Raw genomic sequence first — 124,281 nt, 5'->3', positions numbered from 1 at the left:
GAGAGAGGAGAGAGAGAGAGAGAAAGAGAGAGGGGGTAAGTGATAGGGAAAAAGGAAAAGGAGAGAGAAAAGAGAAGGGAAGGGAAGAGGGAGACGATAAGAGAAGAAGCAGAGAGCGAGAAGAAGAGCGAGAGTGAGAGGGAGGATTCCCTTGTCAGGATTTTGGAGGTCCGGTTGTAGCACACCCAGGAGGGGACGGAATTTTTACCCGATACCCTTCTAACAGCTGCTCATGGGGCATGCGGTAAGCGGCGTTTGAAAGATCGTCAAAAAGCAAAAATCGTCTTCGGTCATTTTGGAGCAATTCAAAAGTCAGGTCACCTTTTTTATTTTCACCTTCTTGTACGTATTGGCCGACATCTTCAAAAGATATTCACAACAAGTTTTAGGGTAGGTATCATGAAGATGCCTCCAATACCTACACACAGCCTAACTAAGATGGTGATGTTGACTGGAAATCTAGCTAATTTCACCTTACCACTCGAGATTGGGGATCTATTTTTGGAAGCGTTTAGGATAAATATAATCCGTTAGGGGTAAACATCTGGCGCCACGCGAAATATGCTAAGAATGCGTACACGGGCTGATTATTCGTTCGTAAATATTTCTAGAAAGTGAGGAAACCATTGCTATTTTTAGCCAATGGAGATGCTTGGGTAGCAAGTTCCTAGTTCCTACGCCTTACAACATTATCCAAGCGAACATATGAGTAAGATATACGGCTGCCTATTTAGGACTTACGTGCAGACATGTACCTAACGTTATTGGAACGGGAGGTGGGACCATTTCGTAACCATTGCAAGGCATGTTTAGACTACTGAAGACACGCTGTTTACGGTTACTTGGCCGGATGCGATGTCCAAATGTAACACCGCTAAAGCTTAGTCGAATAATATGCCTAAAAATAAAACATAAAAATTGACAACAGGAGGAGGCCAGAGTATCCCGATTCGGAACATCCCAAGGCTGACCTTTATGCGTAATATTTAGACTAAGCGTAGCTGTGACCTCCGGGAAGTTAAACAAGAGAACAAGGTCAATGTGCTAAACCAGGCTGCGGGCGGCAGAGGTCTGTGCCGAGACCGTTTGACAGTGGCCGCCCACGTCGTCTCTGGTGGGAGGGCGCGGTGCTGGCCGCTGCAGGTCATGTCGCTCGTCAAAGCTGGCACAGCCGGCCAGACGATACCTAACCCGCGCACCGACGGGGGGGGGCGGATATCCGCCCCCCCCCTGAGGTTTTTCGCGAATAGCGGGAAAACCGCGGCGCGTAGCGCCGCGAAATTTGGTATGACTATTCCCTTATCAATTTTACACATGGTGTGCAAGTTTGAACTTCCTACCTTTCAAGGTCAGGTCACCAGGTCACTTTGAATGACCCAACCTCAAGTCACTTTTTTGCAACTTTGTCACCGTGCCAGAGCTACAGTAGATGTCGGAGGCCTTTGAAAGTCGCAGGATGTTATTAGGTCATTAGTAGCTACAATTTGTATATCTCGGAATTTTGATATCGGTGACCTAAGGTCAGGTCAATTTCGCGACCTCCCCATTATAAGTCAATGGGGGAAAAATCAACTCCCTGTTTTTACCACTAAAACGGGTCGGAATGGCCCCATATACCATACATGACTTCATATACGATCAACCTTCACTACCTTGAGGTCTGTTTTGCTGTTGGGCAGCTGTGAGGTCATGTGACGTCATCAAAGGTCACCAAAGGTTTTTGGCCAATAACTCCGTACAGGAACAAGATACAGACGCGTGGATGGTCTCATTGTGTTCAGCTCGTCAAGACGCATCGAATGATATACATGATGACCTCGAGGTCACGTGACCTGAGGTCAACCTTTGACCTTGACCTTTCGAGGTCAACATATATATCATTCGATGCGGATTGACGAGAGGATCACGATGATGCCCTTAGTTTGTTCCTACCTTGACTAATTCGAAAGTTATTCGAGAAAAACTCTCTTCATATTTAGCGCCGCCATTTTGACTTTTTCGACCCCTGTGACGTCATCTTTGACCTGACCTGAAAATGACCTGTGTAAAAATTGTAGATCTTGACCGTGCGTATCCGATGCCGTTTACCGCTTGTCGCTATCTTGCTTCGTTCTCGAGATCTCAGGGGGGGGGCGGTCATCCGCCCCCCCCCCCCCCGTCGGTACTAAGTTGGCGCAGACCCCCGTCGGTGCGCGGGCTAATTGACCGACGTCCCAGTGCCAGCTGGCTACTGCAGCCTGGCAGCACCGTTTCATTTCGATAAAGACTGATAAAGTTTGCCAGTTGCCACGGTTTGCTGGCTTTCCTGCCGGGTTGAGAAAGTCTGTACCGACTGACATCAGGTCGGGGTCAAAGAGCTAGTTAATAGAGGTCAAACGAGGTCCATTTAGATGGACCAGTGCCACATTCTCGATCAGGCTCAGTCACTGCCGTTATCGCAGTTTTGCGTTCACAATCGACCCTCAGTTATCCGGCGAATCTGTCCTAAAGGACGCGCGTACGGGTAGCGGTGCCAGGCGGCACGAGACCAGACGCCCTGTCCTGTTGCTAGAACTTTGAGGCTATTGCGTGCATCTTCTGCGCATCAGTGAAATGATCTCAGTTCGAGGTGCTACGCAACAGACACCAGATGGCCCAAGTGTACACATTGAGGCGACATATCTGCTAAATTTACGTCACTGCCAACTGAATTAACGAAGTTTCATACGCCCATGCATATGACATATGCGGATAAGGCGGATTCCAAGCCAATTTGAAAAGAAATAATCGTTACCGTCGCACATCCTACTTAGTGCTTACCTATATACATAAACACGCTTTGACGTTCGTCGTGTCTTTGTGCATAAGGGTAAATTTTAAGCAGTCACAAATTGCTGTACGTACAAACTCACGAAGAAAAATGGTCAAAAGGCTAATTTGTCATAATGACCGATCCAAACAAACAATCTATTCGTGTTGAACTATGTGTTTTAATGTGTTTCGGGGTATTTGCGTTATAAATAAAACAAATACCTATAAAATGGTTACGTCGAGGTTACGTTGGGACTAGGCAGCGATCACCTACTTTTACAATCCTATTCCTGTTTCTCTGTCGCCCACCTGTCATATAATGCACGCCGCCGATCATGATCACGGCGATGCTGGAGGCGTTCTCCCGGATCGTGCGTAGGACATCCTCCATGCGGAAGATGTCCTCACCAGGGCGGCGTTTCAGGAGGAGCACTGAATTATCCGGGTCGTAACCATGACGACGCACCTGTAAACAAACCATCACTGTGTTTTTGCTTCTCTAATCTGACCCATAGACAAGTATATTTAAAAATACGCCGTATTTCTATGACATTGAGAGCTAACAAGACTTGAGTAAACATCCCTTGCAAGTTGCAACTTGCATACCTAAACGAATAAACAACTGTAATGAATGTCGCATCCAACATATGACCCATCCCATGTCTGTCATACCTGCGACCTTACGGCGTACTTGTCGCTGGGAAAAGCCCTGTCCTCGATGAGGATCTTGTGTCGCAGCGGCGTAGGGTGGTAGAAGGCAGTCAGAAGCAGGTGGAGGTTCACCGTAAGGCCGTTCATAACAGCCACCTGCACCGATGGTTTCAGTCAGCACATCAGAGAGAGGGAGAGAGGGAGAGAGAGAGAGAGAGAGAGAGAGAGAGAGAGAGAGAGAGAGAGAGAGAGAGAGAGAGAGAGAGAGAGAGAGAGAGAGAGAGAGAGAGAGAGAGAGAGAGAGAGTGACGCAAAACTTGTGTATCCGGGCGGAAGAGAAAGATATGACACTGCAGGCATATGCCCGAATTGTGGCGACGGTCGGAGCGTATGTCCCAAAAGAGCCCCTTCTTGTTTTCGTTCATATTTCAAAATCCACAGCGTGAAGAGTCGTAATTTTTGTTTTGTTGCAAAAAAGCTGACCTGAAAGTGAAGAGCACATTTGCGCAGTTGCGGTACTGGTGAGTGCCTATAAAAGTACTGACCTCGTCCAGGCAGCCGCCGACCAGCCGCGCGTGCGATTCCGTCACCTCCAGGTCACATTTGGCCGCCGGCAACAGACCTTCAAAGTGAGTCTCGTGGCCCCTGAAATAGACCAGATCTCATAGGAACACTCTGCATTTAACGGTATGTCAAACAGACAATAGCCAGTGCTCACCTCCAAATAATTTGCTTATATTTTTATCTCAAGCTATGCGCAAACAAATGACATCAATCAACGTTTCATGAGCTAGATCAGCAATCATTTCACGTTGCTCTTACATGTCTCCCCACTGCTGTAGAATCTTCTCACAGTACCAGGTGGTCCTCCTGGGCATCAGGCCCAGCGAGTTGCCGTTCATGTAGATCACCTCATCGCTCGGGTCGATCATATTCAGGTCCACTTTGGAAGAGATAATCACAAAACATGAGAACATGTTTGCTGTTAGGCATATAAGCAGATTATCAACGGAGGCGAGGTTTGCGCCGGTAACGGGTAATGCACGAGCATGTAGCGTTGACGAAGTGTTATTCAAACACCACCTATGCATAGTGTGCTACAGCAGCCATCATTTTATCATTACAGAAAAATATTGAATGTCCGACTATATTCGATCGAGATCGAGCGTGGAGCCCCACCTCCAGGCAGAGTGGCCATCTTGGGCAGCTGGAACTGGTTGCGGAAGGAGGCCAGCTTGTCGTGTTGGTCCAGCTGCTGGGCCATCTCGGCCGAGGTGACGTCACAGCCCCACAGCGAGGCCAGACGCTGGAGCGTGCCGGCCGGAGCGACGTCCACACCCATAGCGTCACTCTGCCGGGAGCGTACGGTGGGACGTCACACCCACGTCACATAAATCCCCTTCCTTAACTTATATTTTTTAGAAGTTTAGCTAGACTTTTTGCTTAGGAATGAAATTATAATCAGTTATGGCCTGTGGGGTCCGATTGCGTAAAGCGAAGAAACTAAACGTCAAAGCTAATCGGGTTCATATTGGTGTTTTGCAAGCCGCGAACGTATATGGGGGGGGGGGGGTCCGTTGCCCCCGTCCCTTGCCGTTCGGTCCCTGATCAAGCTAGAGCTTCGGAAAAAACACGAACGTGTTACCCATGACGAGAGGAAGCGCAATGATACCCAATTTTAAGGTCCTAGGCCATTGGTTGACATTCCAGGTCAGGTCAACGACCCAAAAGTCGGGGCATCGGGACCTGTCAAAACTTTGCAAAGTGAGGCTGTTGAGGGTTTTGGGTGTGCTGATCACGAACTCACATGTTAGCTTTGATCAGCAAATGATGTCTTCATGCATTTAGGCCAGGTCGGGTCAGGTTAGGTCAGGTCAACCAGCAGGGGTTCTGCCAGGTATTCATAGTAGGTGTCAACCACCACTGACAACGTAACCTAGGCCACGAAGGCACAAAAAGTACTTCGTAAATGTTCAAATCGTTTCTAAATTATTCGAAATCAGCCAAATAAAACAATAATCTGTAGAACTGGAAAAAAACAAGGTCATCGAAGGTCGATGACCTGACCTGACCTTCGCGTGACCTCGCATGAGACCAACGTCATTTCACATGTTTGAGCGCTTAAAACCACAAAAAGACTGCAGACGCGCGGACAATGTGAGCCGACATACGCCTAGTCGCGATTCCGCCCAAACATGGTCGTCTCTAGAAAAAGGTCACAGGTCAAAGGTTGTCTGGGTAAGGGTTATGAAATTTTCAGAGTATATGTAAAATTGATTAGCCCGAGGGTACTGAAAGTTTTGTCGCGAGCGGCCGCTTTTTACGCGAGTTATACCGCGCCCTGGTGGGAGGGGGCTATTTTTGCCCCCTCCAGACTTGTCGATATATCTCCAAACCCACTGCGCCGATCGTCACCAAACGTTCAGGATTCTCCCGGGCATCAATTTTATACATTGTGAAAAAAAAATTCAAAGGCTGTGATAGGCTGGCCGAAAATGACATCAGAATGACGTCATGTTCTGCCATTTTCGACCCAAAGAAAGGCTTCGCGGGAAGAGCTGTCAGGCCTATACATTTGAAGTTACAGAAAAATGTTTGACCATCACAGGGGGGTTGAGCAGCCCCCACTAGGGTTTTTCATGAATTACTCGTGACAAAAGCGGCCGATCGCAACTAAACTTTCAGTACCCTCGCATTGATCAATTTTACACCTACCCTAAAAATTTTACGACCCTGACCCAAATGACCTTTGACCTGTGACCTACTTTCCGAGACCATGTTTGGCCGGAATCGCGATTCGGCGTATGTCGGCTTTCATTAGCCGCGCGTTTGCAAGCTTTTCGTGGTTTCAAACGTTCAAACATGTGATTTGATGTTGCTACCATGCATTAGGGTGGATGCCAAGGTCACCTGAAGGTCAGGCCAGGTCATTGACCTTTGGTGACCGCGGTTCACTTTTTCGAGTTTTACATGTTCCTTGGCTAGTTTTTGGAGCTGAATTCGAATTTAGCAACCCTTTGAACATTTACAAAGTGGTTTTGGTGCCTTTGTAACATGTTACGAAGCGGTCAGAGGCGGTTGACACGTACTACGAATACCCTACTGGTTGACCTGACCTGACCTGGTCTAAATGCTTAAAGATATCATCTACGATCAAAGCTAACACGTTGTTCGTGATCAGCACCCCGAAAACCCCCATAACAGCCACACTTTACGACTTTCTAACAGGTCCCGATTTTCCCGATTTTTGGTTCATTGACCTGACCTGGAAGGTCAACCGATGACCTAGGACCTTAAATTGGGTATCATCGGATTTCCCTAGTGACGGATAGCACGCTCATTTTTTTCCGTGAAGCTCTAGCTCGATCAGGGGCCAAACGCGAGGGGGGGGGGGGGTCGTACCAACCCCCCTTGTGCCGTCGAAGGACGCAAAATGGTCTGTGCCGGCGAGGATCAACTCTGGATTTTGCGGCTTCTATATTTTTTTTTTAACATTTTGGATAAAAAAACAAGACAGCCATTTGAAGAGAAACTACAAAGTCGTTTTCATGCTACTTGTTTACACCTTCGATCTCTATTCTTAAATACTTAAGTTTTTAGAGGCGATTAAAGTTTTGCAGCTTTTTTTTAAAGTAAAAATGGCGTGACATGACGACACTTAAACTTCATATTCGAAAACTAAAATACAACGGATTTCGTTCAAATTCAGGAAGCACGTAGATTGATGTATAATTAAATTATGTAGGCACTGAAGGTTTGACTTAGCTGGCGCAAAGGGTTCTTTGGAGATCAAACGGTAGGGTGGGACAGTCACTTTTGGTTATCTTAAACCAATTTTGTGTAACCCCAAAAAGTCTTGAAAATATTGCACATTATTGTTTTTGGAATCAAGACGTAATAAAATGGAAGTAAGATACCTACTTTGTTTTGTCAACAATTTTCCCTAAAAAAGCACAGAAACATAAGTTCATCTTTAAAACCCAGGTATACTCAAATATTTCGACAACTTCATCAATTAGACAATATTAGAGCACATGACGTTTTAAACGAAATACGAGTATTTTCTTTTTCACTTTTACTAGCCTTCGAGCGTCACTCACCGTCTGCCGGGAGTCGAGCAAGAGCGGAACGGGAGAATACCAATAGCAAGGGGTGAATACCAATAGGCGGTCCTTCAAAAAGTGTGTCAAGTGTGTCACCATGTAATAGCCGTTTTCACGACGGGCTATCCGGCGAATGCACCTGATTCGACCAAATCTGCACCTAATTTATTTTCCAGCAAATATCTTCATTTTATGAATTTATTTCAGTGTTTTAATCGATGATGCTCTCTGATAATATGACAAAGTAGTTAGCAGGCATATAAGCAATTAGTGCAACCCTAGCTGATAGCTGCTAAGAGACACACTGAACCTGATTTGACCAAATCTGCACCTAATCTGTACCAGATGTGCACCAAATGTGTACCAGATGACCGTCGTGAAAACGGCTAATAGCCATCTACGCGCGCGTCCTCTGTTTACTGCATTTTAATGCCGCTTTTCGCTCTTTTTTATGTTTGCTGCACTTTTGCATTTTAAACACATCGCTGGTTTCCTTCATCATCGTCCATGTCATGTTTTACGCATTAAGATACATCACAGTAGTCTTTGTATGACACTGTGGCCTAACAGCCAATGTTTTATTAGATGCCACAAAGAACCGCAATAAATAAATAAATAAATAAATAAATAAAAAAATATCGACCCCCCCCCCCCCCCCAGATACGGTCAGTCAAGCGCGGCCCTGTGACCCATCGGCGAACGAGAAAACAGCCCTTACGGGGATAAGTAATGTGATGAAGTAATGAATTAAACTCTTGACCTTCTTTATGGACATGCGGATAAACTATGTCAAACGATAAAAGTCGTACGCGATCAACACGTTAAAATGAAGTTATCCCGCACCGTAGACGGTGTAGGTAGAACAAGCTTTTAAACGTCGAGCCGATAGGCGAGACGTTTAAAAGATTTGTTCCACCTACTCGCGGCTTAATACATAATAGCCGTGGAATCGTGATTAATTAATGCTAGCTTATTCAATTATCATAGAACAAAATGGCAATAATTGACGATTCGTAAACTATTAATAAGATTGAAATGCATAGCATAACGAGTGTAATAATCATCCTACTCATACTTTGCAAAACTTCTTCGGTATGGTATGTTTACCATAAAATTTAGATAAGATAATGTCCCACGACCTTAAAGCAGACTCTAGCAAAGTACCTACTCAGTTACATGCTGAAATGCCTATAAGTTTGTGAACACAGGTACCATTAATTTTATTTTAACTTTGCTTACTTATATCCCATTCATAAATAAATATATTTTCCATATAGGGGAGAGCGGGGCCAGTTGAACCACTTTTTATATATTGACATGCACAGCGAGATCTAGTTGTCATATCGAAAAATGCACAATGCCATGAAAAAATATGCTCTTTTGGCTTCATTTTAAGATATGTAAAATTATGTTTCAAACATATTTTGGTGCCAAACGCATGCTTATAAAACAGCTCTACGCCCGTTTCAAATGACCCCGATGCGAGGGTCAATTGAACCAGCCCATGGGGTCAATTGCACCTATCCTTAACAATGGGATGTTTTCCTCTTTAAGGCCACTTTCTTAAGGAGATATTTTGTCCGGTTTACTTTTCCAAATGCTACATTCAATAGGTCGTTGGAAAGCTAAAAGTGCAAAGTTCCTCATAATAGGTGACATAAAGTACATAGACTATGGTAAAATGGGCGGATGAGGATAATGAAAAATATCTCAGGCTATAGCGTGCTTTCAAGCAAAAGGCTGGAGAAAAGAGGTCAAAAAATGAGCTCTATTAATCTACTATTTCAGTTTAAAAGCTCATTTCAAAGGTGGACTATTTCCTTTAATGTTTACAGCCCCTGAACAATAACCATTGCAAAGGTCACCGGGGTCCATTGAAACGGCCTGTGGCCCTGTTTCAACTGACCCTCAGAGAAGCGTTTCAATTGACCCCATCCGCTCCCGCCATCTCGCACGCGCCGTAAAGCACATGTCAAACGAGCTGGAGGGACGACATCATGCTGAATGAAGGGCCAAATAAGGTGTTATTCCGGAGCCAGGAGTTCTTCTTTCAGCAAACAAAGGTATATGAGATATCACAAAATATTCATAAAAACGATTTCTCCCAAACGCCCCTCAAAAACACAAAAACAAGTGTCAAATCAAAATTACCGTCCGTTTGCCGCCCAAACGCCGTTGACAAAGGAAGTGGTCGAGCGCGGATGCGCAGTGGTGTCGGCAACGCCATATGTTGCATACTGTTGAAAATAAAGCCATGTTTCATCTGACCCCGTGTTTCAACTGGCCCCGCTCTCCCCTAGCTATAGGTAGGTATTCAATCGTTCTTGATTAGCAATATTCATTTCTGTAACTTGTGAATACGGTTATCTTGAAGTACGAGTAGAGTGTATTGACATAATTTGTGCCGAATACATACCTATCCTTCGTAATACGTTTTTTGTGGTATCAGCTTTTAATATTGTCGGCAAACAAATTAAATGCTGGGACCCCTCCCTTCCTATCAGAAATAGACACCGCATATTACGTTGTTATTTATTCGTAGTAGGTAAGTCAAGTAACTATCTGAAAAGGTTACAAGTAAAATAAAGTACCTACTGATAGAGTAAGTCTAACAAAACACATACCGACCGGCGGTCGGTATGTGTTTTGTAAAGATTGTTATAAACTCTGTCAATAGAGTTTTCGGTTTCCATCTCCTCTCCCTGTATTAGCCTGTTTCCCTACCTTCTCTGTCAAGTTGTTGTTGATGAAAGTCGTGGAGCCCATTATCAGTTACCCTTAGTGGCTGAAGATGACCATCCGAGGTCAAGACGACCAAACAAAATGAATCTTCTCCACGTCTCAGGTAAGGGTATGGCTCGGAAAACCGTCTGTGAAACTGAAAAAGCTATGACTTCTTCTTTCACAAAGACAGCGCGGTTGATCATCGCGGGCTTAGTGTATGGTAATATAGTCCTTAACGACGACCCTTCGCACCCGTTTCAGCCGTGCTCTTTTCACGCAGCGTCCGTCGGCCAATAGGAGCTCGAGGCGGTCTGATTCAGCGGCCGTGCGCACCAATCAGAGCGAGGCATTTTGTGGGAGTGTGCTGACGTCAGCGGCCGTCATCGTTTGGGGCCCTGACAGGCTGTCACTGGACTGTTGCATAGAGACCACCTTTCATTTACCTCACGTGATACCCCATGGAGCGAATAATTCCCCAGGTGTTAAACGCTTTCAAGATACCAACTCAGTTGATCGATCAACGTTACAGGTATCAGGCAACGCAATGCCTTTCTCGACAAGACTGGTGAGCAAAAAGGCGATGTGAACTTAATAATAAGGAATGGAGACGTTAATAGAAGGTTATTTCTAAGGTGAGTCGATAGTCGCAAATATATTCAACAACTATTCTACGTGACTTCAATGACTCCCCTGCTGCCCGCACCTATTGGTGTTTTCAAATCATGCAGCGACTATCGCGGTGTAGAGAAGGAAGTTGATCGGACCCACAGCCGCCGCACTGTAGGCGTTCGGGCCGGTCTAGCCTCTTACGGAGCAAAAAAAAATATTTTGCTTTTATGAAAATAAAAAGCATACCAATCGACTACAAAATGTCCATACATTATATAAATGACCGTTATCTGGTCATGCAACAACTTTTTTTTTTAAATTTAGTTCGAATGTTTGAATGGACGGATTGACAGAGCCGGAGCCCACGCTAAGCAGAGCTTGTTGCGTAGACCCCGACCCCTACCGTCCGATCGCGCAATTCCGGGTAACGGGAGAATTTGGATGCCAAAGTTTAACGTGCCCTTCAAAGCCGGACACGGCCTGTCCCACTCAACTGACTTCAACAGACTGCGGCTGCTCCCACCAACCGCAGACCATCCCCGTCAGGAGTCTTGGTATAGGGTGAAAGGGGCTTCAAACACAAAGATTTCTTAGGCCGTAGACAGGTCATAGTTTTCGGGTGTTTGAAAAGTCAAAGTAGATGCCATGGGGATCCTATGTACGTGAGTTTTACACGCCAATGTTTTTATGAGTTGTTCTGTGACATCATGGGTGTCGATTTGTATACCTTTGGGGGTGCTGCAGCACCCCCAATGCTCAAATGAGCATCCCCAATGGTTTTCCGGGCACCCCCAATGATTTTGTCCCTCAATAACTCCCACTAACTCTGCTTGAGGAAAATAATTGTTCTGCAGTCTTTCACTAATAAAAATAAAACAATTACGCAATTTACAAGGCATGAAATAAAGATGTAAAGCCAGAAAAGTTAGTTTTAAGAAGAAGAGCGAAAAAAGACGTTAAGTTGTAAAGACACTGGTGTGGGTCCGTCGTACACGGGTGTCGGACCCTTAGAGCTGCTGGCGCGTACCCTTTACAAGCCAGCAGGGGGCTCCAGAGACCGGCGACGGGCCCTCAGAGACCGGCGACGGGCCCTCAGAGGCCGGCTAAGGGCCATCAGAGGCCGGTGGTACCTTCAGAAACCCTGTGGGGTCGTCTTTAGAGACCGGAACGGACTTAGACGCCGATGGAGCCCTCAGTCGCCGGTGTGGGGCCTTCAAATGTCACCGGTGGCAGGGTGGCCGTCACATGCGCACTTGTGGGGCCTTCAGAAGCTACGATGTTGGGCCCTCAGAGCCACCGATATAGGGCCTAAGACGCACTAGTGTGGGACCCTCAGATATGACAATGTGGGGCCCTCGGACTGGAGGCGCCGGTGTGGGGGCTTCACAGTCGCCGGTGACGGCCCTCACAGGCGCCGTTGTGGGGGCTCTCAGAGACACTGGTTTAGGGCCATCACAGGCGCGCGTGGGGCCCTCAGAACTGCTGTTACGGAACGGACCCTTCATAGGCCGACAAGAAGATATCAAGAGGTCACCGGTGCCTTCAGGAGCCTTGTGTGGTTCTCCGAGACTGGCATGGTGCGCTCAGACGCCGCTGGGATCCTCCGAGTCACCTGTGTGGGGCTGTCAGGGTCGCTGGTAACTGACAAGGGCCCTCAGAACCGCCCAATGCCCATGTAGGGTTTTTAAAGGAATTGGTGTAGGGCCTCAGAGTTAGGGGTGTGGGGCCCTCAGAGACGCCGGTGTGGCGCTCAGGGGTGCCGGTGAGGGCCCTCACAGTCGCCATTATAGGGGCCCTCAGAGAAATGGGTGTGGGGCCATTACAGGCGGGTGTGCAGCTCCTAGAGCTGGCCCCCTATAGGCCGGTTAAGACCCCCAGAGGCCGGCAAGTGGCCCTCAGAGGCTGGCTTGGGCCCTTATGAAGATCTTAATGTTGGTACTTGTGGGCCCATGAGGTGTTCTTACGAGCCTTGTGGGGCCCTTCTGAGTCCAAATATAGCCAACCTGGACCCTCAGCGGCCAGTTGGCGCCGCAGTGCCCCTCAGGCCCGAATAACCCGATGGGCCCCTGAACCTAATGGGGGGGGGGGGCATGTGCCTCACGGGCCCACCTGGCTACGCCACTGAGGAAAATCGTAAACCCATAAATATCGAAATGCGATCACCTGTCATTTTTTAAGCGATTATTGTGATCGTCTGATTAACGCCAGAGCCTCGTAGCTATACCGTTGCCTCCCGCGCAATGTCCGCCCCTGTGGACCGCAGGGGCTGCTGCACCGGTGCTAACCGCGGTCATCGGTTTCTGTCACCTTATTACGAAGTGCTGGGGCTGCTGCCGAGCTGCCGGCAAATGTACGACTTTTTCGGAAAGATGTTTATGTAATGAGGTAGCCAAGTACTAGGACGAGCAGAATGATTTTGAAGAACGTTCAACCTTTGGGAAATATTAGTGGAAATCCCGGGATTATCAGTACCTTATGGGGATACCCAACCATGCCTTGTACGGTTGTGCCCATGGCAAAGCTGCAATCTTTCACCCGGTGCAGGGGTTGAGCACCCCCAACCATTTTGAGAAATCGACACCCCTGTGTGACATGTTACGATCAATTCCGCGCAACGAAAAATGAGGTTGCGAAAATCATTTAGCAGCATGAGAGATAAACATATCATCGAGTTATTTGGTATGCTTAAAATTAATATCACTCTCTATGTTAAAGCCGATCTTTTGAGTTCCCCCAGGTCCCGCTCTAAATCGTGTGTCACAATGTGCATTGTGATGTTATTGAACCGGCCAAGCAATAAAAAAGTGCGCAAACTTGCGCCATCTCAGGGGTGGGGAGAATTAGGGGTTTTGGGGGTGCTCGAGCACCCCCTGAAATTCAAAAGTCATCATATAATAGTGCTCCAGGGGTGCTTAAATTACGTCTGCGACACAAATTGTTTTGCGTAAGTCGCGAGGAGAGTGATGCTGCTGAAAAACGAACCAATATGTGCGTTTCTACGCAAGAGTTCGACGATTCTATTCGCCAGGTGCTAGAAAAGCACCCCCTGGGATTATGACAATTCTCCGCCCCTGCGCCATCTGCTGCTATGCAACATTTTGCAATACGCTGTCTAGCCTTTATTAGCTCCATGGTGACGGGAGGGAACAAATCAGCCTGCATTTTAGCTTATATTATTTCAAATGATGACAGTAACACCAGCCAGTGTTATCTCGTGGGTCAGAAGCATTCTAATTGACCGGAGGATGAGCTGTCACGTGACCGGAAAGGCCTCAGGCGATGCACAGTGGGCGATCCGGCCGGTCTGGTCTCGCGAAACCTCAAAGACATTTTGTTTCCTAAAAAAAATGAGAAATATTGCACATGAGTTAATGGGAAATTCTGCATAAGTCGCCCCCCCCCCCGAGGCCGAGGGGGGATGCCGCCCCCTTATCGGTTTTATCGCGATAGCTCACAACACGCCGGAGATAAAGAGCTGAAACTTGGCATACTTGACCTTTGATTCAAGCCAAATCTTGTTAAATCAACCGCATTTTCAGGTCAGGTCAGGTCAGGTCACTGACCTATGACGTAATAAGTGAACCTCTGCACGGTCCTCAGATGTTGCAACGTCGCAACGCCCTCAGTGCCAGAGGGACGTTCACAGGGAGATGAAGCTTACACAACGTAGCATCGTCCAGAGGTCTCACAACTTGTATATCTCAGATTTTTTGCTTAAGTTCATGTGCGGTCAGGTCGGTCACGTGATCTCACCGTTATACGTCAATGAGGGAAATATCGAAACTGTTATTTTAGCGCCAGGAATGATCTAAAACTATCTCAGGCACATGGAATCATGGTTTCATGCGCTCCCTGCAAGGTACGGTGCTACACCTTTGCATTGCTGACCTTGCATGACGTCATTTATGATGTCATTAGGGCCATATTAGTTTTCCGTCAATAACTCCGGAACAAGGTGAATTAGACAGTCGACCTCCTTTGACCAAGTTCGTGACATGACGGACTCTGACCAAACTTTGACTCGAGGTCAACGACTCAAAACCTTAACCCTCGCATTTGTAGGGGGTCGAACGGACCACCCTCGGTTTTTCGCGAATAACTCGCGTAAAAAATGGCCGATCAAGACGAAACTTGCAGTACCCTCGAGTTATTCAACTTTACACCTACTCTAAAAATTTCATGACCCTGATCCAAATGACCTTTGACCTGTGACCTATTTCTCGAGACCATGCTTGGCTGGAATCGCGATTCGGCGTATGTCGGCTCACATTATCCGCGCGTTTGCAGTCTTTTTGTGGCTGCAAACGCTCAACGATGTGAAATGATGTTGGTCCCATGCATTATGCTGGGTGTCAAGGTCACCTGAAGGTCAGGTCAGGTCATTGACCTTTGGTGACCTAAGTTCACTTTTTCGACTTTTACATGTTTCTAGGCCAGTTTTTGGAGCTGATTTCGAATTTAGCAACCATTTGAGCATTTACGAAGTAGTTTTGGTGCCTTCGTATCATGTTACGAGGCTGTCAGTAACGGTTGACACCTACTATGAATACCCGGCAGGACGCATACTGGTTGACCTGACCTGACCTGACCCGACCTGGCATAAATGAATGAAGAAATCATCTGTGATCAAAACTAGCATGAAATTCGTGATCAGCACACCGAAAAGCCCCAAAGCAACCTCACTTTACGATGTTTTAACAGGTTCCGATTTTCACGACTTTTGGGTAATTGACCTGACCTGGAAGGTCAACTAATGACCTAGGACCTTAAAATTTGGTATCATCGGCTTCCTCTCATCACGGGCAGCACGCTCGTTTTTTCCGCGAAGCTCTAGCTCAATCAGGGGCCAAACGGCAAAGGGGAATGGATGTGCTCCGTTTTGCCACGTTTATGCAACATTTCATGCATGCTCCTGCATATTGCGAAAGCTTATAACATGGGAAACGTCATGCATTCACGTTCATAAATGAATTGGCTACAGTTTGGTGTGTAATTCGTAGGCGTAGGTCTCCTTGATCCAAGGCTATAAGGGTTGAAAGGCTGTGAGAGGCTAGAACCCCTGAAACGCCCACTGTGCGGCGGTCGCTGATCAGCGGTCACACCAGAGCTTCGTGGGGAAATTATTTATTGTGGTATTGCGTGTAATAAAAAGAAACTGATGGTGTCCAATTTTATAGTCTCTTCGCCATTCATTACTCTTTAATCAGGTCAATCACTTAACTCAAAAGGAATTCGAGACCGCTGTAACTTGTTGGTTAGTTTTTCCTGAGACATTTTGGGGTCCACTTTGTGAAAAGAGCATGCGTTTTATTCAATAAGTATTTATGGATTTACCCTCGCCCGTATAGGGGGGGGGGGGGGTGACAGTAGCGGCGGAAGACCTTCAATTAAAGGGGGGCGCTGCCGACTTTTAGTCCCATTCTTTCCATGCAACGCCCATAGGGCTAATGTTAAAATGCCCAAATCAAAGGGGGGCACGGTGCCCCGGTGCCCTCCCCGTTCCGCGGCCTATGGGGGGTGAAACGGACCCCCATCGGTTTTCGCGAAAAACTCGCGTAAAAAGCGACCGATCGCGACGAAACTTTCAATACCTTACCTACCCTCGCGTCAGTCAACTTAACACTTACCCTGAAAATTTTATGACCCTGACCCAGATGGTCATTGGTCACCTTTGGTCACCTTTGACCTTTGACCTACTTCTCGAGACATGCTTGGCCGGAATCGCGATTCCGTGTATGTCGGCTAGTATTAACCGCGCGTTTGCAGTCTTTTCGTGGTTTCAAGCACTCAAACATGAGATATGATGCTGGCCCCATGCATTAGGGTGGGTGTCAAGGTCACTTGAATGTCAGGTCAGGTCACTGACCTTTCATGACCTTGGTCCACTTTTTCGAGTTTTACCTGTTTCTAGGCTATTTTTTGGAGCTGAATTCGCACCAATTTAGCAACCATTTGAATGCATCAACGAAGTGGCTTTGGTGCCTTCGTGACATGTTACAAAGCTATCTTAGGCGGTTACCACATTGAATATCCGGCAGGACCCCAACAGGTTGACCTGGCCTGACCTGACCTGGCCTAAATGCATGAAGACATCATCTGCGATCAAAACTAACATGATATTTGTGATCAGCACCCCGAAAAACCGTCGCAGCAACACTTAACGACCTTCAAACAGGTCTCAATTTTCCCAACTTTTGGGTCATTGACCTGACGTGAAGGGTCAACCAATGACCTAGGATCTTAATATTGGGTATCACGGCTTCCTCTCGTCACGGGCAACACGCTCGTTTTTTCCCGCGAAGCTCTAGCTCGATCAGGGGCCAAACGGCAAGTGGGGTCCAACAAATAACCTTAGGTATACGTTTGCGGCTGGCAAAACACCAATACGGGCGAGGGTTAAAGCTCACCGAGTCAGGTCAGGTGAGGTCAACCATCGGAGACGTCCCGCCGGCGATCCATAGTAAATGCTTAGGCTAACGGTCATCGAAAGCTTTGCAATACACGGCGCCTAATTTTAACCATCGCCGGCCGAGGGGGAGTCCCCCAATAGTTTTTTTTTTTCGCGATAGCTCCAAACACGCTGGCGACAGGGAGCTGAAACTTTGCGCATATCTGATCTTTGATTCAAGCCGAATTTTTTTTACACCAACCGCATTTTTAGGTCACGTCAGGTCACTGACCTATGACGTCATAAGTGAACCCCTGCAAGGTCTTCAGATGTCGCAACTTCGCAGCGACCTCACTGCCAGAGGAGCTGTCACAGGGGAATGAAACGTGCAAGATCTAGTATCCATTACGAGTCTCATAACTTGTATATCTCAGATTTTTCCTAAAGGTCATATGAGGTCAGGTCATTTTCGTGACCTCACCAATCACCATTGTACCTGTCAATGGGGAAAAAATGAAAACTGCTATTCTGGCGCCGAGAACGATCTCCAGCTATCTCAAGCACACAGAATCGTGATTTGATGCACTCCTTGTAAGGTTAGATGCATCACTTTTGCAATGTTGACCTTGTGTGACGTCATTTATGACGTCATTAGGGTCATATTAGTTTTTCGTCAATAACTCCCGATCAAATTGAGCTAGCGAGTCGGGAAAGCCACCAATGGACTCAGGGAGACCTGCCGAATCAAATGATATGCAACATGACCTTCTTCGACCAAACTTCGTGACCTGGGGGCGCTGACCTGACCGTGACCTGAGATCAACACCTACAGTTGACCTCATCCAAATAAAAAGTATATCATTCGACGCGCCTGAGCGAGGCGAACATGATGCTGCCAAAATCACGGCTCTGCGGCCGTTTTTTGCGAAGTTATTCGCCAAAAACGGAACCGTACCCTGGGGCACTTGACCTGACCTGAGAGGTTACCGGTTGATCTAGGACCTTAAAATCGTGTATCAATTTCTGCGTCTCGTAACGGCGCACACGCTCGTTTTTCCGCGACGCGCTAGCTCCACCAGGGGCGAAACGGCGAGGGGGTGGACCGTACCCCCCCCCCCCCCTCGGCCGGCGCGTATGTAGAAAACCAATAGGTCCGGCGGGCGGCGAGGGTTAAGGTACGGGGACCCGCAGTTGCTTCTGTACACTAACCCCAACTCTAGCCGTCTGTCCTGTCCAGTAACAACCGATAACATTGATATCGACTGCCGGTCCCCGTACAAGAGCAGCTGAGGTTTTCTGTGCGTGCCCTCTGACAGCTTATCGTTGTTCCCTGTGAGGGTGCTGGGACAATTTACTCAGGGTCGCTGTACAGTAGCAACTGCGGGTCCCCGTACTACATAGGTTATTGGTTAACCTTCTATGTAGTTCAGGCCAATAGCTAATTGTAAGGAAAATCGGAACCTGGTTGATCTTCTTGAAGTCAAATTCTTGTGACTTTCTCAAAGTTCTGATTTGAATGTTGCATTTATTTTTATCAAAGATGATGTGTTCGTGCATGGGTAGTAGGTCGGGACAGGTCAGGTTAGGTCAACCAGCAGGCGTCCCGCCGGCTATCAATGGGTGTGAATAAGCCACACTGACAACTCCGTAGCATATTGCACAGACACCAAAACTAATCTTCAGAGGCAGTTTAACCCGCGCCGTGTTACGTCCCTCCCCCTCCTCCTCAAATTTTCCGCGAATGGCACACCTTATATACATATTTTTTCTGCGGGGGTGGGCCGTACCCCCCTCCCTACGTCCCCCCTCGGCCGGCGCGTATGTAGAAAACCAATAGGTCCGGCGAGGGTTAAAATACATTTTGATAAAGACGTACTGGAGCGATGAAAACACCTTAGTTCAGTTCAGCTAAACGATACGGATCGATTGATAGGTATGCGACATAACCTTTTCAGGTCAGGTCATGACCTTGACATAAAGTCAAATTTTCAAAAAGACCTTTCAAGGTCAAATAATTGTTCATTCGACGCGTCTCGACGACAGGAACATGATGCTGGCAAAATCAATGTCAGGTCTTTCTTGAGTCAAAAGTTATTGCAGAAAAAAAAAACATTTGTTAAAGCGGCCATTTTTATAATTTTTGCCCTTTTCAGGCTAAACCGTTGACCAAAGGTGACTTCTGACGGCTTATTCCAGAAAGAGCGTTGAAAGAGCTGTAGGTAGAATACTACGCTTTGCCGCGACTCTGTACTTAATTGTCTGCCGAGTTCTGCGCATATTTGTTCGAAAAAAAAAAAATCGTTGAAATAGACAAAAGTTGACCTTCGGTAGCCTCTGGTGACCTGACCTTAGCAATGACCGAAGTATTTCCGTCATTATTTTAGACGCTCTTTCGAATGCCGCTTACCGAGTGTCACTATGCGGCCCCAGAGCCGAGTTAGAAGCGGGGGGGGGGGGCGTGAAAACAATCCCCCAGCGCTGCATGAAAAACTCAGACCATCAGCACGGCGCGGGTTAAATGAGTGCTATTATAACTACGACATTCGTTCGCAAACTACTCTAAAAATTCGTAACACTAAAAGTCAACCGAGGTCACCCAAGGTCTTTGACCTTGACCTGTAATTCAGTGATCTTGCCAGTTGACACCCATCCATAATCCATGGTACAAATATTATTACACATGTTGACACGATTCTAGTCACAAAAAGTATAAAATACCCCGGCAATGTGCGATAAATTACGTCAACTCGACAGTACTTGCATATATTCGTCAACCATATTATGGTAAAACATATCCGGTGTCATACAGAAGGTCGAATAGATTTGGATGGTACATGCACTGTCATTTATGCATGTATGTACCTATTTACCGATCGGATTTTGTTCATTATTGAATGCCTGTAAGTATGGAATATACGGGATTACGGGTTTTAGCACCATTTTGCGCATCCCGGAGTTGCAGTAGTGTCTTTTTTTCATGTGTTGCAAACATACCTTCCAGAAACCCATTTCTATCTGAATTCTGACATGATTTTGTGCAAAACTGTGAATAACAAACCACTGAGTCACGACAGATCCGAAAGAAGTCATCCTTACTGGTCCTTACGGAATTATTAAATATATTCATCATATCCGAAGCTATAACCAGTAACAAGGCCCCGAAACAATTACAACAAACGAACAACAAAGTTAATAACACTATGGAGTTCAAAAAGCACCAGCCTCTGAAGACGCTCACACACTGGCGTTTTCTGACACACCAGCCCAAGGTACTGTTTAAGGTCGCAACATCAGACCGTCACTTGGCCTCGAAACCTAGTAATACAGCACACCGGAGCCTCGAGCAGCCTCTCTATAGCAGTGGAGAACGACCTGGATACCATGCCAGACGTGCCCTCGACCAACCAATGAGTGCCGAGAGTTACGCAGAACAGGACGCTGCCACCCCTCACCCAAACACGCACACCCAGAACCCGACAAAACCGGTCAGATGTTTCGCAAGCTGTGTACGCTGCACGCGGCCCAACAACGGTCAGAAGACGCAACTGTCCGGTGTACAATATCCATTTCCAATGACTAATATATGGCTGAAAGAAAGAACGAATGCATGAGAGTACTGGCCAATCATGAGTAACAATGTAGACAAACTATTGAGTAATCGGAGAGAATGAGACAGGAACGGATAGAGGCGAATATCATAACATAAATCAGAAAAATCACCACCGTTGTCAAACCGAGTGACTTCAAACGACTGTGCGAGTTGCTATATAGACAGATAAATACTTAAATAATCAGTCTTTGTTGTTACATAGGACAATTTCACCACTTCATATAAGTTTTTCTGGTGAATATCACAAACAATTCAGCGTGGCACTCTTATCATAAATTTCCACACATAAGAACATCGTGGACCTGGGTCAGCTACCAAGTCACGGTGACCAACAAAAAATTAAGCGCTCAAACTTTCCACACTAACTAATGTGGTTAGCACAACAATTGCTTATGCGATAGGATGACAGATAAGTGCTTAAACGTGTCCAATGTCCATCTCAACGATGCGGATAGACTGCAAAATGACCTGTTCCAGACAGGTCATTTTGGACATTTTGGACAGACAGGACCTGACAAATCGAACCTAATGACACATTATCATCCCTAGGGCACATATGTTTAGGCATCGATTAAAAGCAATGCTGCCGTGCTTCTAACGACAGTGCTGATACATTTCTACCGGAAATAACATTGCTGCTACAGCAATTCTAGGCCACGAGATACACAGTAGCCTTGTCGGTCTCATCTTGTGTAGAAAACCCGGTAGTAGAGCGTCTTAGCACGCCACAGGCTGTACGAGTTGTCGAACTTGAGCAAATACACGCCCTGCAAGAGAAGGACGGCACTCAGTGGCGAAAATGTACCAAAGGATCAGTGACTGCTTACTCAGGTAATATGTGTGTACAGTAGGTCTATTAAAAAAGTCCCCAGCACCAGTGGGCGCTGCCTTCGCTGAGCCGAACCCCCGTCTGCCCGTCCCATATCGCGCCGGGCTCAGGTCAGGTAGGGTCAGCGGGACCGCTCGGTCCGGCCCGCGGGCGGTGGACGGGCGGCCGGTAACGCTTCCGCCAGCCAGCTGTAGAATCCAACAAACGGGACGGCCACCGCTCAGCGCAGCGAAACCGGTGTTAATGAATGGCAGTAGATGTTCATGGCCACAATGATTATGAGATAGTCATTGTTAGCCCGTGCCCCACAGGAATGCTTAGACTCTCAAGCCCTGTTGGAGTGGAAATGGGGATTGAGCATCATTCTTATAACTCAGCTTTGGGCATTTAAGTGGTATTCGAAGTAGCGTCAAAAGTAGCAAAAAGAAGAAAAGATACTTCAGCCAATTTTAGATCGGGTCAGAGCAAAAGATCATGTCACCAGAGGTCATCGATGATAAAATTTTGCTTGGACAGGGTGCGTTGCGCGCACCGGTGCTTTGTTTTGTTGGGTTAGGCCCTTTCGGTCTGACAAGACCATTGCAGAGCCGGAAGGATGATAGGAATTAGGGGGAGACATTGGTCTGGGCAGGCACCCTAGTGAGTCGCCGGGGCTGAGCCCGTCCAGAGGACAGGCCACCCAGCCCCAAGGCACTCACTGCACCCGGCTACGGGGTGCGCTCCCTCAGGAGCAGCGGTGCCGCTTCAAGGGAGCAGCCCGCATGAGATAAAGTTGCCTGTCCAGCCCGGAGGGGGGTTGCGGCGTGGAGGAGAAGGATTTCAGAATCCTGAGGATAGAAGCACGGAACGGTGAACCGGTGCATTGGGTTTCCAATTTCCATGGATGCATCAACAGACTCGGAAGCTCGTAACGCTAGTGTGGAGCCGAATTCATTTCAACCGCCGCAACAATGCATGGCAGCGCAGCGCAGCGTGCTGCAGCGCGGGGCCGTGAAACGCCGCCCACGGCTATCCATGTGTCAGGGCAATCCAACCCACTTGATGGGCTCGGCCCCAGCGGAGCATGAGGCCCAGGACTCCCGCCCAGGCCCCCTGTCTCCCCCTAATTCCTGTCATCCTTACCACTCTGAAATTGACCGAAAGAGCCTAACCTAACACAACAAGCAGCTCGTTTACCGCTATGTCTGAATAATATTGTCAGATTTAATTAAGGTCAACGGCTAAGCACGTAAATAACAGCCACTGCCATCATCGGTATTATGAGAAAACCAATTGCTTTTCCACAAACACTAAAAGTTTTAAGCTAGACTTGCATGAAATTAATTTTACCAGCGTCGTGTTCCTCTTATCAAAACGCTTCGAATGAATCAAAAGTTGATCTTTAACCCGGCCGGGCCCGGGGGGTAATCCCAACCAAAGCAGCCCGGGGGGGGGGGGCGTTTTTCGCCCCCCCCCTATCTAACTCCGTAAATAAGGAAGCTACGGAAACAAAAGCGATACCAAACGAAAGGTCCTTACGAGACGATTCAAATGCACCTAAATTTTTTGACCTTAGGTCAATTTTCAAGGTCAGAGATCAAGGTCAAAGGCCAAAACCGGCACATGTGTAGTGATCTCAAAGTACCTAAGCCTTCTAGAGGACGGCAGGTTGCATCAAACCGGCAACATTGGGTGTCAAACGAAAGAAGAGAATCTGAGGATTCTGAAAATGTGCTCCAAATCAAAGGTCAAGGTCACGCTCAAAATCGACCTCAAACATGGCACTTTTTCGCACATCTTGCGTGCTAACTTCCAAGATGTTTTGAAATGTTTTCAGTCTTATCAGTTCCCTATTTGTGGTTCATCTTACGATACAAGGCTGCTCAAAGGTCAAGGTCACAGAAGAGTATCCCTGCTAGAGGCTATTTCACTGATTCAAGTTAGTAATAATAAATAAGACAATTTTGCCATCCGGAAGCTCTAAATGAAGGCTTAGAGGAAAATAGATGCCAGATTCGTGATCAGCGGGTACAAATCCATCATAAACGACCTTTCATGTGTCAAGGTCAACCAGAGGTCATTCGAGGTCACATGAGGTCAACATGAAACTTGACCTTTTCCGAACAAAATATATATCATTCGACGCGACTTGACAAGGCGAATGCGATGGTACCACTGCCGTAGCTCTAGGACCATTTTTGTCGAAGTTATTTGCGAAAAACTAAAACCACATTTCGGGGTCGTTGACCTGACCTCTGACCTCAGGTCACCAAAGCTATTTTTCTATTTTTCTCTAGGTCAAACGCTACAAAGCCATGCTCGTAATTTGTCTTTATCTCTAAAACTCTATTTTTAGCAGCTATTTGAAGTTTGCGTCTGTGACGCCGAAGTTTGCCATGCAGGGGTCTAGAAAAATGGACCTTGTGACGTCATCAAGGGGGCTAGGTCCAAATTTTTTACTTCAGAAGATGTCAAATTGATGGGAGAAAAGGTACTGAAAGTTTCGCCTTCCTATCCCTAAGCGTTCGGGAGTTATCGCAAATATTCGCCAGGGGGCGAAAAACGCCCCCCCCCCGGGCCCGCGAGGGTTAAAGGCCATTTGAAGAATTTGGCCGATGTTCAAAGACATGACCTGACCAGAAATGGTCATGATGCATAGCAGGATATTAGATCCGTATCGTGCAACTTTACAAACACTTTAGATGATTTCATCACTTAAGCATGTCTATCAAAAATATTTATTACATGGCTCCCGTGTAAGCTGGGTGTGTGATCATGCTTACGAGTATGTTGAACGCAACTGATAATGTTCTGTTGGCCACAATTTCTATATTTAATTTATCCTCCCGGATTTCATATTTTTATTAATAACACCTTGACGATGTCGAGGGAAAAACGCTTAGGAGATTTAACAGCCTGAGATACATTCAGTATAAGGAAGGGTCAAGGGTGCAAGATTCCTTCCGTCCTCGCTATCCTCAGGAAAAACCAATCCGCATCGCCCCTAGTCTTCATGCTTCCCTCTCTGGACTGGAGGTCACCCCACCAGCCAACCTGTAGTTGATGTCGGTTCCATTCCAGGACACATAATCCTCTTCGGGTGACCGTTGGGGAGACGACTGGAACGCCCCGACAGGGCAATCGTCCCACGGGAACAGTCACGCTTCCGCAGATCACTGTCGCTGGCTCGCACAACCAAATTTCTACACCAGAGCATAGTTATGTCATAGCTCTGCAAGGGCCTTCTCAGACCGAAAAAGATGGCTCTCAACAAAACAAACAATTTTCTCATTCAGTATTGTATCTCATCAGGCACCACATGTTTTCAGACTTCAGAGTGTTTATCATGCGTTCCGTCCAAAAAAAAGCGCAGTTCAACTTTCTCCCATTGACTTTAGCGATCTCAAAATTGACTCGACCTTTCTGTCAGCAATGTCAAACTTGCAAAGTAAACGTTTCAAATACATATACTATTGCCCATTGAAATCGCTGAAGGTTCTAAAGCGATCGGTTAGTCGATGCATCTAGATATGATGAGCACGGGAACTTTCCTTGAGGTAAGGTCACTTGACGTGACCTGGTGTTATGAGCTTCAATTGAAAGACTTGGGCGGAAACAAATGGGTCATTTGAAATCTTAAAATGTTAAGATTTTAACAATAATTGCGAACACTATCCCGGCCGAATAGTGAGTGAGAAGGGAGCGATTCCCCAACCCCATGTTTAGCTCCAATAACTAGATGCCGGCAGCGCTCGTGCGTTGCCTTGGGCCAGAATTGGAGGATCCATAGCCCAATGACTTCATTAATAGCGGCTGCGCCATGCCATCTTTCTGTTTCTAATAGCGTGTGTCTAGTTCTATCAGTGTACCGACTTTTGTGTCGCTAGATCGACGTTTCCCGGGATCAGAGGATCCCTCGTCAAAACCGTTATCCGCCCCCCGCACGCGCAGTTTGCACCACTCGGATATTATCTCGCCGGAATGTCGTGATCAAATGTATTCTTCTTATGACCTGCAAGTTTTGAACCAGTTAGAGCTGCCGTTTACCCTGCAGGCGTGGCAACGTACGAAGGGGTGCAATCGGCTTGCACGTGCATAGCTCATGCACCACAGAGTTTAGCTCAACCAAATGTGCATTATTTTGGAGGCCTTGCCTGGGACTACCATTGAACCGATTTTGAGGTTGATAGCTTAAAATTTCTTTGAGCCAAAGGACCTCACGTCAAAACGGTTTTCCGACCCCAGCACGTGCAGCCTGCACCCCTCGCAGACGGTGACCCCCCTGGAAACTGGTTCAAGGTGTTACCGATGTGTCCCGCCAGTGTGGCTTTGCCCGTGACCTCGGGTTGACCTGTAGCCTTGACAAAAAATTTCGTGTCACCGAAACTTTGAAGCGGAATAGCATGTGCCACGAAGCACCGAGCGAACCGAGGCCAGCACCAAAAGTTTACCTCGCCGGAGACGAATCAAACGGTCCCACTTTCGTCCCGATCGGTCCACCCATTTTGACTCCAGGTCCAAAAAAGCTTGGACAAACTCACTCACATACATACTCACTCACTGACAAACAGGTTCAGCCGAACTTTTTTCAGCGACCCACCAATGGGAATTTCCGGATGCAAAAGCATGCTATCGCATGCTTTTGATCCTCCAATTCTGGATTGAGCTAACTGCTAGAGCCTCGCGGAAAAAAACGAGCGTTTGCGTCGTTACGTGACGCAGCGACTGTTACCCCATTTTAAAATATCAGTGACCTCTTAGGGCAGGTCAAGGGCCCCACGGCACTGGATCGGTTTTTGGTGAAAAACTTCGCAAAAAAATGGTCGCATTATCGTCATTTTGATACAATCGTGTTTTCTGTTCTCAGACGCGTCGATTTATATGCTTTTTTGCTTAGGTGAAGCAATTTAGGATGTTTAGGTCAATGTCATGTTAGGGCAACACAGGTCACGAAGCTGTTGAAAGGAGGACATGTTGCATAACATTTGATTCGGCAAGTCTTGCAGAGTCCATTGATGGCTGTCCCGACTGGCTAGCTCATTTTGATCGGGAGTTATTGACGAAGCACTCCTATTGACGAGCACTCCGTCACGCAAGGTGAACAATGCAAAAGTGAAGCAGTAAACCTTGCCAAGAATGTATGAAGTCACGATTTCATGTGCTTGAGGTATAGTTTTAGGTCATTTCCGACGCCAAATTAACAGTTTCCATATTTTCCCATTATGCTTATATGAGACTAAGTGCATTACGGATTTGCATCATTTTATAACCGACAACCGTGCAGTCTGCAGAGGTTTACTTAAGACGTCATAGTTAAGTGACCTGACATGAAAACGTGGTTGATTTCAAATGATCCGGCTTAAATCAAATGTAAGGCATATGAAATGTCAGCCTTCTATCATCAGTGTGCTTTGAGCTACCACAAAAAAATACAAGGTGGCGGCGTCCACCCCTTTTTCTCGGCCGGCGAGGGTTAAACCTCGCTTCGAATTATTGCAGATAATGATGCGACCGAAAACAAAGTATTTATCTGTGTCTAGAACGGCCGCTGACTTGTTGGACAAGATCTCCAATCCTAATTTGCTAGATGGGAATAAAATACTCGGCATATGATACATATATACCCCTCGATTTGCCCTCGCGCTAAGTCAATTCTAATCATCACTGTCGCTTTTTTATCAGAGATGATGTCGCCGCTCAACGGGTTGTTTTGTTTGCTTGCTTGCGTTGAATGGTCATTACGGATTATTGAAGGATTATGATATACATAATAGGAATGGGGCAAGTGAGGATATGCACTGCAGTGCAGGTGTTTAATTTAGATCACAAAGGCATCATTTCCGGCATCGTGCAGTCACTATCTTCCCCTCCTCTGCACTGCGGCATCGCTGCGCCCCACACACGGCGTCCTCACTCCACGGCCGGCCGCCGCCAACTGACCCACTCGCCGGGCGCCGCGACCTGACCCGTGTCACTGCCGCGGCCTGCGCAATAGAGTCGGGGCTGGAATCCGGGGGTTCGGCCGGCCGGCCGCCTCTGGAGCGGGGGACTTTTTTAGTAGACCTACTGTACTGCTGGCAGTGTAGGGTAGGTAAAACATGCAAGCATGACATCAGTTTGGCAGAAGGAGTGCAATCCCACAGTTCCAGGGTGTTTAAATTTGAGTGTAACAGCCAGTGAACTTTCACTTGTTAGATATTCTAATTATAAGCAGAAGGACGGGGAGGGAGGCCATTAACATAAACCATCTGAGGGGCACATCGATGTTGTATTAGCTAAAAAGGTCCAAGGAACAAGGAAATAAACACGAAAGAAAATAAATTGAAATAGGTGATTGTTTGATTTAGCGATTGACTAGATGATTGAGTGATAGAGTGACTGATTAAGTGAATGCGTAAATTACTCAAAGATAGGGGGATAGGAGAAGGCGGCATCTTCCCAATAGGCGTTCGCAATGAATATACGCCAATTACTGGACGACAATTTAGCGACCAGATGCGGCTGAGAGCTGGCCCTATCCGGCTCCCAGTGCTCTCGGTGTGGCGGCGCGCTGGCCGGGCAGTGCGGAGGCCGCGCCCACCGCCGGCCGGCCGCGGTGGTGCGACCCGGGCGGACATATACCAGACGGGAAGCCAAACTGTAAACACAACCACCCCAGAAACTGAACTGTTCCGGGAAATCACCGTGGCGCCACGGGCAACGTCCGCCCGCCCGCCCGCCCGCAGCCGCGGTCCGGCACCACTGTGCCAGGCGGCGGCTCATAGCTGGGCGAGTGCAGAGTTGTAGAGAGTTAACAACATAGCCGGACGAGTGGAGAGTTATAGAGTTAACAACATAGTCGGACGAGTGGAGAGTTATAGAGAATTAACAACAAACCGGACGAGTGGAGAGTTAAAAAGAGTCAACAACATAGCCGGACGAGTGGAGATTTACAGTTCGGGGACGGGCTACAACCGACAACAACGGAATTCTACATGTACGTCGGATTATTTGGATGCATTACCACTCGGGGTCTCGAGTCCGGCCAATGCGCGCACAGGGATCGAATGCCAATGCAAAGCCGGGCTGCTGGACAGAGAAGGGTGGAGTTATTACGTAAGATAGGCCGAGTACGGATCAATTTACCGTCCCAGAGTTGTTTGTTTGTCTGCGTCCTGTGTATCGGAGTTAGAGGTCAACAGCCTCAGCTGAAGGTTAAAGATTCGGTGGGGATTTAGTGCAATAGAGTGACTGATTAAGTGAATGCGTAAATTACTCAAAGATAGGGGGATAGGAGAAGGCGGCATCTTCCCAATAGGCGTTCGCAATGAATATACGCCAATTACTGGACGACAATTTAGCGACCAGATGCGGCTGAGAGCTGGCCCTATCCGGCTCCCAGTGCTCTCGGTGTGGCGGCGCGCTGGCCGGGCAGTGCGGAGGCCGCGCCCACCGCCGGCCGGCCGCGGTGGTGCGACCCGGGCGGACATATACCAGACGGGAAGCCAAACTGTAAACACAACCACCCCAGAAACTGAACTGTTCCGGGAAATCACCGTGGCGCCACGGGCAACGTCCGCCCGCCCGCCCGCCCGCAGCCGCGGTCCGGCACCACTGTGCCAGGCGGCGGCTCATAGCTGGGCGAGTGCAGAGTTGTAGAGAGTTAACAACATAGCCGGACGAGTGGAGAGTTATAGAGTTAACAACATAGTCGGACGAGTGGAGAGTTATAGAGAATTAACAACAAACCGGACGAGTGGAGAGTTAAAAAGAGTCAACAACATAGCCGGACGAGTGGAGATTTACAGTTCGGGGACGGGCTACAACCGACAACAACGGAATTCTACATGTACGTCGGATTATTTGGATGCATTACCACTCGGGGTCTCGAGTCCGGCCAATGCGCGCACAGGGATCGAATGCCAATGCAAAGCCGGGCTGCTGGACAGAGAAGGGTGGAGTTATTACGTAAGATAGGCCGAGTACGGATCAATTTACCGTCCCAGAGTTGTTTGTTTGTCTGCGTCCTGTGTATCGGAGTTAGAGGTCAACAGCCTCAGCTGAAGGTTAAAGATTCGGTGGGGATTTAGTGCATTCAGTGTGCATTGTGCGATCCTGAGAACCGTACCGACATTTATACAAGTGTTTTCTGTCCTGACATAATGTTTATAGCTGTTGGTGACCAGACCCTCAGATACACACGAAGTGTGGGCGTTTAACTCTAGGAAGAAGTACAAGAGTAAAAAACGCTTATATAATGATCGGTGATGTAAACAGATATCAGTGTCACTTATATCGACGGTATAATATCTATAAAATTAAGTTATAAACGTTCAGAACACCTCTAATTACTTGATTTCGCTTCCTGGCCCCTACCACTTCTGGAAACGTCCAAAACAAAAAATGATAGGCTTTCAATTTCATCAGTACTCAGCAGCATTTCTTTAAACGAACCATAACTTTCACTTTAACAATAGCTATAAGAAACACTAAGCAACATGAAAAGCGAAAGTCCGTTCGAATGAGTCGAATGACTTTTGGTACGATTTCAGTTCAGCTCGCATAAAGTAAACGGAAAAACCCACAACAAATGACACATTTAGCCAGAACGTTCAGTCCATTCACCGTAATAAGTTAACCTCAATCTGCATTCATTCCGGAGAATTAGCGCGCGGACCAACTCGCCAAAGACGCCTCAACTCTCCCCCAAGAGGACGTCCCTGTTGACGTGACCACGGTCTACCGAGCTGCGGCGAGACTCGCGCGTGCCCGTACCACCAGCCAGTGGCCTCCTGGCTGGTACCGCACGCTGATGGAGGGGCGTCCCCCGCCGCCGGTTCGTGGATCCAACAGGCTGGACGCGGTGGAGACCCACCAACTACGAGCAGGACACTGGTCCGGGTCAGCCCAGTACCTGCACAGAATCGGGCGGCACCCATCGCCGGAGTGCGCCCAGTGCAGTGATCGGGGATGCCGGGCAGGATGGTGCCGCGCCTGCGGCGAAGAGGCCGACACCCCGGACCATGTCCTTTTGCGGTGCCCGGCGCTGATGAACGCCCGGCTCCGCATCTTCGGCACCATCTTCCCGAGCCTGAGCGACGTGCGACGGGACGACGCGGTGGCGGCCCTGGCGAGGGTCGCCAGGCACCTCAAGAGCCGTTAGGCTACAGCTCGCCAGAGCCTGGAGGGACAACACAACAACAACATCTGCATGTGCATGAATGTTTGAACTAATGACGAGCCTGCAAAACGCAGTTAGAAAGTCCGGGAGCGAGGCAGTGTACAGGGTGTCCCAGAATTACCCGGACATTTATTTTCTGGCTAAAAGTACGATTGCGCTCGATTCTAATGATATACAAGCATCATACTTTTATAAGATATCCCTTAGCTATCGAGCTTGGGGACTGTGTGCTTTTGGTGACCGGTAACGACTCGAGTCAAGTATTATCCAGAGTCAAGTAAGAGTAGTCCTTTTCCGTTTTCAGCTTAACCCGGCAGTTGCTGGGGTATTTCGCCACCCACCGTTTGCTGGGGGGGGGGGGGGGGCGTTAAACGCCCCCAGCCGATAACTCGAGAACCAATAGGCGCAGCGAAACGCACGGGCGGCAAACGAAAGAACGCGACGAGACGCTTCAGATGAGTACTTTAAAGTTGAATTTTGAGGTCACAGGTCAGGTCAAGGTCAGGTCGAACACCTGAAATCGGGCTTTCAGTAGCATGGACTTCAGGACTTCGCAATGGGCGCCTCTCGTCATAAACTCTACCAAAACGGTGCACAATCCATCATATAAGGCCTACAAGAGTGTCAGCTCCATGCAGGGGTCAGTCAAGCATAGGTCAGGGTCAAGGTCAGGTCAACCGGGCAGTCACATATCCCCGAAAATAAAAACTGATATTCGCAGCCTGTGACACATGTTTTATGGGTAATTTGGGGCGTAGAACACGATGGTGACATTCATTTTATCATATGTGTACGTGTTTGGCTAAAAAAAGTTCAATTTAAGAAATTCATGTATCATGGTCGTGAAGTAGTCACGAGAAATTGCCAAGATTCAGTTCAAGATTTTGGAAAATGCGGAACGATAATCAATAATCGAAGATAGCCATTTGATTCTTCATGGTATTGGCAGTCTAATGGCGTTTACGGCATGTCGATATGTCTATTCTGTGATTTTATATGATTTTTTTGAACATATGCCGTTTTTGGTCGAAAACTCAGAAATCATGACGTCACTAAAACCTCGATATCTCAAAAATTTTCCGACCGATTTTTTTGAAACTTTGACACAATAAACTTCAATCAATTCCCTACAGGTACCCAAAATTTGGCGCGCCTGCGGAGCGCCGTTTTTATGCTATGGCCCGGCGAAAAAAGTGGGGGCGTTTAACGCCCCCCCCCCAGCAACTCGCGGGTTAAGCCACTAATAGGCAACCATGGTGAATCAACTCCCGTTTTCAACTTTGTAAACGGACTTTCGGCATGGTTTTTGCTGGAGAGCTTCAGCAGCTCATCTGCAAGCAGTCAGGATTGAGCAAAGCGCAATTGTATCAGCTAACGAAGCCAGAGAGAGCAAGAGATAAACCTGATTGACAAGCTTGGGCTCGGCCAATAAGGGCCATGCACCAGTTGTCAAACGGGTGGTTGCTTGTCATGGACAACAAACGTCACTGATCTAGCTAAAAACTAGCTAAACGATAGATCAGGATTATCTAAAGAACATCAGTCTACTTTCCACCACTATCTTCGCAAAATTTTGGAATTTGAGGTCCCTCGCCTGAAAAATATGCGAAAACTACGGGAAAAGCAGCGAAAATCACTACAATTCATCCCAAAAATATAACATATACAACAAAAAATTATATTGAAGCACACTTTGTGGTCTAACGAAGGTATTCTGTCATTTGAACCGCCCGAAAAAGGCGTGTGTGAACGTCAGATGGCTACAAAGCCACAACAGCAGAGACGGCCAGGCACCCGTCGAAAATCAAATTGTGAGACATTTTGAGCCACCGTGCACTCATTCGGCTTGATATGATGGCCCAACGACAGCCGTTAGCACAGAGTACTACTGCGGTAATATTCTACCAGTAAAAAACTGGATGCCGTAAACCAAATGGCCATGAACGGGTTTGTTTTGGAAACCAAATCTGTTGGAAGCCAAAGGTCCCACCATGTTCAGACATGGAGCTTCTCCACTTCAGATGTAGAAAACGCGGCAAAAGTGGTGTAGGCAGCAATTTTTGTTTTGGGGGGATAATGCCTTATGACCTGGGAACACTTTGATGTTAATTGTTAAGTTTATCTTATATGATCGTATTATCCTCCAGCAACAGATCAAAGAAAACAGGCCTTCACCCGGTTTCGGGAGAGCCGTAAAACAACTGAGACCAGCAATGGCTGGCATTTTCAATCATTATCGGCTGATCTTGTAACAAGCGTATCTATTGCATGTGCTATTTCACAGCCACCCTAGTTGACTATATAGGACGATAAAAAGAAAAAAGCGCAATCATGTTTGCCTTATTTTATACGCTAATTAACAATGTCCGGGTAATTCTGGGACACCCTGTATGTGTGGGCTGGTGAGGATCGTAATTCGAGTGAGTATTGACCACGTTACGTTTCGGGCAGCGGAGATGATCAGCAGCCTTAGAAGGAACTAACAAAAAATATTTTCAACAAATAATTGCACAAGCGTCCAAAGCTTTGGCGATGACATTTGTGCCACAACCCGGTTATTTTTCCGCCTAAATATTACCGTAAGGATCCTGCACCACACACAAATGAAATAACCAACGTAATACACCAGGGAATATCGTCCATTGCACACCGCATAAATACAGAACTCGAGCAGATCCTGATTCTGTAAACACGACGCTCTCTCAGCCGATCTCCGGCTGATGGAGCGAAAATGGGTTCATTTGAACCGATCGGAGCATTGAACTCCATCCGGATGATGGAGCGAAGTTGTCTCAGCCGACCTAGCTCGGTGACCCAGCCGCGCGGACCACCACCCCGCTGTACGCCAATCGGTCCATATGTGCGCACCTCGTGGGCGGGGAACCGGTGTGAGCCGGCGTAGACGTGCAGGTGACAGTCGCGCCGGTACACGGGTACCACGCAGCTGGTCCGGGCGGTGTGGTTCTCCGCTACCTGTCCCGGCGACGACACGGCTGGTGGGGAGATGAGTGTAAGATGTTAGAAGACAGAGAAAGGTAAGCAACATGACTCACTGGGCGTCAGATGGGGGTGCTCACTCATCATTGTAATGGAAGAGATGGGAGCTTACACAATACACACGGCAGTAGAGACGTAGACCAAATCACTTTCAGACGCAAGCGCAAAAATACAAACATAACCTAGAGAACATTGCACCACATAGCAACATGCTTTCACAATATTTAAATTTTCGTGATCTGCAAAAAAGAAGATTTAACCAGACCTCACTCCGAAGAGATTACAACGCAAAAGACCGCAGATGTCCAAAAACCGAAAAGTGACAGGTTGCAGCGATACAGCTAAAGTGCGTCGGACCTATATATAGTAAGTCGGGCCCCAAACAATCCACTTTGTGTCAACATTGCGTAACCCTATCTAAATGCAGCGATCTGTTTTTGATATACCGGTTCCATCCCTTTCCTTCTCTGCATTGTGCAACTATTATTCCGAGAAGCCTCAGCGTGGTTTACAATATATGACCGACGACCTTGCAGGAACAACTCAGCCTTAGCATAACCACCAAACGAGAGACAACATGTTACAAATACGCAACCACGAATGAGAAATGCCATCAATGACCGCAATAATTAATCCATCTCTTATCCATGACTTCAGAACTTCGAAATTATTCGTCAAAATTGCAGTCACGCATGAAGAACAGAAGAAGGTCTCTTGAAACTACACAGCAGCTCATAGATGCAGCTACCTCCAGCCCGCCTTTTCACTCACCTCCCTCTTCCCCCGGCGGTTGTTCTTCGTCAGCTCCTTCGCTGACCTCCACAGTGACCTCGTACTGCGTCGTGGGCCCCCACTCGAACCAGACGCCGAAGCCCAGGTCGAACCCGTCGGTGGCGAACTCCCAGAACAGACAGGTGCCGTCTGCGCGCGCGGGGACTCGTACCTGCGGGCAGGGGGAGGGGAGATTCAACGTTAGCGAGGCAGGAGGCGAGAAGGCACGATGCTGGGGAAACGGCACTCCTGTGCGGAGGGAAGGACACCATAGAGAGCGACAGTTAGACACCAATTACTGAGAGGTTTGACTGAAATTTGTAGAATCGGAATCAAATGCAGCTTTCAGGGTTAAAATGTTGGTACACTGTGCTCGGCAGTTCCATTACGCATCATTCCGAACACCAGGTAAATATTCACTCAGCCAGCAACCACGCATACGCGATACACCAGTAGCTGCGCAGGACAAAACCCCCGCCTGGCGACAAAGTAGCGATCAAAGGGCAGTTGCCACTAGGTCACCGTGTCGCCCTTGACAGCGAGGCAGCCGGCGAGTGATCTGTCCCTGGGACACACCGTAAGCCATGGACGGGGCTTATTGTAATGGATCGTAACGTCGGCAGCCTTGGTGAAGAGCGTGAAAACTCTGAGCGCTGGGAGTATTTGTTTATCTATTAATCCTCCCATAACATAGGTAGGTGCTGAGTAGCGTCATCGATCAAGCTGAAGCATTAGCCTCTCCACTACGCTAATTTGCTTAAATGGTAGAAAACTTTTAAAAAGAGATAAATGCCGCATCTTGACAAAGCGGCGACTTCCTTCAAAACACCAAACTAGACCATACACTGATGAGTCAACAGAAATTCGAGCAAGATTGTTAGAGCATTGTTTCAACTCCCTTAGAACTACCAGTGGCAAATCGTTCGAGCCAACGTGAGCTGTGCAAATGCTTAGCGGCGGATCCCATAGCTGCTGGAAGCAGAACAGTATGAAATGTATATCCCACGTGGCATCCATTCCGCGGCCCCTGTCTTCCAGAGTCACAAAACGTCCGGTTACCAGTGGCAGTTACATAATCCCGATGGCCAGAATACCAAGAATACGGAGACAAACAGGCTGATACGACCTTCACCCAGGCTTTTTCTCGAAACCCCTTCCCGCCAGTGCGTTCTGTGTTTCAGTGACAGAACACCTCGCTTTGCTGTCGAGACGTCCCAGTGGAGTCGCCACAGACACTCCAACGGCCCTCCGACAGGGGCGAGATCGGAGTGTTATACCGACTTCCACCGTTCATCCGAGAGGCTAGGTCGGGGTGTTCTACCGACTTCCACCGTCCCTCCGAGAGGCTAGGTCGGGGCGCTCTTTGTGTCCCCCTCCGGAGCCCTCCGAGCAGAGCATTGAACTCTACCGACCGGTTGACGCATGCTAACATCCACCACATCACGAGACCTGTGCCCGTATTCACGCTACCACGCCACCTACCGTGACCACCTGTCCCTGTCCGACGGTCTGCACCCCTCTGGTCCGTTCCGAGCGTATGGTCGCCTTAAACTGCTCCAGGTCGCCGCGAATCCACATCTTGGCCTCAGCCAGCCGGCGGATGTCATCTGAAGCACAGGGAGGACACCGTCGTCAGCTGTATGTACAATCATAGCCGCTGTGTGCACAGACAGTGTATGATGACCTTCAATCGGTTTCTTTACGCACAGTAAGTACACTTCTTTGTAGCACCATCGCCGTTCTATAAGACACGATGGTGAATGTTGTATATTTGCCGGTGGATGCGTATAACACGTGCCCTCGTTAGATAACGAGGGTATTTAGAGCGCTAGTGTGACACCATTTCGTGATCCACCATGCGGGATTTGCGAAATACCAGCCTGACCATCGATAACGTCGGCGACAATGGGTCACTATAAAACTTGGAAGTTACATTACAAGCATAAATACGAGCTATGAAACTTTTTGAATGATGAAAATCAAATTTGTAGTTTCGAAGATAAAAAGGTCGACAACAAACAGTCCAAAAGTTGCGGCACAAAATTTCCTCAACAGAAAACGGATTGTCATTTACAAAGCGACATTAGCCTGACTCTGATCCGAGTTTAACCTTCTGCTCGACATGTGCGAGTAAGGCAGCCCCAAAAACGGCAAAATCCGTCCTGAGACGGGTGAAAAAAAATGGGTGAAAATAAGGGTGAAACCCGCCCTGAGAGGTGCTCACCGTCTTTCAGTTGACCGCTGTCATCTGAAGCATCTGTTTCCGACGGAGATGTAAGTTGTGGGACATGGGTGGTGCTTTCTGCGTCCAGTCTTCTCTGCCCGTCAGGCGACATACTGTCCCCGTCTGTAATAAAACAATGTCTGTGAACGAGCATAATCACGCATTTTGACACTAGGAACCAGGTCCACATTCGTACACCGTAGACCAGTCTCAAGAGCTCGTCAGAGCCTCAGATGTCAGTAGAGACGAACTTCCACGTGTCCGAGTCTCCTCAGCTCGTATTGCACCCCACCAGGGTCGAAAACAAGGCACTCAGGCTCTAAAAAATGGAACAGCCTATCATATAATCATATACTGATATGATCCATTCGTAACACAAACAATCCCGGGGGTGTCATTCCGATCCGTCATCATTTCTAATGTTCTCTAATTATTGTTAATCATATTTTCTTTCGAAGAGGCAACTGCCATTATCGTACTACTACTATCATTAGCCATCAAAAAGGGCCAACCAGCGCTTCAACATGCTACTGAAAAACTCATGTGAGAGCGCTAGTGAAATTCCTCTGAAAAGACTGAAACACTCCTGATGCTCACAGAATTCTTTCAGTAGTTCAATCGCACCACCCTTACACTCCGCAATATCTCCTACGAATCTGAATTGTGGATGAGGTCGCCAGTGCTCACTAAATATCAGTCAGTGACAATGCTGAACGCCAGGCTCAGGCGCGGACCGTTGCAACGTACCAATATAAATTTTCAAGAACGTCAACGAGATGCGCATCGATACTCAGTGAAAGGAAAACTGAGATTAAGTGAAATGAAATGCAACGCCTCCGGTTACAGAACGGTTGAGCACTAAGGAGCAGCATGCTACTTGGTGAGAAAGATAAACTTTCTGAGTTTTACGAATGAGCGATAGCGTTAGAGATAGACAACCGCCCTTTTTACCCCTCGCCCCGTTGGGGGGGGGACCATTTTGGCCCCCCTGTGGTTTTTCCTGAATAGCAAGAAAACGGCGGCGCGCAGCGCCGCCAAATTTTCAGTACCTTTCCGGGCATCAATTTGACACCTTCACACCAAATTTCAAGTCTTAGGTCACCTTAGGTCAGGAGGTATTGAGGTCAAACTGAGGTCATGTTCGAGCAAAAATGAGCAAAAAACATGCAATCTCGAAACGCTCACCAAATCTACAGTTATTAAGCAATTTCAAAGTTCTTTATATGGTCTAGTAGACAAAAAGCGGCGCTACAAAACTGCTATCTCGGATTTTCAAAATTTTGGGTTTTTGACCCAAAAATTCAAAAAATTGATTTTTTTAGAAAAACTAAAAAAAAATCCAAAATTTTTCCGAATTTCGAAAAAAACGGAATATATGTGATAGTCCCTGCCCTCTTCTATATACATACCAAATTTCAGATCGATATCTCGTTTTTTGGCCAAGTTATGGCGAAAAAACTGTTCAAAAATGATGACGTCAAATTTTTTAACTCAATTTTTAGCGATTCTAGACCACGTACGGCAAAACAAAGACCACCATTGAACTTTCCGTGACGAGCTGCATCGATTCGATACCCATTTTATGCAAAAATATTAACTTTGAAATTTGACCTAATTTGACCTGACCTTGACCTGACCTTGACCAAAACGTGACCTAAGCTGGCCCCAAAGGCTGCCTGACCCACATAATCGCATTTGTCATGTAAAATGGACCATAAAACATGTATCACACGATACATTCATATTGTGACCCCCCAGTGACCTCTGTGACCTGACCTGGTATCAGTGACCTCAAATAGCAAAATATGTGTTTGAAGAGCATTTCCCCATCGATGATTTTCAATGAAATGCATTTTACTCGATTTTACAACGCATTTCTTGAAATGCCTGTAAACGGTGAAAATTGGACCTTTGACCTGACCTGTGACATCATTGGTTTGACCTAGGTCAATAAAATTGGGTCACAAGGTAGTTCCCTGATAGGGCTATCCAACAGCGTTTGCCGCTTGTCGCTAGGTTGCGTGGTTCTCGAGATCTTAGGGGGGGGGGGGCAAAATGCCCCCCCCCCAACGGGGCGCGTTGCTCGGCAGAGCCCAACGGGGCGCGGGTTAAACTCGGCAACGTTATGTCACAGGGATGCGTGCATTTTACTGTGTATAAGCGCGTGTAAAAATAAGAAACACTGACAAAGATGAAATGCGTAGACGCTGTAACGCCTACTGTCATCAACACATGCACAAAAATTTTATTCAAAATTAAACCTAACTTAGAATCCAAGCAATCGCTGTGCCTGTCGCAATGAGGTCGGAGCCATGACTGCTGCGTATTTACGTCTAGCCAAGTACGCCAGCTCTCATAAGCACAACACAATCCGGTCCAAACCAGTACAATTCCAGAGACGCCGACCAATTACTCGAAGCTTGTTTCATTTCCTTAGGTTATATCAGTTTGTAAAGTATCCGTATACAAAATGATCAAACACAGACGAGGCGGTTTCTCGCAATCGCTGGAGAGAAGCCAGATAGGCGGAGAGTATTGTATGTACCTACGGACGGACGGACAGGAGGACACAGGGGTGGGAGGAAACGCTGCTGACGATAACAGCAGTTCCCTGGAAACGTGGCCCGCGCCACCCGCCACTCGTTCCGTTCACAGAAGGAGAGCGGGACGGGGCCGGGCCACACATTCCCGACAGTGACATGTGTGTACCCTGACATGTGTTTTTGTTCCCGAAGTTTATTCGATGGGCGTGTAGTGTGACAATTTATAAACATAATAATTACTTTTTTGGAAAACAGACCAGTTGCACCTGGCCGTACAAAACTTTTTTTGGGGGGATGGGGTAAATATATGCCTATTCAACGTCCCATACACCTGGCAGATAAAACGGATACCGAAAATGGCGCGAGGCCGAAGGCATGGAATGCAACCATTCTGCAGTAGTTGTGCATAAAACCAAGCATGGAAACCCAAAAGTATTTCGCTGTATCACCTGGGACTCGATCGGAGGCTGTCACGGGGTCCGCGGCCTGCTGCTGCTGTTCCTGCTGTTGTTGCTGTTGACGTTCCTGCTGCTGTTGCTGCTGGCGGTGCTGGTGCTGGTACAGCTGCTGCATGTACTGCTGATAGTGCTGCTGCTGCAGCTTCCGTATCAAAACCGCTTGCTGAAATACAACAGATGCATAACTGTCGCAGCACCCTCACAACAAAACGGAAGGACGGAGAGAACGCAACAAAACGGAGAGAAAGTTTTCGTTCCTCATTTATCATTTATTCAGATCCACACAAAAAACGGCTGAGAATGCGTCGATAATTGAACTATAGTAGCAATCAGACTGTGTAAAATGTGATCGGATATAAGTATGTTGTCTTCATAGGCTGGTAGGTAAATATGACTCATCGACCAAATTTGCAGATGTGAGGAAATACATATATGAGCGAACCGTCACAGATCGTTTGAAAGTTACAACATATCAACTGAAAAAGTTAGCTCTTCAAGTGACCACAATCGTGCAGATCTTTCAAGCGTCCCCTTTCAAGTTTCAATCTAATGATCTAGCCAAAACTTCTTAGACATCCTGGCGTCAGTATTGAAGCTAACCCGCGCCCCTTAGGGCTATCGGCGGAACCTACCACCCATAGGAAGGGGGGAGGCGTTTCGGCCCCCCTAAGATCTCGGAAATTTAACGGCCGATTTTCAAAATTCAAACGGTGTTCGATAATCCTACCGGGGAACTACCTTGTGACCGAATTTCATTGGCCTAGGTCAAACCGATGACGTCACAGGTCAGGTCAAAGATCGGATTTTCACCGTTCACAGTCATTTCAAGAAATGTGTTGTGGAGTACATTGGTAAGTTATTGAAAATCATCGATGGTAAATTGCTCGTCAAACACATACTTCACTAGCTGAGGTCACTGATACCAGGTCAGGTCACAGAGGTCAGGTCACTGGGGGTCACAATATGAAAGTGTCGTGTGATACATGTTTTATGGTCCATTTTACATGACAAATGCGATTATGTGGGTCAGGCAGCCTTTAGAGCCAGTTAAGGTTACGTTCTGGTGAAGATCAGGTCAAGGTCAGGTCAAATTGAGTCAAATTTCAAAGTTGTTATTTTTGCATAACATGAGTATTGATTCGATGCAGCTCGTCACGGGGAGTCTAATGGTGATCTTTGTTTTGCCCTACATGGTCTAGAACTGCCAAAATTTGAGTTGGAAAATTTAACGTCATCATTTTTGAAGTTTTTTTTTTCGCTTTAACTTGGCCAAAAAAAGAGATATCGATCTGAAATTTGGTATGTAGCTACTAGCTACAAGACGGTAGGTATTATCATATATACACGTATTCCTGTTTTTTGAAATTCATTAAACTCTTTGGATTTTTGGCTATTATATCCAAAAACAACTTTTTATTTTTTGTGGTCTAAGTTTAAAAAAATCAAAAATCCGACACAGCGGTTTTATAGCCCTGTAAATTCTTTATCTTTTATGTCTTGATCATTTTTCTGTATCTTCAGCTGTAGGCCTGACAGCTCTTCTCGCGAAGCTCTTTTTTCGGTCGAAAATGGCAGAACATAACGTCATTTGTGGCCAACCTATAATAGCCTTTTGATTTTTTTTTGTGTCACAATGTGTAAAATTGATGCCCGGAGGGGTCCGGACAGTTTGGTGGGGATATCTGCAGCCGTTTAGGAGATATCGACGGAAAAGGACAGCCCCCCCCTACGGGGCGCGGGTTAATGAGATAAGATACGAAACAAATGTTTTATGCGGAAAAGACGACCACTGGAAGGGAGGTTCAAACAGTTGACGTGTGACAGGCGCATACCGTAAACACTTGAACACGAACTAACCAGTCCAAGCTCATGCAGAGCTTGGACTTTATATGAACGGCAAACTTTATGCATTTATCCTGGTTTCAACGTGGCTTTGCTTTACGATGGAGCGTGAGACAAATATGCCTACCACAGCTGTTTTACTTTAGCGAGACAAACATGACACTCCACGAAACGCAAGCAAAACACACTCGCAAAAACAGCCACTGTCGCCAAGGCTGGGACCTAAATCGCATTGAGTGGAATGAAAAGGAGCATTCACTATCATTTATCGATAAAAGCTATCAGGCAGCTGAACGACACGAGACTTGAGATGGATACAATCAAAAAACGCTGAACGGGTCAACAGGAAACACTGAACTCTACATACATACATGCTCTTGATCATATTGCCTACGATAAGATAAGATAAGATAAGCGCCAACGATAAGAGCGTCGCTGCGACAGGCCTAGGATACTACTCAAATCGCTTGTCTAAGTCACTCAGACAATAGGAACGTCAAATAGGTAGTGCCAAACACGTGCAGCAAACAAGAGACCCCTTTTACAATCATTGTCACGTTGAATCGAAGGCAAGTCTGTACTGTCACTCAGGAGCAGCATCTCTTAGTGGGCACTGCTGCCGTTTCCCTATTTGGTCAGATTCCTCACCAGGCTCACCACATTTGCCTTGTCCATCGTCAACAACTCACTCCGTACGGATCATCTGCACCAGAATCACAAAGTAGGTGAGCACGAAGCTCATCATCGACAGCATGGTCTCCTTGCGGACGATGAAGAGGCCTCCTCCGTGGAAGCTGGGTGGAAGACGCGTCTGCTCCACCAGCATCTGCAGGGCATGTCTCACCCCAGGCGAGAGACGGTGCGGCCACCGAGCTCCCACTAGAGTCGTGGTGAGTCGCTCCCCGCAGGTCTGCAGCCGACTGCCCGCGCTCGAGACAAACGCCACCCGCAGCGTGTTCAGCGTCAGGAAGATGATCAGACTGATGCGGAGGATCGCGCCCGGCCCGCCGGCGATGAAGAGGTTGATGGTGACATACACTCCGACCAGCAGCACGGCCGTGACGCTCGCGTGTAGTGAGAGAGTCGGCACCGAACAGAACTCGGCCGCCTCCGAGGCCAGGCCGTGAAGGGCGCGGTACGCCTCAGACAGACGCTCCAGGCCCGTCTCCAGGTCACCGGCGGGGTCACGCAACGCGGCAGAGAGCGTGTCACCCACCGCGGCGGAGGTAGGGCCGGCCGAGCCGCGCTCAATGTCAGGAATAGGACAGATCTCAGGGTGGTGCAGCCACAGGCCTTTTCGTGCGTCGCTCGGACGCGGCTTTACAAACATGCTGGCGAAATCAGCGGGGTCTTTCTGCGAGCCGATGTTATCAGCCGCCGACGCAGCAGACAAGTGAACTGGACCCTGATCCAGAGCCTCCACCTCCAGCTTCTCGTCGGGTCCCGAATCGACCAAGTCGTCTGCAGGTCGGACCTTGAGCTCCGACGCGAGCGACGCGCCATCCCTGCCGAGCGTGTCTTCCCTTGTGACGTAGCGTTTCGTGTAGCGGTCCAGCCTCTCCATACCCAGTGCCGCGGAGTCGAGCAGGCCGATCAGCACCGCGTCAAACACGGACTGGTAGGCGAAGGAGGCCACCACGGCCAGCACCTGCAGGCCGACGATGGCATTGAACCAGTCGGGCGTCTGCAGCGCGGCCGGCACCCACATCGGGAACAGGTAGTTGGGGTGCTGCCACGGCTTGGCGCCGCTGAACAGGCTGGCAGACCAAACGCATACGGTGGTCACCGAGAGCACCGCGATGGCCACGGCGCCCCGCTGGAACCGGACAAAGTCGCTCGGGCGGCCGCACAGCGCCGTGGCGGCCTCCAGGGCGGCGGCGCGCCGCAGCAGCGCGTGCAGTCGGCGGCGGCGGCGCAGCAGCAGCAGCAGCAGCAACAGCGCGTGGTAAGCGGCCAGGCCGTAGACGGCTCCGTACAGCAGCTCACCAGCAGAGGGGGCCGTTAGGAGGCTGGCCGTGTTACCGGCCGTGGTGACGATGGTCAGCAGCAGGGGCCAGATGCGGAGCGCGCGCCACAGCGGCGGCGAGTGGCGTCCGTCCACGTGCAGTCCAGACAGGGTGATCAGCGAACAGACAGACAGCACCAGCCGCAGCACTCGACTGTGACACCACATCTGGGCTCGGAGGGGGGCGGCGGTGGGAGGATAGCCGGCACTCAGCGAATCCAATCAGGAACCGGTGAAAGGGCTGGAGCAGGCTGGATGTTTCCTTTCGGCTCACCGTTTTTGTAACTGTCTTTGATTGTTCTTTCGACTTCTAATTTAGGATCTTCGCGCAGAAATGCTGATCAGAAATCGCAACCAAGATCCCGAAGTTCTGTTGTTATAAGTGATATTTCCAAGGCGATCTTCGGACCCGATATCCTCTCGTCACCGACCCTGTTTCGCCTCCTCTTCGCAGCGCAAAAGCAGCGACGTGCCTCCTAGCCCGAGGCAACAGCCTTTGCCGGCGAAGTCCACCGGCACCTGCAGTGCTACCGTGCGTGCGATCACGGCCAAACTCCGTGGTAATGTTTGCCAACCGCACCAAAGAGCATAGCGTCCATGGCTGCGTCAATGGCTGCTCTTTGACGAAGAGTCGTTCCCAGCGATAATGTATTCCATTTCGAGCATGTCGCCGATGATTGTCCAAATATCGGCGAGGTCGCTTGACCTAGACTGAGCCTCATTAATCTCTATTGCAGCCGTCGGTGTGGCGTTTGTTCCGCTCCGCCTATCGAGGCAATTCGCACACACATATCGGCATGGTGGCCATCGGTATCGACTCGATTCACGCGGAACACTGGAATACTGTTGGCCAAACAAAGTTGGTCGTGGAACGAAAGCCACCGCCTCAGCAGGCAACCTCCATCCAGTGAGCGCGCCCGGTTTTATTTGTCATTCTTTTCCACTGAGCGGAATTAATGGCGAATATTGTTGTTGGCATAGGCAAGCTACATCGCATCGTGTGTTTGGAGAACTTTATATAACAGGGCAACGACGACGTAACTGAGTATAAAACACAAATATTGTCGGAAGGGTCACTGGCCGAAGGATATGACATTGCAGTATCAATATCGGATCACGGACTATGTATATGGAGCTCTGTTCTATGAAATATGAGAAACTATGACACGAGTTTTTGATGATATGTACAGTTAGTGTTTATTACTTAGCCTTCAAACATGATCCAATATAGGACCAGGGGCGTCGTTTTGTATAGGCCTGGTAGGGCCCGAGCCCTACCAATGTTTATTTGGGCCCTACCAATGTTCGCTGAGCCCTACCAATCTTTTGTCACTTATCAGTTGGCAAAAAAAAAAATCAAAATAAACAGATAAGCAAATAAACATATTTGTACAGTCGTCACAGATGTGTGTGGCCTGCTGGGCCGTAGGAGCTGCTGTCGCGAACCCTTCGCAAGCCGGCAGGGGGTTCTCAGGGAACGGCAAGGGGTCCTCACTCCTCAGACCGGCAAAGGGTCTTCAGAGGCCGGCAGCACCTTCAGAAGTTCAGTGGGGTCCTTAGAGAACGGCACGGTACTCTCAGACTTTGGTGGGATCCTCAGAATAGCCGGTGTGAGCCACGCAAAAGTCACCGGTGGGTGTCCGTCAGATGCACATGTGTGGGGCTTTCAGAGGCGCCGGTGTGGGACCTGCACAGTCGCCGGTGAGGGCCCTCTTAAGCGCCGTTTCGGGGTCCTCAGATACACTGGTTTATGGCCATCACAGATATGCGTGGGACCGCTTAGAGCTGCTGAGCTCTGACGAGCCCTGTGGGGTCCCTTTGAGACGAAATATGGCCAGCGTGGACCCTCAGCGGCCGATTGGCGCCGCAGGGACCCGAAGGGCCCCCTGGACCCGATGGGAGGGGCACGTGCCCCCTGTGCCCGCCCCCCCTCACTTGGCTACGCCACTGGAATCTATCATGTTATGTTTAAGATCTCTGCAAGATGTATCCCCCGTTTGCGGACTCTGCAGAGAAAAGACAAGCTCGAAAGGAGGCTTAGCGCGGTGTTTTTGGCCCCTTTATCGAATATCTAGAATTAAAGTACTCGGCTTTTCCGGACAGTTTCGTGACTGTATTATTGTCACTTCGTCAGCGGTATACAAGTAATATAAACATTTTCGAATATCTAGAAGATGTCATTGACTTGTCACCGTAAAGGAATTGTGGGTGTCACGTGGGTGTCACTAAGGGACACCGTGCCGAGTTGCGCAAGTGGAAGCACACCGAGTAACGGCTACCAAATGAGTGTTACGAGTTGAAGTTAGTCGGCAAGGTGATAGTGGTTGCATTTTGGAATGCCGACGGGGCTCTGCTTGTCAACTTTCTAAAACAGGGGCGCACAATTGATGATGTGCGTCCATTCGATAGACATCGAGGAGAGGCTATAGGGAAGCTGATTAAGTGTGCACCTGATCCACGTCCACGCACTTGCGTACATGCGCGGGGTGACGATCAGTGAAGCGATGAAATGTGGCTTCGAGTTGTTGTCGCATCCACTTTTTTTCCGAACCCTGCACCCTCTGGTTGCCACCTCTTCCCCAACATAAGGAAATTAGCAGTGGCAACTTCGCTGACTGCAGGGAGACTAAAGCAGCCGTCTTGGACGTGGGATGGGTCCGAAACCCACTTGATTATGGAGACTTTGAGGGCTCTCCCGAAGCGCTACGCGAAATGTGTTTGTCTTAGCTGTGGTTATTTGAATAAATGAACTTTTTGGTCTAATAAGTCGATGATGTATCTCTCTACTTCTTCATGGTCGGGCAGGTAACTTTCTGAATGCCGGCTCGTACTGTCATCCTTTTATTTTGGCAAGCAGGCCTTTCTAACTATCGTGGTGTTTCGAGACCTCGTTAGTTGTCGAACCCTGCAAATTGCAATTGGCGCGGGCCTTCAAAGCCGCTCCTGGCCCCGCAGCAGTCTTTTTCATTCGGCTTGGGCCATCAAAACCGTTCCTGGCCCCTTGCAGCACAGCCGTGCCGTGGGCCTCTTTCAGAATGGCGTGCATTCCTCCGACACTATTATAACTGCCTATTTAACTGCACGTTTTGTGCATGGAGCTCGGTGAGGACCTAGACTTCCAAAATGTTTTTTTTTTTAGATTTTGGTTTGTCTTGTCAATGACCAGGGCGAAAAAATAAGTGGCCGAAATCTGATGAGAAAGGCAGATTTGGGGGTACCCTACCTTTTAAGTCCCGTCACATATGGCCGGCCGCCGCCTTTGGGCCCTACCAATCATTTTCGGAAAACGACACCCCTGTATAGGACCATAGTCTGCGTAGCGATGCCCGCAATAAGAAAGTTCTCAAATAATCGTTTACACTCTAAGCAATGGGTCCCATGAAATTAGAGGATCAGTATACGAGTACATGTAGTGACCCTGAACACTTGTTATAGAAACACACAATGAAATGTGTGCGTTTAGATACGCAGATGACAATTGGTGGACCTTGTTCAATTTCAGGGTACATGTCGGAAATCAAGGTATCAAGCAGCCAAGGTTCGTACAAGCAACATACGAGTACCTATGCATATTTGATTGAGCAGGAGGAGGGCATTTCATGGTGCGTAAAACCCCACCTCATTTCCACGGAACTTGCGTGAATAAATCATTTCATTCAGGCTCTTTGTCATCATTATGTGACTCGTCTTGGATCTACCCCTGATCGCAACCAATGAAGCTCAATTAAACTGCAGCAGGTGCGTTCACTCCAACATGCCCAAAGAAATGAACTTCAATAGCCAAGGACATCCTGATGATTCTCCTAATTTACGTAACCTACCAGAAATTAAGAACGTTAAATAAACTAATTCAATAAATATTCTTAATAAAACGGATTTTTGTTTGGTACTTGGTAGACTATCAACGCGCCTTATGAACCCGAAATGTCTTGTAACTGAGAGCTGTAATATCAGCAAAACACCCCTAAACAAGCGGCTATCATCGTCTGCAAACAGGAAGGGTACGTCCTTACATGTCCGTTACATAACGCCCCTGCCTCTGGCCGCCATCCTCCCGCGGACCTCATCTCCCCGTCGACTTATATCTCCAATTAGCTGAGGCAACCCGCCAATGGTGGGTGCAAGCTTGCAAACTGCAAACGCCGCCCAAACGATACAGCCAGAGTCGGAACGGTTACCATGTGGAGCGGGGTAAAAGCCAAAGTGTAAATAAATAGTGCCTAGCTCTGGACATTTGGTTATGTAAGATGAAATGTAGTCTCCTAGTCCACCAGACGCATAGGTCATGTTCGTGATGAAAGGGCTGCTGGGCGCCGGGCCGCAAGTGCTGAGGAGATTGCACTTTTGAATCTTCAGTAAGAATGGGAATCATGCACACGACAAGGAATTTGGTAAGGATTGGAAACGAGAAGCGATTGCTATGAGAGAACAATACATTCACAAGTCATACAGGAGCCAAAACGGACTAGTTATTTTGCAATAGCATGTCAATCGTGGATAGGCCCGGCTGAAAATCAACCTCCCTTTGTACCGCTACCGTGTGCCCCCCCCCCCCCACATGTTGCGGGGAGCTCCTTTCCCCTAGATACCCCATTACCACTGACCTGTTCGGGGTTTCCCGGGTACTGCTGGGAGGCGTAGACACGGAACTGTCCGTACGTCTGACGGTTGAGACCGTCCTGAATGCGCCTCCTGGAGAACGGACACAAAGTCAGGTCACAGGACGGGGTGGGAGGCGGCCGAAAGTAGTCAATTATGGTCAACTATCAGCTGCGCATGAACGAAATGTCTTAGCATGCTTGCACATATTGCACCAAAAAACATTTTGCGACACACAAAACATTTTAGTTGTGCTGAAACAGTCGCCCTCAATTAAGTTTCATTTGTACGGGCGTTAAGTACATACGCAGTTCACTCCATCACATATCCACACACACCTCCATGAGGTTCCCAACGCTACGATAGTCTCGTTTGGGAGTATGAATCGACCTTAGACTTCGATGTCCCTCATGTCCTCGTTAGCTGTTCATATCTAGCTTAATTACGAAAACATAGCAGTGGTAAACTGGTACTGCGTCCAGTACCATTAGGCATAACTGGACCTGAGCTCTGGATACTTGGTCATGTTACAGGCACTAAGACAGTCATCTTATTCTGACCCACTCTATGTGGGACGGCGTGGAAAAACCTGCTAAAACTATCAGTTAGTGCTAAAGCTTGTGACGAATACACTCAGAAATGCAGTGTCCCATAGTACTGTGCTGGCGGTTAGACTAACATCACTGTCAGTGACCGTCTTTATTTGAGCAATAAAGACTGAGCGTCTGGCTGCGGCAAGTCGAGGGGCGTGTCTGCCCCTCCAGTTCCCTCGTCTGACCCAGGCAAGAGTCGCTAGTCGGTAGTTGGGGAAAAAGATCCGCAATTATGAGTACTGAACAGGCTACTTTGAACGACTTCTTTCAGCGATGAGTACAGAAGAGAATGCAAGCTTCCTTAACCCGTGCCCGGCTGGGGGTCCTGGATTTCCACGCCCTGCTGGGGGGGGGGGGGTGTTTGAACACCCCCCCCCCTTCTAACTCGGCTCCTGGGCCACGTAGCGATACGCGGAAGGCGGCGTTCGAAAGAGCGTCAAAAATAATGACGAAATCACTTCGGTCAATTTTTTGATCAGGTCAAAGGTCAGGTCACCAGAGGTCATTGAAGGCAAAATTTCGCCGATTTCCAGGTCGAATGTCGAAAATTTCCAAGAAGCCAACGCATAACTCGGGAACCAATAGAGCTACAGCGCCGCGGAAAAGCGCATTCGATAGCCCTATTAACGCCCTTTCTGAGTAATTCTCTCAGATTTGACCTAACGTCAACGGTTTTGCCTGCAGGGGGCAAAAACTGCAAAAATAGCCGATTTTTTCGGAAACAGTTTTTCTGCAATAACTTTTGACCCAAGCCTTGTACGAGCTTACTTTTACCGGCATCGTGTTCCTCTCGTCAAGACGCATCGAATGAACTATAACTTGACCTTGAAAGGTCAACTTGAAAATTTGACCTCAGGTCAAGGTCATGACCTGACCGGAAAGGGTCATGTTGCATATCAGTCAATCCGTATCGTCGAGCTGAACACATCTAAGGTGTTTTCATCGCTCTAGCATGCCTCTATCAAAAGTTATTTGCGAAAAACTGTTAGATACCATTCGTGACCTAAGATGACCTCAGGGCATAAACAGGGGTCACGGACACCATTTTCATGTTCAGTGTGTCTAAACCACTTGTAATTCAGTGTTTGGGAGTGTTTATAATGTCTTTCGTCCAAAAGAGACGCATTTCAATTTTCTCCCATTGACTTATAATGGGGAGGTCGCAAAATTGACCTGACCTTAGGTCATCGATATCAAAATTCTGAGATATACATTTTGTACATGCTATTGTTCTTAGCAATCGCTGAAAGTTTCAAAGCGATCGGTCACTCGGTGTAGCTATGACAGACATTGAAACTTTTTATGAGGTGAGGTCACTTGAAGTGACCTGGTGACCTGACCTTGAATGACCTTGGTCTGAAATTTTCACAACATGTGTAGAATTGATGCATGATAAGGTGTACCAAAAACGGCGGCGCTCCGCGCCGCCGTTTTTGAGATATTCGCGAAAAACCACAAGGGGGGTGTTCAAACACCCCCCCAGCAGGGCGCGGGTTAATCCACATGCAATTTACTGTGCTTAGTTACGTTGAACTGTTTAGGAAGACAGGGAATTAGTGTCCGAATGACGACTACAGGTGAGGTCACATCCTTGTCATACAACTCGCGGTTGACCTTTCGAGCCACGCTGGTCGGCGTCTGTGCAGGTGCGTGACCTGACCCGACCTCCCCGAATGGGCTGACGGCCGCACGATAAAAACACGGCCTCACACCAGGCAGCGCGAGCGAGAGGGTCAGGGCGAGTGCGGCCGAGGTGGAAACGCCCCCACACATCTGCAACCCACCCAGTCCAACCATCTCCACCTCCTTGCATCACCCTTTCCAAGTTTTCCTCTTTTTCCTTACACCTTTTCAAACGCTTCCCTCGCTTTGCTCAGTAAAAAAAGAGGAAGGTGGGATTGCAGATTTAAGGAACAAATCGAATGAAAGGAGATTGTCATGAGTGTTACACATTAAAATATGTCGCATACATTTTCTTTTCCGTTTTCTACTCGATATGAAAATATGGATCCATGCTGACACCTTTTCAGGTCGATCTATGCATAACCCCAGCACACCGTACACAGACACAGAGGTCTTTACTGAGGTCTTGCAGAGGTCTATGATCTATGTTTATGGCGCTGCCAAAGCACAGTTACTGCACAGATCCGTTCTCTTTCCAAATCAAGCTACCTGTGAAAGGTTACTCGCGAATCGCGATGCAATACATACTTAAGGCAAAACAATACAATATCTCCAGAATCAAACATGTACTGCGGGCCCCAACTTCACGAGCCCGTCTCTGTTTATAAGGTGTTGAGCAATAGTGTCATGCAGTTCATATAATGGGCATCCGGCGCAGACTCAGCGTATACATGTGATAGTCAGCAGCAGTACCCGCCTCTTCTATAAATTAGTGACGTGGTATCACAAGCCGGTCTTACCCAAGTCATAGTTTCCTAGCTCAGTTTAAGAATTAAAAATTGTTATAGCAGGCCCAAGTCTTGGCAATACAATGAAATCAATGGCTCTCGGTGCCATTTATGATCTTTTCTCCGGTAGGATCAAAAGGCCTGCTAGTTTGCTATGCTACTTATCTGACTAACGAAAGTTGTCAGTCAAAGGTAGGTCCATATAGGACCTCCAAAGATTACTCGCACCCACTTGATTTATTTACAAACGTCGGTCATTCGGAAAACAACACGCCTGATGGTGTTAACGATCCGACAATATTTTCAGAATACAAAAGTCAGAAATCATGTTTGTCAAATGATTGCTTACGATTCAGCTAACTCCTGAACAAAAAAAGTGCAAACCACTACGGCTCGAGCCTCCCCCCCAAAAAAACACACACACACACACACCATTGAAAGCAAACGTTACAGAAAAAGCATACTTAGAAGGAGCAATACTCTCCTAAATTATTAATCATTTTATTAAGCGCAGTGCAGTGCATTAAGTGCATTATTTTCTCAAAGTGCGGTGGACGCGACGCACAATCGTCCGGGCGCCTTGTGGTGGCCTTCTGTGTGCGCTGCGTGTTTACCAAAGGAACGGTCACTGGTGCGGGTGGGCCGGTCCGGCGACAGCTCGTGGACGGTGGTCACGTGGGCTGAGCGCCACTTCAGTTCCACGAAAGGGCACGGCCCACTACGGGGTGGCTGGTCCTGAACTGACCCAGAGCGACCGGGTGCACTCAACGTGTGGATCCAGAACATTCGCGCCACTGTCTAGCTTAGTATTATATGCTAATTGCTATGCTAATGCTATGCTAATTATATGCTAATTAACCCGGCAGGCGGTGGGCCTACCAGCCACCTTCCGCGCGGTGGGGGGGGGGCATTTTTTGCCCCCCCCCCGTATTTCCGAAACTACTGGACGGATCCGGAAAATTCAAACGGCGTTCGATAGCCCTGTCAAATTTGTCGAAGGAAACCAAATTTCATTGACCTCGGGGTCACCGATGACGTCACAGGTCAGGTCAAAGATAAAATGTTTCACCGTTCACGTGGCTTCTAGGGAAAGCGCTATAACACCGAGTAAAACGCATTTTGTCGAAAATCAGCGATAAGGCGTCAGTTGTCTAGTACATATGTTGCTATTAGAGGTCACTGGTCATACCAGGTCAGGTCACAGGTCAGGTCACCAAAGGTCACCAAGGGTCACCACCACATGAGCCCAACTTTACTAAGGTTATGCGATGCATGTTTTATGGCCAGTTTTTCATTTCCAACTCAATGGTGTTGGTAATAAGACCATCAGGTACGGTTTAGGTCACTTTCTGGTGGAGGTCAGGTCAAGGTCAGGTCAAAAAAGGTCAAATTTCAAAGTTGATATTTTTGCATAAAATGGATATCGATTCGATGCAGCTCGTCACGGGGAGTTTAATGGTGGTCATTGTTTTGCGCTACGAGGTCTAGAATTGCTAAAAATTGAGTTTGAAAATTTGACGTCATCAATTTTGAACAGTTTTTTTCGCTATAACTTGGCCAAAAAAGAGGTATCGATCTCAAATTTGGTATGTAGATAGAAGGCGGTAGGGACTATCACATATATTCCGTTTTTTTCGAAAATCAAAAAACTTTTTGGATTTTTTGGCTATTGTGTTCAAAAAAATCTATTTTTTGAATTTTGGGGGTCAATATCAAAAAAAATCGAAAAAACCGAAATAGCAGTTTTGTAGCCCTTTTGATTCCACACCTTTTATGTCTGAAACATTTTTCTGTATCTCTAAAGCTGTAGGCCTGACAGCTCTTCCCGCGAAACCTATTTTTGGGTCGAAAATGGCAAAAATGACGTCACTCTGACGTCATTAGCGGCCAACCAATCATAGCCTTTGGAAATTTTTTGGTCACCATGTGCGCTAGCTGCTCCCGGAAGGGTACTGAAAGTTTGGTGACGATCGGCGCAGCGGTTCTCGAGATATAGGTATTGAAAAAACTAAAGAAGGGAGGGGCAAAAAAATTCCCCCCCCCCCCACCGCCTGGAAGGTTAAGCACGTAACTTTAACTCATCTCAGGCGCCTTCACCGCAAATGAGAAACGCCACGATCGTTTTCAGAGTTTTTGTGCACTATGCTTTTCAATATAATTGTTCCGACCACCAGTAGTCTGGAGGCAGTCTGAATATTCCCAGATGGATTTTTAACCACCGACGGTAGCATTGTCCGGGGCTGAAAGAGAGTGCATGATACGCTCATATGCAGCGTCAGCTGAGCGTAGATTTTACATGCAGAATGACACACGGTCCAGCAGCATGCTTATCCATCTAAACCGGGCCCATCCGCCACGAATTAGAAGTTAGTCGCTTATAGAGCCTGCACATAATTCAATAGTGCGCATGATGTGTGGCTTTTAACCATCTAATCATAAAAGCATTGACGCTGAGCTATCGACATCATTCTCACTCAGTTGAACACGCGTCAAATATGAATTACATCTTATATAAACAACTTATATCCCAGCATTTTCTATTTTAGACGCAAGGGCGTCTTCATAAAAAATGCTTCATTTTTTGAAAATGGCATACTATTACCTTGAAATAATTAAGGACGACTTAATCGCCAAATATGGGCTGGCCAAGCCCCCAAGCTCAGCGTTTTTACCGCACGTAAGAGCTGACATGTATAACGAGACGTCAAAAGGCACTCCGGTCTCGATCCCAGCTACGTCCCAGATTGGCGCCCAAGCCCCAGGCGTGTTTTCAAAACTGGACGCATTAGGGCGATCCCAAGATAGAATGCCCGATCTCTGGTAAGACTCTGCGGTTGACACTGGGCAGGATATTTCCGGCAGTCATTGAACATCTGCAAATCAAGCACGTCTGCGTGCATTGGGTAAACACACCAGAATAGCGCCAGCGATTTTAGCGTGGTGACAAACTTAGGACCGAATGCCGGCTCAAATTCAGGCGCGGTTTGGTTAGAGTGTGACCACTGAGCTCAGTTAAATCGGGTAAATGTGGCCGTGCTAGACATATGAACCACGCCATACCTGCCTATTCACCCTTAAACCTCGCCCGGCGAAGGGGGTTGCGTTGATGCACCCCCCCCCCCCTCAGGTTTTTCGCAAATAACGTAAAAACGGCGGTGCGTAGCGCCGCCAAATTTGACATACCCTCTGAGGCAGCCTGTTCGCACCTGTCCTGAAAATTTCAAGTCCCAGTCTTTTCAGGTCAGGTCACCAAGTCACGAAAACCGGCACAAGGTCAAGAGAAAATTGGACTACATAGTTTAGCGCCAACCGAATGCCAGAGTTATTCGTTGATAGCGTGAGTGCTTTGGCACGAAGCGCTACCAAATATCAGACACAACTTGGGGCATGTATTTGACACATGACCTGAGAGCTTTGGATTCCAGTGAAATGAGGTCAGGTCACAACTCACAAGGTCACAAAAACTGGTACATTGTCAAAATGGGACTAAAAATGCAACGTTTTGTTCATGGAAAATAGAGTTCCTCATCGATTTGATTCAAACTTGCAGGATATGCTCAGGTCACCGAGTGCACTCATATGCAACCCAGTTTTTTCAAATTCAGTTGACCTGAGGTCATCTAAAGATCAGCACAATTTGTAAGGAAATTTGCCCGAATGTGTAAAGATAATAGACTTGTGCTTTATTATAACGTTTTTGTGCTGTACTACCTTGATTTACATCTACTTTGTGTTTTCAAGCAGCAAGAACGCGTCGCTTGGGTCGGGTGAACTGAGGTCAACTAAGGTTAAACTACGTCTTTGCTAATAACTTGGCACACAATGAGGCTAGAGCTTCAAAAATGGCGTCGTTGTGCTCCTTGTGATCAGGCGGTTGGAATGATAGGCGATATGATGCATTTTGATTAAGTTAAACTTAATCAGTTATTTCAAATTCACTTAATTTTTAAGAAAATCTTAAGTTCACTTAAATTGGTAAGTGTATCATTCCATGCGCACGGACGTCCTGAGTTCACTGGTGTTTTTGTTTTTGCTCTATATGTTCTTGGTAAGAGGTTAAAAGCGAAGTTAAAAAACTTTTGACGTTTTAGCGAAATTTTTGCACTTATATGTACACCCCAAAAACCCCCTAAATATTGACTTAGAGTCGCCAAATTTTCACTGAGGCGAGATCTCCTATGGACCCATCTACCGTAAATTTGGCGTTTCTAAGCGCAATAGGAGCCAATCGCCAGCGGGGGGTCGTACCAACCCCCCTCGCCGTCCGTGTTATGGAAAAGGCCCTCGCATGGCGAGGGTTAACCCGGCCGGGCCCGGGGGGTAATCCCAACCACCGCAGTCCGGGGGGGGGGGGCGTTTCCCCCCCGTCTAACTCCGTAAATAAGGGAGCTACGGAAACAAAAGCGATACCAAACGAAAGGTCCTTACGAGACGATTCTTAACCCTATTCCTGGCGGGCTCCGCCGGGACAAGAAACTGGCGGGGGGGGGGCCGATTCGGCCCCCCCCCCCTGAGATCTCGAGAACGAAGCAAGATAGCGACAAGCGGTAAACGGCATCGGATACGCACGGCCAAGATCTACAATTTTTACTAAGGTCATTTTCAGGTCAGGTCAAAGATGACGTCACAGGGGTCGAAAAAGTCAAAATGGCGGCGCTAGATATGGAGAGAGTTTTTCTCGAATAACTTTCGAATTAGTCAAGATAGGAACAAACTAAGGGCATCATCGTGATCCTCTCGTCAATCCGCATCGAATGATATATATGTTGACCTCGAAAGGTCAAGGTCAAAGGTTGACCTCAGGTCACGTGACCTCGAGGTCATCATGTATATCATTCGATGCGTCTTGACGAGCTGAACACAATGAGACCATCCACGCGTCTGTATCTTGTTCCTGTACGGAGTTATTGGCCAAAAACCTTTGGTGACCTTTGATGACGTCACATGACCTCACAGCTGCCCAACAGCAAAACAGACCTCAAGGTAGTGAAGGTTGATCGTATATGAAGTCATGTATGGTATATGGGGCCATTCCGACCCGTTTTAGTGGTAAAAACAGGGAGTTGATTTTTCCCCCATTGACTTATAATGGGGAGGTCGCGAAATTGACCTGACCTTAGGTCACCGATATCAAAATTCCGAGATATACAAATTGCACATACTGGTACCCTAACTAAACCCTGAAGAGAAGAAATTGATCGGTCAAAAACTCTAGCTCTGGCGTGATTGCAAACTTTTCTGAGGTAGGGTCACCAAAACGCCTCTGGTGACCTGACCTGAGGTCAGATCAACTCAAAATTTTCAGACATGTTGCGTAGAAGCCTTTTAGGAAAAGTCAGAAAATTTGAGCTTCCTAGCTCAACGCGTTTGGGAGAAATAACCAAAAAACCTCGGGGGGGGGGGGCTCCTGAGGCCCCCCCCCCGCCAGGAATAGGGTTAAGCAATAAGCACCTAAAACTTTTTACCTCAGGTCAATTTTCAAGGTCAGAGGTCAAGGTCAAAGGCAAAAACCGGCACATGTGTAGTGATCTCAAAGTAAGCCTTCTAGAGGACGGCAAGCGGCATCAAACCGGCAAAATTGGGTGTCAAACGAAAGAAGAGAATCTGAGGATTCCGAAAATGTGCTCAAAATCAAAGGTCAAGGTCAAGGTCATGCTCAAAATTGACCTCAAACTTGGCACTTTTTCGCACATCTTGCGTGCTAACTTTCAAGATGTTTTGAAATGTTTTGAAGCTTATCAGTTCCCTATTTGTGGTTCCTCTTACGATACAAGGCTGCTCAAAGGTCAAGGTCACTGAAGAGTATCCTTGCTAGAGGCTATTTCACTAATTCAAGTTAGTAATAATAAATATTGCCATCAATTTTGCCATCCGGAAGCTCTAAATGAAGGCTTAGAGGAAAATAGATGCCAGATTCGTGATCAGCGGGTACAAATCCATCATAAACGACCTTTCATGTGTCAAGGTCAACCAGAGGTCATTCGAGGTCACATGAGGTCAACATAAAACTTGACCTTTTCCGAACAAAATATATATCATTCGACGCGGCTTGACAAGGCGAATGCGATGGTACCACTTCCGTAGCTCTAGGACCATTTTTGTCGAAGTTATTTGCGAAAAACTAAAACCACATTTCGGGGTCGTTGACCTGACCTCTGACCCCAGGTCACCAAAACTATTTTTCTATTTTTCGCTAGGTCAAACGCTACACAACCGTGCTCGTAATTTGTCTTTATCTCTAAAACTATTTTTAGCAGCTACTTGAAGTTTGCGTCTGTGACGCCGAAGTTTGCCGTGCAGGGGTCTAGAAAAATGGACCTTGTGACGTCATCAAGGGGGCTAGGTCCAAATTTTTTACTTCAGAAGATGTCAAATTGATGGGAGAAAAGGTACTGAAAGTTTCGCTTTCCTATCCCCAAGCGTTCGGGAGCTATCGCAAATATTCGCCAGGGGGGCGAAAAACGCCCCCCCCCCCGGGCCCGCGAGGGTTAATAGGCAGGTATTATGTCTCATCTTACTTGGTCTCTGCCTGTCGACTGAGTTCCAGCTCCCTCTGAAGGCGCTCCCGTTCGTCTGCCTGCCTCCTCTGCTCCTCCGCTGCTCTTTCCTCCTCTCTGGGAATACATCACGGGGTAAATATAACAAATTAAACCACTTCACGACGCTACGGAAACAACAGAACCCCGGCGCCAAAAGCAATTTCAAGGGCGTGGAAACGGAGAGGGAAAACACGGGAATGACACAGCGAGTGGGCACTGAATTACCAATACCCTCGGGCAAAATAAGATTACGGAGCGTTTACGTCCGTCCATCGTCTCCAGCTAAAGGCTCCAGGCCTGCTACCATCATCAGGTGGTCGAGAGCTTAAGAACCCGAAGCCAGTTTCTACTTGCACTCAGGCTTGCACTGTTCAATAAGTTGAAAACTAATACCTTCTGTCTCAACTTCCCGCAAAAATCGTTCCAAATGTGTCATCGAAAACGTGACGTCTATCACATGCTCTATCAATTCCTTTTTAACAGCTTTCACCCCTTTATTACGCCACTGTTCTCATAAACTCCACAATGTAAATGTTATAAAATTCCGCATACGCCCGCTCTGTCACTTTATCCGCACAACTTGCTGCCCCAGAATACCCGGACATTCATTATGGGAAGCGGGGTACGCTGGCGGGGTCACCCACTAATGCGTAACACTCGACAGCCTGCTGGAGGTCATGTCGGCACGATGGGGCGAAGCCTGCGGGCGTGGTGGCTCAACAGCCAATGGCAGCCAGGCGCCCTGCAATAGCCACCGCCAGCCAATGTGTACATATCTTTGTATATGCATAGTGCATAGTTATGGTGGATGTAAACCAGCCATAAACTACAGTAACCTATAATCCACGGTCTCAACACGGTAATCTCGAGTGGCAGACCCATAAACCCGAGTAAACACATCCATGGATCCACATATTTTGGGATCCATGACTGCAGATAAAACTGTAGGAAAACGTGAAGAGTTATTTCCGAGCGAAAAAAGAAATGTTAAAATATTTTGAAACAGACGCGTCGATTTATAATTTCCAAATACCGATCTTTCCGCCTTCGTCTCGCGAAGCTATCCAAGATTGCTTCAGAGCACTGGCAAAACTGCCTCGGATGCAGTTCCAGTTCAGCACTACGGCTATCTACCTACGATAATTTCATAGCAGCTTCGGAACTACACCAGATTATTCCATACCAATACCTAGAACAACTTTCTTTCGAGAAGATAATCTTCCGAACAATTTCAGTGATGTGACCAGTACAATTCATACAAGGCATCGCTTGCTGCGTATGCCCCCCTCCCCCCCCCCCTCCAAGGGGGATGCAACCAGCTATTCGCGATTACCATCGAAATGATACTGGAACCGTCGTGAGCTTTTCAGCACCTTCTACACCATATAATCGTCAACAGGATGACCAATCTTTACTCTTTATTGGTTTACGTTTACTTATCCATTTCCAGATAACTACCTTTTTGCCCAAAATCAGTACGACACAAAGCGAGCCTGTCGTAATCACTCAGGGGCTCTAAGTAATAGCATTCCATTCGTTATGTCATTTGTAGGCTCAGATAACTTTCGTACGGAAAGTTGGAAGACGATCAGAAATGATCCTGCATCTACTAGATGGAGTCGACGAAATAAGTCTAAGTCTAAGTCGTACAATTTTTCCATCTGAGGAAATCAAATAATCTGAGACGTAAAAACATTCGTAAACAGGGCATCGACAAACGCTAACGTCCAAGAAACTGACAAGGCCAAACAACAATAATTACGAGAAGCCAAGCTTGTTATCAGTGACCTAATCACCGTCAGAGGCATCTTCCGCTGGCCCCGAACACAGTCCAGACAGCGGCTGCCAAATGATCGAGAACAGAGCCTTTGAGGTGCTCCATTACGCCCGGAGAGTTCAAAGTAGCCTATGGCAGTGTGGTCGATTGTGTCGATAACCGTGCGAGCCGCTGACAATGGCCACAGCGCGACTTCAACAGAAACCGCAGAAGGGCTCTTGCCATGACTGAAATATGCATGCGTCAAAGGCAGCACAAAATATTTCGAGTAACTATCACAATGCTGATGTACCCGGATACGATAGCGTGTGTAGAGCCGCCAATGTGCCTATAGAGTACGGCCCATTGTTTGAAGCCGAACACAGTCTCAGGAGCAGTTGGGGGGCGGGGGGGGGGGCAGAGGCTGCGGGGTGTGTCATCTTTTTGGCGCATATGCATGTGATGCGTAACATATGAGATGCACGTGTTACGTACTTTGATAGCCCTAACGAGACGGAACGGAACATCATCTTTTATTACATCTTTACCAGGTCTTTTGCATGGGCGGGTTTTTCAACGGTTTAATTACGCGGAGCACGGATTTTTGCGCACGTCCCAGCCTCGCCGTGCCATCGGAAAGTTCCACGGAGTCAGGACGGGAAGCCAGGCGTTTAACATGTCAACATTACCAGACGAGAGCCAGCCTCATCTACAGGCCATGTAAAGGTCAAACTGTTCCCTGCGGCCGTCATTTGCACTGAAATCCGTTCACACGCCGCCCACACAGAAGTCATTATGAGCAGGTAGCTAAAGTCATGAAAATGCCACGGGTCCGAGTTTGCCACTGATGGCTGGCCGGTCGAACGTTTGCCACGTTAAGCTATTTCAAAGTGACGCCATGGTGACCACTGTAATGGCCAAGCCCAGACGACGGTCTACTTAAGCCAGTTATGGACGTGGTGGGTGGCCGAAGCGTCTCAATGGGGGCCTGACGAGCATAGCGGGGTAAAGCTGAATTTCACCCAATATACCCTGAAACCAAATTACCTATACGAGCACAGACAGAGCAAAGAGGGTTTGTTGCCCAAGGCGGGGGTCGCCATTTGGTCATTATCAAACAGCACTGAAGAAATCGTCTCTGTCCTATCCATCTCAACACTTGTGAGCCACGACCCTTACCTTCTGCGCTCCTGAGCCTCCAGGTCCCTTCTGTGAGCCTCGGCGAACGGTCGGAAGATCGGACAGGCGGCGTCCAGCATCTCTATGTAGCGGACCATAGAGTCTGGGCGGCTCATATCACCCAGCCGCTGCCAGGCCTCCCTGATGGACAGAGCGGGAGGGCAGAGCTGGTGAGCAGAAGGCACCAGCTAATGTGAACGTCTCTGTGATGGCTAAAGTACGATCTCTCGTTAAAATAAAACATATCTACCAACCGAGTTACAGGGGCGGATCCAGCCGATCCGTTTGGGGAGGGCAAAAGTTTCCGACCTATCCGACGACCCCTATCCGCCCCCGCACTGGGAGGAATGTAAAATAAATTTTCGATGGGGATGCAAAATTTTCTCAAGGGGCCCCACTGAAGGTTTTGGGCCCCTTTACTTTTTAAGCTGCCGATCATCGATTTATGAAAACCAAAAGTTAAGGAAACAATCCATACAGGAAGTTATCCAAAATGTTTGCATATTTCAGTGAACCTAACAAAATCACAGCATACCTAAATAAGTGAAATGCAACCAGTTTTTTTACTGGGTGATTTTTCTTATGCTAACCACCACCCGCAAGCCTCAAACCACTTTTCTGGATCCGCAGTGGACCTTTGAGAGCCCTACGGGTCCGCTCTTACAAGACCGTTAAAAAACCTCTGGAAACTGAATGACTCAATGGAGGCTCCTCCAGAAGCCTTCACGACTTCTCAGATTGAATGAGTCCCCGACCAGGGTCGGTTCCTCAGAAGGTGCTGAAGGGTTTCAGAAAGCAGCGTAGGCTCGAGAGTCTGGAAAGTTCTCAAAGACCGGCATCGGACCCAAAAAGCCTGTATGGAGGCCCTCAAAAACCGAGATAGAGGCCAAAGGAGCTGATGTTTAGCCTAAAGAACCGGTGTGGAGGAAAGGGTAGGAGTCTGAGTGAGGCCTTCAGGGGCAAGCGTTAGGGCCCCAAAAGTATGTGTGAGGCTCTTGGAGGCAGGTAGGTCCCTGGAGCGTTCATGGGGTCCCAAGAGCTCCCGTGTGAGCCCAAAAATTCGGCTTCATGTCCGTGGAACATGCATGGGGATTCTTAGAAGCCGCTTGGACACATATTTGATGGGTCGTGGGTACCAAGATCGATGTAATGGTCCTAAAAGCCGGTGTAGGGCCAAGAAGTTCCGGTGTTGAGACTCTCAGAGGCCGGCGAAGGGGCACCAGGAGCGGATACAGTGTCTCAACAAGCCTACATGGGACCTGACAATCAGTGTGGAATCCCACGAGCCTGCGTAAGCTCTCAGAGACCTTTGTAAGGCCCTCAAAGGTCGTTGTGAAGGGCCTCTGAATCTGAAATCTTCGCGGGGCCCCGAGGCCAGCGTGTCCCCTGCCTGCGTTAAGGCCCTCCAGAGGCCGTCGTAGGGTTCTTCATAGGCCAGCGTGGGCCCTTGGAGCCTTCGTTACAGGACTCTCAGAGGTCAGCATGACCCCTGCAGTCTGCCTGCGTTGAGGCCAGATCAGAGGCCGTCGTGGGGCCCTCAGACGCCAGCGTGGGCATTTGAAGCTTGCGTTGGGTCCTAGAGATCGTCGTGAGGGCACTCAGTGAACGTCTCGGGTGGAATCACTGTGGAAATCGTTGTGAGGGCCCTTAGAAGCCTTCAAGAGGACCATCAGAGGTCATCATGAAGATCCTTGGCCATCATGACGGTCTTCATAGGCCCTGGGCCCTCAGGTATCTTTGCAAGGCCCTCAGAGGCTGTGGTAAGGACATCAGAGTCCATCGTTAGGGGCATCAAGAGACCGTCACAGGTTCCTCAGATGCCAGCATAGCCCCTGCAGCCTGGTTGTTTTGGGGCCCTCAGAGGCCGTCGTGGGCCGTCTAAAGCCCGATGGGCACTCAGACCTGAGATGGGTCTAGGACCGTGTCACGAGGGCCCTCAGAGACCGCCGTGGGGGCCCTCAGAGGCAGCGTAACCCCTGGAGTCTACGTGGGGTCCTCAGATGCCGTCATGGGGCACCAAACGCGGTTCAGGACACTCCTAGCCGGTGAGGGCCCCAAAGACCAGCATAGGGCGCTCCTGACCAACAACTGGACGTCTGATGATCGGTGATCCCACATGATCGTTCGTTTCCCGATCACTGGTTTTTAGGATTAAATGTATTTGGTGGTGTGACAGGCCTCGGCTCTTATACGGCTTTTGGAGGGTGCAAAAAGCTATGTTTGCACTCCAATGTTTTCCATGGGTCTGGAGCTGAACCCCTGCACCCTCTATCCGGATTTCCGCTGCCCTTGAGCACCGAGATGACCAAACGACTTCACAACGCCACACTATCTACATGCAATCAGTTCAGGGAGTTCGATCTATTAACAGCATTCTGGCATAAATCATCAGCAGCGAGCGTCCAGCTCCTTACTTCGGAATGGCCGTCACCGAAAGTCCTGCTTTTCGTCCAGATAGTCCTCGACACCGTATTCAATTTTATCATCTCTATATGCTTTGGGAGGGGCAAAAGGACAGCCTTGCCCACATGATTTAGCTTTGGGGAGGGCAAATGCCCATTTTGCCCTCCCCTGGATCCGCCACTGCCGAGTTACATCTGCCTCAGCTACAAAAGTTTTCACGTCGTCGTTTGAAACAGATGTGCACTAGTCTGCCATCTGCATGGGCAAGATTCGAAGCTGTAGTTACTCAGGTTGACCACCAGGGGTTCTTGTCATCGATGGAGCAACGTATAACGATGAAATTTTCTTGGCATGTATGTGACCCCCAATCCCCATCATTTTGTCATGCATATTGCCTATTGGTGTCACTATAGACCCGACCGGGCATCAACCATGATGCACGCAAGCACGCAGCTAACTGCAAAAGCTTACCATATCCAAGTAATTACTACAAACAGTGCAAAATGACTTTTCACTCAACTGAAGCATATATCACTTAAAATATTACTCCCACCCTATCCGATCTCACACTTCAGCGATGTTCCCCGTACCTCCTGTCGCGCCCGACAATGTCCAGTACCCCCAGTTGCGGCAGGGTGTCGGGCCGACATGGCCCGTGAGCCACCTGCTGGGTGAGAGACACAAACTCCATCCGAGCAGCGTAGCTGAGCTGCAGCGCCTTACCCTCCTTCTCTGTGAATAGACGGCGAGGTCAGGCCGGTAGTGGGCTATGGAAAGAGGCATAGATGACCATCAGAGAACTGTGCGTTGCTGATCATTTCACTAACGGACTTTCACTTATGTGAACTACTTGCGACGAAAAAAGGCAGTAGGTACCTATTAATACATACTCGTACAATAGCCGCTGCTCATAAAATCGAAAAATCGAAGAACGAATGCGAATTACGTAATAAGTACAGCCAAGGAGAATTATCTTGTCGTCACCACTGATACACAATCATTTCAAAAGCTAATACCCTGTTCCATAAATAGACTTAGATCATTTCTATGATGTTTCCGAGGTGTCTGGGAGAACAACGTAATATCGTAATACTGAGCCGGGTGGTATCGGTGATACGGTTACTATCGCAATAAAATACATATTTTATGCCCTCGGAAGCCATATCAGACGCAGGATTCCGTTTTATGACGACAGACGGTAATGCCATAATGCTATGAAAGAGGTGCATCAGCTATATGCACATACACACATATCACCATTATCATCATCAGTTTGTTAGTGGTGGAAACTGGCAACTCGAATATTCTGAGGTCGCACATAATATTTAGGAACTACAAAAATAGGCACCTTTGTAAAACTTGACAGCCAAGAGGTAGAGTTGAGAAAGATCAAAGCCCCATTTCTTCTCATTTTCACAGTCATTTTCATGGCCCTGCATTTCTCCAAATACTTGATGGTATCACAGCCTTCAAGCTAGCTTGAACCTGCAACACAAATACATATCAAACATAACATAGTAGCTTAACTTTCCATCTTTAATTTATGCAGTTATCAAACTAGACAAGATGAAGCTATCAGATTACAGGTAAGCCAAGATGGTGAAGATCACCTTTTGCAGCCTGGGCTCAAGATTGAATAACAACCACACCATATTGTCACAATAATATCAACCTAGAAACCTGGGAATTACTGAAGGTGAGCTTGACACTTTTGTTGAAGGGTAAATGTTGTTGCTTTCCATGTTTTTCAATGCTGTGAATCTAAAAATATTGCTCATAAGTGCAGCAAATGTCATTATAATCCATTGAGGGGTCAGCTGAATCAACCTTATATAACTCAACCCAGCCTGGACTTCTCGTTCCACCAGAGGTAAGTGTTAGGTAAGTGTAGGGTTAGGTTAGCTTAGCTTAGCTTAGGCTGGCTTAGTTTAGGCTAAGGTGGGTTAGGTAAGGTTAGGCAGGGTAAGATAAGGCTGAGGCAAGTCAGGTATGATCTGGTGACCTCACCTGAATGCACTATCATGATGTTTGCTGCACTAACAAACATCATTTTCAGATTCAGGACGTTGAGCTTGAAAAACATGGTAAGAAAGGATGCTGAAATACACATTGATAAGAAGCAAATTTATCATTCAAAATCAGGTATACGGCCTGGCATCCCAGGCAGATGCCAGATAGTAGATACTGTTGAAGGTTGTAGGTTTGTAGGTTTGTAGGGTAGGTTGTAAGTTTGTAGGTTTGCAGGTTGTAGGTTTGTAGGTTGTAAGTAAGGTTAGGTCAGGTCAGGACAGGTTAGGTTTGTTTTGGTCTATATCTCTCTGTTGTCCCAATCTGGCATCTTCATGGGCTGCCTTATTGATTTTGGACTTATGCCCATAATCATGTGGACCTCAGCTTCAGTTTTACCAAAAAATGTTTATATGATCATTTATTCCTAAAAACCAGGTAGGTACACCCTTATAAGCTTAGAAAGATACCTATGTTGATATGTAATGTAAAGAAAGATATATGATCATTTCCTCTTTTGCACTCTTTTAAAACCAAAGAAATTCACAAAACAGAATCATGAAAAGAAAGAACACATCCTTCTAAGGTAGAAAAGTGAGATCACACATGGATACTTACGATAAGTTTTACACAAAACATTTATAATTTACACCCAACCACTCATTGAGTCGGGTAAGGTTATGTGGTATACAAGCAGATTTAGGTTGTAGGTTAGGTTGTAGGGTAGGTTATAGGTTGGTAGGTTGTAGGTTGGGTAGTTTGTACTTTGTAGGTTAGTATATGTAGGCTAGTAAGTAGGTAAGGTTAGGTCAGGTTAGATTAGGTTTTTTATTTCTGCTTGCGTTGCACCTGATTTTTTTTAGCATTAAAGGGACCCTCCCACCTTAACATTAGTTTTGAGTTGAGATAGCCAAGTTTGCGGCCAGGCTAAGCAGCATATACCACCGCGTGCTGCCAAACGTTTTAGTAAAAGATTTAAAAATCGTTAGATCTCCGCTGACGTCACAAATTCTAAGGGGGCATACCAATGCACTAGCCCCTTAGAATCCGAAAACTGCAAGTTTGAAATTGCATATCTCCGAATTAAAGCATTTTTCGATGTTGTGAATGCCCAAACCGGTATTTTCAGGCCATGGCCACCAATTTGGCTATCTCAACTCAAAACTAATGTTAAGGTGGGAGGGTCCCTTTAAATGATTGAATGAACAATTTTCTAGGTTAATGACAATATGGTTTGTGATTATATGGTATGACTTTTATTCAATTTGAGTCCAGGGTGCAAAAGAGGGATTTAACCAGATACCTATGTTGATGTGATGGTATGTAAGGATAGGTCTCTTCGGCCTTCACGTTTTTATTCTATGAATTTCTCAATCTTTTAGAGCATACAAAAGGCAGTTATAGCCAAAACATTGCCTACTCACACAATCATATTGATGTCCTATCATGACTTGACAATTGACATCTACAAGTTTCATCATCATCTTTTAATTTACAGGCCCTACCTCCTGACAAACCGCAACCACACCTTCTAGCTAGCCATGCTGATGGTCAGTTGTTGTTGTTGTTGTTGTGGGTTAGGGCGCGTAGCAACTTGGCTCTTGCGTCCAACTTCTTTTGATGACAGTCTTTCTTCTTCTTCTCTTCTTCTTTGTGGGTAAAGGGAACTAAGCAGGGTGACTAAGCAGGGTTACGGATTTAGGATAGGTATAGCCGTGGTGTGGACTTGCTTTGGGAGGATGTAGCGATGAAGATTTCTGCAGAAGACAGAAGTGGTTAGTTTTCAGCCATAGTTGTGGCATCCTGATGGTTACACTACTGAGGTTTCGACTAGGCTACATAGACCAAGAGAGGTGGTCTAAATACGATAGATTCTGAAAGAACTACTTTGGGGTGAAAACTAACTATAATCGAAATACACTGCAAAAACAGACAATAGAGAGCAATTGTCGTCGATAACACTCACTCTAAGTAGTTCGCCAAAGTCACATTTTTGACATCACAACATCACATCGTCTCACAATCTCTGAGCAACATTGCATTCAGTAAGATATGCAAACACCGCATCCGTGATCAAGGGAAATTCATTTCCCAGTAGAGCTGATGGTCAGGAAAAATGTGGTTTTATTATTTTTTACCTTATTATATTGCATTCTTAATTTCTATTTCCTGCATTTATAACAAAAATACTAAATAGGTAAGTAGGTATGGTTGTAATGCAAATAAATAATAGATACCCATCAATAATTGCCTTTGTCTAAATATTTGATAAATTGATAATAATATCTCGTGCTTGACTCACTTGAGAATGGAAAATAAGCGTGAAAGAATTACGTCAGTCCGACAAAACACTTCAACATCAACATCAAATATCACCACCATCCAATCGTAAACACAGCAAGTCCATCATGTTCTATAGGAGTTCAATGTTCTTGTTCAATTAGGTGTGCGTGATTATTATGGGATTCTTTTTTAGTTTTTTAGTCACTTCCTGGAGGATGAGCTTAATTTTGTACCGTAATATGCAGTTCTTTCATTTTAAGCACCCGAATTCGAACTTTATCTCACTCATTTTGGCCTTTTAAAGTCATTTTACCTCAAAGTTGTTTGAGTCGCAAATAGCAGTAAGAGCTGCTGATGAGCACTAAGTTCTGCGCAGGTGAATGAAACTTTAGCGCTGAAATTGTCAAATAAAGATTGTGGACACCATTACTAAATAGTGATTTTTACGAGAAAGCCACTAATCAGTGCCTCAAAGTAGATGAATTATGAATGAATTTATCTTATTCGTTTGCTATTTGCGACGCAAAGCACTATCCTTGTCAGCTTATGATGATGTTCATTTTATTAAATATTTTTTTTGCGTTGAGTTGGTGCTCGTCGCCATCCGGCATCCGCAACGGGATGTTTGAACTTGGTTTGAAGTTTGAACACACATCCAGGAACCGGCCATGTAGCGTTACGCAGCAAGCAGTGCTCGAAAGAGCGTCAAAAATCGTGAAAAAAAGAATAATGGAAACTGTTTAGGTCACATCAAAGGTCAGATCACCGGAGGCCATCAAAGGTCAATGTTCGCCCATTTCGACAATTTTCGACGAATCGGTAGGTACATAACTTGGGAGCGGACAAAGCTGCAACATGTGCGGAAAACCGGTTTTCGACAGCTTTCTCAAAGTTTTTCTTCGTGAGTGGTGCTCTCGATTTGACATTATCCCTATTCCCAACGATTTAACCTTTAGAGCCTCCAGGCTCCAGACAAAACTATCAAAATTGACGTTTTTCTGAAAAAGTTGCTTTTTACAACAGGCAACTTTTGCCTCAGAACCTGAACGACGCTGGCTTTAACAGCATCGTGCTGCTCTCATCAAAACACGTCGAATGAACTCATGAACTACCTACCAGTAAAACGCCTTTTGGGCGAAGAACGAGCGAGCGAGATAGTGAGCCCTGCACGTGCGGAAGGGCGAGAGGGTGCTTCCAACGGGCTTGCGCAAAGCACCCTTCTAACCGGTCGCTAGCGGTGTGCCAAATTTGAACGCAATCGGCCCAGCCGTTCCTGAGATCTGGAAGCGGCATTCTGCACGTGCGCACGTGCAAACGGGGTCCAAAATGACTTTTGCACGGCACCCTACTAACTGGTCCCCAACCGTGTACCAAATTTGAGCGCAATCGGTCCAGCCGTTCTCGAGATCTGGAAACGCCCCCTGCACGTGCGCACGTGCAGAAGCACCCTAACCGCAATACATGGGAATGCATTGCCTGGTGGGTGCCTACCTGTATGCCAAGTTTCAGCGAAATCGCCCCAGTAATTACCGAGTTACTGAAATGGGAACAAATTTGGCACCTCTTCTTTTTGCATTTTGCACGTGCAGTGGGGATCCCTCACATAGATCAAGAATATCCGACCTTTGGTAGAAGGGATGCAGCTACCCAACAAAAATTACCGCAAGACAATCGCCCAAGCGGCTGCTGAGATATGGGCCTCTCAAAATCACTACTTTTGCAAAACAGCTTGAACACCCTTGACTTTTCACGTGGCACGTGCCACGACGGTCACTGAGATGTATCAAAAGTAGTCAATTACGGGGTAGAAGGGATGGGGCTATCCAACAAAAAAGACCGCAGGCCAATCGGTCCAGCGGTTGCTGAGATATAAGCCTCTCAAAAGCGTTACAGGCCGGGCCGGGCCGGGCCGCTCATACTGAGATTTTTCCGTTATATTGAAAAGACTCACTTCGCTCGCTGCGCTCGCTCGCTCGTAATAAAACGAGATATTAGGTATAAACGAGATATTTCATACTGAGATATTATAAAAGAGAAGTTGTCGGTCTGTAACAAACGAAAAGTGTCATCGACATATGGGTGTCTTGTGCCGGAACGGCGCCATGTAGGAGCGTAAAATTTGGCAGGCACCAAGCGTGGCTTATATCTCAGCAACCGCTGGACCGATTGGCCTGCAGTCTTTTTTTGCTGAGTAGCCCCATCCCTTCTACCCCGTAATTGACATCTTTTGATACATCTCAGTACTTTTTGGACTTATTTTAATATCATCATTTCATTGTATCATGAGCATAAGGTCATTTTCTACCATCATAATATTCATAATTATGCGCAAACTAGCCATAGCTCACCTCCAACGAATTTTTCCGTTATATTGAAAAGACTCACTTCGCTCGCTGCGCTCGCTCGCTCGTAATAATTTGAATTTATTTAAAAACAATTTATTTAAAAATAATTTTTAATTTGATTTTATTTAAAAACAGTTTATTTAAAAACAATTTAGGTTAAAGCCTGACCGAAAGGGGTGATAGGGGAAAGTGTGGGGTGGGCACCTTAACTTTGGAGCCATTTTTCGGCCGGTTAGAAACATCATAGCCAAACGGGAAACTGAGTGGAAACCTCTTTTAGAGTTAGACATATTAGTTCCATTTGCCAGAAGATGAGACTTAAAGATGAGACTTGTTAGCTGGGAGACGGTCACATACATAGGTAGGGCAAGACGGCCAGCTTCTTTCACCGATCAGCGCAGCTCGCAACAAATGCCCGAGATTAGCCGCATTGATACAGTCGCTCGTTTAGGTCTCAAGTGCTTCGGGAAAGGCAGTAGGTATACGAGATTCATGCAGAAGGCGTATGCTCGTATAATAGGCCTTAGTTCTGAAGCCTTATAGAGCCGTTTTTCACATTCATTACATATATACGAGAATAAACTGTGCCGAAAGAATACTCGTATTGCTAACATGTCTGTGAGTATCGAAATCAGACATATTCTTAACAGAAATACTTCTTTTTTCCTACATAAACAACAATAGGTATTTTCACAATTACAGACCCATTGGATCTATAGTTGCCCGTCTTAACCCAAACTCAATGTCAGAAGTTCAGCACGATTTTCTCTGTGGACAATTTATGCAGACAAAGCAAATCCGCGGTAAATGAACACTGCCGGCATATGTGTATACCACAAGTGATTGCGAGTTTTTAACTCTATAGTGCTGCACACAAAAGCTTGCACAATACATTATGGATGTTTTCAATGAAATGAGTGTTTTTAAAGAAATCAAAATAAAAGATTATTGACTGAACACAAATTACCAGACTTCAATGGTGGTGTTTAGTGAGAACGGCAATTCTGGTCCTACATAATTTTTCTCGCTCGTAGCGCTATTGGTTTGGTCTGCAGGAGGGCCGGGGTGCCCGTCTTACCCAAGTCTTACCTACCCTGACCGTCTTACCCCACTTTCCCCTAGATAGGTAAGTAATAAAAATGTCATCAGTCACAGATAACAGTAGTACTACTGTTATCTGTGCATCAGTCAATCTGAATGGCGTTGAATTAAACACATACCTATTAACCCGCGCCCCGTTGGGCTCTGCCGAGCAACGCGCCCCGTTGGGGGGCCATTTTGCCCCCCCTCCAAAGATCTCGAGAACCACGCAACCTAGCGACAAGCAGCAAACGGTGTTGGATAGCCCTATCAGGGAACTACCTTGTGACCCAATTTTATTGACCTAGGTCAAACCGATGACGTCACAGGTCAGGTCAAAGGTCCAATTTTCACCGTTTACAGGCATTTCAAGAAATACGTTGTAAAATCGAGTAAAATGCATTTCATTGAAAATAATCGATGGGGAAATGTTCTTCAAACACATATCTTGCTATTTGAGGTCACTGATACCAGGTCAGGTCGGAGAGGTCAGGTCACGGGGGGGTTCTTAATATGAAAGTGTCGTGTGATACATGTTTTATGGTCCATTTTACATGACAAATGCGATTATGTGGGTCAGGCAGCCTTTGGGGCCAGCTTAGGTCACGTTTTGGTCAAGGTCAGGTCAAGGTCAGGTCAAGGTCAGGTCAAGGTCAGGTCAAATTAGGTCAAATTTCAAAGTTAATATTTTTGCGTAAAATGGGTATTGAATCGATGCAGCTCGTCACGGAAAGTTCAATGGTGGTCTTTGTTTTGCCGTACATGGTCTAGAATCGCTAAAAATTGAGTTAACAAATTTGACGTCATCATTTTTGAACATTTTTTTCGCTATAACTTGGCCAAAAAGCAAGATATCGATCTGAAATTTGGTATGTATATAGAAGAGCGCAGGGACTATCACATATATTCCGTTTTTTCGAAATTCGGAGAAATTTTGGATTTTTTTTAGTTTTTCTAAAAAATCAATTTTTTGAAAATTTTAGGGTCGAAAACCCAAAATTTTGAAAATCCGAGATGGCAGTTTTGTAACGCCGCTTTTTGTCTACTAGACCATATAAAGAACTTTGAAATTGCTTGATAATTGTGGATTTGGTGAGCGTTTCAAGATTGCATGTTTTTTGCTCATTTTTGCTCGAACATGACCTCAGTTTGACCTCAATAACTCCTGACCTAAGGTGACCTAAGACTTGAAATTTGGTGTGAAGGTGTCAAATTGATGCCCGGGAAGGTACCGAAAATTTGGCCGCCCGCCGTTTTCTTGATATTCAGGAAAAACCACAGGGGGGGCCAAAATGCCCCCCAACGGGGCGAGGGTTTTAAGATGTTTTCGTCATCCAGCACGTCTCTATCGAAATTTATTGAAAACACTTTTTGGAGACTTTTATGACCTGAGAACACCTGAAGGCATGAAGCGGGGCTAAGGGTGTAACTTTCCGATTCAATATGTCATTTTTACCTGCTACCCGATGGGGCTGTCCCACCGATAGGGGACAGTACCTACAGTGTGTCCGGAAATTATTTGCCCCTGGTTCATTTAACCCGCGCGCCAGTGGCGGTCTCAGCCAACTTCGCCCTGGGGGGGGGGGGGGCATATGTTACCACCCACCTCTAACTCAAAAACTAAGAGGGCTAGAAAGACTCGGTAAAAAGCAGTCGATAGCTCTCAATGCGTACGTTTGAAAGTATTTCGGTCATTTTTCATATTAGAGCAATATTGGGGTCACTGGAGGTCATCAAAGGTAAAAATTTGCCAAATGTCATTATGTTTCTCAGAAAACATGCATTTATTTCAGGAACTATGATAGCTAGAAAAACGCATGGGAAAGCAATGGATAGCTTTTGAACTCTGCTTTTGATAAGGTCATCATCAAAATTGACCTTAGGTCAACGGTTTAGCCTCCAGAGGGCAAAAACTCCAAAAATAGCTGTTTTTACGTAATGTGTTTTTCGACAATAACTTTTGACTAAAAAAAGCCACAACATTTCTATTGCCAGAATCATCGTGTTCCTCTCGCCGAGACGCGTCGAATGAACTATAATTTGACCTTGAAAGGTCAACTTGAAAGCTTGACCTCAGGTCAAGGTCATGACCTGACCGGAAAAGGTCATGTTGCATACCATTCGATGCGTCTCAACAAGACAAACACAATGAGACCATCCCCAGCGTCCTATCTCTTTCCAATCGAGAGTTAAGTGGGCAAAAATATGTTTGTAGCCTCAAATGACCTCGGATGACCTTTCTAGAGGCTATCAGCAAAAGCGACACCCTGGTCGTCACGGGTGGTCCAAATCATTGTGATTCTGAAATATTTGGACTGTTTCTATACGTACACACGGATCTAGAGGCATTTTCATTTTTCTCCATTGACTTATACATAATGGTAAGGTCACGCCACTGACCTGACCTTAGGTCACGGATATAAAAAAATCCGAGATATACAAATTGTAGGCGCCCTGAACATCATGCAATCCACCAAGTTTAAAACCTTTCTGACAAACACTGCAGGCTGGACATGATTGCAAACTTGTTTAGGCTTGATCAGTTAACTTGACCTGGTGACCTGACCTGACATAACCTGATGTCAAAAATTTCACATATTGTGTAAAATTGATGCACAAAAAGCTTGTCCAAGCGGTCTACAATGACGAAAGAAACTCTTTGACAAAGCGTCATCGTGCAGAAGCTATGGTGAAGACTGGAATGAAGTAGGAAGTCAAATCGAATCCTCTGCCCTAATCCCAATCGAAAACCTATGGTAGGTATATCATGAAGGAGGAGCTCAGCAAGATTGAACCAGCTCCCACAGAAAACAGACTTGAGGAATGGGTAGGACAGGGCAGGGGATACATCGGTAAGTAAACCATGGCCTTTGTATGGGGGGGGGGGGCTCTTTGTATATTGATTATGGCGGCGAGTTGATGAAGGGGCAAATAATTTCCGAACAACCTGTACATAGCATATTGTGGCTGCACTTCCCTGCAGGTCGTGACTCGTGGGTTGGAATAATGCAACAAAAGCCAAATAAATAATTAAAGTACATACATGCGTCATCTGACGAAACGCACCGTTACATTTTGCTCACCTGTTCAAGGGTGGAGCTTCCTATTCACTTGGTGCAGGGCGCCTGCCCCGCCAACTTGCCATTTTGCCCCACCAATAAGCGTTTTGCCCCACCAACTTAAGCCCATTTGTAGGACTTTACTGCTTAACAAACCTATGTTTTTCGCATTGAGGAGCTTTGAAATGTCTGTGTAATGCAAAATATGATCTCTGTAATGAAAAGAATTGATTTTGATTCATTGTTGAATTTTATCTAACTTAACAATCGGACATTGTAGGTTTGAAAACTTTTTGCCCCACCAACTTTCCTGGAAAAGCTCCACCCATGCACCTGTTTAATGGAATTGCGCTGTAGATGCGCTGTGGTACCGACGATAATGCCCTCTGCTCTGTCGGCTGCCGGCGTGGTGCTGTCATCAGTCTCACAGCGATTACCTGCCTGTCATCACCAGCCGACACCGGATGACGCAAACGGATCCATTTATCCACCGGTACGGCTTCAATGTATTATGATTGGCACAGTACGGGATATATTGTTTTCATACTCGGCACATATCGACGAACGAGGACACGGTATTATGCGCAAGAGTTGGACATCCAATAGACGCAGTTATCTCACCAAAGAACATCTTTTAACGCCGACAATCGGTCGCCACCAGCGTCGATCATCGGAAAACTCGTCGCGTTTGAGCGCTGCAGTTCGTCGACGGAAACTATCTCCACGCCGTGACTGGTCCAGCATCGGTATCGGCTGCTATCTACATAACATTTCATGGCGCAGCGAACCTCAGCATGGGTTCGCTCCGCTCACAGAACGGTATACCCAACAGCCACGGACGGAGCGGAACACTCGCACTCACACATGGGTACAGAAACGTGCTACGAGAGAAACGGATCTCCATCGAACTAGCGAAACGTGCTTCTGTGGAATTTAGTGAAGCCAAAGGTCGGTAGTAAAGAATCAGCTTCTTTAGACGAAGGATACAGCGGAATTGTGAAACACAACGCGGGCGTGTAAAAGCGCCCCATTCGACGTGATCCTACCACCTCCAGGGATCGGACGAACGGGGCAGTTTGTGTCGGATAAGAAGATCCCTCCGCTAATGGCAGGCTTACATAAATGTCTGAGACGCAGATAAACGTTAAATACCTACATCCCTGCAGCATCGAGCGTTACCAGGCTTTAATTTTGCAGACCACCGATACGATTGTTTGACATCGATTCGTGGTTATTTCGAGACCCGACCGTCGCTAGTCATAAACCGAGTTTCCAAAAGGTCAGGAGGTTCACTGATGACCCTCTGCGGGGGCGGCCGAGCAACCCTAAATAACTCAGACGACATGCGGGACCGCAGCGGGCCTGGACATTCGATCGGAGCCGACCGAACCAGGCCGGAACCGGCGTCCCGAGATACGTCCAGCGGTACAACCAGAGGCGGTTGTGCCGTGGAGTGAGTGCCAGCCGGCACAGGGCGCAGATAGCCACTGAATACCTGCAGCTATTGGTCCCGAGGTCACCGTCTGAAGGACGGGCGGCCCAGCGATGAGGTACGTTTGGACGGAACGGTGGTCGTGGAGCAGATATTACCCGTCATTCAGCTTTACAGACAGCCAATTTTGATACGCAGCAAAAGAACGAGCACAGGCGACGTGTCTGTGGCAAGGACTCCTAGTCAGGGAACCGTGACAGCCAGACCAAAAACGGCATTCAATTTCCGCCGACCGAGCGGAACGGAACACTGCTGAGTCATCCAAACGAAAACTCCGGGGACTGAAGCTCCTCCGGTGCCCGCGTAGGTCAACACTCGTCCCAAAAGTCCGAACGGGTGAGGGCGGAACTATTTGTGCGGCTGAGCACGGACGGCCGTGGGTCCTGGAGCTTAGTGCGCCTCCCGCAGTCCGTGGGGCCTGGAGCTTATTGCGCCTCCCGCAGTCCGTGGGCCCTGGAGCGCTCCCACCGTGGTCCGTGTGTCAATCTTCCGGCGCAGTCGTGTTTATTCTGCAAACGGTGGAAGCGGTGCGGAGGAGTAGTGGAGGAGCCGGGAAAGCTTCAGCTGCGTTTGTGTCTCCCAGAAGAGGCTGTCTACATCTAACGAAAACAGTGCCGTTTTGTTACACGGAGAAATGTCAGCCGAGTCCCGGATGAGTTGGCGTGGAACAGCCGCGTCTAGGAGCTTTGAACGGAAGAGGCGCAGTGAGGAAATCACCTCCGAAACACAAGCTCGTTTCAGTTGACATTCATCACTTGGTCAGCTTCACATGTGACAACAAGAGCGCTGAAAAGTGCAATCATCCTTACTGGGCCGAGCAACGAAACGGCCCACAGCAATCGCATGGGACACTGGTATGAGCTATCTCTAATGTTATGTACGCCTTATGATGCTGCGATGTTATTTCAGATACAGACACATTGACACCAGCGTTTGCACGTTTGTGATCACAAACAGCCATAATCACACCTAACAACAACGCAACAGCACATCACATCCCGCTGTTCTGCGATCCAACCGCTAACATCACATTAAATAGATCTCTCTTCGCTCTAGCCAAACACCGGCTATGGCCGAGCTATGCAGGTATTGTCCTCTCAACATCGGAGCAAATCACAAAACTGTGCGCCTCCGGCGGTGTCCCCGGTGGCGCGGGGCGCAGCAGTCTGTTTGTACGTGCGGTCCGGCCGCGGGCGCCCTCCGGAGAGCAGCATCGATCGATAGACCCCGCGAGGCACGCGGACGCCTCGCGTCGGCCGCCGACTTCCCGGAGCCTGGCCGTTGACGGTCCGTGCGACCTATCGGCTGCACTTACGCCTGAATGCAGTCAAGATAGCACCCAGCTGGGAAACTTCCACGCGCGGTGGAGGGGGACGCTGGCTTTGAAGGGCCTGGCGGACAGCGTACTGCCAATTAGCGCTCGCGTGGAGCCTGTGACTAGCCGAGACATCTCGCGCTCGGAGAGTCCACTGGTGTAGCGGAGATTCTCTGAGACCTGTTAGCACACAGACATTCCACGCAGACACTGGCTGAGCTATCAGAGCCGGCTGCGACGGTGTTCACGCTCGGCCGCCCCCATTAGCGGTCTGGGCAGACGTCGCTGCAGCTGCCGTCACCTGTGCGTTCACTGAGCGGCACCTGGTCCTCACAGAGGGCGCATTCGTCGCCGGCGCCCGCTCACACGGCCGTGTCCAGTGTGTTGATGCGTACCGACTTCTTGGACCTGGCCGCTGACGGCGAGCCCGGCGCCGGGTTACCGATAATCATCACACCCGAATCTACCGACTCGTTGGACGCTTCGTCCTTGCGCTTCTGCTTCTTGAGGCTTGACCGGAGCGGCGACTTGCGCGGGTCGTAGGGGATGGGTTTGCCGTTGTAGCTGGAGGTGGGTGTCGGCGCCACGGGCGCGGGCCGCTGTGCCGCCACCTCAGTGGGTCGCGGGTGGACCAGACCCGGAGGCCGGCCCGCCGAAATCACAGTCACCCCGTTGGCGTTTGGCGAAGCGACCCGGCCGCTCTCGCGGGCTCCCGGATTGGTCAGAACCGGCGCCAGCCTGCCCTCCGGGTCACGTGACATGGTGACCGGGTCACCGCCGAGCCGGCGCGCCAGGACGAACTCGGCGGCCGCGAACCCGCAGAGCGCCAACGACAGCAGCGTGTACAGGACCTGGAGGAGACGGGCAAACGGTCAGATAGGCACACAGTGGTTATTTTGAATAACTAATTCAATATTGGTCGAAGACAATATCCATGTCATTCAATTTCCAGGGTTAAAGAACTTACCTAAAACCATCAATTCTAAATCATTTTGTGACATTCCTGACAAGCTAAGTTTCCCTCTAGAATAGGGGTACCCATTTTTGGGTCAATTTTTCAAATTTTAGGTGGGGGTGGATTTTCCCATTATTTGGTCTATTCTGATTCCATCTGTGCCAAAAATACCGAAATCAAACCATTTCTAGGGGTCGCGAATTCAAATTGAAAATGCTAATTTTAGCGAAAAATCGGCCAAATTAGTACTATTTAATTTTGGAACAAGGTTATCATGCCAACAAGTTGGGGTCAATTTTCCCATTATTTTGTCTATTCTGATTCCATCTGTGCCAAAAATAACGAAGGCAAACGATTTTGGGGGGTCACGAATTCAAAATGAACATGTCAATTTTAGCAGAAAATCGACCAAATTACCATTATTTTAACTATGTTGAGACAAGGTTACCATGCCAACAGGTCGGGGTCGATTCTATCATTATTTGCTCTGTTCTGGATCTATAGCAGTGACAGAAGTAACGATATTAGATCACTTTTATGGGTCGCAAGCTTGCATTGGAGTTTTAATTTTAGTGGAAAAATGACTTCATTTGAACGACTATAAATATGCAAAGCCAACGTGTTCCAGTGGTATTAATGGCTGTTAGACACCGTGCAACATTGCTTTAGTTGTAGCCTGTAGGTATATTCGACGTGCAGCGGTAAAAGAGAGCACCAAAAATATCATTTTGGTCAATGAACAGCATATGCTCATTTACACTCACTCTGGCTTAGACCGTCATTAGCACCTACACAAGACCGCAACTCTTAGAACGAATGGCTATGTAGTCAGGGGGCTAAAATCAGCGATCGAGGCTTTCTCATCGGAATCACCTAATTTTCAATGAGTCGTCTCATTCAGCAAAGGAAATGACCAATCCCCAGGACATGAACATTGACCTATCGATACAATTTGGGTGGAAGGGGCATTAAAAACCGTTACGGTATAACCATATAACTCGCATGCCGTATTTTAACGGAAATATGGCATGAAGTAGATAAAGAAGTTATCAATTGCTTCTGTATATCTATACCGAGATAAAAACAGCACTAAGCTATGCCGGTATGCATGAATGATGACCTTTGCCAATTTGCTAGCCGACCTCCCCGAGTCCCGGACCTGGTTCTCCTCGTCTTTAGTCTCTGCACGCACACTCCCTCATATGATGCGTCCTGGTACCACCATACGGCCCATGCAGGATGAAAATCTCCTGCTACATTAGTTTCTTCAAACTCAGACGCCAACTAGGTACCTGAGATCACAAGTGATCTGTGCAAGAAGCTGTGAAAGGTCTTCGTCACATATCAACCATGCACGTATCAGCGCATGGCTAGTCGCCTGTGGTCGAATATGAACTCGTAAATGATCTGCAGTTGTATCGGAAACTCTTACACAAGAACGGTGTGTATCTGCCCCCACTGAAGAAATGGAATAGTACATGATTGGTGGGCATGGAAAGAATCGACGCTTTCGAGTTTGTTTTCGGATTAGAAGTTGATATTTTTGGGTAGAACACCCAGATTTATCCTACCCTGTCTCATAGGTGTATTACATCGTAGCCGTGAGCGATCAGGACGGAGTTTCTTGTGGAAGCATACGGTCAAAATGCTTCGATCGTTTTTTAATTACATGATTTGAAATCCATTCGAAGCAATGATCTGTGAGATGTATCCTGAGCTCATTTGCACAAACTTTAATTGTATGGACACAAAGAGCCTGTCATGAACAGAGACGTGGCAACTGAAAGGTCACATTTTAATTTGACCTCACAGGTCATCAAAGGTCACCATTACAACTCATGACCTTCAAGAGGCAGAAGATTTCAAAAATGATTACACGCTGACCAGAATGATACCAAGAACAGGGGCAAAACATCCCGGGCCGGGATGTTTTGTTCCTGTTGTTGGTCGCCGGGATTCCCGGCGCTTTTCACCAAATGTTACAATATCGACATCGTAATGATCGCTAGTAAAGCATTTAACCGGAACCACGTGATGGAGCACATCGATCTGGATGAGGAAATGAGCGCTCAATGACCCCTCTACCCGACTTTCAAAACAAAAACTTTGCCTTTAGTGCGATTTATTATCAGCGTCAAATAGGCATATTTCTAGGTAAATACGCAAATTTCAATCTCAATTCGCGACCCCTAAATCACCTTTGATTTTAATATTTTTGGCATCATTGGAATCACAAGCCGCGAAATAATGGGAAAAACCACCCCCACCCACAAATTTCCAAAATCGGGAAAAATGGGTACCCCTACTCTAGATGTGTTATTGTGACTGTGTTAAATTTTAAATTTCTGCGGAGCGTTTGGTGAGCTGTGCTCCAAATAGTTCTGGGTAAATCCAAGCTTTACGCAGCTTTGGTGTGAAAATAAACCGTCTCGATCCTCAGCCTAAGGGATTCCGTTAAAAGCCAGTGGGATCTATCAGCCTCCCCTTACCGGAAAGCTGCGAAAACAGGAGCGACGGAAACTGAAATTAATATCGTATCTGAGAGATACGTAGCTATATCGATAGATATGATACTAATGTAAGGAGAGAGAGAGAGAGAGAGAGAGAGAGAGAGAGAGAGAGAGAGAGAGAGAGAGAGAGAGAGAGAGAGAGAGAGAGAGAGAGAGAGAGAGAGAGAGAAAGAGAGAGAGAGAGAGAGAGAGAGAGAGAGAGAGAGAGAGAGAGAGAGAGAGAGAGAGAGAGAGAGAGAGAGAGAGAGAGAGAGAGAGAGAGAGAGAGAGAGAGAGAGAGAGAGAGAGAGAGAGAGAGAAAATATGTAAAAACAAGCAGAGATTTAGACCGACAGAGCGAGACAGATAGATACAGAAACACAGAGCCAGAGACAAACGTATAAAGGAGAGACAGAGACAGAGACAGAGACATTGCGTTGTCGGATCCAAGCCGATCATCTCATGGTCATCATCATCCCGGCCGAAATCCGCCCAGCTCTCGGCCTTACCATCAGATAGAAGCTCCACGATCGCCAGACGTGGAAGCCGACGTTCTCTCCGAGTCGACGGGCGTCGAGGTCGATACCGAAGAGCACCAGCGACACGACACAGCTGACAGCTGGAACACAGGAACACGGATTGTAACACAACGCAGCTGACGGGTGGAACACAGGAACACGGATTGTAACACAACGCAGCTGACGGGTGGAACAGAAGAAAACAGATGGTAACACGACGCAACTGACGGCTGGAGCACGGCAGAGGACACAGAGGGTTACATGGGGAGCACGGGTGTGACACGACGCAGCTGACGGCTGGAACACCGGGGAGACGGCCACGGGGAGTGTGACACGGGAGAGGGGCGAGGAGTGGGACACGGACGAGTGCATATTTTGTTGGTGGGATACGGCACTGTTATTATTCTTGCATGGAGTTTACCGAACAAAAAAGCTTTCATACGTGGTTTGCATAATAAATACCCTTGCTTCCCGAAGACCCGAAGTCTATCGCGCAGGCCATGACGCTGTTCAATGGGGGGAAAAGCTTGGAACACTATATACACAGCTTGATCCGAGCGCATAGTAAAGAGTGTCCTGCCCCCCCCCACACACACACTTTACACAAAGCAGACAGCATCTGAATTTAAACGGGACTCCTCCCTTTTAGCACGCAGCGATCGTTTTTAGGAAATAAGGGCTTCTTCCTCCTTCCACCATGTCAACCAAACAACTGAAGGGTATTGTGCGAACCAATCTAGCATGTTTGAAATTAATTTACGAATTGAATAGTGGCGAGCTACAAGTTAAGTTCCTGTTAAAGCTCTTTCTACACAACTCAACGCTACTCCTCTGCCCGGCTTTTGACTTCACGATGTATTCACTCAGCCAATGTGTGAACAAGTTTGGGTGAGTTTATCGGAGTTGCCAAGTAATTTGTGTAAATTGGAGTGATAGGAGATAAATGCCACCTTTGGTTTATCAAGCTGTGTTCCCGATAGATTTGCTGCCTACGCAGCATTATGCAGAATGTCACAAAGAGTTTCATCAAAGTTTGGCAAATAGACATAGTCTAGCACAAAAGAAAATGCTGCAGCCTTCCATAAATGATGTCGTAACTCTCATCTCTGTATGCCCCGCGCAATTACACATGAGAAAATATCGGAATAAACACAGCTGTGTTGATCGAGCAAATATTTTCACCGACGTGCTTTTACCCTGCCGCCAAACTAAAGGTCAACCCAGGCTCCGAAGCCTCATGAATCATGCAGATCAGCTGTATATGTAACCGACTTCTTGCAGTCGGCTGCAGGTGCCAGACAATAGATATTGCATCACCCGGTCTAAGCCAGTCAGGGGACAGGCGTGGCTTGCCCCGGGGCAGCCTCGGGACTGTTCCATCAGGGAGCTGACGTGGCCGCGGGGCGCGGGGCACAGCGGGGGAGGTGATGGACGGCCCGTGCCCCGTCCGCCGGCCACCCGACCCGACACCGGCGCCTGACGAATGGAGTCGTTTCACGGGGTGTCACGTGCCCGGTCAGAGGGCTCAGCGGACACGCTGCGCAGTTGGGTGCCGCTTCGGACGTGCAAGAATGTCGGAAAAGGTGATGGACGCTTGATAATAAATTTGAGTGATTTTTTTTTGCGCTGCAGCGACTCATATAAAATCGGCATGAAAGACAGGCCGGTACAAAGTGAATAAATACAGCGCTTTCAGTCCTATTGGGTGCTGGAAAAATAAGACCACAAGGCCTCGACGTTCATAAAAAAGGGCCGTGAGACACTTCAAGCATAACTATGCTTCGCACAGCCTTGTCAATGCGTTAGTAGACTGTGGAGCGTGGATATTCAACAATTTTAGGTACTTTGTCACGTCCAAAAAACACCAGTCTAAAAGAGAAGCATCACTACACTTAGAATCTCGTCCAACAACCTCCCACACCTTCTCAAGCAGCCGCCCACACCTCAATCCGCGCTCGTCGTCGTCTATCTAACTCACCTCCTATACAGCTGACTGCCAGCTTGGCGACCACCGCGTGCCGGAACTTGAAGAACACCTGTCGCTTGGTGACGCGCATGGCCAGCACCATGGGCGACATGACGCACGTCAGGATCGTCACTATCACAGCTATGACGCCGCACACCCCCGCCGACGTCGTGTACTCTGAAACGGGAAAAATGGGGTGATTCAGCAGCCATTACGAACGGTCGAGGTAATTTGTGCTTACAGGCATCGATACCTAACACAAAGATGTAGACGATAACAAGGAATGACATTTCAGATGATAGTCGATGATATCAATTATTTGATTGGCTTGGACCATAAGTGGACCATGATTGGCTTGGACCATGTGTGGGCATGACTAACCTAACTATAGGAGTAAGAATACGGCATACCTGGAAATTGTCGTCAGGTAATATTTGGCTAATGTGTAGGCAATATACATAGGTACAGAGACCAATCCATTTTTGAGCCATCCGAATGGCTTCAAGGATGACCTAGTAATACATCGTACCAGTACCAGCGATTGGTCGATTTAGCCTTCCATAACAAGTACAGTAATATTGTAGATTGGTTTCTTTATTATAATTGTCAGATAAAGATGGGTTGGGAAGTTTTCGTTACTTATAAATGCAAATATTAACCCTCGCCGGACCTATTGGTTTTCTACATACGCGCCGGCCGAGGGGGGGGGGGCGGGTACGACCCCCCCCTCGCCGTTTCGCCCCTGGTGGAGCTAGCGCGTCGCGGAAAAAACGAGCGTGTGCGCCGTTACGAGACGCAGAGATTGGTACCCGATTTTAAGGTCCTAGGTCAACCGGTGACCTCTGAGGTCAGGTCAAGTGCCCCAAGGTACGGTTCAGTTTTTGGTGAATAACTTCGCAAAAAACGGCCGCAGAGCGCCGATTTTGGCAGCACCGTGTTCGTCTCGCTCAGGCGCGTCGAATGATATACTTTTTGTCCGGGTCAGGTCAACTTGGGGTGTTGACCTCAGGTCAAGGTCAGGTCAGCACCCCCAGGTCACGAAGTTGGTCGAAAGAGGTCATGTCGCATATCATTCGATTCGCCAGGTCTTCCTGAGTCCATTGGTGGCTTTCCCGACTCGCTAGCTCAATTTGATCAAGAGTTATTGACGAAAAACTAATATGACCTTGATGACGTCATAAATGACGTCACGCCAGGTCAACATTGCAAAAGTGACGCATCTAACCTTGCAAGGAGTGCATAAAATCACGATTCTGTGTGCTTGAGATAGTTGGAGATCGTTCCCGGCGCCAGAATAGCAGTTTTCATTTTTCCCCATTGACTTATAATGGTGAGGTCACGAAAATGACCTGACCTCATATGACCTTTAGGAAAAATCCGAGATATACAAGTTGTGGGACTCATAATGGATACTAGATCCTGCAAGTTTCATTTCCCTGTGACATCTCCTCTGGCAGTGAGGGCGTTGCGAAGTTGCGACATCTGAAGACCGTGCAGAGGTTCACTTATGACGTCATAGGTCAGTGACCTGACCTGACCCAAAAATGCGGTTGGTGTCAAAAGATGCGGCTTGGATCAAAGGTCAGGTATGCCAAGTTTCAGCTCTCTATCGCCAGCGTGCTCGGAGCTATCGCGAAAAAACCCTATGGGGGGGGGCGGCACCCGCCCCCCCCCTCGGCCGGCGAGGGTTAAATAAGTAATAGTCAGCTGTTCAAAGCTCGAACCACGAACCCAGACCAAGATCTTCTTCCACACCAAATGGTGTCACCCGTGTCTTCTATAAGGAGTGAAGGTTACAGCCCATGCGTCAATGCAGTCTCAGCGTCTAGCGGGACAGCCTACCAATGCAGGCAGGCGGTGACTGTCATCCGTCTGCTGAGTGTACGCAGAGGAGTCATGTATGGTCTTGTTCTAAGTAAAAAGTCTGATGTATTCGTATTGTATTCGTATTTGTATGTCATTTTTAAGAGACGTTTAATGTTCCATCTAAATGAGACCATATTCACTCAGAAACTATCTTATGCCCAATTGTCTTAGCTGTTTTAGATAATCATAAAAATTGCTGCAAGATGGACTTATTTGCTATGATACTATTTACCGCATAAGCGAACACATTAGGCTGTAACATGTAGCAATATCAGGCAGCATTACTTACATTACTGCCCTACAAGTCGCACAGCAGCGATTTGTTAGCGCAATACTTCAGCAACAATCTATCCCCCGTAACGACGCATCTTTGGATGATTACCCGAGCAGCCCGTATCGTTCGCCAGAGCTACAGGCGGGTCGGCGCTCCCGCCTGTTCTGAGCCGTCAGAGCGGAATCTTCCTCCTGGCAGCTGCGTTTGTTCACGCGCCGCGACCTCCGGTAAATGGGACGCCGGGGGAACACTGGGGCGGAGCGGAGACCGCTAGCCAGCAGAGTGGCTCGTTACTGACGAGTTGTGAGGTCACAGGTCATGCCAGCCGAGCGCACGGTGACAGCTGCAGCGTGGGTCGGCGGTCAGCGGTGCATTATGGGAGAAATGAGATCGGAGGAAGCTGATGGATGCGGATTAGCCAACCAAAATACTACGCTTTGGTGCTTGGTTGTTGGAAATCATATTTTTATGCTTTTGATGCAGGTTAAAAGCATTGCTCGACTGATGCAGAATAAGCTATTTTCAGTTTCTGAAAATACACCTAGGCATAGGCTATCCATGTCCCTTGTTCTCGGATCTGTTGATGCTAAAGAGCGGTGATTATTTTTCCCTGATCATCTGGCTCCATTACCAGCCCCAGGCAATCAATCTCTGTTGCCATTTATGCTGATAGCTAGAACTATTTCTCCTATCCAGATACAAGAATTATGGCGGTCACAAAAAAGCCGGCATCGAAAACAGAGTGGCGAGACGCGAGTCTGCCACACAGGCACTTGCTATGCAGTCGTAAATCAAATGAAGAATGTAAATCTGTAGAAAATATACTTAAATGCCACTGAATACGGTTTTACAGTTAGATTCATAAGACATACTGAAGATGGTTAGAAGGTAAGGCCATCATGAAATGAAAATATTTGAATTTTGATGGTTCGAACACAAAGCAAAAGCATAGTCATCGATGATGCGTGACTTTATGCAGTCTCAAATAATAGCCATGGTGGTGTGCATGTAATACTTTTTTCCATTAAAACGATGAGATATATTTCCATTTTATTAGTTATCTTACTAGCCCGCCCAAAAAACATCTGTCTTGACGATATTTATTTGGTTTGCTACATTTACTTATAGTTACATAAGGAGTCACTTTTTGCGATGTGTGTCACCAGACTGAGCGCTTCCAGACAGCTACTCTAAAAACAGTCATTTGTGGTCGATTACGGCGTCGCCCTGTTACTTAGTCTGAGAGTGAGATTGTGCACCGCTCGAATCACTTATCCCACATTTCGGTCAGCTCTCTCGATACACGTAGGAGCTCATCAAAAATCGTTAAGTTTTCTTCCTGGCTAGCCGCCGCGATGGGTTATCACGGAGTCTCTTAGCAATGCGCTCACGCTCGAACGCCGGCACAGAGTTCGTTCGCAGAAGTCCGCGCAGCGTCCCCACGGGCACTGAACCCACACCTTACGTCGTTCCTGACACTGCTGTGTCGGAGCAGACCTCTAACGCCGCCCCCGCCGTTCTCGGCAGCGGCCACAGCGCGAATAGGTCACGGTGGGACGTGCCTGGCGTGCCGAGCCGGGCGGCGGACAGAGGTCAGACTGGTGACGACAGGTCGCAGCTCAGAGCCGCCACTTACCGGCTGCCGTCGGCAGCAGACCGCAGCGACGGAGGCGGCGGCTGCCACTAACCGCTACTTGACCGTGACGAGCGGCCCACGACCGCTCCCAGCCGCCGGGCCGCTTCTGCGACTGAAAGGCTACTGTGCCGCTCTCGGAGCGGGCATTCGAACGAACGCATCTCAAAAGCCGAGCCGGCCACTTGGGGTCTTAGCTTACACTCAGCGACTGCTGAGGATGATAGTTATGTGTTAAAAAGTTGTCTGAAAATCGAAACTCTTTAATCTTTGGTAAATAACAAGACTTTATTACAGTTCTTTCATAATAGCGCTGCATATCCCTTAGACTGATATATGTGTAATAATGCCTGTTGTCATGCCCGGGCGGTGCCTCCGGCGATGCAGGCCCTGTCTTCCCGGCGCAATAGATCCACCAGTAGACCCCCCGGGGGCCTGCTACCGGTCTCGGAGCATCCTCAGAGATTGGACAGACTCCCCCCTGGAGGCCTGAGGGCTGATATGACGACCAGCACAGGCGATACGCACGGTGCGTTGGAACAATGTACGGATAGCGTTGGTGATATGTAGACATTATGCATGAAAAGTGTGATTATCTAGATAATGGAGTTCTCGTTGGATGCTTGAGGATACGAGATATAAATAATGCATATGCAATGATGAGAAAATTGTGGAAACTGGACGGGAAAATGTAGGAATTATCCCTAAAAACAAATGTTGAATTAAAACGTATTTTTGGTAAAATTAAGACCAATATCTGGGAAGAATGTGAGGGGTTCATGGGACTGGAAAATGACGAGTTAAGTGTTTCATGCTTGTAAGTTTCCAGCGCAAAATGTCGATCAAGGGTTAACTTTTTTGACGAGGCTACCAACCAGGGAGAGCGAAAAATAGCGTCACTTATCAACAAACAGATGCATCTTATAAACAAAATGATAACAGCACAAAATATGCACAGCAGCATTCTGGAGAGAGAGAAAGAGAGAGAGAGAGAGAGAGAGAGAGAGAGAGAGAGAGAGAGAGAGAGGGAGAGAGAGAGAGAGCGAGAGAGAGAGAGAGAGAGAGAGAGAGAGAGAGAGAGAGAGAGAGAGAGAGAGAGAGAGAGAGAGAGAGAGAGAGAGAGAGAGAGAGAGACACTAGACCACTAGCAGTTATCCTATCTCTTTCTGCGAGGGAGGTAGCATCCGTTTGGTCTAACATTTGGCGGCAGACACTAAACCTACAGCCCAGCACCTTTGCAAAGGCACTGCATATGACCAGCCCGGCCACCTAACTCCCTGTGGCACTGGCCTTTTGAACACACGAATGTCATCAGCTGCAGTCTGTCCCTGGGAACTGGCGTCTCACCTGACGGCTGCAGCCGTGACACGTGGGTTCCGCATCTGTAGTCCAGTCTGCTGTTCCGGCGACACACCGTCCAAAGGCCAAAGTGACCATTCTCCGAACCTGAAACACAAAGGACAACAAGTCAGCGGCCATTGAATGGACGAGTCTGTGAGGCCCTCTGAAGTCGGGGATATTGTCATGGCATGTCAGTGTCAGGTGTCTACTTTACAGAGGGAGAGTCGTGTAAAAACTATGGCGACATCGAGTTTGCATTTCGTGCTAATTTGTATGAGCTCCTATAAAATTGTCAAAATATTTGCCTTGTATACCGTGGTTCATCTCTCAGTAAATTCATCTTCAACAGAAGCTCTTGAATTATGATATTGATTTAAAAGCGACTTTTTCATTGTTTCATTTTCATTGGCGATATATCCTGCACTATCCTGCATATAGGACGTGTGCAATGAGAATATGTCACAGAACAAACGGCTCCTCCACCATTCTATTTGCTTTTTGTTCCGCTTCGCTGGCATTTCAAGCTAATATTACACTTCAACGAACGTCGTTGCGTGAAATTGCATTTTAACAATTCAGCCGGAACCCGAACCAGCCGTAGCTCGGTTTTTGCCGAGATTCATTGATCTGTTTGTAGTTCGCAATTGTCAGAGTGTAAAATTAACGCTGCTTAAATCCAAATCTACCTCGCCTTATTGGATCCATCGTATGCCTGCAAAACAGGGCCGTTCTAGTCAACCCTCGGGGAAACAGCCTCGTGGCCGTGCTTGAAATTACTCCCTACAGTTCGGTAAACTAAGGTTGTTTTCGTTTACGTTAGTTGCTTGGTAGGTATACTAAATAAGCAACAGTCTTATCTGTTTGCCACATGTATCTTTGTCTCAATAGAGACTCTCAACATTTGCCCGTTCCACCTCAGACACTCTTCAGTCTTCAGCTTCCATCACTTACACCACGCTACACAACATCAAAGCTGCCTTTGACAGCCTCCTCACGATCTCCAAACTGCGCTCGCCAGTCGCCACTCGGTGATGTCATTGAGCACATTTTCACCCACAGCGAACGAAACCCGACCCGGTCCCGCCGATCCCACCCTCTTTCCGACCCCGTTCAATAGCAGCGCCAGCAGCACTAGATGCTGTCGACAGCGACCACAGCAGCAGCGGAGGCGTGGGAGTGCCATCAGCTGCCGTCAGCGACAACACCGGGCGCTGCCACAGCCGCTCCCGGGCGCCGCTTTTAGCAGATTAGGGCGGAGATGTAGTGTGGCGGCGCAGCTCCGATGGACTGAAATGTGAGCCACGTAATGTGTGCCTGTTTGATGCGGGCCTGTGATGTGTGAGAGACAGATGCGAGAGGCCCGTCGATGCAAACCGCTTAGATGATTAAAGTCAGACAGAGTAAAGATGAGCTGTTGCTGTGCTGGATTACATAAAGTAGAGTGACAGTATGTTGCCCTGTTGAATGGGGAGCTTACTTTTTCGCTCACTTGGGGAGCTTTCAAGTTTTTTTTTTCGTTTCAAGCTCGATTTGGAGAATAATGTATTTGAGTTCCAACTGTCATTTGTTGCTTTGAATATTACGTTCAGAGGCAGGTAATTTCCCAGGATATTGAAGTTAGTTTTCATCATTGGTTACAAAAGCATCACTAGCCTGCCGCTGCGGATGAGTTATGTAAATTTTGCCTTCGCTGATTACCAGACGAGTCCAACTTTCGTCTCCGACGCGGCGAATCCCGCGAGTATTCAAAGGTGGGACGGCATAATAGCGTCAGCTAATTTTGTTTCGCGCTGCCAAATTACCATTCATTCCCAGAAGGTCGTCGCAGCGGCCTTTCAGAAATAGACGCCTAGCCACTGCAAGATCAGACTGATTTTGACCCACGCTTAAATATGAGTCAACTTTGTGGCGGCAACTGACAAAAGGCACGCCTAATTTGTCCTTCATGACGCACCACAGCGGATCAATCTAGCTGAGCTAGTGGCTCACCGGGCGCTGGTAGCTCGCGGGCAGCTCGGGCAGGGCGCCGGTCACCTTCCGACCCAACCAGCGCAGCATTGATCGACTCTTTAATCATGCATTTCACGTCATAGTGTCGCAGTGTCCCGGGAAGCTGGCGGCATCCGCGGCGCCGGCCGGCCGCAGGGCCGCCCCGTAAAGTGCCCATCTCGGCCCGCGCGGGTACTCAGAGAGCGGCCATGGTTCACTGCGGACGGCACTACTGGTGGAGAGCCACTCAGCTGCTCATAAAATATCATATGAATGCCAGAGTGGTGGTGAATGCGGACTAAGGGGAGTGTATCAAAACAAACTGAAATTTACGAAGGGATTCAGGATTTATAAACTCGAAGCTAATTCAAAATTGAAAAGTCGTGTCTAGCAGGTGCAGCAAAATCGCCTTACTGAAGTTAAATGATGAGATTTGGAACGGAAAATCAAGCATATTGATAGGAAGTAGAAAAAAGCAAACGAAACAAAACAGGAAAACGACCTGCGATTTGAGCGCTTTCTTTCAACACTTCTCGTGCCAGCAAGCCCCGCAGCTCGCATTAGCTCGATCGGTCCAGAACACGTTCTGCTTGCTAATGGATATCTCCTTGCGGGAATCACCCTAACGGACCCTTTTTGTCACGTACGGCACGCTGTGTCACGCATTTGTTTTTTGCTCTTACACCGGGCTGTGGTAAGTATCGTTCGCTTGCCGCCTGGAATGAATGAAAGTGCGTCGGCGGTGAAGGTTTGTTTCAAATGACATCCACCTGATACAGAGGTAATTTCCAACCAGTCCGGGTGAGGTGACGCGTTTTATTTGGTAGCTTCGTGCCGTAGTGATCGTTTCTCTTGACAACCTCGACTGAGGCATCGCGCTACATTTTCCACACCTCTCGGAAAATGGGTTAGCCCCACCTTCGCAGGGTCAGTGTTCCGCCCTTCAACGGATCGTAGGCTAGGCAGGTCTGAAGTCTTTCTGCATCGGTGATAATGGAGCCGTCTCTTTTTTGCGGTACGTAATCTGAGCCCGGGATCAAAGTCACCTCTGATCTTTTCTTCATGACTAGATGCAATTAGGAACTTGTCGATTTATAAGAAATTATATGGGACTAAAAATAATACTAGTAATAATATAGCATGTGCCATTCTACAAAATTTCACCGAGCGAGCTGCTCCAGATTGGCCCATATTAATCCCGGATCACTTTCCACGGTCATTTGTGACCGGAGCCGGTGGCCACCGAGGTCATTTCAGCGGCTGATTGAAGTCATATGAGGCTCATCAGGGGCCGTGGGCTGCCTAATGAGGACATGTCGGCCCGACTGGAGTGGGTCTGTGCCCGGTGACACTCGGGGTCACAGACGGCTCCCATGGCGCAGAGAGCGGAGATAGACGAGGTCGGTTTGCGCTACTCAATCACGATTTTATGGGAGGTTGCCAGATATTTCTATTCTAGCGTAACGGAGAGTCATTACCCGGCTATAAAATAGCAGTGAATCATCATAAGCCGGGGATATAATAAATCACGAGACAAGAGCAAATTGTGCCAGGTCCATTAGATTAGAGGATGCAGACAAAAAGCATTGTCATCTGCAGAGTGCAGGAACTAAAATACATGGCTGGCTACATTTTACCCATCTTCAATATAAACCACATGTTTTCTGTTATATTCAATTCCGTGTCTGGTATATGGCGGCACCTCCGACTCGGCCTGGCGGACCTGTCTGCCACCAATCTTCCCCCTGTACCGTGGCGCAGTATCGTACACGGTCAGCGAGCCCGGCCCACCGTTCGTCTCACACACGTCACCCTCAGACCGGAGCGGTGTCAGCGAGGCCGCCAGATGCCGGAACGGCTAGTGCGCCTTCCCTGTCACCGTGAATCGTCACCGGTCACGGGAGACGGGCCGCCAGTACAGTTTAGAGGCGACGGTGAATGTTATGTAACATGGTAGCTCAGTGTTGTGGTCATGGGCGCCAAACGCATGCGACACCACGGCTGTTTGTGGTATGTAGATGCTTTCCATTGGCCGGCCACAAGCAACCTTGATCGGTATGCCCGATCACGTGCGCCAATAAGCAGCTCTGGATCCCATTATAATCCAAGGGGAAAAGCAAATCCGCTCATTTCGCACCAGCAAACATAACTACAAATGTGCTGAAAACTACCTACTGAACCGAATGATTCAGCGATACCGTTCCTAGTTAGATGCACTGACCTGACCAGTTTTGACCTACGTTTGACCTTAGGTCAACGGACAACTTTTTGAACAAACAGATTATTAAACAGAAACGGTGACGACAGGTGGTACTTTCATTTTAAAAGAAGCCAGCCTACCACATTCACGTCTCTCCACTGCAGTTGCGCCCTGGAATAAAACCTACGGCAGCTTACCAGAGTGGTCGACATAAAACAACACTCCCATAAAGAAAACACGACACTTAGGGCTGCCAAAAAGCAGCTAAAACGTGCCTCTAAACATGTTTTATATAGCAACTAGCTATCACCTGCACCTGTCAGCACTACGCCACTGCCTGTGCAGGTGCGGGCAGTGAGAGTGAACCCCCGCTGACCTCGGGTGACCTTGAGTCCGCCCGGAGGCCGGCACGGTACACCGTCCCACTTCGCAAACACAGCGCTACGTGGCACGTGCCCCGCCCCTCACCGTCCTTCCCTGCCCCTCCCCGCCCCTCCCTGCCTCTTCCAGGGGGGGAGGTTGGGGAGAGGAGAGCAGAGGAGGTGGAGGCACTGACGAAGGCTTCAATGGAAAGGGAGTGCTTTTGGTCCGCGATGACTGACAGAGACGGTAGTGGCGTCGTTGCCACTAAGGCCATACCTCCTAAGACGGGCAAACCAAAATAGTGGCCCAAAAGAGGGATTGAAATGTGCTCAACGCCAGCACACGTAAGCACTAGCATAACTCATAAGTTATGCCATAATTAAGCGCAAGAGCACCAGCGTTGCTCACAAGTATGTGCTGACGACTGAGTGTATTACCTGTTAAGGCAAGTTTGCCAGACTGGTTCGTGTTTATTGATCTGCGATAGATATTTAAATAAAGGTGTCACATTGGATGTGCTGAGGAAAAAACCTCCGTTCACCACACGTCACTGCGCTGACGTCAAACACTGGCAGGTCTGTGTGGAGCCTCGTATAAGTCTGGACCCGCTAAGTCCAGTCACAACACACCGCCGTAATGTTAATATCCTGCTGCGGCATTGAGGCGGCTCCGGGCGCAAACAGGATTACTGAGCTCATTGTGTGGGTCCGGCCCGGGGCTGCTGCAGTCTGACTGAGGCAGAACGCACACGGCCAAAATGCTAACAGGATCCGGGCGTCGCTTCCGCAGTAGACGGCAGCTTTTTTCGGCGTGGATTGTTCGTTCCCGTCGGCTGTATTGGCCTTAGATGGGGGCGAAATTGGATTGTGAGGAGTAAAATAAAATGACAAACAAAAGGCGTGGGTCTCGGGACGGTAGTTAAAAATGTCTGACTGGTTAGAGAGCTGTCATCTTAGTAACAAGGCTAACTAGCGTGTTTCAATGTGAACTCAAACTGAGTGAAGTATAAATCCGTAAGCTAGCATAGTCACCTAAGTGCCCAAGGATAGTCAAAATACTGACCATTTGATAAATTTTCCATTTGATAAAATGGAAAAATTACCGAGTTAAATAATGCGCCGGATTCGGAGCCAATGCACTCTCTCATAGTTATCAGCGCTTTGCAGCAGCCTGCGCCTCATAAGCAGCCTCGTACCCAGAGAATGAGAACATTTCCCGCGGAGCTGATGGAAGAAGTTCCAACCAAGTGCCTGTTCAGTGTCCAAATGTCCTGCTCTTGGCACCAGTATCCTATCCGAGAGTGCACTCGTTTCACTCTGCTGATAAAAAGACATCCCGGGTTGAATTATCAAATTATATATGCTGTGAGTCTTGTAAAATAACGATTAGCAACTCTCAGAATTAAATAAACACGTAATTCTTTCATAGGCGTAACATAACAGCAAGACTTGCCGAAACTTGTCTTGCAGGCTAGCTTCTTTTCAGTCAATGCTTTTGAAAAAAGTGACACCCTTGGAGCAGAACGTTAGACCATTGCATCAACTTCAGCGTAAACATCTTAAAATATATGAATTCATCAATCATATTGCACTCATCTTCATGAGCAGTGAAATGGCTCAGGTAAAGTTAACCCTCGCCCGTAAACGGTGTTTTGCCACCTTCGCCCATGCAGGGGGCGAAATTTGACCCCCCCTGGCGTTTGAAAACGGAGCGTCGTAGAGCTTAGCGGAAAAGACCAACGGATTGCTCTCAACGAGATCTCGCGATTGGTGGTATATTTTTTGGTCGTAGGTCAACATTTGACCTACTTGTGACCGGTCAAAGGTCAAATTTTCGGAAAAATCTAACTTTTTCAGACTTCCGCGCCGATTGCGGCAAAACGGTAATAGATATCGACTTGAAACTTTCACTATCGTGATCCTTGATCAATTTGCTATCGTTTGGCGTATATTTCGATGTTATAACTCTAAAAATGATGCGTTGGGAGCATCGGAAGTCTGCAAGGTTATTTGTGCATTGGGTCACGTCAGGCGTGTGACGTCACTGACCTGACCCTGACCCAAAATGAACTACAAGAAACAGCCGACGATGCCTGAAATGGATAGCAAATTCGAATTCAGGGCATCAAAATACCCCGAAAAGGCATACAAGTGCAAGAAGTCATTACAGGTCAACCGAGGTCACTGACCTTACCTTGACCTTTAGTGACCTTCAAAATGTCAACGGACATTGTGCCAATGTCAAATCAGCCAGCTGTGATTCTAAAACAATCCATCATTGTGTCAGGTCAGTCGGCATTTATACCAATGTGAAGCAATCTCCAGTTTAGCGTAAATCTGGCCGGAGGTTGTTCCCTTTATGACGTCATAACTCCGTGACCTGACATGACCTTGACAATTTTTTTTTTACCAAAAGTTGCGCAAAGGATGCCCTAAAGGGTACTGAAAATTTGAGCAGGCTATCTGAAACGGTTCGGCGTGTAGCTAAGAAAAACCTCAGGGGGGGGGGTTGCAACAACCCCCCCCCCCCCCTACATGGGCGAGGGTTAAGACTTGAGGAGGCCGAATATTAGTTCTTATATTGGAACGGAACACGGCCATGGGTATTGGCCAAGGCACCGCGTGGCGGCTACTGTCCAACAAATAGTGCGTTGTAATAGCCTTTCAAGTGGAAAGATTTGCCAGGTAGCTGGTAGTTACGTGCATTTTCGAGCGAGCGACCGGCATGCACCATTTGTCAGTGCTGTAACGCCAGCATTGGGATTCCGATACAAATACCAGAAATGCCTTTGAATCGAGTGACACGACGTGATTTGCAACACAGTAAAGTATTTCCTGATGTTGCAGCATTTATTTGCCAATAAGCTAGTTACTTGAGCTCAATATTCAATTTGTTCCGGTTTGACCTTTTGTTACTTGTGCCAGCTAGTTGTCTTTGCCTCAGACTAAGCGCCAACAACTTTAAACAGTCGGGTGATGACCTGACCTTTAATGAAATATCGTAGCCTGTATGCATTGTACGGTCGTTCTAGCGACTATCTTTTCGCGGTAATTTAATGCAATTTACGATGCCAAGAACCGAGTAACTAACAGTTCGACGAAACTTGTTCAAATAAATGCGTAATTACTTGGCACGGGTATAAGCCACAGCCTTCCCGGGGAAACGATTATATGCAAAACGATTTCAGTAAGTGGCAGCACTTTCTTATATTTTTGGTAAGTAAATTTAGATTACTCACAGGACATCACATTTCAGAGATTCGCGAATAAAACATTGTCAGTGATCTGGTCGATAGACATGACCAGCAGTCACTTCGAAAAATGTGTGCGGATTTGCACATAGTAATTTTATTTTGGTATTCTGGACTCTGGAATTATTGCGAATTTCACGGCAGCAAACGCCAAATGGCACTCTCATCGAGGGACGCAGCCACTACATGGAAGAGGCTGTCGCGGTAACTCAGCCAAACTCAGCGAAACTCTTTGCCGCTGACAACAGTAGCTTCCACTAACTCAACGCAGCTCAAGAGTTGCTGAGTTATCGTGACAGCCATGAGAGCTGGGTCATGTACGGCGCCCTCGAATGCATTCCCCCGGGGGTGATTTTCATCAGCAGCCGGTACCTGACTCCTCGGGCCTATACGGAATACTGCACCATCTCAACACAGCCACAGATAATCCGCAAAGTCCGACTATACCTAGCTAGAAAAGAAGGTGGTGTGCAAAAATCTCGACTGATGCTTCTCATCTGATTCCGACGTAGATGAATCACTTACGCGGGATCATCAGCGCTCCAGTGCTGTCGAAGACCTAATCTGGTAAAATATGAGCAGTTGAGAGGTCATCAGGCGCTCGCGACCGTCCTCCGGCGACATGGCTCACGAGGACGTCCTTCATTAGTCATGCTCATCCTCGAGCCACGTGAGCGTCATGCAGACGGTAGGCGACCTGCTCTGGATTTATGTGCATTACATATTGCGGCCGGGCTGGGCCGACCTGGAAACGATGCAGATTACCTCTGAGACGCTCCTGGCGCGGCTCTATCGCCATGGAGACCGCCGGAGAGCGGCCATTCGGCGGCAGTTCGGTGGGCGACCCAACCCCGGTGATAGGTCGCAGTCGCAGCTGGTATAGGCAGTGGGGCGCCGGCCCCGGCCCAAACGACGCCCCAGCTTATCCCGCGGCCGTGACCGGAGGCAGAGCCGCCGCCGGTTTGGACGGGTCGCGCGGTGCAGAGGACTCAAAGGCCGCGATATGGAGCACCATGACCGTCCTGAGAGCGGATAGCGGCAGTCGAGAGCGGATACCGACCGAGAGGGGATAACAGCGGCTGAACAGGATACGGCAGTCGTCAGGCGCTGACGCCACGTCATCAGAGCGATGGCGCCACGTCATCAGCGCGATGACGGACCGGAATGGCGGCGACCGAGACTGCAGAAAAGTAAACAGGCGCACTATGCTGATGGAGTGCAGCTTTCTCGGGAGAACAATGGGGCCCGCCGCTCGTAGCCCGACAGTTGCATACCGGGGACATGGCTCGACAGCGACGAATGGGCTGTTTCGAACAAGACAACACAGGCTTAGTGGCACATCCGTCTGTGCAACTCCCAGGGTGGTGGGGCCATTTGTGCAGACTGATTTCTGAATGCGATGGCTGCTACGCCTTTTCGCATTTGCTCGGAATGCTATTCGAGCGTCAGACAACTCGATTATGCATATTTGGAGCATTCATATGAGCGCAATTTTAGATGGAACTATTCACCCGAATAAGGGCGCATACTCGTAGTTGTAGCCAATAGCAGGCATTGAATGGTACAATTTTTAAAATATATTCAAGAACCACATTGCCCAGTGCCTAGTTCAATAAAAAATACAGGTCACGTTTCGAGTATCACAGCCTGTTTGGCTGCAGTCATTTCAGCCGGTTGGAGCTGTCGGCTCGTTCCGGACTCCGGGGCGGGGCTGCGGTTACATCCGACCAAAATAGTGCGGTTCCGGCTATGTCACCGTGATGTGTCACAGTCACGCGCTCAGCTGGTTGTCTCTTCGGGACTGCTCGTGCAAACTGCTAGCGGTGAAGCTGATTGGTCAGAGCCCGTTCAACACTAAGCAAGGAACCCAAGTTCAACTCTCACGAGCGTCGTTGCTCGCAAAGGGTCAAACTTGGCTCTGAGGCAGCCTGGCCGGCGCCGTTCGCCAGCCCTTCATCATATAACAGGGGATTGAGAAGCGGCCCGAGCGGCGGAGCGTGCGCAATAATTCGCGAGCCGCGGCGCCGCCGAGCGTGATGAATCCCGACCATCAATCGCCGGCCGGGCAGCGGCAGGTTATATCCGCCGGCCGCCGCCGCTCCGAGGTGATATTGGTCACGGCGGCGATATTGTTTCGCCGGTCTCCGTTCAAATCGGATGGACGCCTCACCTGGAAGACACACGACAACGGGAGGCGGAGCGGAGATATTGCTTTGGTCGGAGCCTGCCCGATAAATGCCACGTCGGACCAAGCTCGCGCTGATGAGGCATTCCGTTCCTCCGGCTCATAGGTCGCCGCGACTGTAGCCTTCGAAATGACTGGGGAAATATATAAATGGAAACAACTAAGCCAGTGAGAAATTCTCATTACTCCTTGTGAGCTACAACTATGGCGAGCTTAAACATATCTTAATAATAATTCAGAAGTCGCTAAGCGCTGCTTTATCGTACCACGATGTTTTGAGGAGAAATATGATTAGTCTTGCTCATGATGTCACAGATACTGAACAATGAACATCATGGCTTTTAGTCTGACATTTTCTACCGTCTATGTAGTTTTGTTGGCAGCGTCATGTCAGCAGAGCGCCGTTCGTCTACTTTGGCAGACAGTTGAGTACCAACAACATCAGTCAACACACCGGACCGTTCTGATAGCAGTGTTCAGACCGCGCTTGGTCTTGCCGTGCACGTGAACAGGTCATGACCAGCCCAGCCTGTGACTAAACTCATTTCAGCTCCTGTGGCGAATCGAATGTGCCGCGCCGCACCGTGGTAGTCGAGCTCTTACCGCTGGGAGTTGACCTTCAGCCGAAGCTTTTAATACCCATCATGAGACTGCGCCAGGTCAGATCAAGGGGCTTAACTGTGCCAGTTTTCAACAATGCAGCGCCTTTGGCATCGTATACTGGCCAATGAACCGGTTCACTACTTCCAATTCAGCTCACGTCCCGGACGTAAATGAAGGGTTGATGCAGAAAAGATTCAGACGCGCTCTTTTGGTTTTAATCTAAAAGTAAAATGATGGTGGTGCGGTTGCAGCTGCAGCGCGCATTGTTATTCAAACGATACGCATTTGAGTTGCAATGCTTCTTTCTTACCAATAATGTAGTTAGTTACCTCTCTAATTTTTACCAGTTAGTATCGAACTGTTCAATTCATCACCAGTGGATGAGAGTGCATTGCTTTCCTTATCACGGAGCTTCTCCAACGCCTTTAGGACCAACGACCAGCCTCTCCCACGGCCTAAATCCGGCAGAATTCACGAGGTAATTTTCTCACCGGATGCCGTGAACGAGCGACAGGCACATTCGACGACTGGATCTACAGCCCACAGGAGGTAGCGCCGGAAAGATTGACGATCCATTTTCAATCTAGACACCATCAAATTAACCCGGCGGCTGGGCGGCTGGCAGACGACAGCAATCTTCTTCTGCAACATCTCCGGGCGCTGCGCAGTGCTGCGCCACATTGGCCGTCACTGAACAATATGCGCCACTCCTCTATCAGCGTGCCGCAGACGTGTCGTTTTCGGCCCAGCGCGGCAGATGAAGGGTTGTTTGTTTGCTGGAGAAGTTACTGGGACGGGGCTTTCTGGCATATACATTATCGGTCGGCCCGGTCCCGCCCGGCTGCCGCCCGACAGCGCAGCAATGGCTGGTGCCCCATCACAGCCTCCGGGTGTCCCACAACACGCCGGCCTAACACAGCCAGCGTCAAACCAGTAACACAGTCAGCACAAATAACTTCATCAATTCTCCCGATAAAAGGGCGGCTGTAATTATTTTAGAGGGAAAAATGCATTGATGCAAGTCATGTCAAACAAACAAAGTAGCCTCGAACCAAGACGAAACAACACTGCAAATCTCAACCAACAAGAGATCATACGTAAGCCAAATAAACCACTTGGGGGGATGCCTATAGCCCCATTAAACGACCTTGGTCCTAACTGTGTAATACAGCAGTACAGATTTTGCTCAGCGCAGTCTACACAGCGTCAACACTGCGCAGCTTTCACTGACTGGCACAAAATAGCACCGTTCCCTGTCAGTTCCGGCATCACGCGGGACAAGCGGCTGTGGTGTTCCTGCCACAACGTCGTTTTGCCTACTTTCTCGTCACCTGGCATGCAAATAACAGTCTAGCGACATCTCGGCGAATGGTCACATTCACTGTACCGATCCGAGGGGTACACGGCTGGGCTTTGTCAGACTGCTAGCGAGGCAATGAACACGCTCGTTAATTAGGGCGGGCGAAATGAGTACATTGCGTAGGCCATAGATGGGCTGTTGTCCCTAATTAGTCTGTTTTGCTGAAAACACCCTGAAGGTGCTCAGACAACGCTCGGATCAACGGAGCAAAGAAATGGTCCGCTGGATCATTTTCAGAAACAACTTCCGGTTGAATTGCAGCAGAGGATCCCTTGAGCGTGAAGAAATGAACCAGCATAAAAAGGCAGCAGTCTCTGGCAACATAAGCAAGTGTGTAATATTCGGCATCAAACTATGTGCTATCTTAGCACAAAGTTAATGGATTAATAATAAGACTGCCCCCCCCCCCCACGCTGCAGCAGCGCTGGCAAACAGCAATAGGTTAGAATTGAAAATGGAAGGGTGGACGGTATATAACTGTATAATGAGAACGGACAAAGGCCATGTCACGAAATGTTAGCTAATCAAAATTTATCTGTTATAATTCGATCTTGCCAGGCTTTTCAGATGAATGATTGATTAAATTGGTCCATTGGGCCTTTGGGGAAATCCACTCAGTCATGAGAACCAATGTTACTAAATGCAGAGTTTATGACTCAACAGATGGCTTCAACCGCCCGTCTCAATCATTTGTTCCATTCTCAAATTGAACAAAGTCATTCCTTAATAAATTAAATGTCCACGACGTATGCAAAATTGCGTTCATAAGTCGGCCTGCTTGCCATACTGCGCATATCTACCATTCATCAGCCTTCCGGCAACCAACATAGCCGCAGGTGTGGACTCCTGAAGCGGCCGACGACACAGCTCTGTGAGCGACACGGGCGTCGACTCGCGGACACCCTCTGTGGGACACTTAACCGGTCCGGCGGCAGTAAGTGAGCCAAAATGAGGCAATAAATCTCCCACCCCTGAGCGTGACACCGCGCCAATAGGGAGCGACCCGCCGCGCGGGGCGACCCGGTATCGCGCGGTGGGGTCTCCCCGGGTTCTCCGCGGGTCACAACTGCGGGCCGAGCTGCCGCAGCTCCGGGACAGCGTCCATTAGAGCTGCCGGAGCCGCCCGGGCTGTCGCAGCGGCCGGCTGGTGACATTAGAGCTGCAGCCCGCCGGAGCCAGCCCGGATCCAGGTGGCGGCGGACGGGCCGCTTCGCCGAACTGCTGTGCAGGCTGGACGGATTTATCTCGAGTCGACCATCAGACGCTTTGACCCGCCGTGCCACCTTTGATCGTCGAGGACGGCCTATGTAATAGACTTGAGTTCCTTTCAGATGGAGCCGCTGTACGCCCAAGTAGATCTCTACAGAAACGTACTTGAGCTAACGACGCAATCACCGTCCGATGGGTATATTCAGCGGTGAAGAGGAGATCCGTGCCTGGATCCCCGGAGATCGCGCTGAGATGCATAAATAGCTGCAGAGGACGGCGATGATCTTATTAAATTTCCAGGCGCTTTTCCATTGTCCAGTACGGCTTTGGGGTGATGGTAGCTCTCATTCAAATAAATTATCACAAATACATTTAGAGCGTGTATACGCTTAGAGCGTCATCTTTACCACCAGCACGGACCCCTCTCTCTCTGACCCATGCCCTCAGCTGATCAGAATGTGTCAGTGAAGCTCCCCCCCCCCCCCCCGACCCGCGCCACTGCACTGCGGAGCTGGCGGACTGAATGTCCCGGCTGACTGGCCCGGGGCGTGTTGACAGGCTGCTCTCAGCGCGTGTTGACTGCCACCGCTGCAGTGCCGATCGGCCGGCCTGCAGAGGGGCCTGTCGGTTGCACGCGGCGCCACACACGCCCTGCCACCGGAAGCTAGAGCCGCTCTGACGGACACAAATTGGAGCGTGCCAGCCGTTCGGCGAGATAGACGGCCGCTATATGGTGTTTGTGGCTAAAACGAGACGAAATTTGTGAAGCTATTCATCCTGGGATTTTAATATAGCTGCAGGTTGTGAGCTACTGAGCAAAACAGAAAAAATGTCTAAGAGAAAGAAGTCTTTAGACGGTCATTCAACGTGACTCCCCTTTTAGGAGTCATTTGGTCTCGAGAGAACAACGGGGTGCTGCCAAGCTTTCTGTAATATTTATTTTATATTCGGTATTTGACGTTTCCTTTGTGTGCAGTTTTACTGTTTTCATTTCCCCTGCTGCTGACATTTTGTTGCATTGTTCCCAGCTCCACAAAAACCGCAATAGTCTGCAGTGCTCGACACGGGAGGTAAAAAAGTAATGCATCGAGCATGGTTTTGGCCCAGGCCCAGGCCAGGCCCAGCCCAGGCCCAGCCCAGGCCCAGACCAGCCGAGGTCCAGCCCAGGCCCAGCCCAGGTCTAGCACAGGTCGAGGTCTAGCACAGGCACAGGCCCAGGCCCAGCCCAGTCCCAGCCATGAAAACGTTCTGTGCAGCCGCTGAGCTGTCTGGCTGCCAAGCAACGGCCGGCCGGAGCGACGGGACGCCTCATTGCCGGCACCGTCACGTGCGACGATTCATTGTCGCCCCTCTGAGCCCGGGAGACCGGACTCTAAGCCCCGGAGTCCGGGCTCAGAGGCGCGGCGCCCACTCACAGCTCCCGGAGGTATATCCGGAAATCTCCGGCCATCGTCTGGGCGGCCCGGCTCCGGAAAATGTCCTTTGTCCGTATGATTCAGGCAGCTCCCGGGGTAGCAGTGAATGGCGACATTACCTAGCGATGGTTACATAATCTGCACGACTGGCATGTGTTGGTGTGAGGTTTGCGCAAAGGAGGACAGAGAGGAAATTACTGCTATCATCAATACGCACGCACTGATCTGAAACTCGAGAAGGATGTAGGCAGATGAGATGTTGACATTTGCGAATATGACATGGTGATATCGCTCAGCATTGCAGCGGCTAATGACTTACGGAAATCGGTCCATTAGTCAGCTGTCAATCACCACCCCACCATTGCAGACCTTCCGTTACCCTCCCGATGTCAGCCAGGACCTTGCAGCAGAGAAGCCAAACTGAGTTGCGGCAGACCCACGCACGGACTCAGCTTTACGAGCTGCCATGGAACATATAGCGACCATCGGATCCTATACGGCCGCGTCAGGCCGCACGTGCCGCTAGCAGCTGGTCATCAGACTCACATTCGGACCAGACTGCCACCCATACAGTGCCCGAAATAGCACCACTCCGCGCGCTAGCCCGAGGCGTTCGGCGACAGACGGCGGACTTTGGAGGTCGTGACAACGCCCAATGACACAGCGACGGCCACTGAACTCGGAGCTAATGCCCTGTTTGTGGTAGAAACGCTGGTGGAATAACACCTGCTGACGTGACGAGCCGATAGTGTTTATTATTAACGGATGTTTGTCGCAGGTGAGGGTTTGTTTCGAATCGGTGGAATAAAAGCTCAGCGCACCTACGTGGCTGGGTGATTCCGGCAAATGAAAGGTTGGAAAAGAGATATTCGATTCAGCGAGTGAATTCAGAAAGCTAGGTGTGTAAGACGCTTCTAGGCTCTATTCACAAGTCTCATCGGGACTGTATGCCTGTAGTGATCCCCAGTTATTTCAGCGCTCTGTCGCAGCTAACAAGTCGTAGTTCCATCATCCGACAGAGTTAGTTAGATAGTTAGTTAGATAGTTAGTTACAGAGAGCACGTCTACCACTGTATCGCGCCACGGTGTCACCGTAAGACGTCGCTAACGAGCACACCCGGCGGCCATCTTGCCCGCGTTCTTTTCGCTGTGGCTGACACGGGCCGGGTCACAGAGGTCTGTCCGGCAGAGACGGCAGATGGAACCAGTCAGCCAGCCTAACAATCCAATCTCGCCGGCAGCCTGTCGGCCACAGCCGCGCCGGCCCCGCGCCGGACAAATTAGTCTCTCCCCAGCGACGCCGGCATTGATGCTCTCAGGCGCGCCGCTGATAATGCAGGACAGCACGGAAAATGGCTACGGCAGCAGCAGCGCAGGCGGGGGCGCTGCGCCGGGTATTCTCTGACTTATATAAGAGTTAATCATGTGATTGTTGCCATAGCTACAAAACGGTCACAAGAACATGCAATTTACTTGGTGAAGTAAAAAAGATGATTCATATTGCCCAATGAATATTTGTATGTACTAATGATGAAAAGAGCTACATTCGTGGCAAGACGGTTTTCGCATCTTTTCAGTGCCCCACGAAAGCCACAGCGCAATATCTTATCAATGGGGCCCTGGCGGTTTCCGGTTTCTTCACACGTCATTTCATTTCCATTTATTCAGAGATAAAACACCCCTAATGAGGCTCGGCAGCGGCTGCTCTCGACCGCACACGTGTCGGTCATTCATCTTGAGCATTTGCGGTCTCACCATTCCTCGCTGTGCCTCATAATGCCTCAACAGGCCTCGCTGTGCCTCAACATACTTCACCAGGCCTCACCAGGCCTCACTGTGCCTCATCATACCTCACCAGACCTCACCAGGCCGCGCTATTCCTCACCAGTCACCGAAGAGCCCGGCGCGGCGGGCCACGGCGCGCTCGCGCTGTTTGGTAATCGCTGTCCTCGACATGAGCGATCGCTGGACTGACGATAGATACCCCAGGGATCTCACCAACTGACCTCACCGGGACCGGAAGCCAGCAGCGGCTCCGTTTGACCTGTCAGAGGTCATAGGGTCACGAGCGGCCGCCCCCGGCGCGCCGCTATGTGACCAAAGGTCACTGAGCTCCAGTAATATGCAGTCTGCGGGAGAGTTTGATAATGTGTCGCCCGATTTCCGAGGTCAGAGTGCCGTCGTTGCAGGGGAGAATGTCATCGTTCCATTCAGCTGAGTCCATTACGGGGCGTGACCACTGGTGGATTCAATGGCCATTGGATCGGAATGGCGGCCGATCAAATTGCCTGGGACCATTGCGGTTTGGAAAGGGTGCCATCGCTGGTCATATAATGATCCGAGGCTTTCGGCGATATGCGGCAGCCGATGGGCCATTGAAAGGTTACACGCCCACGTCAAAACGAATCTTTGGTGGTCTTTTAAGCTGAAGCATCTTCGGACGGTCATAAATAAAATATGAGAATAAGGCAATGCATTTTAACTTTATTTTGAATTAGCTGATACGACCCAAAATACAATATATCACCAGCGATGCCTCCAGGGCTTGATCCTCAGGGTGTTTTTTTTTTCGCTAACTACGCACCACGCCACGCCAACGCATGTCCGAGAAATAGCTCAGGCCCGCTCTTATCACCCTGCACGGCCGGTCTGCTGTGGCGGCCATGTGACGTCACAGTCGCCCCTCTGACGTCACAGTGACGCCGGGCCGACCGGTCGGGTGACGTGGCGGTGGAGCGGCGAGCGCTATTCCGCCTCATCCTCCAGCAAGACGGATGGTGCGGCGGAGGTGGAACTAATCCGCCCTCGACCCTCGGCGGCCACGGCCCGATTTGTATGCGGTGTGGCGAGGTCCTGCGAGGCGCAGCGCGACGGACCGTGCATAGGAGGCAGCAGGCCAGGGACTATTTCCCTCTCACCAGTCGCCAGGCGATGCAGGCCATCCAGCTGACCCTGTTTATGATGAGCACGAAATGTATGAAGCATTTACCTCGCAAAATACATAAAGAGACGGACAAACGTGTCATATTGATGATCGGATGATGAAATCACATGAAAAATCACATGAGTTATCGGGTATTATTGTGCGCAAATTTATCACAAAGGTGTAATTATGGTTACCTGTCACTTTCAGAGGCTGACATATTACTTTGGAGTCAAGGATGAGCACGATAATCACACAACGTACACTATCGTCGTAAAAAAAGAAATCACTCAACTCTTTCGGTCTACGCTATGCATGGCTAGTTTCAGAATCTGTGGCTGTTTCCTAACTCAGCAGCCACAGCGTTCGCTGTTTGGGGCAACTTCGTGGCGACAGAGCGACTGGCGTCGAGGCTTTTTACAGGCCGATCGACAGCCTGGCAACGGCGAACGGCCAGCTTTTATCGCCCGTCTGAAGAGCTGAAATTCAGTTTTGACGGGAAATCGAAGGAAGCCGCATGAATAATGCGGCGTTGCGTCACCTTATTGCATCAATTTCGCGCCACAACAAAAACAAAACTGCATTTGACACCAGCTAAGCATAAAGAAAGAAAAAGATTATTAGCATAAAAGAAAACACGGACAATGAACTGGTAGGCGTGACGGCGAAGCACAGCTGGGGAGGCACAAACCCCCAATTAGTTAGTTCTCGGCCCCGTAGAATAGCGCGGGGAGCCAGCAGGGACCTCATCAGTGGCCGTCACACGTGCGCAGAATAACAAACTGACAACGCCTCGCCGGCCGTCTGGCTCCTTACGACCTCCAGAACACCGACACCGAGACAGGACACCGACTGGCCACAGGAGACTACAGGGGACTACATTACGACACCCCTCCGCTGCAGGAGCCGCTGGCCGCCTGTCCAGTCTCTCCTGGGATCGTCCCCTCTGGCGCTGCCCGCGCCGGACCGTACAGGAAGCAGCACACGCTCGGTGGTCGCGGTTTCTCCACAGTCAGCGCTGGGAACGCGACACCTTTCACTTTTGGACCGAGCCCGCAGGCCGGAGTGGCTACCAGTCCTACAGCCGGGCGGTGTGTCGCTTTGGAACAAAAGAGCGCTGCATCATGGTTATGTAAGGAGACTTGACCTAAAAATATAAAATCGGAATATTTTCCTCGTTGCGCTTAGGAAAAAAGAAGCTGTCTTTTTCATGCATTTGACTGAAAAAGACAGTAGACTGCAGGCAGAGTCACACTCTGCCTGCAGTCGACTGTCGTTCCGTCCGGCTGCCGCGCCCCGACGCCCGGTCGGCCGACACGGCAGGTCTCGGCGCCGCAGGTTGTCGCACCGCTCGCTCCTCGGGGGCACGCCCGACGCGATTGGTATGGCAGCAGGCGCCCGGCCGCCAGGTAAACACCCTCGCCCAGCAAACACATCATTTTGCGCGGTCACCGGACGACCGCGCAGGGACCCAGCACGGCTATGATTTGTGATAAGGAGGGGAAAAGGTTGTAAAAGCAGCGCTAGACGCCTAATTTTGTGGTTGTTTGCTCACCAACCACCCAACAAGTAACTATGTAGGACGTAGGTAGGTATTTTCATTTGAGCAGGGAGAAATGCAAAATCAATACCATGAGCGATGGGTTTCACCTGCCCTCAGCGATAGGCTGCGCAAAAGCAGTAGAGCGTGGTTATGGCTCACAACTCATAAAACCTGACCATCCTCTCTGTCTCATGTACTTTTTGCGATGAGCATCAGAAAACATTCACTTATTTGGAATGGCAGGTATTGTCTCGGTTCTCTCATGTAGCTAAAAATAGTGCCAGCAGTTTCACTTCATAACTCATCGATCAGTGGCTGTATGGAGATGACATATCAGCTGCGCATCAACAAGCACAAACATAACCCAACAATTATGGCGCAGCGGCATGGTTTCGAATCTCTTGGCGCTCCAAATCGCTCCCTATGCCCTATGGCATTTGACGACAGACCTTGAATAGATCCAGCAGAATAACAAGTGGGGAGATGCCTATTTTTAGCCACATTGGAGGACATATCGAAAACCACATCCAATCATAGGGGAAGTTGGGGCAATGCCGGAGTTGGGGCAAAGCCGAAATTCGAGATATTTCTTAAACCGTACGACATGGATGCCACGTCTCAGTGATGCTCTGAAGCTTAAGTGACTACGATTATCGCATGTTTGTTACGAGTCGTCATTTGGAATACTTCGGCTGTGAGGGCGACAAAAGCGTTTTCAAGGTACGTTTCTCTTGTACTACATGCGCCTTTGAAGCTGCATTTCTTACTCATTATGCTACCGTTTGTCTGGCCAATTCGGTCAAGTAATCTTCAGCATGTCTTTGCATAAGTGTGCTGCCTATTTGAAATTTATACAGCACGTTTAAAAGTTATGGGCCTGCAAATGAAAGTATGGCTGGCTGGGGTAATGCCGAAAACGTGCAATTACGCACGTTAAAGCACGCTACGTGGACTTTACTGCTGTAGAATAGCAACGCGTATTTTTAGTCAAACAAATTACACTTTCAGCCGGCACAACGGCCTGTTACCTATAAGGAATGATTTACCTGCCATTTTCTTATTATATCACACAATTATAACTTCCAGTGTGCACCAAGCGTCCTCAAGCTCTTAAAACGCGTGTCAGCTTTGATGAATTTTGGATAAAGTTTGAGATAAATTGGCAAAACATCAATGTCGGCATTCCTCGTAGATCATTTATCCCATTTTCGGCTTTCCCCGCAGTCCGGGGCAACGCCGAAAAAGTCAGTTCTTTGATATTTTTAGTTTTTGCGCTTAACGGTATGCGAATTCATCAAATGCGCCTGGTATGTTTGAAAGACAAAAGACTGGCCTCTCAAATGACGCCAACAAGAATAGCTTATGTTGTCTACCTTGCGTGCTACGGGCGTCAGAAAAAAGTGTTCGGCGTTCCCCCAACTTCCCCTAGGAACCCTGAGCATTCTGTGCACGCGTCAGATCCTGTTTGGCAAAAATCACCATACGCTAATGTAATGAATGCTGATATGATTGTGTGTATGAGTGCACATGAGAGCTAGGTAAATGAGAAAAAGAGAAAGAGAGAGAGAGAGAGAGAGAGAGAGAGAGAGAGAGAGGGAGAAAGAAAGAAAGAAAGAGGAAGAGAGAGGAGAAGAGAGACAGGAAGGTCAAGTAAGAGAGATAAAGAGTGAGAGGAAGAGAGAAAGTGAGAGAGAAGGAAAATAGGCAAATAACTATTTTGCTTGACACGCGAGGCGCCCTGCTGATTGTTATACATATGTACAGTGCAATGCGACTAGCATATGATGTTTAATGCGGCACACGATGCAAAATAGTTATTTGTGCGGTCTTCAGTTTGAGTCGGATAATGCTGATTATTTCAGTTGCGTGATGATCACCCGACCGAACTACAGGCCCTGCAGACAGCCCTGGGGCGGCTTGGAGGCACGCGAGCGTGGCCTGAACTGTCTGAAGGGCACCGGGTGAGCGCACAGCCCGCTCGAAGAAGGTCGATATCACCAGACTGGCTGGGTCAATGCCATTGAGCCGAGCTGGGTCAATATCATTGACCCGACCTGGGTCGATGGCGTGACCTGGGAATGAGCAGTCTCCTTCTGCGAACCGTCACTAACGGCTTCTGACCACAGCCCGAACAGCACTCCCGCTCGGGGAGTCCTCCTTACCCCTCCGACCGGTAACGGGAACAGCCGCTCCCCCCGGCCAGCACCTCAGACACGGTCCTCCAGTCTCTGAGCACCACACCTGATGGGTTGGTCGTGTTCGGTATAATGGCGGTGCTGACATAGTGCACAGACGACCGACGAATGGACTTTATTCCCTCAGGGAGGCAACTGATTTTCGGGGAAAACAAAAGCCGAAGGTAAGCCAGTGATGCATCGGGAGCCGCAAAAATGCTAGAGTAGAAAAGCCCAGGAATATACCATCAGTAAGCTCGCAGAGTGACTGAAAACATCGTCGATGGAAACTGAAGAAAACCTTTCACAAGCAACAGCCGTCACACGATGCAACCAGAAGCTTCAAAATAAGATCGTTTATTTGCGGATCGGCATTCGGCAAGATGAAATGCTTGGGAATCGTCAAGAAATGGGTTTCTTAATTGCTGAATGATTATCATTTATTTGTCACTGAAAGAATTGCTAGCCGCTGATACCAACCGTTTGGTGCTTCAAGCATCAAGTAAACGGATAAACGTTATCGTGCAACATCTATGGGAACAACTTCAGCTATAATAATAATACAACCCTTACATCCAACAATATATCATCTCTCCGACATTTTACCTACCGTGATATGTCGTCTGGTATCAAACAGAATATAGGCTTCAAGAAATTCTCGGACCTCAACACTCATCAGTCAAGTTTCCACCATCGAAAACTTTACGCTGACATCGCCGGAGACGGACTTTACATCAAACAACCTTTTACAGAAATAGCGGCACCTTTCCGGCGCCCAGTGTCACCCAGGGCGAGAGCTACGGCAGTTTCAAAGGTCATTCAGCGACCCCTACAGAAGCCATTCGCCCACATTGGATATAGGCCGGTCCAGATGTGGCCCGGCTCCCGGGGGTTGAAAGAAATCGAGCTGCACGGGCTGCAGGAGACACCGGGCTGCCACCATAAGCAGACTTCATGAACCGTCAGCCACACCGGCCGGAGTCCCTCTGATGGCCCGCGGGGGACCGAGGGGATGTCGGCAGGGGGAGGGAGGCTGTCTGGCAGGGACGTGGACCGGGGGAGGGGCAGTCATGTGCCCAGCACACAAGGCCACCACTGTGCGCTTTGTGTGCACTCCGCCGTGCAGCTTATTAATGTCACCGACGAGCGGAAACAATTACCTACCCAGCCTAGACAAAGTGCAACGGCGGACTGCAAGGGCTTTGATGTCCTTCCGTGTTTCTTATTATCATTACTAATTTTTGCAAGCTGCCGTTAGAGCCTTTGAGGCAATGGAAAACTCTTATATAAAGCTTTATCAGATAAAATCATACAAACAAAGAATAAAACTCATAGTCATTTTGTTTGCCATTCAGATTTCAGAACGCTAGCAAAAAAAAAAAAAAAAAAAACACAGAATGTGTGGAAAAATCACAGACAATGTTGCCGCTCAGTTCGGCCATATAAACATGGCATAAACACATAACCATTGTAAACACACTCAAGATGATACCACTCTACGACAGACCGGCTGGGGATTAGCCAGCGCTCACCTACCACACTGCAGCGGGCAGCCAGAGTATATGTTACGGCCGACTGCCATCCGACTGCGCTTCGGTGGGCCGCGCCCGGCCCGGCCCCCGCAGCGCTGCATGTTTCGCGTGCAGGCGCGGGTCCATGCCAACATTATGTTCCGCTCTCCAAGGTCAGCGAGCGCGAGCGTGGGGCACCGGCAGAGGGGCCGACGGGTCGGAGCGATACTGACACACCGGGGTAGCGAGAGCGTGAGCTGAGACCGACAGACCATGGCCTGAACTGATGGGCAGACCTATGCCTGGGTTCATGGGCAGATACGCAAACCTACTCTTCCTGGGCTTATGGACTGAGACTTCCAGACCGCGAGAAGGGCCGATGGCCTGATGGACAGACCTATGTATAGCCTGGGCTGATGGGCAGACCCTTCGGCTTGGATTGCCGGGACGCACTAATTGCAGTGGCCTATTTTAGCCGACTCTGTGTCCAAAGCTGACCTATGCCTCAGACTAGCCTCGGACCATCATATGACCTATTCCACGACGGATGGTCGGGAATCGTGGGATGGAACTCGGGACTCAGCGCTGTGCAGCAGGCGGAGCTGAGCTGGCAGCGGAGAGCTATGGACAGGGGGGATTGATGCTGACTCGGGGAGAGGTGCAGGATTATTTTGCATACAGACGTGCAGTGAGTCTGGACGGTGTCCTTCCCTCGACCTTTCTGCGCCACACCTCAGTGGTGTGCACTGTGCATGGCTGTTTGCACGGTCATAGAATACTAGCTGTTTGTCTTCTGACAGTGAACACAGACACAAAGGTATTTACAATGGCTATTTCCAAAGCCTCTGTTTATTCATGGAGCCGTGCAATGGTGTAGGTGGACTCGCGAATGGCGCGCGCACTTACAGTCAATAGTGATTCAAACGGACCAAAAATAAGGCACTGACTTTTGAAGAACCAGCAGAAATGGATAAATTTAGTTCAACCCTTAGCGGATAGATATACCAGCTAGTGTGCAATTTAAATTGACCACCAAACAGCTTCTCAGAACGTCAGCAATGTTTTGGAATGAAGCGTTTGGGGTCTTTTTCGCACGATTCGTGAGTCTCACTGTACGAATTTCAGTCACCTGTTCGACCTTTGCTTTCACCCTCACTGACTCGGCCGCCGCTCTGTCTCTGGGAGCGCTGTGCGTGTGAGGGTCATCTGAGGCCGCGGCAGTGACCCTGGGCCACCCTGCGCCGTCCGCCCCTGCCTGCTCACTGCTCCTGTCACCGCTGGGACGCTCTGTGGCGTGTTGGCCGGCTCGGGGCCCGGCGTGCCGCACCTATCGGCGCCGATCGCCGCCCAGCCTGCCGGCCGGCCTCTCACCACGCCGCTGCGACTTTCGGCACGAGCGAGCCGACTTGCGCAACAGCGCGGCCGCCATCGCCGCCGCTGCTGCCCCGCCAGCGGCTGCGGCGGCCGCTCCGCCGCCGTTCGTCCGACCAAGAGCGAGGTAGCGGCGAACCGCTTTTAGGTCGTTCCCTCTTATTGGCGGATTAATCTGTGCCGTTCTGGTAAAACCATGTATTTGCATCACTTATGATTTTTTTGCGTTTTGTTGGGCATGGAGTGGGCTGAATCAGCTTATGAACAATATACCTACATTGGTAGGTATAGGTATTGATGAAGCTTTGGCCTGCCAAAAATAATTGGCTCCTTATTATTTCCGTATATGAGCATCACAAATGATAATTTTTTGAGCCGTCAATCCTTGGAATTTCAGCATACCAAATGCGTTGCAAAAAAGTCGGTCTTTGGACAGGAGGCCAGCGAGGGTCACCAGTGTCAGATTAGGGTCTCGTGCCAGGGACCGCCAGCGTTGCAAACGTGCAAAACGATGACCTGATTAGCACACGACCGTTCCACGCACTTTCCAGGAAGGCCGCTTACGCTGCTTCAAATAAGGTGCGGATACGATCGAAATCGGGCCGGTCTGTACTGAGTTTAATTCCTGCAGCACGAAGGTCAAAGCAGCTTACATTTTCATTTGATGGAGATGAGTGGCTGCCCTGCCGTCCGCTGCACTATCAATGCAAGCTCAGGGACCTTCTTGCGGTTTGACTCTGTCTCCGGCCTTATTCTGCACTTGTCCTCGGTTCAGCGCTGAGCATTCATGCGACATTCTCCCCCGTTGACCTGTTTATGAATCAGCAATAAGCAAGAAATATCCGAGGCTGACCACGTGCTGTATTCGTCAGGCACCTCGACAGCAGCGTGTCACGGCGTTCCCAGAACACGGAGCAGGAAACACCGCAGCGTCTTTAGCATGCGGCGTCTGTCTTTCCTGTCTTTCAGCTGACCAATAAGGTCCGTCTGGTCGAACTCGTCACGCGCTCACACCGGGAGAGTCCGAGGCGTCATCGGACTCACTGCAGCTCGGGGAGAGTCCTCCGGCGTGCAGAGCTCGCCCGCTGCCGTGCCGCCCGGCCACGGCAGTGGTGAGAGCCAATAGCGGCACTTGCAGGGTCGACGCTCCCGCCCCGGGGCCGACGCTCGCGCACTGGCCTTTGTTACGCCACGCCTGGCCGGCTTGTGGGCGTCTGCGGTTGTCAGGGAGTACATATGGTGCTACCATTCTCTCTGCCATCGGGCTCGCTCCTCCACCGCAACGCATTTATCGCTCGGCGAGCCTGAGCCTGACGTGAAGACGCACCAATCAGTGCTTCATTTCTGCAGCTGCGACAAAACAATCCCGGAGGACGTGCGACGGATGAAGGCGGAGCCGCGACCCTGCGCCCCCGGGCGGCCGAACGTGACCGAGCACGACCTTCAACCGCCCGTGCCCAGAACGTCAGTACGGCACGCCCGCACCCGGCGAAGGCCCCAGCGAGACGTGCCGCGACGCACGTGCCCGTGGCGAGCCGATCATTCCACGTGCCGAGCATTGGTCACGGTATGTGCCTGTGATGGCCGGTGTCGACTCCCACGGGATCAGGGAAATGGACCGGTCTTTTAACCCGCGCCCCGTTGGGCTCTGCCGAGCAACGCGCCCGGTTGGGGGGGGGGGGCCATTTTGGCCCCCCCCCCTAAGATCTCGAGAACCACGCAACATAGCGACAAGCGGTAAACGGCGTTGGATAGCCCCAACGGGGAACTACCTTGTGACCCAATTTTATTGACCTAGGTCAAACCGATGACGTCACAGGTCAGGTCAAAGGTCCAATTTTCACCGTTTACAGGCACTTCAAGAAATGCGTTGTAAAATCGAGTAAAATGCATTTCATTGAAAATCATCGATGGGGAAATGTTCTTCAAACACATATTTTGCTATTTGAGGTCACTGATACCAGGTCAGGTCACAGAGGTCAGGTCACGGGGGGGTCACAATATGAAAGTGTCGTGTGATACATGTTTTATGGTCCATTTTACATTACAAATGCGATTATATGGGTCAGGCAGCCTTTGGGGCCAGCTTAGATCACGTTTTGGTCAAGGTCAGCTCAAGGTCAGGTCAAGGTCAGGTCAAATTAGGTCAAATTTCAAAGTTAATATTTTTGCATAAAATGGGTATCGAATCGATGCAGCTCGTCACGGGGAGTTCAATGCTGGTCTTTGTTTTGCCGTACGAGGTCTAGAATTGCTATAAATTGAGTTCAAAAATTTGACGTCATCATTTTTGAGCAGTTTTTTCGCTATAACTTGGCCAAAAAACGAGATATCGATCTGAAATTTAGTATGTATATAGAAGAGCGCTGGGACTATCACATATATTCCGCTTTTTTCGAAATTCGGAAATTTTTTGGATTTTTTCAAAGTTTTTCTTAAAAAATCAATTTTTTGATATTTTTTTGGTCAAAAACCAAAAATTTTGAAAATCCGAGATAGCAGTTTTGTAGCGCCGCTTTTTGTCTACTAGACCATATAAAGAACTTTGAAATTGCTTGATAACTGTAGATTTGGTGAGCGTTTCAAGATTGCATGTTTTTTGCTCATTTTTGCTCGAACATGACCTCAGTTTGACCTCAATAACTCCTGACCTAAGGTGACCTAAGACTTGAAATTTGGTGTGAAGGTGTCAAATTGATGCCCGGAAAGGTACTGAAAATTTGGCGGCGCTGCGCGCCGCCGTTTTCTTGCTATTTAGGAAAAACCACAGGGGGGGCCAAAATGCCCCCCCCCAATGGGGCGAGGGTTAAAAAACGGTGACACTTTTCCGGAACTGTCATTTGTCAATAATTGACCCTATTATTTGCGGACAGTTTATTCCAACAGGCCGCTTCGCTGGCTCATAGAGGAGGGAGATGATCGCGACACAGTCGCAATCGATGTCAGGCAGGCACGCGCGCCCCACTCTATACATGGGGGCTTGCCGTGACGCGCACCTGTCACCTGTCGGGCGACTGTCGACGCAGCTGGCCTGGGGGCGAGGTCACAAAGGCCCCCACTCACCTGTCGACCCCAGCCGTCGACCTGCTGACCCATACTGCACCACTGCGGTGACCTTGTACTGACATGGTGCAGCTGATGAGGAGTGTGCTCGACAGGGAGGCGGGTGAGGGGTGCACAGAGCGAGCGAGGGCTCTGCGGAATGGGGAGGTCCCGCCGGTTTCCATCGACCATCGTCCCACGCCACTGCACAGTTGTGTGTTCTCAGTGAAAAAAATAATGAAAAGGACGCTCCAAACTACTTGTGATAACATGCGTGCTGATAACATTCAGAAGATGTACTTTGTGTATCTTGCATCAGTAATGCAAAAGTATTGTATTTTAGTGAAATGCCGCACTTCAAAACCGAAGAAAGGAGTTTCGAATGCATCGTTTAGCGACACATTATTCAGCTCTTAACCCTATTCCTGGCGGGGGGGGGGGCCTCAGGAGCCCCCCCCCTGAGGTTTTTTGGTTATTTCTCCCAAACGCGTTGAGCTAGGAAGCTCAAATTTTCTGACTTTTCCTAAAAGGCTTCTACGCAACATGTCTGAAAATTTTGAGTTGATCTGACCTCAGGTCAGGTCACCAGAGGCGGTTTGGTGACCCTACCTCAGAAAAGTTTGCAATCACGCCAGAGCTAGAGTTTTTGACCGATCAATTTCTTCTCTTCAGGCTTTAGTTAGGGTACCAGTATGTGCAATTTGTATATCTCGGAATTTTGATATCGGTGACCTAAGGTCAGGTCAATTTCGCGACCTCCCCATTATAAGTCAATGGGGGGAAAAATCAACTCCCTGTTTTTACCACTAAAACGGGTCGGAATGGCCCCATATACCATACATGACTTCATATACGATCAACCTTCACTACCTTGAGGTCTGTTTTGCTGTTGGGCAGCTGTGAGGTCATGTGACGTCATCAAAGGTCACCAAAGGTTTTTGGCCAATAACTCCGTACAGGAACAAGATACAGACGCGTGGATGGTCTCATTGTGTTCAGCTCGTCAAGACGCATCGAATGATATACATGATGACCTCGAGGTCACGTGACCTGAGGTCAACCTTTGACCTTGACCTTTCGAGGTCAACATATATATCATTCGATGCGGATTGACGAGAGGATCACGATGATGCCCTTAGTTTGTTCCTATCTTGACTAATTCGAAAGTTATTCGAGAAAAACTCTCTCCATATCTAGCGCCGCCATTTTGACTTTTTCGACCCCTGTGACGTCATCTTTGACCTGACCTGAAAATGACCTTTGTAAAAATTGTAGATCTTGGCCCTGCGTATCCGATGCCGTTTACCGCTTGTCGCTATCTTGCTTCGTTCTCGAGATCTCAGGGGGGGGGGGCCGAATCGGCCCCCCCCCCGCCAGTTTCTTGTCCCGGCGGAGCCCGCCAGGAATAGGGTTAAATATATTTAACGTTTAAAAATGTCACATAATTAGGTCCTTAGTCACTTTGGCACGTCTGAAGCCTTGAAGAAGCACCATTGTTCAGCATCGTTACGGAATTTCGGCGTGCACCACTCAGCACTAAGTCGCCGGGCTCAGGGTGGCTCGTTTCCATGCGCGGCTGAGGGTCGGCCCTTAGTTCAGTTTAGACACGTGCCGAGAAGTTGAGCGCGCCACCAGGCAGGGGGCAGGACGTTTTCCCAGAACACTGGCGCCGGAGGTAATCGGCCAGCTCGAATGTAATGGACGTGCTATACATAATGGCCATAAATGAGATTTCTATTTTACATAGTTAGCGCTAAAGAGCTTTAATCAAGGCAGCGGATCGCTGGCTCGAAGCGAGAGGATTTAATACGAGTTCTTAGTGGAACCAGCAATGCCAGAGATTGTTGTCATTTCTTTGATCTTCACGGTCGATGAGAGATTAAATTTGGCTGCGAAATCAGTCCACCTGAAAAGGGCTGACTTTGAAGTTTGAACCTTTAATTATTCAAATGTGGGCGAGAAATGCCATTTATCTATGAGGATAGGCAGACACATAATGCAATGCCACTGCAGCTTATGCGTACAAAACCAACCTATACAGCCATGACGTCTACATGATCTAAAGCTACATGATTTCAGTTTAATGATAAAAATCGTGTCCATTGATTCACATGCCTTTAACTTATGTCCAATAGTTTCCGGTTCATATCATCATAATATTTTCCAAATGAATGCAAATCTCTCATACATTTCGTACATCTCATGATGAAACAGTTCCTCGCATGGTTCTCCAACTTCGTAGATTCACTTCGGTCGTGTCAAAAGAAAACTTGATCCTAGTGTGGGTAGGCGGTACTATTTTTGGCTCGGAAATCCACTCGTCAAGACAGCGACCGTTAAAGTCCTGCCACTCAAAGCATCAGCTCACGACCGCCCACGAGTCGCTGAGAGCAGACAGTTTCAGTAGCAATCTTCTCTGCCACATGCCGTCCTGTCAGGCTCAGAATCATCAGCAACAAATTGAGCTTCAGACGAAAGAGGAAAATGAGCGACTGCTTGCGGACGCCATTTTTTTCTGGACCAATGCGAGCTGGATGATCTACATTCAAAACTAGACTGGTCCGCCGAACCATCTCAAAACGCCAGGGTGGACGTCTGCTTCAATAAAAAATCCAGGGTCGGGCTAGCTTGCGGCGAACTTTCCCAAAGACGCCCGGTGGGAGCGTCCCGGCGGAGCCCGGTGGGAGCGTCCCTCCGCGGTGGTGTCCGGTGGGAGCGTCCCTCCGCGGTGGTGTCCGGTGGGAGCGCCCCTCCGCGGTGGTGTCCGGTGGGAGTGTCCCTCCGCGGTGGTGTCCGGTGGGAGCGTCCCTCCGCGGTGGTGTCCGGTGGGAGCGCCCCTCCGCGGTGGTGTCCGGTGGGAGCGCCCCTCCGCGGTGGTGTCCGGTGGGAGCGTCCCTCCGCGGTGGTGTCCGGTGGGAGCGTCCCTCCGCGGTGGTGTCCGGTGGGAGCGTCCCTCCGCGGTGGTGTCCGGTGGGAGCGCCCCTCCGCGGTGGTGTCCGGTGGGAGCGCCCCTCCGCGGTGGTGTCCGGTGGGAGCGCTGCTCCGCGGTGGTGTCCGGTGGGAGCGCCCCTCCGCGGTGGTGTCCGGTGGGAGCGCCCCTCCGCGATGGTGTCCGGTGGGAGCGCCCCTCCGCGGTGGTGTCCGGTGGGAGCGCCCCTCCGCGGTGGTGTCCAGTGGGAGCGCCCCTCCGCGGTGGTGTCCGGTGGGATGGTCCCGGCGGCGCCTCCCACAGTGTAGGCCGACCGGCGGCCGCGGGCTCCTGGGAGGCCCGAGCCGCACCGCGCCGCGCCGCGCCGCGCCGCCGCACCAGCCCACAGAAAACTGGTTTGCGTCAAGGTCAGATTCGACCGTTGTAGGCTGCAGTAGCGGCGAGACCGTGATGGCCGCCGCTGCCGCCTCGGACGGCCAGGGTACGGCGGCGTCACGCGGCTCGAGCGGAGCTCATTAGGCAGGGAGCACAGTGCCGAGGACTGGACACTGCCTCGGCAAACTGACAGTCTACTACAGAAGGATGAATTTATGTGCGCTTGGCTCAGTGTATTCAGTAGGCATTGGCTAGGTTTGCTTCGTATATAGGTGTGAGTTGCCACAACGTGACGACAGAGTGGAAAAGGATAGCCAATCGCGGTTTCCGCTTGGGCGTGCTTCGCGCTTTGGTCTTTTGTCGCCAATGCGATAGATCCGTTTGCATTCTACCACATTTCTGCTATTCAGCGGTGTTTTTCACACCTTTTTATGTGCTGAAATCAGACAGCCCACAAGTGCGAGCTAGCGAGCGTCCCCTCAATTTCGTCATCGCCTCTGCGACCGACGTGCTTAGAGTGACGTAGCGTGACTGCTGACAGCTTTGTCACGGCTCACATAAAGACGGCTGACAACAGCCCTTCGCACGGCCTTGGGTATGAATCGTTAAAGCACTCTAACATTTCTCGTGGGTTTGATTTCACCCAAAATGAGACGCCAAACCACCATTTGTTGCTGATCTCGAGTCCAACATTTCTCGGCTGTTCCAAACCCCATCAGGGCGTCAGTCTCGCCAAATGGGCCATCCGCTTTGGTGTGTAAAAACTTTAGAGCCAACGTCGCCCCAACGACCTGACCCATCACCCTCCAAACGACGTCTTCACCGCCGCCGGGCGCCGCCTTCGCTTCTCACCCCGCCCCGAACCCGCCCGGGCAGAAATCGGCCCGAGTTGTGGACACTGCGCCCGGGCGATCGATCTCACAAGTCGCCAGTGGTCGTCGTCGGTCGCCACTGGTCACCAGCGGTCGCCATCGGTCGCCTTCCGTCGGTAGCGACGCCCGACGGTTCGCTCGGACAGTTGGAGGCGTCACTGCGCGCGCGGCGGTGGGGGTGGGTCGGTTTGCGCGAGCACGGCCCGGGCTGGGCTGGCGCAGCACAACCGGCGCCACCAGGGCCGGAGCGCGGCCTCGGCGGGCCGGGGCGGTGATGCCGGGTCACGCGGCTAGCTGGCGGGCCCTGACCGCATTCCGACTCCGCTCAGCGCTGGGCCGCTCCGCGCCGCTCTGCGCCGGGCCGCACGGCGTAGCGCGGTGTAGCTGCGCGTTCACAGACCGGTGAAGGCACGGCTGGGTCAGCTAGGGGGTCACGGTGGATGATACTCGCTATTGACATGCAGCCGGAGCTCTGGGCGCGGCACACTCACCGATTCGGTTCTCGAACGAGGCCCAGTACGGCGTCGCCACGGTGATGATGCCCACGACGGCCGCTACGAGCGCTAGTACCGTCGATCCTGTGGACAGCACGATGTTGCGACCCATCTCCACATGCTGCGCACTGTCGGGCGCGCACACCAGGCACCGTCACTGCGCCGCCGTCGCCGCCGCGCCGCCGCTCGCCGCGCACCAGTCACACTGACGGCGCGCAGCCGGCCCGGCCGGGGCGGCGCAGCAGTATTTTACCTGGCCGCCTCACCTGGCGGCGCTCGGCTCGCCAGCTCGCCGCTCTACCGACGGCCGCGGAGCCTCGCCCGCCGTTCTACCTGTTCCGGTGGAGAGAGCTGAGCGCACCGCGGCGGCCGATTCACCCCGGCCGTTTTTGCTAGTGAATCCACGGGTCGTGCGGCCGGTTGCAACGCGGCCACTGAGCTCCAAAACGGCTAAGCGGCCACTGACCGGCGCTCTGGCGTGGGGGAGGGCACGGCCGGGCCCGCCGCGGCACTCGATCCCATCCGGGGGTGCGCGGGCTCATGGGCGCCCGCCCTCACTGATGATGACCGACAATGAAATCTGGATCGGTCGGCCCACTAATGCGCACGTGATCCGCTCGTTATCCGTAGGTCAGCGGTGGTGCCGCGGCTCGCCCTCAGCGCCAGACGGGCGCGCCGGGACCTTTTCCTGTGCAAGAGTGGCCAGAATAGCTCCATCAGGAGCCTTTACGACAGTATCGACCCCCTGGGCAATATTATGGAAGATACGACTCGTGAATTCTAAGCCACTGCAGCCCCCGGCTTACTTTTGTGAACCATTACCTCAAGCTAGAATGATGAGAAAAAAAGACACGAGAGAAGACCTTCAACTTATTGTTGTGAGTCGCAAACAAATAGGCAATAAAGGATGGCTATAGGAAGTAGCCATGAGCCGCTATGGAGACTGAAGAGAGGCTCCGCATCTGTCATGGCTAAGGGTATAAGGCGATTTATTGGTAAATTTGCATGCAGCACGGACGATTCAAACTTAAAATAGGTATGTATTTTGTAATGTATGTATTTGCATTCGCTTCTCAGAATACACATTCCCATGGGCGTCGCCACAGGGGGGGATGGGGGGGACACCGTCCCCCCCTGGAGTGAGGGTGGGGGGATTATCCCCTCCTCAAATTGAATGTCAATCGAAGTTTTCGAGCTGCTTTTTTCTCAGTTACCTGTCATTCTGCGGAACCGTAGTAGGTACCGTATATATGTACCTAGGTAGGTATATCAAGCACGTAGGTAGGTAGGTAAGTACCTACCTACATGGCTTAACCCGTGCCGTGCTGGGGGCGGGGGGAGGACGTTTTTACGCCCCCTCCCCCTTAGCTTCTTCGCAAATATCTCAAAAAACGGCGCCGCGCTGCGTCGCCATTTTTGGCACAGCTCATTATGCATCTTTTCTGCATATGGTGTGAATATTTTTAGGCCCAGGCTCCAAAGGTCATGTCACCAGGTCAAGTTAAGTGACCCAACCTCCGGAAAAAAATCAAACACGTGCCGAAGCTACACCAGTAGTCCGATCACTTCGAAACTTTCAGCGACTGATAAGGGTGACAGATCCTACAAAACATATCTCTCGGAACAATTGACAATAGTACTTTCGTAATGCTTTTTGATGAGCTTTCGAACGCCGCCTGCCGCGTCTCGCGACGTAGCTCAGGAGCCGAGTTAGGGGGGGGGGGCGTAAACCCCCCAGCACTTCATGGAAAATCCAGACCACCAGCACGGCGCGGGTTAATTGCAATGTTTAAGAATCCTTAAAAATGAAAAAAGTGTGTTTACATGAACATTTTGGTTATAAATGTATCCTTGGCCCTGTCGCTTCATAGGCTCCACCGCCAGTGTCAGCATCTTCTCTGCCTCGGCCTCCCTCGTCCGAACCTCCGAGCCAATCTCCTCCGGGTCCATCATCCGCGGCACCTGATGGTGACGCTCCGAGCCCATCATCCGCCGCACCTGATGGTGACGCTCCGAGCTCTCCAAGCCGTTCAACATCACCCTCTAGCTCGACTAAGCGGCCCCGCCTCTCCGCCGGTTAGTCTTGAAACCTGCCCTCGGCCCATTTCCTGCCCTGCCCTTCCCCATTTACATTTACCATTTGTACTCAAAGGCGTTCTTCTGAAAAATCAAAATATCTTAGTGACACTCATGCATTCTGACATTAAAAAAATAAAATCAAAGCATAGTGTGTCGTTTATTCTTTGTGTCCCACGATGCCCTGGGCTTAGAAATTATGCCTGAATGAACACAATGAAAAGAAGTGCGTAATAAAAATAATAAAAACCGGCTACATCGAAAATAAAGTGCATCAAATCCAGAGAAAAGGCTGAAAACGGGGTTGCGGGGTTCTAGCACAGAAAAAAAACTTGCAGGATCCGTCGAGCTTCGTCCCCCCCACTCAAAAACCCATGGCGACGCCCCTGCACATTCCTATATAGTTGTTTCTGTTTCCGATGCATTTGTCAAAAATAGACATTCAGTGATACATGTTTCATAGCTTGGAGCATCAAAACACTTCATGCTATCCCGCATGAAATATCTAATTGATCCTAGCCGTCGCAACCCCCTACCGATCGTCGACGCATGCCGGCTCTGCCTTCAAGTTCAACCATGATTAGCTCACTGAGGCTGATTGGGTGGAGATGAGGGGGCTGCTACGAACATTGAGAGTGCAGTTGACGTTGAGCGCTGTCAACAGTAAATAGTTTGTAAGACGTTCTTGCACTGACTTGAGAAATAGGCAGCATAGCCATCATGCTAGGGGGACGTCTTTTATGTTATGTATTCTGTGTTTCCGACACAGATTCTTCAAGTGAAACGCGTTGGTCCATATATGTATTCTGATGTTCATTGTCAGTAATCATAACAATCATAATAAATTTTAAAATGGAGTTCATGAAGGGCATCTGCAAAGGCCATGGTAGGTTTCCATCTTCTTTTTAACCCTCATTATGTTCATTTTTCAGGCAGTAATGCCAAACCATATTATACTACATGCCTATTGCCTATGTTATGTAGATCATACGAGCAGTAAGTAGTTTATTCCACAAAGAAAATGTAAAAGCACGCCGTTTTCTCTTCCAGCAAATACAAGCATTTGTGCAATATAAAAAAATGTTCATTTCAATTCCATTATTTGTACGCACTACGCTGACAATGTCAACACACTGCTGAGCCATTCTGGCTCGAAAAAACGCAAAAATAAGCAATTCTACAGACGTGGTTGAAATTCGCAAACAAGGCGAACGATAAACGTTTCTCCATTTCCGCGTTGGCTGCAGTAGTGCACACACACAGGTACTTTTCTGGTCATCGCCAGACCTTTCAAGTGCGTTTATTGCCGGCCATATTGCGTTTGGATGCGTTGCCGCCGGTGCGGGGCGGCCGAATGTCACCATATGGGGGGCCGATATTGCCTGAGACGACTTCGATCGATGGTGCCACGACGGCCGGGCGACGGGCCGGGGAGGGTCGGGCCAGGCAGCCACCCTTGGCCGACAGGGCAACACGGCTCGGTGTAGGTACTGAGGCGGGTTGAGGCGGGCTCAGAAGGGAAGTGAAGGGATGTTCCGACTCTCAGCGACAGAGCAACAAGGTGACGCTGCCGGGCTGTCAGGCGTTGTCCAAAGAGCATATCGTGGTTGGGATGGGTGTTGTAAAGGTGTTTGTGAGGGCAATGTCTGAGCGATGCTGGGGGAGGGGGAGAGTGTGAGAAGTTTATCTCGTTTTGGTATAGAAGCCGTTGGGACCGAAATCGATCGTTCGTTGGGACGACGGTTTTTACCTTCTCTTCTAGTTACTAAACGCCAGGAGGTGGATGGTTTGCCCGTTGGCGAGCTGGGATGATAATGAGCAACTTGTCAGGCTGGGCAGCGGTTATTTTTCCTCGATGGCAGTGGTCGTCATTTGCTGGCTGGTGGTTGTGTGTGGCTAGGCAGTCGTTATGTATTTGTTTGACGATGATTGTGTATTGGGTGGGCGGTGGTCGTTATTCGTTTGGCGATAGACGTGCGTGGTTTGTCGTTCGCCTCTGAGGGGCAGCGGCTGTGTGCCCCGCCCTGCCAGTCTAGTCAGCGGTCAGCCGGTCAGCCGGCGCGCAGTGGTGCGCAACAAGCCACGACTGCGCGAGACACGCGCTAACGAGCCACGGCGCCGGGAGCAGCCAGCCGCAGCACGCCAGCAGAGCAGACCCCTGATTGGTAGCTCCCGGATCCATCAGCGCCCCATTGTGCGAGCGCTAACGACCTGTAACAACAAATCAGCAATAGCAGCTGCAGTCAGCAAATGTGATGGATAAAAGAAAGGAATAAGCTGATGGGTGGGCAAGTGTGGTACTATTCAATTATGTTTCTTTCAATGCAACAATTTGGCAGCTTTATGGCAGCTGGCAGCTAAATTAGTAAGTAGGTAGTAAGTACAGGCTACGAAATAAAGGCATGGAGTGCGATTTCATCCATCCAGAAGAACTGTGACCCCTATCGGTGAAACCAAACCATTTCGTTGAAAGACACCAAGATAAATAATTGAACCTTATAATATTAGAACTGCAAAGAAGAAAAGGATGACGAATATGAAAGGACAACAAGCACTTTTTCACATTATTTTCGTGCTCGCGGAAGTTTTTTTTCTTCTTCTAAAAACAATA

At 48.8% G+C, this 124,281-nt stretch overlaps 2 protein-coding genes across 5 annotated transcripts; both read right to left on the bottom strand.

The window, feature by feature from the left end:
* Positions 1-2,949: 2,949 nt before the first annotated feature.
* Positions 2,950-67,560, bottom strand: LOC122371947 (Golgi resident protein GCP60-like). 4 transcript variants are annotated; one of them, XM_043348748.1, is made up of 17 exons: positions 67,473-67,560; positions 66,699-66,927; positions 64,512-64,648; positions 63,754-63,895; positions 60,761-60,901; positions 57,805-57,900; positions 48,288-48,375; positions 39,828-39,999; positions 36,836-36,958; positions 36,094-36,218; positions 34,612-34,783; positions 33,712-33,836; positions 4,621-4,792; positions 4,264-4,384; positions 3,987-4,086; positions 3,463-3,597; positions 2,950-3,256 (listed from the first exon to the last, which is right to left on the bottom strand). In XM_043348748.1, the coding sequence occupies exons 3-17, from the start codon at positions 64,600-64,602 to the stop codon at positions 3,035-3,037; spliced, it is 2,025 nt and encodes a 674-aa protein (XP_043204683.1). In that variant the 5' UTR covers positions 64,603-64,648; positions 66,699-66,927; positions 67,473-67,560; the 3' UTR covers positions 2,950-3,034. The 4 variants fall into 4 exon arrangements, with proteins under 4 accessions (XP_043204683.1, XP_043204682.1, XP_043204685.1 ...); XM_043348747.1 differs by having other exon boundaries at positions 66,676-66,927; positions 67,473-67,545; XM_043348750.1 differs by having other exon boundaries at positions 67,505-67,534.
* A 6,855-nt stretch (positions 67,561-74,415) lies between these two features.
* Positions 74,416-120,057, bottom strand: LOC122371948. Its single transcript, XM_043348751.1, has 5 exons — positions 119,592-120,057; positions 87,793-87,891; positions 82,685-82,849; positions 80,698-80,807; positions 74,416-77,595 (listed from the first exon to the last, which is right to left on the bottom strand). Exons 1-5 carry the CDS (start codon positions 119,704-119,706, stop codon positions 77,107-77,109), a joined length of 978 nt encoding a protein of 325 aa, XP_043204686.1. The 5' UTR covers positions 119,707-120,057; the 3' UTR covers positions 74,416-77,106.
* Between the last annotated feature and the right edge of the window lie 4,224 nt (positions 120,058-124,281).

This window comes from Amphibalanus amphitrite, unplaced genomic scaffold (genome assembly GCF_019059575.1).
Source record: "Amphibalanus amphitrite isolate SeventyFive unplaced genomic scaffold, NRLGWU_Aamphi_draft 001296F_arrow, whole genome shotgun sequence".
NCBI lineage: Eukaryota > Metazoa > Arthropoda > Thecostraca > Balanomorpha > Balanidae > Amphibalanus > Amphibalanus amphitrite.
The sequence above is the reverse complement of the archived record's forward strand: the minus strand, read 5'-3'. Positions and strand labels throughout refer to the sequence as shown.

Bases quoted from the DNA above. Each gene is read 5' to 3' on its own strand.
- LOC122371947 (XM_043348748.1), bottom strand. From the start codon at position 64,602: ATGCAGGGCCATGAAAATGACTGTGAAAATGAGAAGAAATGGGGCTTT. The intron at 4,793-33,711 runs GTGCGCACATAT...CGCTCCCGGCAG, and splicing joins ACCGGTTCCCCGCCCACGAG to AGTGACGCTATGGGTGTGGA. The intron at 4,087-4,263 runs GTAAGAGCAACG...GGTCTATTTCAG, and splicing joins CTACAGCAGTGGGGAGACAT to GGGCCACGAGACTCACTTTG.
- LOC122371948 (XM_043348751.1), bottom strand. From the start codon at position 119,706: ATGGGTCGCAACATCGTGCTGTCCACAGGATCGACGGTACTAGCGCTC. The intron at 82,850-87,792 runs GTGAGACGCCAG...TTCCCGTTTCAG, and splicing joins GTCACGGCTGCAGCCGTCAG to AGTACACGACGTCGGCGGGG. The intron at 77,596-80,697 runs GTAAGGCCGAGA...CGTCTCCTCCAG, and splicing joins CGTGGAGCTTCTATCTGATG to GTCCTGTACACGCTGCTGTC.